We start from the raw sequence: 140,520 nt of genomic DNA on the forward strand, positions 1-140,520 counted from the left end.
TCATAGGGAAGAGCAGAGGCCACCGCCACCATAGGAACCTCACCATCACCAAGCCCCAGCCCAACGCCCAGAAAGCAGTTTGTTTTATCTTAAATGCTCCAGGGAGCCCTGGCACTTGGAGAAGAGCAAAACCTGGCTGGGAAAGTAAAGGTGCTCAGTACGAAATGAGAGCAACAGGACTTCAGGGCAGAGCTGTAGATGCAAACAGGGGGGTTCAGCCCCAAAATCACAGAAGCTCATTGCCTTTCCAGCACAGCCCACACGAAGGGAGGAGATCAGTCAGACCCAAGCATCCCTTTTGCTGCCAATGCACCCTCTGACAGCTCTTTTAATCTTCTTTACCATGATTTGTCTTGGCTTGGTGCTTTTAGAGGAGAAACTGCTTCAGCTGGAGTTGTGCAGGAGCTTTGCTGTTGCTCAGAGGTGCAGATGCGATAGAAATGGGGTCCCTGCCTCTTGATTTCCCACCCGAGGAACAAAAAGGAGGCTCAAGGACTGATTAGTGTCCATCAGGCTACTGAGCCTAAGAGCGAGGTGGAGAGGCTGAGATGCTTGGTCATCCCTTCACTAGAGGGCAGCAGCATGCCAACAAAATCGCCTTAAACCGCTGCGATTTTGGATGAGCCCGGTGAGAGCATCGGAAGAACTTCGAACCTTGGGCAAGCTGGCATCGTGCGGTGCTCGTGAGTGCAGGACAGGGCCCTGGAAGCCGAAGTGCCCTTGGGAGAGCGGCCAGGTTGGGTGCGAAGGGCTCCGGGGCTCCTGTGCCCCGGCTCCTTTGGGATGCAGGAGGGATCTGGTGGCTGCCAACATCTGGAATCCATTTCTGAGCGGCTTCACCGCCCTGCAGATGTGTGGCAAAGCTCCCTGGGAGCACAACTGGGAGGGCAGCAGCACTGGGCTACCCCGGCATTCACTTTATTGCAGGGAGATAAAAGGTGGCTGGAAGGCAGCCGAGTGCCCAGCTCTGAGCAGGGTTTATGTTCCGAGAGCTCTCTCTGTGCTGCCAAACCCCTGAGTGAAATAACCCAGCCAGACGCATCAGATACACATCATCCCTTTGCAGCAGGGGCACCCAAGCAGGGCAGGCACCCAGCAGTGGTGATGATTCAGCACACTTTAAAGAGCCTTGTATAAAGAAAACCCACCATTGCCCATGGCCAGGGGCAGGCTCAGGCACTAACGAGCTTGGCAATCAATGGGGCTGGGGTGGAAATGGAGCTTGGACGCTGCTGGCAGCCACCAGCATCCCTCCAGCATCAGCAGCGCCGGCAACTAATGACCATCAAATGGCAGCGCAGAGGGGGTGGCTCCCGGATTGCTGCGGGGCTGCTGAGCTCTGGCAATGGGCAGGAGGTTCAGTTTGCCACGGGAAACCCAGCCCAGGGCAGCTCAGTGCAGAGGGGAAACCCACCCACAGGGAAATGAACCCTAGAGCCTGCGGCAGCAGCGCAATGCAGGGAGTAACACTGGGGCCAGTATAGGAATGTGGGGAAATGAATGGTCAAAAGTATCTATATCTATCTATCTATCTATCAATCATCTCTCTACCTATCTATCTATCTATCTATCTATCTATCTATCTATCTATCTATATCTATCTATCTATCTATCTATCTATCTATCTATCTGTCTATATCTGTCGATCTATCTATCTGTCGATCTATCTATCAATCTATCTACCTATCTATCTATCTATCTATCTATCTATCTATCTATCTATCTATCTATCTATCTAATCTATCTATCATCTATCTATCTATCTATCATCTATCTATCTATCTATCTATCTATCTATCTATCTATCTATCTATCTATCTATCTATCTATCTATCTATCTATCTATCATCTATCTATCTATCTATCTATCTATCTATCTATCTATCTATCTATATCTATCTATCTATCTATCTATCTATCATCTATCTATCTATATCTATCTATCTATCTATCTATCTACCTATCTATCTATTATCTATCTATCTATCTATCTACCTATCTATCTATCTACCTATTTATCTATTTATCTATCTATCTATCTATCTATCTATCTATTTGTCTATTTATCTATCTATCCATCTATCTATAGGTAGTTATGTGTGTCACTCTCTATAGATGCATACATATATGTGCGTGTATGTACATATACAGTCATATATGTGTATATACATACAGTCTATATGTACATACAGTGTGTATATATGTATTCATACAGTCAGCCTCTCCAGCACACAGAGGAGTCTGTCTCACACAGGCACACAGAGGAAACCGGAGTGCTTAGGTCACGCTGTATCTGTGCACAGAGGGGAGCAGGCTGGGTGTGAGCAGGAGCCCATCTGAGGCCCAGACTGTAAAGAGGAGTGAATTAAAGCCTGGGAGATGAGTGTCTGTTTGCCCCGTCCCGCACGTGTGCACGACCTGGGCCAACTTTCCCTGCGGAGCAGGGACGAGGGCTTTGGAATGAAAAGGAAAACGGTGCCACTTCTTTCACTCTATAACTCACGGGGGCTGCTCAGCGCTTTGCTGTGGGGGGTTAAAGGTAGGGCTGGAGTTTCCTCCCCAAATATTCCCATTAATGGCTTTCAAATGCTGGCATCCCTGGCGGGTGCGGGAGCGTGTGTGTGTGTGTTGGCTGCTGGCGCTGTCTCGCACACAGCAAACTCCCCAGCTCCCAGATATTTAAGCTCACTCCATCTCCTCTCCGGTTTCAGCTGCATTTTGAAAGCAAACAACTCCCACCGACTGCAGCAGGAAATCACTGTTTGGGTTTATGAGGCACCTCTTCCTGACGAGCCGCATGGAAAAGGCGCTGCGTGCTCTGCAAGGCAGGTATCCCTGTGCTGATGGGGTGGCTCAGCCCTCGGCGTTGCACACCAGCTTTCGGCATCGTGCACCAGCCTCAGCATGTGCCCAAGAGGGAGGAGGTGACACTTGAAAGACACCCATGCTATGGCTTTTGTTAGCAGGAAAAAAGGAGATTCTTGAGCTGATGGGGTTCAAGACGGGTTTGGGGGTTGGAATTGGATGATCTTAAGGTGCTTTCCAACCCGAACCATTATATGATTTGATGATTCTATATCAGCTACTCATGGATGAAACACATAAAGGTGCTGAAGGCATAGGAAATATTATTAAACCCAAAATCATAGAATCATAGAATAATTAGGGTTGGAAAGGACCTTAAGATCATCCAGTTCCAACCCCCCTGCTGTGGGCAGGGACACCTTACGCTAAACCCTATCACCCAAGGCCTTGTCCAGCCTGGCCTTGAACACTGCCAGGGATGGAGCATTCACAACTTCCCTGGGCAACCCATTCCAGTGCCTCAGCACCCTCACAGGAAAGAATTTCCTCCTTAGATCCAATCTAAACTTCCCCTGTTTAAGTTTTAACCCGTTACCCCTTGTCCTGTCACTACAGTCCCTAATGAAGAGTCCCTCCCCAGCACCCCTATAGCCGCCCTTCAGATACTGGAAGGCTGCTATGAGGTCTCCACACAGCTTCGCTTCTCCAGGAAGTCACTCATTATTCTTAGTGATGTTTCCTGGTTCAGGGCCCTGCTCAGCACACACAGAGGGCCCAGAACCCAGTGTGAGGCTCATTGGGTGTCATTAACCCTGGTCATGGTGATGCACTGAAGCGCGGTGCTGCTGGACCAGGAGCCGGCTTTCCCATGCCCCAGCCCAGGCGTGCCCGAGCTGTGCCTTCCCCACACGGCCAGACCACACACTGAGCCCACCACCAACCCTTCCGAAGTGCCTGATTCTCCCTCTTGTTTTCCTAACCTCTCCGACGTTGGGAAAGTCATCTGCTCCCCACACATCCCAATTGACCTGCTCCTTCCAGCCCGGAGCCCAGGCACTGCTCGGGATGCAGAGTCCCCTTTGCCTGGATCCCTGGGTGATGCTGAGCTCCAGGATGCTCTTAGGCAAGGGAAAATACCCACCAAGGTGAGATGGGGCCCATGCTCTCCTACAGCTGGGCTTCCACCTTGTTCCTCTGCCTTTGAGGCAGGAGGTTGAAGGGTTGCATTGAGTGGTGGTCCCTGGATACATGTGCCTATGAGTACATACAGATTGTCTTGTGCATCCTGGCTTGTAGCCCTGGGGTCTTGGTGTCTCTTCGGGGGCAAAGCCCTCTCTGCTCCTCCCCAGCAGAGGGTTAACCCGAGCCTTCCTGCGTTTTCCTCCTCCAACTTGGTAGCAAGGCAGAGCAGGGAGCTCTGCTCTCCGCCTGGGTCCCGGCCCCGAGGCTGGCTGGAGGAGCCTGTGCTTTCAGGCACGTTGCTGTTTGGCAGCAGAACCCCTCCTGCATTTGCCAATTGCTCACTGCTCCTGCACCCCCTCCCTGCGGGACACCACAACTCTCTGTGTAATCTCTTCTGGGGGCTGCTCCCCCATCCCACTCCCCACCAGCTCCTGCCAAAGCCTCCTCTGCATGGAGCAGACGGGCCCATGTACGGGCTGGCAGCATCCCCATGGCCGGGGTGCGGGTCCCCCCCATCAGGGCCCTTCTGCCTGGAGCAGAAGCCGGGGTGGGTTTTTCCTTCCTCGACTCTCTTGAAGGTTTTCCCTTCCTGTCTCTCGTGCAGATGGCTTGAGGCCACCTTGCAGACACCCCAACACCCAAGGGACCCACGCTTGGGTGCTTGCGCTGCTCGCGGTCGGGGTCAAAGACAGGATCAGCCTGGACCAGGTAATGTCAGACACGGAGGAGTGGGAAAAACTGATGCCTGTGGCCTCAAGCTGGTTTTTGGGGCAGGGTGAAAGCGAGGCGAGGAGCTGGTGGACCTGAAATGTTAATTCCTTCCAGCTGCTGTCAGGCTGGCAGGTTCTCAAAGGAAGTTTAATAGACTGCAGTTGTCTCCCCTCGGCCGTCCCCCCCATCGCAGCCCAGCAGACCCTGGGATTACACGAGCCGCTGCGTCTTCCAAGGCTTGCTTTTAGCGTTTTCCCTTTGGCTCCGGCTGTGTTTTCTTGCGTGTGTGCGCACATGCACGTGTGCAATGGCTTTCTCTTCCCCCCCCTTCCCCGTCTCCAGCAAACCCTGCCCCTTGGATTGCAGTGAATTAGGGGGGACCATCGGGGCTGTATGGGGCTGGGGCAGGGGACTGCGTCGGCAGTGAGGAGAAGGAGCCGGCTCCATGGGCCTCCTTGCTGGAGCGCACCCCATCCTGCCGTGTGAACTGGGAGGAAACAGGATGAAGAAAGTATTTGGAGTGGAAAATAAAAATCCTCTCTCTCGCTTTATTGATCACGATTGCGGACAGAAATAGCTCAGGCTGCTGAAAGCATTCCCGGCTGCAGGAGCAGAGGCTGCTCCAACGTGGGGCTCATCCCATACAGCATCCTCCGGCAGCAAGAGGTGCCCAGACACCTCCTGGCCATGGGGCTGAGCCAGCCCTGGAGCTGGAGGGCTCCTCACCTGCCCACCACGGCTCCCTCATAGTTTCCAAGCCCTGTTGTGTGCATCTTGCTGGCTACATCCCTAGACATGCTCAGCATGGGAGCCCCAGGAATGTGCAGCCCTGGCAGCCCGTTAGCAATCAGACAATGAGTCATTAATACACTTAATGCCCCATCCATAATTAATTGCATTGGACAACTGGGCTCCTGCACTGCTTACCTGGGCAGGTGGGTGTGTGTCACTGCTGGGGGACCCCACCACCATGGAGCAGGGCTAGGTTAGCTGAGTGGTCCTTTTAATGAATTTTAGCCTGTTCCATGGCATTGTTTCACTTTAGACAGCAAATAAGGGAAGTAAGGGCCCAGGGTGCCCGGTAAAGCCCAGGCCGTGGGGCCAGCATCCACATGGGCACGGTGCTAGAGCTCCCAGCTCTGAGAGGACCATAAAAACCAAGTGCTGGCAGGAGAGTAATTAGTTAAAACCCAGCACATGTGTTGTTAATTAATTGCCAGGCAGGAGGGTTTAACTCTTGCCTTCCCCTGTGGGTTGCAAGGTGGACGGCCAGCATCAGCTGGCATCCAGAGGAAGGCTTGAACTTTGATTTTCAAGCTCTTTCCAGGGACTTGAGCTGCTCTGGTCCATCATTCTCTGCTCTGGTCCGTCATTCCCACATCCCAGAACCACCACTCTGCAGGGCTGAGCTGGGCTTTTGGGTAGCTCTGCACAGGCTGCTTGAGTTGCATTCGTTAGCAGCAGCCCAAAGTACATTTGTAGGTGTGAGTATCACATCCATCCCACAGTGCAGCCTGTGAGGAGCCCAGCTCTGGTCCCTGCCTCCCCCTTACCCACGGGTTTCAAGCTGCTGGGTGCTTGGGAGGGGGCGTGTGACCCCCTTCCCATGCACACTGGGACACAAGCACACACGGCACAGCCCAGCCAGCTCGCAGAGCCCTCCCGCACAGGGAAGCTGGGAATCTGTTCCCCATTAAGCAACTCCAGCATCGCTCCTCGTTGCGGCTGGTGGGGAGAGCAGCCCTGCCAGCTCCAACCTCCCCAATTAGCAGCACAAGTGAGGCCAGGCTGGGGAAGGCCAGCGCCTCCATCCCTCCTTGCCAAGGATGCAAACACTTTGGAGCAGAGCCTGTGGAAAAGCTCCCACCGACCTCGTGAGTGCCTGATGGGGCCCTGGTCCCATCCATCCTGGGATGGGCAGTGATGGGCATCCCACCTCTGAGGCTAAACACCCTGATCCACCACCCCACCAGGCACAGGGCGGAGGAAGGCTGCCTGCACAGCCTCTTCCTCTCCATGCACTGCTCCAAGTGCCTTTAGCTCACCACTAAAAATAGGATCCAGGGCTGTGCAGCAGCACCGGAGGGCAGGCAGCCCGCAGCCCAACCGGCCCCTGTCACCGTGACCAACTGACCCATTTGGCCTCGGTTTTGAAGCGTTTTTCCCTCCTTGCTCAGCTTCAGCCCAGGCAGCAGCCTTGCTGGCATCCAAGGCTGGGGTGGGAGGGACACGGTCCCTTACCTGCATGGCACAGTTGGTCCCACACGCAGGGCTGGGAGGCAGCAGGAGCACTGAGGCCACCCAAATTCCAAAGGGTCCTGCAGTTGGGAATTTGCGTCGTTTATCTGTCCTATAGGGATGTCCTGGCCCTGGGGATGGAGCAGCTCCTCTGGCTGCAGGGGATGTGGTGCAGCAGTTTGTCCTATGGCTACAGGAGCAGAGCAAGGACCTGGACCTGCTCCCCATTGAAGGACAGGGTCCTCCTACGTCTCCCAAAGCAGGAACACCCTGGGGCTCTCACTGAGCTGTCCCAAGCATGTTCCCAAAGCCAAAGGAGTCCTGCAGCCTGCCCCTGCCTGAAACTGGGACCAGGATAGGGGGCAAGCACAGGGATGGAGGACACATGGTGCAGCTGCAGAGCATGCGATGGGGCAGCTGTTGGGCAGAAATGAAGACAGACCTTTATTTACAGTAACAAACAAAAGGGATGAAATAAAACACCATGACACTTCCCTCCCCTTCTCCCCAGCCCTTCAACGGGGCCTTTCCCACCCCTTTCCAGCCACCAGCCCTGGCCCCTGGCTGTCCAGATGCAACCAGCAAGTGCTGGGGGGTCACTCGGCACCAACCAAACCCCCTTGTCCTAACCCCCCCCCAGACACAGCAGCATCTCGGCACAGCTCCAGGATCTCCCCAAGCCCCCTGCTGCAGGGACCAGCAAAGGGGAAGCTGCTGTTGATGGGGAGCAGATGGAGCGTATTGCACTTGGCTGCAATCTCGGCACCAAGGAGGGGCAGGGGCTGGCAGGATGCGTTCAATGGCACCAGGTCCACAGCCTGGCTGCAGGCGTTCAGCATCTCCCAGTGCCTGGTGGGGAGCAAGGCTCTGGCCTGGAGGTGTCCCTATGGGGAGGATGCTCCGTGCTGCCCCATGTAACACACCCAGAGCACTGTCCTGGGGTGGTGGCAGCAGGACACACTGTCCCCAGTGCCAGGGGGCTCTGTGGGGTGTATGCTCCTGTCTTGGCTCAGGTGGCAGGAGGCTCCATTGATCCTCATGAACCAGCCCAGTGCAGGGAAGAGGTAGAGCGTGATGGGACACCGGCCCATCCCCAGAGCCCCCGTGGCCCTATGGATTCACCCTTCCCTAGGCAGGACCCGAGCCCGGCTCACCAGCTCCCAGGATGAGGTTTGCAATGGGGGTACCGCTCTCCTCCATCACTCAGCAGGGAGCCGATGGGACCCTCCTTGGCCGCTAAAGGAGAGCCTGGGGAGGGATCAGCTCCTGGTGTCCCCCCCGCCCTCGGCCTGTGCAGCACCTCAGGAGGAGAAGCAGAGCCCGCAGCACTCCATGCAGATCTCCAGGCAGTCAGCAGACTCGCAGCAGGCGTCGATGATGCCGCAGTCCATGTCGCAGGGCAGGTCGCAGTCGGCGCACTCGCCCGAGTTGCAGCAGCAGCAGCAGATGCAGGAGTCCTCGGAGGTGCAGGAGCCGCACGTGGCGCAGTCCAGCACGATGTTGCACAGGGTCAGGAACTCGCAGAAGAGGCAGGAGAGGATGCAGTGGACACAGCAGTCTGCAAAGGAAGGGACAGAGAGGGAGCAGGGGGGGACGGGAAGGGGATGCAGCATCCAGCACAGTGGATGCTCTGCTCTGTAAGGGTGGAAACCCTCCCTCAGGAATTAGTGGAAGGGATGGGGAAGAGGGGCTGGGAAGCGGGCAGTGCTCCAGGGTCCTCCCCTCGACATCCACGGACATGCCCAGACCCCAAGGGAGACCAGCTCTGGAGGACATGAGGACCCTGCTCTGCAGAAGGCTGCCAGGGGGTCAACTCCAGGGGTTCCCAGTGGGATGGAAGGATGCTTCATGAGACTTCCCAAATGGGATGCAGGGCCAGAAGAGGAAGGATGTCTGTAAAGCCCCCTACCCCACGCTGGGGATTGCTGGTACCTTCTTGTGCCTCAATAGGGATGTGAGAAGAGGCAGACTTGGAGCTGCCCTTGCTCTTCTTGCTGCTCTGGCTGTTGATGGAGTGGTGCGACTGCAGCTTTCGGTGAGGCTTCTGGGTGCTGGGCAGGGGACGGAAGATCCCGTTCCCTGTCTCCCCGTTGGCACCACCTGGATCCGGCCCCTTCCCTGCACCGTTCTGCAGCAGGCGGGTGCTGGGGGGCTGCGGGGCTGCTCGTACCTGGGGCTGGCCTGGGGGGAGAGCAGGATGTTACCCCCAGACCCCTGCAGTGATTCATATGCCTGGTCCCCTGCCATGGCTGGGAAGAAGTGATGCTGACAGATGCATGGTCCAAGGGGATGGGATAGAGGTGCAGAAGACATGGCTGGAGGTAGGAGACAGAGGCTCCAGAGAGAGGAAGGGATGAAAAAAGAGCAGGAGATAAAGACTTGTTGTGAAGGACATGCTGCAACTGCCCAAATGCAGCAGATGACTTGGAGGAGGAGGTCTCCTGGGGTCCAAGCGCTGCTGGACCCTGGGAGGGAGGAAGCAGAAGAGATGAAGCCACCGAGGCCAACCAGAGTGGGCACAGAGACACATCAAGGCACGTTCGCCTTGTGCCAAGTGGGTAAGGGAAGAGCCTGTGGCTGCTTCCAGCTGAGAGCCACCCCCGTGGCCAAGCCACCATCCCACAAGCCCTGGGCACGGCGCTGCTGGATGCAGCTCCTGGCCGTCCCCGTCACCCTCCTGCAGCCAGGGAAGATGAAGCACCACCAGAGAGCCAGGCTGCTCCCTTCCCCAGCACTGCATGAATTGGCCACTTCACTGAAGGTCTCCCCAGCCTCTGGCTGAACTTCTCTGCAGGAGGAGGAAAACAACCATCTGCAGTGTCTGCGTCTCCCTCCAGCCCTCAATCACTGCTGGGGCCTTCTCCCTGCATCCCAGCGATGGAGAGCACTGGGAGCCCAGCACGAGGAGAGGGCTTCAGCATCCAGCCCCTGTGCAGCAGCACCAATGGAAGCCACAACTAAAACCTCTCTTGATGGTGCTTTGGCCAAACTTTGCCTTTCCTTGCCCGCAGCAGTAAACAAGGGATGATTCAGGCTGGAGGCTCGAGGGCAAAGGCACCGCCGGCCGCTGGGAACAGGAGCTGATTTCTGGGCAAGGGTGGCCATGGGGCACGGCGGGGGGGGGAGTGGAGGGAACACAGACAGTGGTGAAAATAGAAGAGATGGAGGTTAAGAAAACACAAGTGTCTGCACTCAGTGCCCGGCTCTGCCAGAGCCAGCGGGGCTCCGACCGCAGAGGAAGGTTTAACCGGGTGCCTGGGGGAAACGCGTGCGCTGGGAAAGGGGCTTAAAATAACCAGAGCTGAGTGGGAAGAGCAGGAGGGCAGAGAAGAGGAAAGGAAAACGGGTCCTGGGTAAAACGGGACGTGTTCCCCCTTAAAAGGACCTCATGGAGTGAGCGTCCTTCTCCAGTGCCCTCAACCTGCTGTGCCCCAGTGCGTGCACCGAACCGGGTTGGATGGGTGCCCTCCCAGAGCCACATGGGCAGGATCTGAGGCCCCAGGGACACCCGTTTGGTGTCTGATGGCACCCAGCACCCTGTGGCTCCCAGCCCTGGTCTCCCCAGGGGGTGCAGCAGCACACAACTCGCTTGCTTTGGCATTCTCCATTTCACTGCATTCCTCAAACTAAACTGTTTGTGAATCACAATCATGCTCCGGCTCCAGTGAGTGGCAGCGGGAGGCAGCCGATAATCCCCCCCTAAGGAAAAATAGCTTCCATTCTTTAGGACCACCTACAGCTCACAGGAACCCAAAGCTCTAAAGGAGACGTCTTCAACCCCACCCTCAGGTGGAGCGGTAACACGGGTGTCAGGGCAGGAGCGGGGGCCTAGCCCACCCAATGGCTCCCATCGCATCCACCCACCAGCACCAGGGTGGGAAAACAGAGGGAATGCCCATGCCTGTGGTTCTTCAACAACCAAACACCCCCTGGACCATCACTTTGTATTTCACACCCGAGGTGATGCTCCCAGCACTGGGTCAGCTCAGGCCCCTATGGCAGCATCACCAGGGCTCAGTGGACAAACACCCGCACTGCAGCGGTCCTCACCCTACTGGGTCCCCCACCCGGCCATCAGCTCTGCCCAAGGGTGCCTTCCCTTGGACAAACTGAACACTGTGGCTGCCTGAGCTGAGCCTGAAACTCAACACTCAGAGGCCCCAAACCCACAATCCCCACTTGGGATGCTCCCGAGCTGCTGGAGGACTGAACGGTGGCAGGCTTCAACCAGCAGCACTGAGCCCCAGGGGAGCTGGTCCTGGCACCACTGGTGATGGATGTGACCCTTGCTGCCAGCTCCCTCCTGACCCTGCATGAAAATGCCACCATTACCCCCTTCACCATCCCCTGGGGGAGCCTGACTGCGCTCCCCAGGTGCTGCTAAAGCAGGGGCTTTGCCCCCCACAAGTGGTTGTGACCCCCCCATAGCAGCAGCAGGAAGCACTGTGAGGAGCAGGTCGCACAGCCAGGGATGCCGGAGGCGATGCTCCCTGGGGAGCTGAACCTCATTTCCCAGGAAGAGGGCACATTTCCTGCACCCAGCACCCAATGCAAGCCCAAGGTCAGCCACGTTCCTGCCATGGGGTGGGCTGGGAGGGGGCTGTGCGGGGCTGCTCCACGCAGGGTGCAGCAGGCTGCAGCGTGACTCAGAGGTGCAGAATGTCTGTGGGCAGCCGGCCCAGCTCCCAGATGCTCTGCAAGGGCTCGAGCTCTGGTGGAGGGAACGTGCACGCTCCTCGTTCCACATGCGCCAGGAGCACCCGGATTTCACCGTCCCTTCCCCTTCCCACCCTGCTCCTCATTCCCACCCTCCCTCTCTCCTTTGGGAAGCATCCATTCACTTTACGCCCTTTGGAAGGGAAAGCTGCACGCTCGCATCCAACAGAAGGGGAATGGCTCTGTGTGTAAGGGGCAGCCTGGGAGCGAAACCCTCAGATCCAGGCAGGGGGCCAGGGAAAGGATGGACGGATCCAGGAGAGCCTGGCTCCAGGCTCCCGCATCTGCCAGCTCTGCTTCCCTTCCCTTCCCTGCAATGGGAAACAGAGCAAGGGCACCCTGGCTCCCACCTCTGCTCCCACCCTGGTATTTCTCACATCAGGACACAGCAGCTCTGGAGCAAACCCCAATCCTCAGTGCAGACGGTCCTGCCCCTGCTCCTTCAGGCTTTGCATCACCTCACCCTTGCCCTGGGAATGCCAAAGCCAAGAGCTTTCGCAATGACAGGCATCTCCCTTTGCTCCAGCAAACAGCTCCTGTGAGCACAGAGCCTGATCTGCTGGGGGCTCACCTCAATCCCACTGTGGATTGTGGGATGCTCCATAGAGCAGCCAGCTCTTTCCCCCAGGGATTGGTCCCTCTTCCCACCACAGCATCCCAGCAGGACCCTAACACGACCCTGAGCTCCTCCAGTCACTCGCCCTCATCCCCCTCCAGTCAGGTCCAGGAGCGAGGGCAGGAGAGGCATGGGCACTGCAGGATGCGCCCTTCACTTTCCCCAGCTCCAGGAGACTCAGGCTCACTTAAAGCCCATTGCTTTGATGTGGGGAAGAGCACAGTGAGGAGGAGATGGCTCCCACCACAGCTCCTGCCTTTTTAAGGAGCCCTATTACTAAATAGACAGCAGCACCCCAAAGCACGGGCACCCGGAGGTGTCCGGAGCTGCACGGAGGGAACCACTCACATGTCACAGCTTCGGGAGCGCCTTTGAGCTCGGCCCGAGGACCCTTTGTTAGGACTTTTCCGGATTCATCATCTCCCAGGGGCTTCTCCTTCTTGGATGCCACAGGCCGGGCGGGCGGCCGGGGCTCTGTCGCTGGTGTCGCAGGTGTCTGCCTTGGTGATGGGTGCGAGGTCTCACCCGCCTCTGCAAGAGAAACCAGCAAAGACCCCAGTCACCCCAACCCGCAGGGCATCCCCAACCCGCAGGGCATCCCCAACCCACAGCGCATCCCCAACCCAAGGAGCATCCCCAACCCAAGGAGCATCCCCAACCCGCAGCGCATCCCCAACCCAAGGAGCATCCCCAACCCGCAGCGCATCCCCAACCCAAGGAGCATCCCCAACCCGCAGCGCATCCCCAGCGCATCCCCAACCCGCAGGAGCATCCCCAACCCAAGGAGCATCCCCAACCCAAGGAGCATCCCCAACCCGCAGCGCATCCCCAACCCGCAGCGCATCCCCAACCCGCAGCGCATCCCCAACCCGCAGCGCATCCCCAACCCACAGTGCATCCCCAACCCAAGGAGCATCCCCAACCTGCAACGTATCCCCAACCCACAGCACATCCTCAACCCCAGGAGCATCCCCAACCTGCAAGGAGCATCCCCAACCTGCAACGCATCCCCAACCCGCAGCGCATCCCCAACCCGCAGAGCATCCCCAACCTGCAGCGCATCCCCTCCGCCCCTGTGGCTTTTGAAGCCCAGAGTGCACAGTGGGGGCAAGAGCTGGAGGTTTGGACTGCATCATCCTGCAGCTTTTCACCCAAAGCCAACAGTTCGGCAGCACCCTCCCAAAATCCCTGCCGAGGTCCCACATTCCTTCTCTAAAAAGCCAGGGATCTGGTTACACTCGGCGGTTCAGGCTGGATTTTTTCATCCCCCCTTCCCATAAAAGAGTCTCCCTTGCAGGAACCAGCTCCCCTCATGTTCCTGGTTGCTGCTTGCCCCTGTGCAAGCAAACCCCAAAACAAGAGATGTGTTATTCCCCACAGGGATAAACCCCAATGCCACACAGCCCCACACAGAAACCCAGGGAGGAGAAGGCACAACCACCTCCCACAGAGCCAGCACTACAGGCTGGGGCTGGCTGCCCCCCGTGGCAGGGGGTCTGTGGGGTGCTCAGTGTGATGCTAAGCTCCCCTACCCACCACAAGCCCCCTCCTCGCTGCCCCATCCCTCTCCCCAGCACCCAGAATAGCAACTGCTTGCACAACAGGGGCTGGACCACACTTTATATAAAGCTAAATTATAGCTTGGGCAAAAGGAGGGAGCCCAAAGACCCGTAATTTCCCTGTCTATAACAAGAGGTTCTACACACAGACAGGCAAGGGCGGGTGGGGGGAAGAGAGACCTCGGACACTTCATTATACTCAATATAACAAGAGCTCCTACAAGCAGGAGCCGGGGGGGAAGGCAGGCAGACCTCACACCTATAATTACAGGGGCTATAACAAGAGGCCCTACAAGGGAGGTGGAGGGCTCCATCCCCACGGCGGGGTCAGCAGGAGCCTGGACATGCTGCAGAAGGGCTGTAACCGGCCTGGAATGATGCTTGCTCTGCTACACCCCATACGCTCATCCGGCTGCCTCAGTCTCCCCATAGCACCATCCCTTCTGTGCACCCTGTGATGCTGATCCAGCTCCAGGTCAGAGCTGGGATTGAAAGCTCATCAGGCGAGGGGGTTTTGGGGCTCAATGAAGGGAGATGCAGCAGCTCCAGCTGGATTCTGCACAGCCACTCCAAACCCCAAGCAGAAGGGGAGCACCCAACCCCAGCAAGGTGAAAACTCATTCCCATGGCCCTGGAAAGCCCAGGGCAAAACAGGGAGAGGAAAGCAGGCTGTCCTCCACCTCTAGGTGTTTGCACACAGGCGTGGTGTACAGGTGAATAATAACCACATGCTTTGCATCCACGTCCTCGGTCATGTCCCAACCTGGACCGGCCTGAGTCAGACCTGTGGCATTTGGTGCCTGTTAGAATAGAATGCAAACCTGGGGAGCTCTGGATGAGACCTTGGGGCAGGGGTACCCAGTGCAGGGCTGGGATCTGAGCCGATGGGCACTGGTGCAGCTGGGAGCTGCTCTGGTTTAAGCTGTGGGATGCCCGGAGCGTTGCTCAGGGCTTGCACATCAACAGCCAAGACCGCATCCCTTGCCCACTCCATGCCCATTCCCGAGGGGCAGAGGACAAGGAGGGTCTGTTCAGACCCTGAGCTCCGTGTGGAAGCACGGATAGCATGGATGTCGAGCTGACTGCTAAGACAAGGCTCCGGTTTTGCCATGTCCACTTCACACATACAATTACCCTGCACAAGAGGTCTCACACACAACCGCAGCGATGCGGGGAGGAAGATGGCAATTAAATTAACTCCCACTGGAACAAGCTGGCCACAAGAGAGACCAGAATAGACAGGAAAGAAATGTGGGGAAGTTGGTCCTTGCTTCCCTGCTGCTGCCTGGCCGTGGGGAGCAGACGGATGGCTCTGACCCCCAAGTGCACAACATCCCGTGGGAGCGAGCTGGAGAAAGGCTGTGTCTGCCCTCATGGTCACATCCTGAGCTGGGGCAGGGCTGGGGGGCAGCGGGACACACATGGGCTCAGCACCACCCCTGCAGGGTCCAGGCACTTTCCAGCCCACAGGGAAAAGCACATGGAAACGCTCAGGCATCAATCCTGATGGCACCAGGAGAGACAGACAGAGGGGCACCCCATGCAGACCAGGACGGACACATGATGTGCAGCTCCACAAGGGTCCTGTGCAAATACCTCTGTCCCCTCGGCTGTGTGCCCTCATCACCCCTCTGAACACTTGCTTTGGGGCACAAAGCCCCCCAGTGAGGGTTTTCTGCTCCAAACCACATAGAGCTGAGCACAGCTCTGTCCCCCACACCACTGGGATCTGGCGGGGAGGGGGGTCCCCTTTTCCTTCTGCTTCCAGGGCAGGGAATGGCTTCTCCCCTCCCCTGCTGCCACCAGAACAAGACCAGGCTTGACCTAAATCTGATGGGTTTAAAACCAGCCACAAGCCCAGGCAAAACACAGACAAATCCCTAAGAAGAGCTGGCCCCTGAGGTGCGACATCCATCCCCTTTCCCACCTGCACCCCTAGCCCCTTCCCAGCCAGGCAAAAGCTCATCTTGTGATGGAGAAACAGCCTGGGATGAGGGTCCAGGTCTCTGCTCCCCCGTTCTGCACCACCTCTTGTGCAACACAGGGAGAAAGGAAGGCAACCCGGTGCAGGGAGAGGACTCACGTGCTCATGAGAACAGAGGTAGTAATAAGGCCTTTAAACACAGCAAGCCAGGTAAATGACAGGGCTGCTGTGAGGTACAAGGATTAGGCAATGGGATAGACGATGTGGAGCTCCTTTCTTTGCCTCCTGGTTGCCAGGCCCAGGAGATGCACACGGGGCAGGTTTGCTGACTCTTCTCCCCATTTACAAAGTCCAAATCCCGCCGTCATAACCGCCCCAAGACATCCAAACCTAACACCACGGGTCCCAAGTCCTGCTGACTTGGAGAAGCTCACGAGGCTCTCCTGTCCCCCTTCCCTTTCCCCTTAATCCCTCAGGAATGGCTGGTCAGGGAGGAGATAACATCGGATGGAGACAGCAACAGAGACAGTCTAGAGAGGGGTTTGCCATTACCAACATGCTACCTTGCTGCAATATTTCGTTTGGGAGCTTTCTAATCTGCTTTATGCAGATAAAACAAGTGTGTGATCGCCCCTGCCTTTCCTGTACGCGCTGCCTGGCCCAGCCAGGTGCCTGCCTGACCTATTCCAGGGTTATTTTAGAGCTTGATGAAGTGGTTTCAAGTGCAGAAGAGACAGCACTGAGGCAAATCCTTCCAATCCCGCGAGCCAGGCCGGAGGAGAGGAAAGCAAAGCTCTGGTTTGGAGGTTTGCTCAACTGGGAAAGATCCAAATGGCTTATTTACCTTCAGTCTGAAATTAATGCACCAAAGCCTTTTCAGGTCCTAGGATACACAGGGAAAGGAAAAGGAGGGCGGGAGGAGAAGGAGAAGCACCCAGGGATGGATCCCACCCAGCGCGTTTGCCCCCGTGTCCCTCTGCTCACCTGGGCAAAGCTCTGGATAAACAGCTCAGCCCTGGGACAAGGAGGAATCCGGTCCAAAAAGTAATGGGTTTCTATGAAAAGTCACTTCCTAAATGCAACAAAGCAAAACAAAGCCAAAAACCCCACAAAACCCCAAATAGCTGCAGCCTGGGAGTTGTTGGGTTTTGTTATTTATAGCCCTTGGGTGGGTAGGAAGAGAGGAATTTTGGGCCGGGCACACAGGCCAGGATCAGCATCTATCCCGACCATCTGCATCTGACCTCAGCTAAAAGCTCCTCCAGCAACAAACCCCCAACTCCAGGTTCAGAGCACAGACCCCAGCCCAAGGTGTCCCCACAGACCCCATCACCCAAAGGTCCTCATTGACCCATTGGCTCCTGATTGGAGGCACAGCCTTAAGAAGGAACTGCTCCTACCTGAGAGCAAGGACGCCGGGATGGTGGGATAACCCTTGAGAAAGGGTTGAGGGACCAGGTTTGTTCCTCCAGCTGCCAGGCCAGCCCATCTCCCAGCATCAGGCCTGGGCTCTGCCTAACCCAAAGAGCAACGTCGAACATCCCAAATGCACCGCGCAGCCAAGGAATGGAGAAAAATGATGGAGAAACACAAAGGGTCAAGGAGCCAGACTGAGGTCAAACCAACTTCCATGGGCTTTTTTGAGGAGCACTGTGCTAGCTCAGTGCTCCCCAGTGCCACAGGATGCTGGCATGGATGAAGGATGCCACCGGAGGTGCTACAGCATCCCAAGTGTCCTTAAGGACAAGCAATTACCCTTGAAGCCTAGAAAGCAGCTAACGTGATGCCTATCAGATCTAAGGAGATTCTGGGAATTAGAGAGCAAGGAGCCAGGCTGCTGTGCTGGAGAAAATTAAGGAGAGACTAATTAAGGACCATGGCAGTGCAGTAATTGTGTAACCTTACGGGTTAAACCAGCGCCGGTTCTGCCGGGCAGGATGTGTCTTTCCAACCTGCTTAGACAGTCCTTCGGAAAAGTTAATTGAAGAGCGGATAAACGTGAGCTGTGGCCATCGTGATTAACAGCAATAATAACTTGCACTCCCGCAGCACCCGAGAGCTGCCCAGCGCACAGCTTTAAGCCAGCGCCCATCACACACAGCCCCATCCCCACATGTTGTACATCAGCACTGCTGTGACATAGAATCATAGAATGGTTCGGGTTGGAAAGGACCTGAAGATCATCCAGTTCCAAGCCCACTGCCGTGGGCAGGGACACCTCACACTAAACCATCTCACCCAAGGCCTCGTCCAACCTGGTCTTGAACACCACCAGGGATGGAGCATTCACAACCTCCCTGGGCAACCCATTCCAGTGCCTCACCATCCCAACAGGAAAGAATTTCCTCCTTAGATCCAATCTAAACTTCCCCTGTTTCAGTTTGAACCCGTTACCCCTTGTCCTGTCACTGCAGTCCCTAATGAAGAGTCCCTCCCCAGCATCCCTATAGGCCCCCTTCAGACACTGGAAGCTGCTCTGAGGTCTCCACTCAGCTTCTCTTCTCCAGGCTGAACAGCCCCAACTTCCTCAGCCTGGCTCCATACAGGAGGTGCTCCAGCCCCTGATCATCCTTGTGGCCTCCTCTGGACTTGTTCCAACAGTTCCATGTCCTTTTTATGTTGAGGACCCCAGAACTGCACACAATGCTCCAGGTGAGGTCTCACCAGAGCAGAGCAGAGGGGCAGGATCACCTCCTTGGACCTGCTGGTCACGCTCCTTTTGATGCAGCCCAGGATAGGGTTGGTTTCTGGGCTGCAAGCACACACTGAAGCCGGCTCATGTTCAGTTTCTCATCAATCAACACCCCCAAGTCCTTCTCCGCAGGGCTGCTCTGAATCTCTTCTCTGCCCAACCTGTAGCTGTGCTTGGGATTGCTCCAACCCAGGTGTAGGACCTTGCACTTGTGGAGCCACTCATCCCATTGAGGAAGCACTCAAAAGGAGTCTGCCCAAAGCAACGTTCTATGGGGATGGAGCCCAAAGCTTTGCAGTTCTGGTGCTTAACTTCCTACTTGGGGTTTGAGAGACCCCAGAGAGGCTTTGGAGGTGCTGAGCATGGCCTGGATGGTGAGAAAGCAGCAGCACGCCTGCTTGCTGAAGGAAAGCAGCCAACAGTGAAGCCATTTGGGTGGAACGGATGGAGGCAGCTCGTTGTCCAGCTTCCTCTTCCTCACCATGTGAAGGCAAAGCTGCTGTGGGGAATATGCTGCAGAACTGGCACTGAAAGTGGCCAAACCAGGTGAGCATCACCCTGCCCTGGGCATGGCTGCCTGCACTGGGGAAAGGAGCCACTGGGAGCCTCCTCTGCACGCATGGGAACCCCAAAAAGAGGATGGACTGGGGTGAAAGCGCTTCCTGAAGCTACTATCTGCTCCCTGATGCAGGGATGCACTGATGCAGACAGCGGGACGGCACCCGAAGGGAAACCTTCCCTCCAAGCCAAACACCGAGTGCAAGGAGGCTGCCAAAGCATGGCTGAAGATCAGAGATGGAGAAAGCATGGACACAGGCCCACGGTCCAAGTGGACAAAGCCTGAAGGTTGGAATTTGGGGCAAACCAACCCCGATAACCCCGTCCCTCCTGCCATGTCATAGCTCATTCCCACTGGTCCAACCCAAGCCCAGCACCTGGGGAAGGGAGGAAACGGGAAGGAGCTGCCAGCACCGGGAGGGACTGAGGTGGGTCCATCCCGCACCAAACCCCGTGCCCATCCCATGGGAAGCTCGGCTGAGCGAGGCGGAACTCTGGGAATCAAAACAACCAGAGGAACTACAGCAAACGCCCAGCGGAGAGCTCGAGTTTCTGCAAGGAACAGACTCGAACGGGCGCTTCCCAAGGAAATTCAATCGGGAGCTGGAGCGGGAGCGGCACAGCCCCACAGGGCTCTGCCGCTCGCTGGGAACCAGGAGCAGCTGAAGCACCAGCAATCTGCTGGGCTGTGTTTACCTCGAGTCCTGGTGGTGGTGTTCAAAGGAAAGACCAAAACCCCAAAGCATTTCCCTGAGCAGGCAAGAAACTGTGAAAGACAAACAGAAATTCAGCTTTTTGAGCAAAAAAAAAAGGGCTTCATTTGGGGTTAAAAAGATAAATGTATACTGTTTCTTTGAGGGCTTTTTTAGTTTGGCTCCGCTGTGCTTCGCGGATGTCTGCATTTAAATCAGTGCACACACAAGCAAAGACCCTTTTATGCTGACCCTGGAGAGGGTTCTGTTTGCTGCCACCTCCCTCGCAGAGGCTGGTAATGGGTACCTAAGTGATGTGGTACTGACTCCTGGCCGGCCTGCGGTGGCCAGGGCACCCATGGGTGCTCAGCACCCTCATGCAGGCAGTCAGGCCCCAGCAGAAAGAATTCAAGAAGTGTGTGCGAGCATCCCATTCCTGCCCAAATGGAGCAGGGATGCAGCCAGTGTCCTGCTGGGATGGGGAATCAGGAGGCAAACACCAGGAGAAAGGTTTTCCTTCTGAAGATGGGATTTGCCTCAAGCATCTCTCCATGGGGTTGCTTCCCCTATGGAAAGCCGCTCTCCTGCTGTCCCTGGTCCTCCTCCTCTTTCTCCCCAAGGAGGGAAGGACAAAAATAATCCCATCAGCCAAAGGGCTGTTTTTCTCCTGTTAATTCCTCAGAAAGGGTAATAATTAGAGCCCACGTACTCCATGGGGGCAATGGCCTCTTCTCCCCAGGCTGCTCTGCAAACTACCTGTGGCTATTTCAAGCCCGATGCGCCCGTCCCTGTGGGGTGGGAGGAGGCTGCGATGGCACCGGGCCCATCTCCAGATTGATGCCAAGGAATAAACTCCAAGAAACGGGCTTCATCTCAGGCTGGGAAATGGGAGCAAGCCCAGGAATGCCAACCTGACCTGCCCACGACGCGCCAGCCTGAGCCAAGCCGCACAGCACCTCCATCTCCATGTTTCTGTCACGGGTTTGGTGGTGCAGAACTCCCTGGTCTCATCTGCAAAGCATCAGCCAGGGAGCAGAGCACAAATTCCCAGGCTCCGTGTGCGTGACAGAGCCCCTGGACACTGCCCAAATGGCAGTGGCTGCACCGAGACGTCACGAGGCCAAACAAGCACGAAGGACAGCTTGGACCGGTCCATTCATTGCTCCCCAGAAACAGAAAAGAAAGGAAGAGGGAAGCAACAGGAGCAAGGATTCAAAGCTCAGGATGTGCAACTGGAAAGCGCTCTCCGAGACATGACAAGGATGGTCCCTCAAGCGTGGAACCTGGTCCCTGGAGCATGGGCAGATGGAAGCTGAGGGTGTCCTGGAGACAGGGCTAAATGTGGGTCTAAAGGAGGCAAACTTGGTGCTGCTCTGCTCAGTTTCACTCACCCCAGCTCCACGCTGCCCTCCAGGGATGGCTGGATGAGGATGGAGGTGACCCCCCCACCATGGGGACACCGAATTGGGCACCATATTGGATGCTATCTGCACACACTGTGCACATCCAGGGGCTGGCACCACGGAACAGCAGCGAGGCCATTTCTTTGGATGCATTTATCGTGGTTTCAGCCTAGTTTGGACACATTTTAAAGATACTTTTTAAAGCAACCCACACTTGGTCTCACGCAGGGCTCCTCCTTAACCCAGGCTGGGGACAAACTCCCGTGCAAAGGCTTTTCTGCGCTAGATCCATGTGTTAACAGTGCAGTTTCCCACCTGGAGAGGAAAGGGAATGGAAGGGAATCCAGAGCACTGAGCTCCACACGGCCCCTGCGGCTGCAGCACAAAGCAGCGTAAGAGTGCAGCCGGGAAGCAGAGCCCGCAGCATCCAGCTGGAAAAGCTGGGGGAAGAGAACAAGAGGATGTATTCTCCAATACTTGGGCCCAGCCACGCTCCAGGCCAAAGCCAACAAGGGGAGATCCAGCCGTGCTCAGCTCCCTCGCATCAGCGTGCCCGGGGCTCCCGAAGCACAGCTCCTGCCTGCTCAGGGGGTTTGGTCCCTTGCATCTGGTCCGACAGCACAATGGGGGCTCCCACCTCTCCCCATCACCCTCCCGCACTGGCATTTCTTTTCTTTCACATCTTAATGCAGTTTCCACATGTGAACCATGGTGAGGACCGTTGCGGGACCCCAGCACAAGTCCTTAGAACCACAGCAGAGCCACCACAATCAAAGGGCTCAGCTTTCCCCACGGTAAAAGTGACGATTCCCAAACTTTTTTCCATTCCCTTCTCCATGGCCTGATCCTGCATCCCACCGCAGAACCCCGAGGAGTTGCTGCAGCTGGGGAAGGGCCCCCCCAGCCCCTCACACCGCCCTCAGGGGGGGGTTTAACCCCTTCAGTGCCCCTCACTTGGCCCAGCGACAGCAGCTGATGAAAAGTTCGTGCTGCAGCTCCCGGGGGGCTCACCCGCATCCGCCGTGTCCGCACGCTCAGTGCACACGTGCACGCTCACACACATACTAAGGCACCCCCTTCAATGCTCCCCCCCCAACCACTCACATACTCCACCATATAAATCCCCCCCCGAGCTGTGCTTTACATCCCCCCGCTCCCATGTTGTCCACCCACAACCACACACACAAGGGGACCCCCCCTTTCCATGTATACGCACTGTGTCCAGGAATGCGCCCTCCGCGGGGCACCCCCAGCCCTGCAGCTTGTACAGGGACCCCCAAACCCTCACATACAAAGTGACCCCCCCCAGACCTGCAGCTTGCACAGGGACCCCCAAACCCTCACATACAAATTGACCCCCCCCAGCCCTGCAGCTTGCACAGGGACCCCCAAACCCGCACACACACAGTTACCCCCCCCAGCCCTGCACATAGGGACCCCCAAACCCGCACACACACAGTGACCCCCCCCAGCCCTGCAGCTTGCACAGTGACCCCCAAACCCTCACATACAAAGTGACCCCCCCCAGACCTGCAGCTTGCACAGGGACCCCCAAACCCACACATACAAAGTGACCCCCCCCAGCCCTGCACATAGGGACCCCCAAACCCGCACATACAAAGTGACCCCCCCCAGCCCTGCAGCTTGTACAGAGACCCCCAAACCCTCACATACAAAGTGACCCCCCCCAGACCTGCAGCTTGCACAGGGACCCCCAAACCCGTGACCCCCAAACCCGCACATACAAAGTGACCCCCCCCAGCCCTGCAGCTTGCACAGGGACCCCCAAACCCGCACACACACAGTGACCCCCCCAGCCCTGCACATAGGGACCCCCTCTCGTGTCGCGCACACACCAGGACCCCCGCAGCCTTGCACGTCCCCGTTGGGCGCACACAGAGCCCCCGACGCCGTGCACCCCTCCGAAGCCCCGCACACCCCCGGCCCCCCCCCCGGCTCCCCAGCAGCACCCCGGTACCTGGCTGCGGTCCCGGCTCGGCTCGGCGGGGCTCCGGGCGGCTCTGCCGGTGGGCGCTGGCCTGGGACATCGGTGAGGGGCGCGGCGGCTGCGGCGGAGACAGCGCGAACTGCGAGACCCCCCCCCCCCCTCCCCGGGACCCCGGCCCGGCCCCCGCCGCAGCCCGGCCCTCCCCCGCCTCCGGCCCGGCCCCGGCCGCGCTCACCTGGGCCCCGGCTCAGCCCCCGCTGCCCGGACCGGCCCCGCCGCCCGCCCCGCTGGTTATAAAGCGCCGTCCGGGCCGGCGGGGCTGGGCTCGCTCCGCTCCGCTCCCCGGTTGCTCTCCCTGATTCCTCCCGAGTTCATTAAAGGAGAAGCTGCGAGACCGCCCCGTGCCCCGCGGCCGGGAGCCGGAGCCGCTCGATCCCAGCGGCAGCCTCGGGGCCGGGGCTGCTCCGCGCTGCGGCTCGGCTCGGCTCTGGTTTCCCCTGGGGTAGGGGGAGAACGGGGGCTGCCACTGCCCGGCCGTGCTCGGGACAGGGCAGCAAAGAGGCCGCTTTTACCCTCTGCCCCCGCCACCCCTCCCTGCCTCAGTTTCCCCAGCTGACATAAACGAGGTTCGGCTCCCCGGGGCGCTGGGAGCGGAGGGGACGGTGTCACAGCCATCACCAGCCCCAGAGTCACGGTGACACGGAGCTTCCCGGCAGCAGCAGCGTGTCCCATGCGGGCCTTCGCTCCGGCACAGGGTCCCCATGAGGATTGGGCCTCGTGCAGAGCATCATGTAGGAGCTGGCGGGACCGTTTCAAACGTGGGGGGGGGTTTTATATCACTGCTGTTTGCCTGCCTTTAAAGAGCCCGGCATTGCACAGCACGCGGAGAGGTTGGGGCTGCTCCAAGCTCCTGCAGCCCAGCGTGAGCCCGGATTTGGGGTGCCCTCCCTGCAGTGTTGGGGCTGGGGTCACCCCAAGCCACCACTTCCCTCTGCCATCACTTCCCGGACACGCTGCGGGTCTGGGCAATGCTTGGTGTTGCAATGCAGAGCTCTGGGTTCCCAGAGCAGGGTTGTGCCCATGGGACAGCCCCGATGACTCCCCGCAACCCGCTGCTTTCCTGCGTGGGGATGCTGCAATCCTGCTGCTGCCTCCTGCGTGGTGATGTGGCATTTAGTGCGGTGAGGGGTAAGGGGAAAGGGTTGGGATGTCACCACTGTGGCTGCATGTGTCAGGAGGGGGAAAAGTGGGACTGGGGGGACCCAGCGTGCTCAGGATCTCTCTGAAAGCTCCAGCCTGGAGCCAGGGAGATTGAGGTCGTGCAAGACCTCAAGCACTGGTCTGCTTTAAAGCCAGCTTGTCACCATGGCTTGTGCCTTTTAAATAACCCTCCCAAGAGGAGCATCCCTGCCTGCACCCTTCGGTGGCTCTCAAATCCTGTGGCTGGAGCTGCATCCTCCGCACAACCAGCACCATCCAGGCCACCCCACTGAGCCAGGCGCTGCACATCAGTCCCTGCTTGGCAGGTTGGGAAAACAGGGATCCCCACCTGGACAGAGCCCTGGTGCATGGCGCAGGATGGGGTGCAGTGGGATGCAGGGGCCCTCCTCCCCAGCCACAGTGCTGCTGCTGCAGAGGCCTTCTCTGCGCATCCATGTTACTGAGGGTGAAGCACTGACTAACACCATCCCGGGGGGGGTCACCCCCCCAGAGCCAGCGGCTGGGTCATTTCCTTCACCTGACACCGTTCCGTTGGCCGCAGCCCCAGCAGGTCCCGGCAGCTTTCCACAAGGATTCATTCCAGCGGCGTCCAAGCCGGAGCGGGATGCGTGCGGGGTGTGCCCGTGAGTCACCTGGGAACACGCCAGCCCCACGCGCTGCCGCCGCACATTCCTCCCTGTTTACCTGCTCCGGAACCCAGGAGCCCGGCCCCGCTCCTCCCGAGCAGCACCAAGGGATGCGGAGCCACCGGACAAAGGTGATGGATGCAGGAAGGAGCCAGCAGCCGTGGGGCTGCATCAAGCCTGGGGAAGGAGGCGGGTGACTGCCCAGGGGGTGATGCTCTGGGGAACAACAGCACAAGAGGGACGTGGAGCTGTTGGAGGGAGGCCAGAGGAGGCCATGGAGATGCTGCGAGGGCTGGAGCAGCTCTGCTCTGGAGCCAGGCTGAGAGAGCTGGGCTGGGGCAGCCTGGAGAAGAGAAGGCTCCTGAAGGGGAGACCTGAGAGCAGCTCCAGTGCCTGAAGGGGCTGCAGGAAAGCTGGAGAGGGGCTTGGGACAAGGATGTAGGGACAGGCCAAGGGGAATGGCTTTAACCTGCCAGAGGGGAGACTGAGCTGAGCTCTTAGGCAGAAGCTCTTCCCTGTGAGGGTGCTGAGGCGCTGGCACAGGGTGCCCAGAGAAGCTGTGGCTGCCCCATCCCTGGCAGTGCTCAAGGCCAGGTTGGACACAGGGGCTTGGAGCAAGCTGCTCTAGTGGAAGGGGTCCCTGGCTGGAGATGGATGAGCTTTGAGGTCCCTTCCAACCCAAACCATTCCATGGTTCTATGACGGAGCTGGGAACCAGGGTGCCACGTGCACGGCTCAGGCCACGAGGCTGCACACCTGGGTGGGGATCAGCAGCACTTTTCCTTTGTGCTGGCAGCTCCAGCTGATAACCCACACAAAGAGATTAAAGAGCACCTGGGAAGCTGAGTCACAACTTCAGTGGCTCAGGATACTCCCTCTGCTCAGCCCCATCCCTGTACTGGAAAGCTCCAGGGATGGAGGGGAGCAGAGCAGGGGAATGAGCCCAGTGAGGTCTCCCATGGGGTTACCCATGGCACACCGAGAGCATTTTCCATAAAAACAAGTCTTTTTCCCCCAAAGCATCATCACCTCTAAAGGAAATGCCCCTGGAGCAGCGTTAGCAGGGTGCTGGGGACGGGAGGAGCAGGGCTGGGGGCACGTTAGTCCTGCACTGCTACACCCGGATGAACCCTGCGATACAGCCCGAGGAGCTCTGTGGGAGCCGGCTGTATTTTGGAACACAAGGCTGTTTCTGTAGGTGTGTGACTGCACTGACCCACATTCACAACCCCTGGCACCCGCTCCCGGCTCCTCGCCCGCCAAAGTAAATCCACTCGGATCCTCCCCGCTCCTGGGCTCTGTTGGGGGGGAGCGGGGTCTGCTCCCCATCACCCTGGACCTGCTGCTGCCCGGCGATGCACAAGCGTTGGGCAGAGATTTCAACCTCCCCGACGTTCCCGGCTCCGGGAAGGGTTTCAGCGCTGCAGCCTCGACTCGTGCAGTTCAAAGAGGGTTTTGCAACATTCCCGGCATCGATCCCTTTGCTGCTCCGAAAGGAAAATAAATAGAGAGCAGCAGACGCCGGTGATGCGAAAACAAGCACGGGGCCCAGCCCCACGCCGCCGCTGACCTGCCATGAATGGGGCCGTGGAGTCAGCACAGAGCGGGGCTGTGCAGACGGAGCCGTGTTTGCTCGGGGCCGGAGCCATAACCCCTCATCCATCCACACCGAGTCCCCAAACAAAACCGAGCTTCTCAACGGCTCCTGTGCGAGGAGGGGGGGAGGCCCCGGCTCGCTGGGTGCGCAGTGAATGACCCCACTGTTTTCTGCTCACGGATTCTGATGAGTCACGGGCTATTTCTGTAAATAATGAAAAAAAAAAGAGAAAAAGAAGGAAACAGACGTTTAATATATAAAAAACTTAATATAAAAAAGGGCCCTGTGAACATTTGTCTTTTGAAGAAGGAAAAAGTTAAAGACTTCCCCCTCCTGTCCCGGAGCATCGAGCCGAGCACGTGTCGTGCCACGGACACACATCAATGTCTGTCAGAGCATCCCACCAAGGGTTACAGCCACATGGACCAGAGACCCCGGAGACATCAGCGGCCCAGGGAGGGGAACAGATCTCAGAGCAAGAATGCTTTGGCCACATCCTTTCCTGGCCCCTGTTGTTGCAATTCCTTAATGCTCATTAAAAACCAAGGCAAACCAACCCCACCAAAAGCATTCCCTCCTTTCATCTGGTCTGTTGAACTGTTTGAAGGCCTCTCCCCAGGGGCTCAGCTCGCAGCAGCAAACCCCACACCGTGCTTCAGGGGTGGGTGAAAACTCATGGATTTAGGGCGAAGATGGAGAGAAGGGTGGCATCCTTGTGGATATGAGCTCTGGAGGGAAGAGAATGAGAGGGGTGGGGATGACAAAGAGGATACCATGGTTTTCTAGGTGCATGGAATTACTCAGCTTCATGAGGGGAAGGGGTGGCTGGTCCCAGTCTCATCCCCCATCCACATACTGGCTTTGCAATCAAAGCAAGAGACCTTCCATGTCTGCAGCAAAACAGAAAGGCCAAAAAAGTTCCTAGTTTACAAGTTAAAAGCTCTTTCTCCAAGTGTTAAATCCATCAAAGCCAGATGCTCCCGCAGTGACCGACGGCCACGAGCCCCTGGGGGACAGGGACACGGCCCCTCTGCTGGCTCCTGCGCCCGTGGCTGCGAGGGGCTGGTGGTGGCACGGTCAGCGCGCCCCAGGAAGCCACTGTGGAGCTGGATGTGGTTCAGGAACCCTGGAAAAAAGCCACTGGAAAAAAGATTAAGGAAGTTTGGCTGAGCTGGAGCAGCGCAGGGAAAGGGGCTGCAGCAGCTTGTTCATATTGGCAGGGGTTGGAAGCAGCTGGGAGGCAGCCAGTTCAGGGCTGAAATGCGCTCCTGCCCCATCCCCATCCCCGTCCCCTTTGCTGCAGCTCTGGCCCCGACTCGGAGTGAGGATGTGCAGGAAAAGAACACGAAGCAACAGCCAGAAGCTCCCCATGGCACAGCCTCCATGCCACTGGAAGTCCATTATCTGAGGGATGTGCCAAAGCCTCACGTTTTTAAGGGGTAGATTTCAAGGCTGCAAACCCGGCCCCGCTTCTGGAGCCTCCATGAGTGCTTCCTAATGGATACCCAATGTCCCGGCCATTGGTGCTGGAAGGAGTAGGTACAGGGACCTACATTGCCCCAGAGCAGAGAGAGTCACTTCTCTCCCCTCCAAAACCAGGCTGACCATCGCTCTCTCGCTGCTCAAGAGCCTGCAAGGATGAAAACGGGCCGGGATTTCTTTACATCAATGATCAGAACAGAGCAGGCAGCACAGCAGCATGATAGGTAATTTATTTTATTGCATTTTATAATGCCGTTGTCCATACAGATTACATGCAGCTATTCCTACTGTACAAGGGTTTACCGTCTGCCAACGCAGACACACGGAGGTTCAGAGTACAAATACACAGCAATGCTCGTTCCTTTATACAGCACAGGGGATGCAGCGGGAGGGAAGGGGTCCGGTCACTTTATACACATCCTTCCCCCCCACCTTCCTCCAGCCCCCGTGGACCTGTCCCACCTCCCCAGCATCACCTCCCACCCAGGCCGAAGAGGATGGAGAAACAAAGTGTGTGTGTGTTGGGGGGGGGAGATAAAGGATGAGGTTGTGGCCTGGGTGAGCCCCTGGCTCGGGCCTGTCCCCACCTTCCCCAATGCTTCCAGGACAAAAACCTAGATCCAGGGAGACCCTCTGGGGCGTGAGGCTGTAAACAAAGCAAAGAAACCCTTTGGTTTGATGCAGGTTGGGCTGCTGCTGCCCCGTCGCCTCGCCAGCAGCTCCCCAGTGCTACCAGCACCCCTTCCCTTTGAGCACTGGTTTCTGCCCCCCCCCCAGCTCTATCTATTCTAGCTATTGGGGGTGAGGAATAAAAATCATTGAGGGAAGAAAAAAAAAAAGACATGGAAAAATGAGGAATTCCTTCAGTGGGAGATACCAGGAAAACGCCTTTACTTACAGAGAGGTGGCCACACACACGTTCCCTTGGCAGAACTGCCCCAGAGTGGGAAAAACCAGGAAATCAAACAAAAAATACCCCGAGGAAACAAAAAAGAGCACAATTGGTGCTGGTAGGTTTGACCAGATATATATATCTCAGTATATACAGACACACAGCTCTGCCACACGATGCGTTTGGTCCATTACCTTCCTTCCCCCCCCATCCCTGCCTTGGCGTGAGTTTGAGGTAAGCCACGTAGAATGAGTTCAAATCCAAATCAGCAAAGAGCCACCCGGCAGGGTGAAGGGGTAGGTGGGGGCATGATGGTACCAGGAGCTGATGGGACCCATGGAACAGCCAGGCTGGGTGTAAGAGGATGAATTAAATTCACCCCCAAGCATCAAACCTGTGCAATCACCCACCGCGATTCCCATCTCAGCAAGAGGGGGGGAAGAGGAATCAATGGAGCCCATAGGATTTCCCAAACCTGGGCATGTGTTTGAAGAGAAAAAACTCCTTTACATTTATATATTTATTTATATATATATATATAATATATATATAGTGCTCTTGGGAGCCAGGGTGGCAGCTAAGGACCTATTGGAATGCGTGGCGAGGAGGGGAAGGTGCCAGGTTGTCCTTGCAGAGCTGGGGCTGTGGCTTGGACCGGTCTGGCTCTGGAGGTCCTGGGCAGGGTTTCGGGATGTCTGTACCTCTGGAAACACTTAAACCTAGAAATCCCACCCCGAGCAGGAGCCGCCGGTGCCGGGTGCGCTCCATGCCAGGACCACCTCTGGGTTTTGCTGCCCCAGTGCAGAAACCTGGGGGCTGCAGAGCTTATTGGCATTAAATTTGAAGAGCAGGAGGAAGGCGAAGGGAAAGGACCTAGAAGAACCAATGAAGGGGAGCAGGTCCTGAACCTCCTTGTCCTGAGGGTGCTGAGGCGCTGGCACAGGGTGCCCAGAGAAGCTGTGGCTGCCCCATCCCTGGCAGTGCTCAAGGCTGGGCTGGATGGGGCTTGGAGCAACCTGCCCTAGTGGAAGGTGTCCCTGCAGCACCCACCGCCCCGTACCCGCAGCATCAGCCATGCTGCAAAGCCCATTCCATGGAGAGAACAAAGTGCCCCAGTGCAAGGCTGGGTTATCCCCTCTGCAGGGGCACTGGGGTGTCCTAGAGCAGCACGAGGGGTGACACGGGGCGCTGGCACAGCCCTAAGAGACACAATAGCCCCCATCAGGGAGATGCAAACCGAACCCCAAAAGCCTGGATGGAAGCAGGGGATGTCCTGCCGAGGGTGAACATGGACATGGAGACGGGGGCTTCACACCAACACCCAGGCTGGGCATCCCCCCCCCCGTTGGTATGGGGAGAGCAGCAAGGCTGTGCTGCCACCTCCCTCTGCAGCTGTAAATGTGGGAGAAACAATAACTTAAAATGAAGCCTGGTTGAACAAAATCACATTAAAAACACGAAGGAAAAACTCCTTCGGGGGGGGGCCGGGGCTGCAAGAGACAGGGTTTGGCTCCTGCCCCCAGCCCAGGCAGGGTCTTTGGTGTCCAATGGAGTGAGGATGAAGCCAGGGGAGGCCGGGGAAAAGGGGAGAACCCCGTTGGCCTGGAGAACAAACCTCCTCAGAGCAGCGTGCTGGCAGCAGCGAGGCAGGCGGGAGCAGGAAACACGGGTCGAGTGGAGACACCTAGCGAAGGCCGGTACGGAATGGCATGGAACAGCCTGGAATGGCTTGGGACAGCCTCAGCACCCGTGTGTGGGGCTGGGTTTTAACTCCCATTACAGCCTCACCATGATGTGCGCCCCCCTCCCCAGCCCAGCTCCTTGAGGGTCTCAGCATCCCCTGGACCAGTAGCTGGGTGGCCCAGGGCAACCCAGCCTCACCCACGGGTGCAGTGGGCATGGAGGATGCAAGCAGCAGCAAAAAGGGTGCTCTGAGGTGCAGGCTTGCATGAGGGACACGTGGCACAGGGCTGAGATCCCCCGGGGGATGTCACAGGGGTGATGCATGGGGACAAACACGTACCCCCTGAACCAAAGCTGCGTGTGGCATTTTCAACCCAAACCACAGCTCCCAGGGGGCTGCTGCTGCCAGGACCCCAGCACAGTCAACCCAGGGTACTGGGAGGATGGAGCAGTGCTCTGGGTCGCTTTGGGAGAGCTCCGTGTCCATCACAGCAGACCCCGCTGCGTACCAGTACAGCCAGTGCCAGCCCGGCCGTGGAGGAGGAGAGGAGGAGCCCAGCGCTGGGTACCCGCATCACCACCACCGAAAGAAAGAGCAGGGAGAAGAGGGGTGTTTGGTTGTGTTGTTCTCGTTATTATTAATATTTCTTTTCTTTTTGGCATTAATACCATCTGTTCACCTGAACTACGGACCTTCTGTCTCTAGAAATCTTTTGGTATCTTCCCATCTGGACGCACACAAAAGGATAACGAAAGGACAAGATGAAAGTGGGAGCCCCGGAGGCAGCAGGCTCGGCTCAGCGGCCACGGCCAGGTTTGGCCACCACAAGGGCTCACTGATTTGGCTTTGCCACCAGCAGGATGGCCGAGCTGCAGCCTCGGACACCCTGGAGCCTTTGGAGCAGGGATCGGGCACACAGGGGTCAGGAGCCCCCCCTGAAGCCGAAGTTGGGCCACAGAGAGGGGTGTAACCTGCTGCAGATGACATCAAGAAGGAAGCAGGAGCCGTGCCCTCACTGGTGGTTGGCTGGAGACGGTCACCACTGCTGGTGCCACCAGCTCCCCACCATTGTGGACCAGGGGCTGGGTGGTTTAGGGACCTGCTAGAGGTGGCAAGGCCAAGGGGACACAGTCCCACTAAAGCACCGGTCCTCATCCTTGCCCAGCCGGGAGACAACGGTGCAAGCCTCACATCCAGACCATGGCAGAGGACTTGCCTCCTGTTTCTGCTGTTTCTTCCCCCAAAGCCAGGTGGAAGCAGCACATGGGCAGGGTCCACAGTCCCTCCTAGTGCAAACCCCATTGGGTGATGGGAGAGATGACAGCGGGTTCCTGCCATCGCCTTCCCTTGCCGGGGCGGTCGCTGCTGGAGGCTCGAGCACCGCAGGGAAGAGGGGACGGAGCTGCCTTCCCTCGCACAGGGAAGGAAGGAGGGACCATTTCGGACAGAAACAACCTACCATCCTCGTTCACCACTCACTAACCAAGGGAGGAGGGGAGAAAAAGTCCAGCTCTTGGGTTTTCGCTTCTCATGTCGAGGGATGTCCCCTGAAGCAGGGCTCAGTCAGTCACCGGGGCGCAGCGCGGGGCAGTGGGGAGCGTGAGGGACGCGCCGTCAGCAACAGGTCGTTGCACCAAGGAAACCCTTTTGCTTTGTGGAAGTGCCTTTAAAAAACAGGTTAACGCCGAAGGTCACCTTGGGGAGGTGGGAGCCGTCGCTTGGTCTCCGGCCGGGATGGTGGGAAGGGTTTTGCCCCTCGGTGGGGAGGAGGAAGGGGTCCTTAGGACAAGTCTTCCACCGGCAGCTCCTCCTCCAGGTCCCTGTCGTCGGGAATCGTCACATTCTGGTTGGTGGTGGCCATCAGCGAGACGGGCCTGCTGTCGTCCTCTGCCTCGGCTGGCTCCTCCTTCACGTGCACGGGATGGCTGCGGGGAGGGAAGCCTTCAGCCTCGGGGTGCTGATCCCCCTCGGTCCAATCATCACCTCCCCTGGGGGACAAGAGCCACAGGAGGCAACAAGCAGCTCCCGGCGCTCCCATTTGCTCCCAGCCCTCCCAGTAGCACCCACCAGCAGCATCCCCCATGCCCTGGCTGACCTGTACTGCTGCGGGGACAGGCGCGGGCTGTTGCTGCCGTTGCTGTTGACCTGCTCCACGGTGCTGCTCACGTCATCGTGGCCCACGTGCAGCATGCCGCTGGCGGAGCTCGTGTTGATCATGGTGGGGCTGTTCAGCAGCGGGAAGCTGCTCTCTGCCAGCGCAGCCTGCAACAGAGAGTGCCATCGGCTCGGGTACGGAGGCTGCGAGGCCACACAGGGCTGCAGAGTGAAGGTTTAGGCCCCCCAGAGCCCTGCCAGGGACAGGACTGGGTCCTTACCTGGTAACTTGCATTAAGTGCTCCGTAACCGAGTCCTGAAATCATGTTTTTGACTAAAGTCGGACTCCTGCAGGAAGAGAAAGCAGAAGGATGCAGGGATGAGCTCCAGGGGTTGGCAGAGGTGTGTGTGGGGGGAAGGTGTCCCATGGGAAAGGACCCACCCTGTCATCTTTGGTGGCCTTCGCTTTTGGTACTCGTGCTCATCGACGGTCCACACGGCTCCCTTCACGTTCTCCACGCGCACGAAGCACTTGTGCAGGCTCAGGTTGTGGCGGACGGCGTTCTGCAGGCAGAGCAGGCAGGAGAGCTCAGCGGCGCAGCCCTCATCCCGCTGCCCAGACCCCTCCTCTTCATCACCATCCTCCTCCTCACCCAGCCCCTCCGGCTCCCCATGTCCCTGCGCTGTCCTGTTCGCAGCCCAACGCTCTGCAGAGCCACAGAGGGACACGGCCAGCGCTCACCCCATCATCAGCAAGGGGGGTGGGAGCTGAGCCCCCAAACCACCCGTGGGACACAGCCCTGCCTCACGGACCTTGGCCGGATGCTGAGGAAGATGAAGACAGTGTGGGACAAGGGATAAGCGGCGCCAGCAAGGACCCAGGGGCAGAGCCGCCCTCTCTGCCGCAGCTCTCTCAGCGATGTTAAGCAAAGCCAGTTAATCTTTCCCTTTCTTTTTTCTTCCCCCCACCCTCCCTTTTTGGTCCTTTCCCTCCCTTTCTTCTTTACATCGACCATCTTTACATTTCTAAATGTAAAATAAAGAGACGCACACGTAGGCAGACAGCGCAGCCCCGAGAGATACCAGCTCCCTTTTCCCCTTCCAACTCCCTGCCATTTGCTACTGCCCCTATTTCATTACCAATTTTAATTTGCCTCTAATTAAATCCTGTGTATTTTTCCGACTCACTTGCTAATCCATGAGGGAGGCAGGAGGCTGGAGTGGAATCTCTCCGAGCTATAATTACAAAGGGCCTAATCACGCCGGGGCTCTGCCTTTGAATAAATTTCCTTGCATTAAGGTTCTCGGATTCTCTGCCTTGCAAATGAGAATGACCCCAATTTCAGGAAGTTGGCCTCGGAGGGGGGTTTTTTTTCTATTTCTTTTTTTTTTTTTTTTATTTCGAGTCCTGATTCGTGATGAGAGACTAATTCGTTCCGCTAAAACATTAACAGCAATTGAAAAGGTCGAACAGGGGCTGGATAAACAAAGGAGCTGGCCAACACAACAAGGCAAAAGGAGACACAAGGACCGAACCCCCACCCCGACCCAGCGCTGGGAAGTGTTGGAGTTCCCAGAACCTCATCACATTGCACCATCACCCCTTCTCCTTTCTGACTTAAGGACAAAACCAACCAAAGCTGGGCTCCTTCCCTCGTCCTCCATCCATCCATCCATCCATCCATCCATCCATCCATCCATCCATCCATCCATCCATCCATCCATCCATCCATCCTCCAGCTGCTGCCCTGTGCCTGCTGCCCCAGTGTCCCTGGCTGTGCCATGGTGCCTGGTGCTGCCACAACAGCCCCAGTGAGAGCAGTTGCACAGGAGCAGGGATGCGAAGGCTCCTGGCTCCTCTCCCCATTTGGCACCTCATTTGGCACCACTGGCTCCTCTCCCCATTTGGCAGAGCCAGCCTGAAGGGAAGCTCTGCAAGCAGCTCCCTGGCTCCTTCCTGGGGAAGGAGATTCAGGCTCATCTGTGCTGTCTTATGGGATTTTTTGGGATAACTGGGAACCCTTGGGTCACTCCAGGAACACAGCGGCCCAGCTCCTCGGGTGATGCTCAGTGCGTGTAGAGCCTGGTGCCATTACCCAGAGGGATGCGCTCCACCTGGGACATGGGACTGAGGCATCCCTGGTCCCCACACCCCAAACTGGCATCACCCATTGAGGAAGGTCCGGCTGCTCTCGATAAGGATGAGCCGAGGCCCCAATTCTACCCTTGCATCCCATGCCTGGGGGTCTGAAGCCCAACCAGGGCTGGGTCCTGTTGCTGCCCTTGAACCCCTGTCCCCTGCTGAGCAAACACAGGAATTCCTCCCGGATCCTGCCCATGCTCCCCTTCCTCCTTCCTGTGTGTGCAGGGGACTCCTCGTCCAAACAAAGCCCTGATGAAAGGCAAAAAGCGTGGCAAAGCTGAAACCTTTCCTGCACATGGAGGCACACGTCCCCCCTGTCCCCACAGTGACATCCCCTGCTCGGGGGCATCAGTGGGTATGTGCTTGCAAAGGCAAAAGTGCAATGAATCCTGGCACTGGGCAGGATGTGACTGAGCCTCACCAGAGCCTGGGATGCCCCATCCCTGGTGCTGGGTGTCAGGCAGGGACCCGGTCCCAGGACATGGGAGAGATGCTGGGTGAGATCCCCAACATGGGAATCCTCCCCCCGGTGTTGGCAGCGGGTCCCCTGCCTCATCCTAACGTGGCTTTTGTATTTTGAGAGAGTATTTGTTCAGTGCCAGACTTGGCTGCTCTGTTTGCTTCTCATCTGTCTTTGCTAATGATGTTTGCTCTACATCCCCAGCCCTGCTCCCTGTGCCGTGCTGGGGGTCTCCCATGGTGGGGATGGGGTACCCAGCACCCCTGCCCCATCCCAGGGGAAGCTACAGAGACAAGGAGAAGGCACAGCAGGAACGGTGGGTTCTCCAAAGAGTGGAAATACAGTATTTTTTCCTCCTCCTTCAAAAGATGCCTGGCCTTGGACACTGAGGGTTGTGAAGGGAAGCATCCCCCTGCAGCTCTTTTTAATCCCCTCCTGGTCATGGACCAGATAAAGAGTAGCAACAAGGGAACCAGAAGGGCTGGGGGATGCCCTTCTCTAAGACACCAATTCTGCCCTTGGGGAACAAGGGGTGTGGGGAGCCCCAAAGGAAAAAAAAAAAACAAAATACTTATTCCTTTCAGGCAATAAAAGGGCAGGAAAAAGATGTTTTCAGCTGCCACTATCTCGCTGCACAGATGGGGAAACTGAGGCACGGAGCAGGTAAAGCGCTGCCATGGACAGTCCCTGCTCTGCACTGCATGGCGAGGCACTGGAGCTGCTCCAGGCTCCCTGTCCCAGGGCTCCCCATTAGCTTCCAACCCTGGGGGTGTCCCCATGGGCTGAGGCCAGCCCAGGGATGTGCCGCCGGCCTGCAGTGCTGCACGAGTGCCATGAGGGGGACCCCAGACTGATGCCGGGCCACTGCCAGCACCAAGAATGACCCCGGCACCTCTGACCACCCTGCTCCTTCCCACCGCTACCCTTGGGATGCTCAGGATGAGCCATGCTGAAGCCAGGGGCCACCCAAAGCACTTTGGAGCCAAAGCAACCGGTATTCAGCCGAAGTTTGCTGTGAGAAGCAAACCCCTGCTGCAGGCAGCTCCGGACACACGGGGGCTCCAGAAGAACCGATTCCTCCTTAACCCTTTCAAAAGGCACCATCTCGCTTGCCCCTCACTCCTGATTTCATTAAGGGTCGGTTTCCCCCTGCCACTTCTTGCAGGAGGAAGCTCAGTAAATACACGCAGCAGGAAACAACAAATAAATCTGTGTTAGGGCAATAACTGCTCCTTCTCACCACCCCCCTGCTCTTGGAGATGGGTTTTCTCAGTTCTTGATTTCTACATACCCAAGGGGGGAGCAGCCCCTGCACCCACAAGCTGCCCCTCGCAGACTGTCCTCACCTGGCTGTGGCACATCCTGCTCTGAGCACACCATCCAACTGGATCATCACCAACCTGAGCTGGCATTTCTAGTGTCTCGCTCTTTTCTCTGCCCTTCTCCTGGTGCTGCAGTGGGTGACTTCACTTCAACCTGGATTCCTACACTACTTTGCCATACCCCACTGCATGGACAATGCATCCTCAGACAAGGGGGATGCATTTCAGAAGGAAAAAGTATGGGATTTACCCACAAAACCACCAACTGTGCAATGAACTGATCCGCTACCGCTGATGCCCACATAAGCCAGAGCATCTCCTGCAGCCCCAGCGGGACGGGGTGAGCCCCAGGGCTGCTCTCACCTTCCAGGTAGCCGTGTTCCTCCGGAAGTAGGCAAACATCCGTGTGAACCAGTTATAGATTTCGTTCAACGTTAGCTGCCTGTCGGGGGTCTCCAGGATGGCCTGGGAAGCCAGAGGGGGGAAAAGGAGCATCACTCGCCTCGCCTTGGTGCGGTTCAACACCCACCCATGGTGAGGCATGAGGGGGTTCAGCAGGCACTGGGGGGTCCCCAGGGCACGGAAAGGGGGAAAGCATTGCCCGAGGCTCCTGCGGGCAGGTTTTGGGATGCAGAGTGAACCCCAGAGCCACTCACCTGCCGGATGAGGGAGGCGTACGTGAAGGGCGGCCGGACATCGGCGTTCTTGTAAAACTCGTGATTCTGTGCAAGTTCTGGAGGGGGGACAAGAAACAGGGGGGGAAGGGGGTGAAGGGACCCACTTTGGGACCTGGGGGCCGTGTGATGGAGGGGGCTGGGCTGCACCCCGGAGCTCACCTGAAGATATTGGGGTGCAGAACTTCTCCGAGTTTCTCCTGCGGATGGGCCCCACGTTGTGTAAAGTGGAAGAGCTGATGACGGAGGGGCCCTGCCGCAGCGGGGTGATGGGCGCCGTGGCGGAGGTGGGGGGATGAGGTAAGCCATCAGGGAACGTGTCGGAAGTGCTCTTGGAGAGGGTGGCACTGGAGACCAGGTTCAGCTGCATGGACAGGAGGGAGGGTGGCTGTTGGGTACCAGTGTGGGGAAGGCAGCGGCAGGGCTGAGCCGCTCGTGCCACAAGGCAAGGGAAGAAGGGCTTGTGGGGGGGACTTGCTGGGCTCAACAGGGGTGGGAGGCAACCATGGAAGAGGATGCACCCATGGGATGGGATGTAACTGTGCGATGAGGTGCACCCATGGGATGGGATGTAACTGTGCGATGAGATGCACTCATGGGATGGGATGTAACTGTGCAATGAGATGCACCCATGAGATGGGATGTAATTGTGCAATGAGATGCACCCATAGGATGGGATGTAATTGTGCGATGAGATGCACCCATGGGATGGGATGTAATCGTGCAACGAGATGCACCCATAGGATGGGATGTAATTGTGCAATGAGATGCACCCATAGGATGGGATGTAATTGTGCGATGAGATGCACCCATGGGATGGGATGTAATCGTGCAACGAGATGCACCCATAGGATGGGATGTAATTGTGCAATGAGATGCACCCATGGGATGGGATGCCTCCACTACATGTTCCAAGCTGGCTGAGCAACACAACCCACCGACATGGGCTGTGTTACACTCCTGCTTGATGCCTTTGCACAAGGGACCAGGCCACGTGTGCTGAGGGTGGTCAGGGCATACCCATCCCATGGAGCCCATCAGGGCCACAAAGGGTTGTAGTGACCATGCACAAGGCAAGGAGAGCACAGCAGCCAGCGGCAAGGGAAGAGGAAGGAGAGGGCCAGGAGGGGGACACAGGCTTACAGGTTGGCTGAAAGGCTTTGGCTCTGAAGGTCTCATGTGAAGATGGGCCATCATTGCTTGGAGACGCTCGCTCTCCTTTGCCAGCTGCAGGAAGCAGGAAGCAAGAAGCAGAAGGGAGATGGTCAGGCAGTGCTGGTGCTCACTGCAGAGGTACCCATGGCCTGCACAGAGCTGCCCACCGAGCCCCCAGCATCCTCCATCAGCCCTGCAGGAGCTACCTCCTACCCCACGTGGAGCCCCTCCAAGAGCCCAGTGAAGTGGCTCTGGGGTGGGGGCTGCAGCACCCATGGCGTGGGACACAAGGGACCCTGCTTCAGCTCCCTGTGTGCAATCACCCACAACCACAGCTTCAGTGACGGCCCCGTCCCACTGCATCCCTCTCCTCCCTGTGCCCCACATCCCCATCCCCTTTGCCTTCCCCCAGTCCCTGCTGCCTCCCACTCCCCAGCAGGCCCCTGTGCATCCCCCCATCCCTCCATCCATCCACGCGGACGCACAGCATCGCTCTAATTGCGCGCTCCCCCCCCCCCCGTTTACTCCCCGGAGTGCGGAGAAGGGTGAAATATTCACTGTGGCACCAGGGGAGACTTTGAGGCCGGCGGAGGCGATGGGATCTGACACCCGCTCTCCTCCCGTCACCTTCCCTTTCCACCGAGACCCCTCAAGCTCAGGGCTCCGCGTCCCCACGTGCTGCCAGCTCCTCCAGCCAAGCCCCCTTCTCGGAGCTGGGACTCGGGCGAGGAAGGAGTTAAAGGCAGGAGCCAGAGCAGAGTTTGCTGCAAGTTTGGAGCAGCTCACACGCTTTCGTGCTGTCGTGGTGCTCATTAGAGCTGACAGGTCTCCCCTCGTGATGCAGACGCTCTCCGCCGGCACAGCGGGAGCTCCATGCTGAAAACTTTATAATTGGTAGCTCCGGTGGCAGGTTCTCCTCTGTGCACACACAGCTTTCCCCTCGCCCTTCAGCTTCCCCCTCCGCCTCCCTTTTCCCTCCCCACTTTAAGCCCCAGTAATTGCTTTCAACCTCTCGCTTTAGCGAGGGCTGGAGAGCAGGATGCGATCACGCGGCTTCGCCCAGCCTCGCAGCCCTCCCGCCTGGGAGGGGTTTGCTGCGTGGTCCCTTCTGCAGCCCCTGTTATTGTAACGCCAGGCAGGGGCTCCCAAGGCTGCCCACATCATGGCCTGTTGCTCCCTAGGGGCACTATCCCCCACCGTGGCACCCACGGTGACACACAGCGATGGGTGTGAAGTGCTTTGAGCTCCCGCCAGCCCCTGGCCAAACACCCAGGCCCCCAGGCACTGTAACGCCGTGGGGGTCCTGGTGAGCAACCCTCTAACAGAGACCCTGCCATGTCCTGCTTTCAGGTCCCAAGATGAAACCCCTCCCTTTCCTCCCATTTCTCCCCTTTCCTATTAACCAAATTCCACACAACACATCAGGGAGTTGGAGATGCTATTTAAAGAACCAGCTTTCCATAAATAGCCCCCTGAAGTTGGGCTCCAAAGACCAAAATAAGTGGCCTGATTTCCAAAGAGCCACGCAGTCCTATGGCTCTTGCTGGGCTGGAGAAGGGTCATGTCCTGCCTGTGGACATGCACCCCCCGGCAGCACGTGTGCCAGGTGTCTGGAATGGCATCTCATTGTACTCCCTGGGACACTTTGGGCAGGAAGGGTGGGTTATCCCTTCTTCCAGACCCATCACAATCATGCAGGGGGGCTGGTATCACAGGGGGAACCAATCTGAGGGTCCCCCAAGTCTTGATCTCCACCAGGATGTGGCCCAGATCCAGCACGATTCAGGAAGGCTGCTTTAATGAGCCCTAGGGTGGCTGGTTATCCCACTACTGTCTCCAACCTCACTAACTCCATCGCACAGAGAGCAGTCACGACACGGTGCAGGAAGGAGATGCTGTCTAAACCTGCGTCCTTAGGAGCTGGGCAGCACCCACCTGTATTTCCAGCTGCTGTACCACTTGCATCTGGACTCGACACTGGGCCGTGCTTCGGTCGTCAAGTGCATGTTCTGTATTGAGGTGTCTGGGGAGGAGAACGCCGGTGTCGATGCCTGGATGTGCCCAACATGCAGCCCCCTCGCTGGGACCACACTTGGCATCGGCCCTGCCCTGAACTGCCTGCACCAGCCATGCCAGGCACACAATGCAAGCTGCTGCCCGGGATGCTCTGGCACCACTGCCTGAAGTGTGAAGAGCTGAAAGGAAACTGAGGCACAACGGGCAACCAAAACGGGCTGTGCCTCCTCCCCAACCCCGGGCTGGAGCCTGGCTGTGGATAACCAGCCCTGGGGAGGCCCCGTGGTGCTCAGGAGCAGTCACGGTTGATGGGAAGTCCTTGAGAAGGTTGGCTGGCAGGAGGCACCCTGGAGGACCTGAGCAGCAGGTTCCCAGGACAAAGGTGGCATTATGGAGGTTTACTTACACCCTCTAAGGAAAGCCCTGAAGGCAGAAAGTGACATTTCCAGGGTGCTTCTCATCCTACCACTTTTGTGCCTTGTGTTTATAAAGCACTTTATGGAACACAAGGACCTTTGGGCCTTGCCACCCTCCTTCCTTCTTGGGGAGGGGAAGGACCCCTGGGAGTGGTGACAGGGACACTGCTACAGAGCCAGGGACATCCTTGTGGGAGTCCTCAGCACATTGGCAGCCTAGGGACGCATCCAGTCCTGACAACATAGAATCATAGAACAGTTTGGGTTGGAAAGGACCTGAAGATCATCAAGTTCCAAACCCCCTGCCATGGGCAGGGACACCTCACACTAAACTGTATCATCCAAGGCCTTGTCCAACTTGGGCTTGAACACTGCCAGGGATGGAGCATTCACAGCCTCTCTGGGCAACCCATTCCAGTGCCTCAGCACCCTAACAGGAAAGAATTTCCTCCTTATATCCAATCTAAACTTCCCTTGTTTCAGTTTTAACCCATTACCCCTCATCCTATCACTACAGTAATGGCTGGGCCATGTCCTTGCTGGGGTGGGTGCAAACCCAGAGGGTCCTCACTGAAAGGAGTGGGACAGGTCAGAGAGGGGATGGTGGGTGCAAGGGCAAATCGTACCTGGGACCCACTGCTGGGAAACACAAAGGTGTCCCAGGGCCAATGCTCTCCAGCACCAAAACTGAGCTATTTCTGCTGAGGCATCGCAGGAGAAGGTGCCTCAGGAGGATCCAGATGTGGAAGACGCAGGAGTCTCACCCTGCTGTTTGTGAGACTTCCAGCCCCAACTTGCAAAACCAGGTCAGGTAACTGGGACTGTGTGTGAGCAAACCCCAGCAGTGTCAGCCCTGCGCTGCTCCTCAAACAGACCGAGGGCACGGCTGCTTCTCCAGGGAAGAAGCTATTGAGAACCTAAGCTGTGTTGAGCAGGAACAAGGGACACGTGTCCCACCGAGTCTCATCACTGCTCAAAGGATGTGCTGCCCCTCTCTACGCCAATGCTGAGGTTTCCAAGCTACTCCATGGAGAGGATGCTCAGAACAGGCTCAAAGCCAGTGCCTGGACTCAAAGCAAGGTCCACACTGCAGCTGGGCTCAGCCTCTGGGAGCTGGGAGTTTGTCCCACACGCCAGCATGCACTCACGTTGGACAGACACACTGCACTAGTGCTGTCAGGGATGCTACCCCTTGGGAAGCTTCCCCCTGAAGCTCTAGGTGTGCTTAGGGGACACAGGACTCATAGCAAGGCTCTGCTGGCACCACCATCCAGCCCTGGCAAACCCCTGCCAACCTCAGCTTCCAAACCAGAGCTTGCTCATCTGCCCTGTGCCATGTAAACATGTTTGGAGAGGCGGGCGGAGATGCCTTATCTAGGTTCACGCCATGAGTCAGAGGAAGGAAGGAAGACACAGGGGTCTGACTCATTCACTCACTCCATCGCCACCAAGCAACGCTCCCCGGCTCTGCTTTCACTCCTCCTCATCCCCCTGTGCAAAGCCTCTGCCCAGCTCCTCCCCTGGGAATGAGGAGGCCAGGGAATGGCCCCATCGGAGCCAGCTCTGAGTGTGTGGCAGCAGACGGGACCAGTTTATAACACCCCCAAACCTTACCGCCGCCGAGCGAAGCGCACTCTGGTGCATCTTGGCCACTGAGCAGCCAGCCAGAGAGAAGGAGGGGGGGGAAGGAGGAAGCAAGCCCGTCAGTTCCTTCTGATGTCTTTGCTAAAAATCCCGTCTACAAAGAGATCTAATTGCAAATGAACTAATTAAGTAAACCTCTGACGAAGCGTGAAAACAATTTGTTTGACCCTGACGCTGGCAGAGGGCTCCTCGACAGCAGAGTTAATCAGTCAGCGCCGGAGCCCACGAGCGGTGTCAGCGGCTGCCGCGCTGCCATCTGCTTCCTCCCTCCTCTTGCCCCCCTCCCCAGGAGGGAGCTGCAGACTCCTGCCTGCTCCTGTCCTGCCCCTTGCATTGGGGCTCCTCTCCTCCAGCAGCAACCCCGGGTGTGCTTCCTCCCTGTTGCATGGGCCTCTCCAGCAATGGACAGACTTTGGGGTGTCTGGACCTGTTTCCCTTCCACCAGCCCCACGTGTCCTGGCCTGAGAGCGGGGCTGCCCCCTCCTCTGGGAAGACCTCCCTCAAAAAGCAGAGCACTTACTTGACAAACTGTCCCAGGTCCTCACAGAGGGTTTCGCAGCCAGGCCACTTGCACTCTCCGTGGCCATAGAGCGGGTGGGAGCCAGGGGTCTCTTCATGGGAAGAGCTGCAGAAGAGGGAAAGGGCTCATCAGATGGAGCAGCCACGATGCTCCAGCGTTCCCAGGCATGGGGCCAGCTCTCAGGAGACCCCACGGTGATGTCTCCCTTGTCCTCTGTGGGCGCATCAGTGCAGGCAAACACTGATGAGGTGGGCTGAACCCTCCCAACCCTGTTCCCAGCCCCACAGGTGATGGATCCCAGCCCCTTCCACCTCTCCTGGGGTAAAAACACAAAGTGCCAGCCCCGGCTCTACCTGTCCCTTCTCGGCGTGTGCATGGTGCTCTGTCCATTGGGCAGAGGGTGATGGGAAATGGGAGGCGAGACCTTGGCGGCCGAAAACGAGGTAGAGTTGGAGGTGTTGGTGGTGAGGTCGAGACCTTCTTGCTTGATGCTGTCCTCGACGGGCTGGGCGGCCGTGACCTCCTTCCAGAGCTGCTGGAGGTCTGAGGGGCACACAGCTATGGCACAGGGAGAAAGCACCCACTGTCAGTGGGGAGGAGCAGCAGCACCCACTGGCACCCAGGCACCGGGCTGGCTTGGGACCCAGCACCAGGAAATCATCACCCAAGGCCAAGCACACACGGCCCCATCGTGATGCCCACCGCAGCACCCGGAGTCCAGCAGAGCATCCCCAAAGGGGAGGAGACCCCAGTTCCCATACCTCAACGCAAGAGGAAACCAGGACCCAACCCTGCACATGACCCAGCTCCAACTCTCCCGAGCTGCTCCAGCATTAACGCAATCAGCTCCCAAACTTCAGATGGGAAAAGCAGTGACCCAGGCCTGTCCCCAGCCCGCCCTCACCCGCAGCAGGGAGAAGCTGCAGCCGTGGGGCCCCCCCCAACGTGCTCCTCACCGCAGGGTCCTTACCTTGGGGCAGGGTCTGCAGGGGCACGGAGCCCTGCCCCGGTGGGAGGCTCACCAGCCCCTGGCGCTGCAGGTTTAGCAGGTGCTGCTGCTGGAGCTGCTGCATCTGCAGGAGCTGCTGCTGGAAGGCCAGCTGCTTGTTCCCTAACGGCTGCCGGGAGACAAAAGCGAGAAATCAGAGCCTGTTATTTCCAGCCTTGCAGCAGGAGCCTCGCAGGGGATGATGGCAGCAGCGAGGGGTGCCCGCGGCGATGGGTCTGCAGCCCTGCGTGCTCCATCCCGCTGCGGGGCCGCTCCCCTTGCGGCTCAGCAGGACCCGGGCTTGGAGCTGTCGGAAGAGGAGGGGAAGAAAAGGGGAAGGGAAAAATAAAGCGCTGAAATGAGAGGGAGTGAGCGGAGCTGGGGGCTTGCTCAGAGCAGAGAGCAGGCTCGGAACACGCAGAGCCCAGCTGTGGGGTCATGGAATCACTGACTGGGTCGGGGTGGAAAGGACCTTGAGATCATCCCATTCCAAACCCCTGCCACAGGCAGGGACACCTTCCACTAGAGCAGGTCCCACAGCACAGGGTGAGCTCCCATGAGCATCACTGAAAGCAAGGGGGCTGCCAGCACCCAGAAAGCATCCTGGATGCACAGGACCCTCCTCTGAACAGGGAAATGGTTCCTATTTGCCAAAAATGACCATTACAAGCCCCTTCCTGGACAGGGTCACAGGGGAGCAGGTGCCCATCACCCTCACCATAGTCACAAGCACACACGGAGTAGGCAACTCTCCCACCATCCCCAGGAGCCGGCCGCGCTCTGACCGGCAGAGCTGGCCCTAAACTAGTTAGACAGGCCGAGTCCCTGGGGAGGCACCAAGAAATCCATGAGAATTAACTGAAGGGGAGAGAATTCAATTAGGGATGGGGACAGGCAGCTGCTAATCCGAGAGCGGAGCTGCCCCAGGCCTGCCCGGCCTCATTAGCGGGGCAGGCGTCCCCGTAACCCCTGGAACCCCTCAGAGTCCTGTTTGCACAGACGCTGCGTGCAGGTCGGGAGGATCTGAGCTGGCAGCAGCGGGGGATTCGGGAGAAGCCACTGCCACTGCCCCACAGAGCCTGAAGACCGCAACGTCCGAAACCCACTGAGTGCGACGGGTGAAGAGGTGCACCCATGAGCAGAGCCACCCACCAGCCTCAGTTTGCCCTGGAGAAGGCAGGGCTGTGAGACGCTGTCAGCCCCAGCCTTATCCAAAACCTCTCCCTGGCCATCACTCCACCAGCTCCTCTCCCCTCCTGGCAAATGCTGCCTGGGTCGCTCCCAAAGGGACCCCCAGCACCCCCCCCCCCCCCTCCAAGAGGAGGCTGCTCTGCATTAGGGCCAGATCCTGTGCTTAGCATCCAGACACCCCCCCTGCATCCCAACTCTGCCTCTTGTCCCAGCGCAGGGGCTCGGGGTCCAGCGCTTCGCCTGCGCTCGCCGTACATTAGACGCAGATGACTGGGTGCAGCTACCGGGCTAAGAGCCGCCGTCACTTTGATTTATGAGCACATCAGGAGGAGTTTCGGCGTGACATGCGGGACTGACAGGAGCAGTTCATTAAGCTGACACCAAGGTTAGGCAGCAGGCAGCCCCCTTGCATCCCCCCCCCGTCTTCCCCTACCCCAACAGACTCGGCAGAGGGACAACTCCCTGCCCCAGCAGCTCTGAGGGGCACATGGAGACCCACTGGCCTCGAACGCAGGGGATATTGGGGTCTCTGCACCCGGATGCTGCTTGCAGCAGCTGGGCTTGAAGAGGAAAAGCAACTGGGAAAGAGTGGGATGGCAGAGCCCAGCTTCACCACCTCCTGTCACGAGGGCCTGGAGCCATCTCAGTCCCATGCTCGGGATGCTGCTAGAGCTGGGGGTTCACACTCACACCCCAAGGCAGGAAAAGGCTCCAGGATGGGCTGGGATGTGCTGCAGCTTAGCCCCATCCTGGCGGGATGCATGCATGAGCTGTCCTGCTTGGCCCCTTCCCTGCACCCCAGCTCACAGACACAAAGCACCCCCTGCATCCTCCAGGACAGGATGCTGCCGACAGGCGCTTCCGACACATTCCCACCCTTCGCGCTCCCTCTTTTCCTGTTCTCCCCTTCCCTGTGCTCACTGGGGGACCTCCAGCCGTGCTGCTGCTCCACCAGATGCTGCTGCTCTGCACCAAAGCCATTCCCACCTGCTGATCCCTATCCGTGCTTAGAGACATCCAATGACACCATGGCGAGTGCTTGGAATCAAGCAGAGGGAAAGCAGAAGGTGCCCAATTCACAAACCTTGCAGCAGGGCTGTAATTAAACACCATTGTGGAGCTCCATGAGGGAGCTGACGCCGGCCAAGAGCAGCTCTGTGGCGGCATCCCAGACATGCCAGCTATTCCCTGTGCCGTCGGGGGAAGCAGCGGCATCACCATTCATTCCCAGCATGAGGCTTCATTAACAGCAGCTGCCCAAATTCTCAGGGTGAAGCCGACCCCACAAAGCCGAGCTGGGGTGCTCTGGGGAGGGGGAATGCTCTGCCATCCACTCATGGAGATCCCCTCAATGATCTCAATAGCCACGGGGTGGTGATGCTGCAGGAGCTGGGCACACGCGCCCTCAGCATCACCTAATTCCCCTCCCGCCCTGCCAGCCACTCACTTTGTTAGCGGATAAGTTTCTTGTCTCCTCTGTACCATTTAATTAAAAGTTAACCTGTACTTTTTAGACCAGGAAGCCGCTAAGCAAGCCCTTTGTTAGGGCTTAATTATATCCCTGTTCGCTGCTGCAATATAACATCACCATGGCCAAGAGGAAAGTCCTTGAGGAAGCTCAGATTTATGCCTCCCCCGTTCCTGGAGCACGAGCAGCTACTCCAGCTCCTGGAGATGGCTCCGATAAAGCCTGACCCTGCGCACACTGCATAAATACACCAAGATCCTGCACTGAAAGCCTGGGTCAAAGGGTACCGAAGGCTTGAGTGGGTCCTAATCCCATCCAGAGTTGCCACTGCCACCCCGTTCCTCCTGTGCTGGTGTGGGCTTTGCTGAAGCCCCCGCTGCAGCCACCCCAGGGCAGAGTCTGGGCTTTAACACTTCCTCCCTGAAAAGAGAGTTAAGGTTTAAGTCCTTTTTAAGGAAAGGAGAGCAAAACCCATTGTGTAAAGGGAGCTATACAAGACTGATGCAATGACACCAGAATAAGCAGTTGTCCGCTAGCAAAGGGCCTGGTCATCGGGGGGCATCTCCCATTGGAAAAGGCCTTTCCTGGCATGGCTGCTGTTTCATGTGGTGTTTGGGTCTTGCAGAGCTGCCTTTCCCAGCAGGAAAAGCCCTGGATTGGGTTCCCATCTGAGCAGCCCTGCTCACCCACTTGCCAGGGTGCTGCTGTGCCAGCTTGCTCAGGAGGGGCTGCCGGACCCACGCTGTGCCAAGAGCCTGGCAGGGGCAGTGCCTCAGGAAGGGATGAGCAGGATGTCCCCATGCCCCATCCCTGCTGGCTCCCTGCGTGCTGGGATTCACACACACCTTGTTTTGTGCTGGGCCCCCTTTTATTTGCTGCCAGATCTGATGGCCCAGAACCCGTCAGCGTGAGCTCACCTCTTTGGGTTGCTGCTTTCCAGCTTGCTGCTGTGTCAATAGCTGCAGGTGAAGCTGCTCCTGTTGCTTCTTGTAGTATTCCTGTAACTGGGAGGGACGGGAGGGGAGAGAGCAAAATTAGCAGCAGGAACACCCTGGTCACGTCTCCCTGCCTGGCACTACCCCATGCCCAGCACCAGCTCTGCCGCAGCCACGTCAGTGCCTGGCACCACGCCGTCAGGGCAGGCTCCTGGCGGTGGGTTAAGAGGAAAAGTCCTCTCCAAAGGAGCCACGGCTGCAGAAGAAACCCTGGGACACACTCCCAAGGGCTCTGCATCCCCACAGCAAGTGAAACCCCTGAACACCACCAAACCAAACCTGCCATCCGTTCTAATGCTGACCTGTTGCCCCGGCTCTGCCTGGCCTGGCCCGGCCCCAAGGAAGAGGGACACAATCCCTAGCTCAGTAATTCCCGCGTGTCCTAAGGGGAATGTGAACCGCCAGGAGGAGGGTGAACCCTTTGACAGATGCTCTGGCACATCATGAGTGGAGAAATGCCACCTTTGGCACAGTGGGACCCCAAAACACCCCTGGGAAGAGGCCAGGAGGAGCCACAGCCCTTGGTCTGCACAGTGGAACCCTGCAAGTGTTAGGGGCTCTGACCTGCATCCCGCTCCACGGACACCATGGAAAAGCACGGGCATCCTGGCCCCTCGCAGCACCCAGGCAAAGCAGAGGGGCCAGCAGAAGAGACAAAACCACCCCAGCCCTGCACCGAGCCACCAAGAGGGTCCCAGTCTGGGACCTGCTGCCAGCTCTCGCCTGGCCCCTAACTAAACTGTTGGTGATGGATTTGCTGGCGTGGGGGGGGGCCGGAGGCAGCGGGAGGTCACCGGTACCCAGCAGCCCCCTCCCACCATCCCGTGCCCCCCCCGGTGGTGGCTCAGGAATGCCCCTTTGGATGCCGGGAAGCCTTTATCAGCTCGGGGCTGACAGCGCTGACAGCAGCAATTCTGCTCTTTCTGTCTGCGGACAGGTTTGGAGAGCCGGGTGTTTACCCAAAAGCCAATCAAAGGCAGGGCTCTGCAGCATGGTCGAGCAGGGCTGCAGGAACATTGGGTCAGGGGTGAGAGGTGTGATGTTTGGTTTTCTTCTGGTGGAGAATGCGAGCTATTCCGGCCTGGGTTGTTTAATTTGCAGTCAAACGTGTTTCTTTATCCGGCTCCAAAGAGCCTTGCAGAAGGACCCACCCAGGGTAGTGTTTACCCTTTGTTCTTTCCCTGGGGCCAACCTTGAATCCTTATCAGCCTGTTTGGAGTAAACAGGTACTGGAGGCAGGAGGAAGGGTGGGGAGGATGCTTGTGGGATTTCTCCTGCTCTCCCTCCCGCCGGCGGGAGGTGTTTACCCAAGCAGACCTGTTTTGTTTTGGAGCTGAGGTTTGGTTTTTTCTGTCTCTTCCTTTTTCTTCCCTCCCTGTTCAGTTTACACTTGACAAGTGCTCAAGAAAAGCCAAGCGGGGCGTGAGAAGCAAACCCACGCACTGGAGCTGGACCCAGACACCGACCCCAAAGCCCAAGTAGTGACCACAGAGGCTCTGCCTGGGGTCCCATAGAGCCAAGAGCACCCACACTGACCCCACGAGCTGGGCAGCTCCAGACCAGCCCTTGTGCAGGAGCTTTTTGGGCTTTGACACTCTGGCTGCAGGCAGCAGCATCTGGCTCTGCCAGCACTGTGAGCACCTGCAGCTCTTTTCATCCCTTGGTACTGGACATGCTGGGAATCCCTAAGGAAACACATGGGGGATGCAGGAGCCCAAGGAGGAAAGGACCCATCCACCTGCCTGCACCAAGCTCCAGAGTTCATGGATCACCAAGGAGCTGCCCAGGAGCAGCGTTACCTGTTGCAGCATTATCGCCTGCTGCTGCTGCAGGAGGGCCTGGAGCTGGGGCGGTGACAAGATCTGCTGCATCTGCTGCGGCGTGATCATCTGCGGGGACATCATGGCCACGGACACGGGGACCTGCGGAGAGGACACACACGTCACCAATCCCAACGTGGAAAACCCTCCCCTGATGCCACCCCCTGGGGCATCATCCATGCCCCCCACCCCAGTGGCACCTCCAGGCCACTGACATGGGCACAAGGGGGACTGGTGATGACAGGGACACGCTCCATGGTGCAGCTGGCACTGGGACAAAGCTTCCTAAGCCCTGAGCTCCCTCCCATCCCGGGGCAGGATGCTCTCTGCCCATAGGGTCTTTAAATGCAGTTTAGCTGGGGGGACCTGGGAGTCAGGAGGAGCCAGCAGCACATGGGCAGCCAGCTCCAAACCACGGCTCCCTTCCCCTTCCATGAGCAGGGGAAAGGTGCAGGGCATTGCTCCTTCCCTCCAGGTCCCGAAGGATGCAGGGAGGAGGGAAACCCCAAGGGAAGCGGGGAAGATACCGATCACCCAAATAACTTTGCAGAGCAGAGCACGGAGGAAGAGGTTACCAGGTTTTCCATAGACACACATCAAAGCTTTACCTCCAGCTGACACCAGTAACTCACAATTACCATGCCAAGCAAAGGGAAGGCTGGGAGAACCTGACATACCCTGCCTTTGGTTATCATCACACGGGTCCACACCCCGCGGCAAAGCACCAGAGAGGTGTCAGTGATGGATCCCAGCCCCACCACTCCTGCCCAGGTGAAGCGATGCTGCCTTCTCCCAGCCCACCAGCCCAAAGCCCTTCCCGAAGTCGCAGGACCTCAGAGACCAAGGGACAGAGAAAGAAACCAACCGGATTCAGAGCCTGGTGCCTGCCAGCCCCTCCTGCCCAGTGATGCTGGGGCTGCTTCCCCCCTTCAGCCACCCCCAGTGAGACACAGAGCAGGGACGGGACCACCGGGAGGCCCCACTCAGTCCCTCCTGGCTGTGCTGGGTGCCAGGCTGGAGCACACTGACCTTCAAGGGAGATTGCAAAGGCTTATCTGTTTACTCAGGCATTTTGCTGGAGGGAGGCATGGCCAGCGGCCGAGTTTCATTTGTGGCCGGCAGTTCCCCCCCTCTTCAGCTGCCTTCGTGTCAGTTATTGATTAACTGCTGCATGTTCACACCCAAAGGCTGCTGCGGGGCACCCTCCCCTGCTCCGGCTGGGAGGAGCATCCCCAGCAAAGGGGTGCTGGAGCCATGGGAGCCCCCCCGCTCCGTGGCACCAGCACTGGGACAAAGCTGTTTCTGCGCTCAGGTGCTCACAGACAGCTGTGCAAGCCCTCGGTGAACATCTGGAAGGGAGGATGCTCGCGAGGCCGGTGCGAGGAGCACGGGCATCCCGCTCCTTTCCCTTTGCCAATTCATCAGCTGGCAACGTGCTCAGAATGAGAGCCCCTGATTAATTGCTGCTCTGCATCCCCGCTCCGGGCGGGCTCCCACCCCCTCCGTGCGCCCGCTCCCACCCCGTTTGCTGGCATTTTCAAATCGGAGGCATCCTAATTACCGGAGAGTTATAACACCTTCCATTTCTCGCCCAGCGGACTGACACCCTGTCAAGAGCAAAGAGAATTGCCAGAGGTTTTGACAACACTAATTGCCCCTATAATCTAAAAACACAAAGGAGAGGCGATTAGTCGAGAGGGCCCCAGCTCTCGATCCGACACGAGGTTTTCACAATGTTACAAGAAAACAAAAGTGATGCTTTTTAGAGTTTGATGGCTGCTAACAAAAGCAGAATTATATTTTCATACAACCTTTGTCTGCATTAAATGGCTTCCCCCCCCCCCCACCTCTTCTGCGCACGGATGCAGAGCTGACACGGGGGAAATGGTGGTGGCTTCCAAAGGGGGTGAATGGGGTGAACCGGTGCTGGCTCTTGTGAGGGGCACCCGGGCTTCACCACCAACCTGAGCCCCAACTGATGCTGAAGCCATGTGAACAATTTCCCTCCTTGTCCCAGCTCAGGTTTTCCAGGGGGGGCAGGAACTTTCTTTAGGGGAAATTCCCATTTACAGCAAGTTTTGACCCACTGCAGCCGGTCACCACATACACCAGCGCCGGCTGCTCCAAGCCCCTGTGTCCAACCTGGCCTTGAACACTGCCAGGGATGGGGCAGCCACAGCTTCTCTGGGCACCCTGTGCCAGCGCCTCAGCACCCTCACAGGGAAGAGCTTCTGCCTAAGAGCTCATCTCAGTCTCCCCTCGGGCAGGTTAAAGCCATTCCCCTTGGCCTGTCCCTGCAGGCCCTTGTCCAAAGCCCCTCTTCTTATTTCTTATAGGCCCCCTGGAAGACAGTTCTAAGGTCTCCCTGGATTCTTCTTCTCTTAGGATCCCTGGATAACAGGAGGTTTTTGGGCAACGGTCGCCTCCAAAGCTCAGATCCAGGCAGTCAACACCACAAGAGAGAGCAAAGGGTGCCAAGCAGAGCAACACAGGAGGCACAAGGGATGAGCTGTACCCAGCTGCCTCCTCCATCCATCCCCTGCCCAGGCACCACTCGCGCTGCACCCGGCAAATCCCTTGGGAAGCAGGTCCCAGCGTCACGAGCTGGCATCTGCCAGACACCGCGTCAGGAAGGGTTTGACTCACGCCTTGGCCGGCTGCCACCCCACACAACTGCTCACTCCCAGCTCTGCTGCCTCCCAGCAGCCCGGCGCTGCGGCTCCCACCGCGAGCGGTATCTCCGGGGGGTGCTTTTCCAGGTGGTCCCGGCTGCTGCAATCCCTGCGTGCCGGCATCACCAGGCAGAGGGTGGAAAAGCAGACGGGTTTTACAGGGAAACTCGGCACAGGGCAGCTCTGCCAAAGCTGGCTGAGAGAAACAGGACTGGGCTGGACGGCCGCAGCAGCATCGGAGCGATGCTCTCGCTTTGCTTTTCCTTAGGGTTTTTATGTTGTTTTGACGGGAAGCGGATTGCAGCTCCCAGCCATGAGGCAGAGCGGGGGAAGCCGTGGCCCCATGGCTGATCCTGGTTCCGTGGCTCGGCACAGCACCAGCACCGGGATATCCCCATCACCAGTCCTCAACCCCTGCATCAACAGTCACCTCCTGGCCATGCATCACCCATGCAGGGAGGTTGATGCAGGAGCCCCAGTGTCCCCAGGGAGCATGCTGGAAGCTGGAGGGAGCATTTCCAGGTCCACACCTAAAACCACACATAAAGCTCCTGCATTGGGGCAGGCACAGACCAGAGCTCATCCCCTCCATCCCGGATGACCTGGGAGCCTCTGGAAGCCCAAGGATCATAGAATCCCAGCCTGGTTTGGGTTGGAAGGGCCCTTAAAGCTCATCCAGTTCCAACCCCCTGCCACGGGCAGGGACACCTTCCACTAGAGCAGCTTGCTCCAAGCCCCATCCAACCTGGCCTTGAGCAAACCTCTCCCCATGTGGGTGCACACCAGCTACCTGGAGTGTTTTATGCTTCCCACAGGGCCCATGGCACTGCACATCCTTGTCCCTGATCTGATTTCGGGGTCCAGCTCCCAAATAGACACAACAACAAACATGTCTGCACTGTGTTTCTTGTTTGTTTAACACCATTTTCAAATCCAAAACCTATAGCAACAAATGAGCTCATCTGGGAGCTGGGAACAGGGCAGGGAGGGGGGAGAACCACCACCGAGAGCAGCTTCGGGTCTGATTTTAGGGGCAGGGGATGAGCAAATACCCCCCCAGAGCACCCACTTCTCACTGCTGCAGCTGGAGAAGAGCAAACCTTCCACCCCGAGCCCAGCCGAAGCACGCAAGCACATCCCCACATCCCCTCCTGTGTGCAGCATCCCCGAGCAAGTGCCAAGGTTCTGCTGGCTCAGACCATCTGCGAGAGCTTCCAATGCCTGAGGCCAGGCAGCAATGATGCCACTCACATCAGCCAGGGTTTATACACCCTGACGGGTGGCACAGGGCCACCCAGACGCTGCTCTACCCCTTCTGCTCACACCACGCTGTGCCCAGACCTCACTGAGATGAGACAGCGATGCCAGACCAAAACCTACCCAGCATCAGAGGAGAAACCAAACCCAGATCTGCATGGGAGCTCCAGCTCCATGGGGCTTTTATGAATCCTTTGAACAGCCTTCACAAAAGAGGATTAATTGCCTTGGGTGAGGGTGGCAGCAGCACAGGGCGAGGGGGCACCCACGTAGCTGCATGGAGGACAACTGACCGCTGACTATGTTGCATGAAAGGAAAGAAGGAATCCATCCCTGTTACGTTCAACCCAACGTGCATCCTTGTTAGGATGATCACCCATAGCTGGACTGTGCGCCACTGAAGTTGAAAGGGATTTGGCTGGGGGATGCCGATGCCAGTGGCGATGCTGTGACCAGCACCACCATCCTTGGGGCAGGATCCCACGTGTTCTCCACGGGCACTGGGTGCTGATGAAACCTGCAGGGACTGAAGGGACAACTCTGCTTCCCTGCCAGTCCACAGCACATGGCAAGGAGCTCCGGGAAGGACGAGGGGGACCGGGGACAGACACTGGTGCTGTGAGTTCAAATGGAAAAACCTAGCGCGGCGGACGCGCTGCTGAGCTCTGTCCGGGTGAGGGAAGGCGCGCGGGCTGGTATTGATCTGTCTCCATTACCCATTGCACTCAAGTTTCAAATCAACAAAATGCACTTTTCCGCTCCGCTGCCCTCCCCGGCCGCCGCAGACAAAAGGAAAGCAATTTCCCACTGTTCGCTCCAAACTCCTCTCCCCTTCCCTCCCGCCAGCCCCTCTCCCACCTCAGAGGCTTCTGAACCTCGGCAAGTTGCTGTGGGAGAGCCCCGGCTCTGAGCTGGGGAAGGGACCCCAAAGAAGGCGCCCAGGGTTCAGCAATGCCTCCAAGCCAGAAATACCCCAGCACTGCAAACGCCAGCTCAAACACGCTCCAGCACCTCGCACCGTGGCTTCCCTGGATACCAGCAGCATCTCCCCACGCCAGGAGGATCCTGCGGGATCAGCTCCCACAGGAGAGGAGCACCCTGCAGACCAGGAGTCCTCCAACGCAACCCTTTGTTGGCAAGTTTCTAACAGTTTTCAAGTTGCAAAGAAATAAACCCATCTGAAGATGTTCCAGGTTGTTTCCAGCTGTAGCTCGAGCATCAGCTCTGAGGCTCTCCCCACACACCTCCAGGCATCTGGGGGCAGACAGATGCTCCAAAACAACCCAGATCCCAAAGATCCCTGCTGAGCTCAGCAGCTTGTTCAGAGCACACATTGAGTGCTGTTAGTATTCCTGCTGGCTGGGTGCCCCATGAACGTCCCATCCCCATCAGCAAGGCAGTGGGGAGCTGCTCCTGCAACAGCAAGTGCATGGGGTTGCGCAGCTCTCCGGCTCTCTGCTGACACTGGGACCATCCTGGGACCGGGAGCCAAGGAGGGGCCACTGAAACATCTTCTCCATCGCCCCAAAACACCCAAGCGATGTGGAAATCCAGCCCCCAGGCTGGCTCCCAAACACTGCAATGAACCCCACTCCTGCCATGCTCCCCCATCCCTCCCCAGCCAGCGGCTGCTGCACTGGGACCCAGCCTTCCTCCTCCTCCAGGCGTCCTGGCCAGTCTCATCCACACCACGCTGTCGTTAGATAAACTTCCTTTCAAAGGAGTCTGCTTAATCCTCTATCTCCCCTCGGTCAAATCCTGCTCCAGCTGCCGGCCGGGCCGGGGTGGGAGGAAGAGGCCGGTCGCTGCTGAGTTATGAGCTATTTCTGACTCACGTCTACAACTTTCACAAGTCCTTTTGCAAGGGAGAAGGGGAGGAGGGGAAGCGAAGGCAGATCCAGTTCAGTCCGGCAGAGCCGCTGGAAGGATGGGTAGGGATGGGAGGCGAGGAAGGAAAAGCCATCGGGAATGGGATGCTGAGCGAGGGAAGGGCATGGAGATGGGGCAGCGAGGGCCAGGCAGAAGCGCAGGCAGGAGAGCACAGGCAGGGACACGCACCCATGGAGGGGAGCGAGGCGCCGGTTACCGGAATCTGACTTCACCCTCGCTGCCTTTGTCCTTCGCAGACGTTTTCCATGCAGTGACTGCATTTCCTTCCTGCCAGCACCACTGGAAAAAGCCGCCTGTTTGCGCCGCGGGAGCCCTGACTAATTCCCACTGCCCGGACCCGGCTCCTGCTTCCCATCCCAGCAGGGCTTCCAAGGGGCTCCAGGCTCCATGACCCCTGCAAGGAGCCCACCCAGCACCGGGATGCACTGGCTGAGGCTCAGCCATGCCCTGGCTTCCCAAGCCAAGGGAGGGACAAGTGATGTCCCATCCCAGCCTTGGCTCCCACTCTCGTGCCGGCTCAGCCTGGCATCGGCAGGACCTCCAGCTCTGAGAGTGCTTGTGCTAATTACTTTCCTTTGTTAATTAAACCCACGTGGCTCTAATAAAGTAACCTGCTGTTCTCTGATAAATTTAATTAGCCTGAAGGGAGAGCCCCTCCACACAGCTATTTAAATTGGCACTTCCCATCGCTTAGGGCTTTGCTTCTTTCTGCCTCCCCCGCTCCCCAGGTTCACATCCCTCTTCTGTCCCTTCCCTTTGGCAGAGGAGAGCAGCAAGTGGGAGGTCCCCTCTCTCATATGGGAGCTGGATGCCACCCAAGGGTGCTGCATCCACCTGAAGACCCATTTTCCTGCCAGTGCCATAAAATCCCCACCTTAGATGGGCCTTTGCCCTGTCCTATGACACAGAACCTGTCTTGCACCCACACACAGCATCAATCCTGGGGTGCTCCCACCCTGGGAAACTCTACAAATGCCATCCCAAGGGATGGTGGCACACAGCAACCTTCTCTCCCCAGTCCTCTCCTCGCCTGGAGCCAGCCTTCCCCTCGCATCACCCTTTCCCACCACCTCAGCACACAGCGGGGACACCACAACCCCCCCCAAAAGAAGAGATATCTGGAGGTTTACAGAGAATTTAAGTCTCTGGGGGCTCCTGGTGTGTTCCAGCCATCCCGAAGCCAGAGGCGATGTGCGTCTGCCCGTGCGCTTTCCCACGGCATCCAACTGCAGCTGAGCCCTTCCTGGGAAAGGGGTGATGGGGAAGGGGAAGACACACACACATCCTGGGGCTCACCTGCACCGCCGGCTGCTTGCCCTCATTGCTGCTGGGGGAGCTCAGCCCCGTGGCCTGCTGCAGCAGGAACTGGCGTGCCACCTGGAGAGCCTGCAAGAGAGACACAGCGGGTGGGCAGGAGGAAGGCAGCCCGCCTCATCCTCCTCCTCAAGCGATGCATGAGAAGGGCGTGACCAGAACATCCCATTACAGACCAAGCATTCCAACCCCAGAGCCACTGAGGGCCACAGGAGCTCGGGGGCAATCCTCTTCCAAAAGCCCTTCTCCATCTCCAGCATCCTTGTGCCTCAGCAGGTTTTCAGCACAGCCAACACCCAACCAAAGGTCCTTCGCAGGGGTTTGCTCCCTGATTTACTTCCCGTCTGCATGGAGCCACCAGGACATTCCTGCTGCAGCCGCTGTTCCTTATGTCTAAAGCTCCCATCTCTATTTAACTTTACATCAGATTGCCACACCGGAGCCCCAGAAAGTCCCACTCATTGCCCAGCTTCAGCTCAGGCCAAGTGCAGGATTCCACCCTGAATTAATAACCCATGAACACATCCACATGGAGTTTATAGTGGTGCAGGAGGAGGTCAGGAACTCACACAAGCGACCAAGACAAAACCTGCTTATTTTAATGGGTGCTTGCCTATAAAGAGTTCAGGGTTTCCTTAACTTGGCTGCAGGATGAAGCTGCCTCGCTGGGATGGTTTGCAACAGGTAAAAGAGGGAGAAACCAATGTGAATGGATAAAAACCACTTGTGGAAACACAAGCAGCCATGAGCGAGCCATGGCCAGTGTCCTGCAAAGAGACAATGGGGAGAAAGGAGCTGGCCACAGGCGAGCGTGGCCCAAACCAGGGGCTTCAATCAGGAGGCAAGAGAAGGAATAAAGCTCCATGGAAGGGCTGGGGTTTAGGTCCCATTTTGTGCCTCTCTCTGCAGGGGGTTGCTCGGGAAGAGAATACGCACAGACCTAAAGCGAAGGCTGTCCGAGCGGTGCCCCACGGGGGGGGGGTTTGCTGGATCAATCCATCCGACCTGCTCCTTGCATGTGGACAGGCATTAGAAGTGCACTTGAAAACCAGAGGTGATTTTAAAGCCACTGCTGAACGTGGAGGCTGTGAGCAGAGCATTTAGCAGATCCAGACCATGATCATTTCACTGCAAGGAACCCAAACCCAAGAGTTGTGCCCCAGTCACAGCACAGGGCACCCTCTGCCCTGCCTGGCTGCAGTTGCCACCACATGCCTTGAACCAAACAGCCTCAAGAAAGCTAAAAGGTCAGGACTTCCAAAAGCAGATGGGATCCTAACATCACACTCCTATAATGCACCCAGGCTGCACCCACCTGCAGCCAAAGCCCAAAGTGCCCCTTGCCTCTTCCCGAGCATCCCTGTCCGCTGCTGGGGATGCTCCAGCCCTGCCCAACCTCTCAAATTGCAAACTCGCATTATCCAAACGATTCTAAACCATGAAATCCTTGAGGACAAAACCCTGCAATTTGCTGCTGGGAACCCTGATGGCACGAGCCCGGGGTCCACGTCCTGGAGCTGACACAGGCGCGTTTCTCCACGGGCATGTTATTTCCCTGTTATTAACAGTAATAGATGTGCATGGGTAATGCGAACACAAAAACTATGTGACAGTTATGACAGCTCAAGGTCTGATATTTTAATTACTTTTTGAAATGAAAACAGTAATTCCCTTTAAAAGCCCAGGGTGGAGGGATTCAAGCGACGCTGCTCAGTGCACAGCAGGTCCAAGGCACCCATCCAGGGACAGGTGCTGGACCATTCCCTGGGTGCACACCGGCTGCTCGAGCTTCAGCTGCTTTTGCCATGTGCCCGATGGACAGAGGCTTGCATGGATCTGGTTCTCCATCTGCACCACGGGAAATCCCTCCCGTGTTTGCAAGGAGCAGCTCACCCAGGCGAGCTGGTGAGGCAGGTCCCTGCCCCAGCCCAACAAACACCAGTGCAGCAGGTATGGAAGACACAGCCAGGAGGGGACAAACAGACACGATGCCAGGGCCCAAGCCGAGCACCGTGCAGGACTTCTCCCAGTGTCTCCCTTTCTAACCCCAAACACTGGCTGGCCACAGGTGCCACCGTGTCCCCACCACAGCAGCTCTCAGGGGGGAATTGAATTCACTCCCTGCTGGCTCTCACTTTGTTGTGCTCTGAAGCACGAAATTACAAGATTTACAGGAAACAAAACTGACATGGCCTTACAATTGCACATGGGGGCCTCCCCCCTCCTTCCCTTCCTCCCTCCCTCCATCCATCCATCTATCCCTTCCCATCACCAGCAGCAAGTCCAGCTGAGCCTGTGGATGCTGTGCCTGGCAGCACACAGTGCTGCAGACCTGTTGCATGAAGCAGTTGGAACCCCAAGAACCCGGTTTTGGGATGCAGAGCCCTGTGCTATAGCCGCATTCGCCACCCTCACCCTGCAGGGCAGTGGGGCCTGCAGCTGGGGTGCAGCTTTTCCATAGGGATGACCAAGGATGGTTCACCCCCATCCCCATCCTTTCCTTCGGGCGGAGGAGATGTGAGAGCAGAAGGAAGCAATCCTGCCCTGCAGAGTGGATGGGATTCCACCTCCTGGCTCTGGGAACCAGAGGGGAAAAAATGACTTTTTCTTTAAAACCTCGTATCCTGCTGCATGGTGTTATTCAAGAACCATTAGCACGTTACCCGTAATTAGGAACGAATGGCTTGTGTCAAATTCATCATGCTCCTGGATGGCTCCCTTTGATCAGCAAATTATCCCATAAAAAAGTATGTAATGCCTCAGACACTTCCATCAGGAGCTGCTGCTGGTCGGCTTGGCCCTTCCCCAGAGCAGCAGGTTTCAGTGCTGAGGAAGAGGATGGAGACCCAGACTCTGCTGGGGGTGGCCCCTAACTGCCCTATGCTGCACGGTGGCACGTAACACACCAGGTTGTATGGGACAGGGAAGGGTCAGTAACTAAACAGTGCCTGGGATTAATCCCAGGGGTGGGAATGCTCTGCCCAGACAGCAGCCACCCTGCCAGGACCAGCTCCGAGCTGCTCCCATGCGAGCAGAGGCTTCTGTGCCAGGGCAGGGGACTCTGGGGTACTCAAGCCTGTGGGATTCTCATCTCCCCCTGGGGATGCCAAATCCCTTCAGTTCACTGGGTAAACCTGCTGCATCTCCTCCTCCAGCAGGGAAGCAGCCTGTTAACCCAGCTTCCACCCAGTGTACCTGGGATTATTGTTAATCCTTCCCCCAAACACTCGTGCTCTGGCCAGGAGGATACCCCTGTCTGTGACGGTTGCTCCCCACAAAGGCCAGCTCTTGGCTGGCTTCCCATGACAAACACCACAAACATCCCTTTCTCCACGGGGACCGCCCCATCCCACCCAGCCCCAGTGATGGAAGTGCTTGAGGAGCAGAGACAGCAGCTCCCATTCCATCCCATCCCATGGGAAAGCTTTGCCCAGGGTATTCCTGACCTCCCTCATCCCACCACGTATTTCAGTTTACGAGGGCACACATATAATTATGGTGCTGGGGCCAAAGTGGGTTTGCTTGGCCTGTGGTGGGAACTGCTCAAACCCAGGGAGGGATTTTCCACTTGGACGGGATCAAAGCTCTGCAACGGGGTTTTAATGTCCAGCGAGTGAAAAGCCACCCTAAAAATGACACTAAACCAAGAACTGTGCAAAGAATGGGGCAGCAAGCGGATCTACAAAGAGAGTCTGTATCGTCCCTTTTCCCTCTGTCCTTTTTGAGGATAGAAAGAGGTTGGGAAGGGATGAAAAAACATCAAGAAAAAAAAAAAGGAATAATTTTACACTAGCCTCATAAAAATGACATCGTCACATTCCAGAATTAGAGCTATTAAAACAACACACACACACGGGTATTTTTAGCTGGATATTAACGGTAAATGATGCTATATTGAGAAGCGCTTCCACCCAGCCCAGCCCTGGCTGTGCTTAACCAGAACCAAACGGCTCCAAAAAGATCAGAATTCACAAAAATGACATAATCCTTCATAGGGGAAGGAGGCAAAAAACCCCCAAAGCCCTTCTGACAGCAGCCCCGGCTGCACTCCCATCGCTGCACACGCTAATGCCTGCAGACTTGCTTCCTCCACTCTTGACTCTTCAATCCTGCCAGGCGAGGGGTTAAACCCATTCCCACTAATGAAGAACACCAGGAACATGCTCCTGACAAGCCCACCCCAGCAGGGAAAAAGAGAGTAACAAGAAGGGAAACCCCCTCCTGCATTTGTACTCTGTAAAATAGGAAGTATAAATCAAAGCACCTATGGAGAGATGAGTTTCACTTAAGTGCTCCGGTCTCATTTTATCTGAAATACCCTAATTATAGTGGATTACACAATATATTTGAGATGTGATCACATGCTTTATGGAACAGTATCTGTGCCATGGCAAGGAAGTGCCCCCCCCCTTTAACTACCAAAAAAAGAAAGTCCAATTTTCTTCTTTTTAAAGACAAAAGTCTTACTTTTGTTTAATAACTTCACATTTCTTCAACACGTGCCTGCCATAAACTGCAATTTCTTTTAGCATAATAAAACCCCACCAAAGGATGATTTTCCAGATGGCTCCTTTTCCATAGGATAACAAGTTGGAAACGGCTACCATGCAGCTGCCACACTCGGGGATCTTCCCCATGACTCCCCATGGACATCCCTGCTCCAAGTCACCTTGCACTCCCGAAGCTGCAGCCTCTGCACCCCATGGTTTAAACCCTAGCTCTGGGATTACACTTGAAACCTGGGATTCTTTGCAGGGACGCAAGGAAACCCTGAACAGACCCAAACCATGGGAGAGCAGCTCCTGCTCGGCACGCGGCCACGTGCGATGCCCATCCATGGGTCTCCCCTGTACCCCCATTCCCAAACTGGCACATCCCTCATCCTCCTCCCATTGCAGGGATGCAACATCCCAATCACTTGGTGCCCCCGTTTCCTGCACAGCCGAGGGGTCCTGGGGTGGGGGGGACCCATCGTGGCAGGGGGCAAGGGGCCAGCCCCACGTTAAAAGCTGATGAATGCTCGGTGATGAGCGGTGCTTTGCAGCCCGGCTGCAGGATGTCACCGCGCTGGAGGTCTCACCACGTTCCCACAGCAACAGCGGTGGGAGCCCTCCCATGCCCCCAGCCGACCTCTCCCCTCTGCCAACCCCGGGACAATGCCGGCGCGCGCTATTCAAGCTTTTCAGCCCAACCCCGCCATTGAAATCCAGGGATTTAACCTGAACGCCATCCCCTGGGCTGCGGGGGAGAGGGGAAGGAAGGAGGGAAGGGAGAGGGGGATGCTCCAGCTCTGCAGCCCTTTCCTCACCCCATCCCACCGGTCTCCCGCTCCCCTCCAGATGCTCCAGACCGCGGGATGCTCTGCAGCGACATGGACAGGCAGAGCAGGCGCAAGGAGGAGGGTGACAAAGCTGCGAGCAGAGCTGGACACCCCCATCCTTTTGCTCTGGGGACTGCCCAGAAGTCACAAACCAGCTTCAAGGGGTCCCCGAACACCTCACGATACCCACAGCTCCCTTCTAGCTCCCACCGAGGGCACTCACCTCCGAGCAGCACTCAGAAAGTGGGGTTTAACCTGAGAAGTCCCTGCCAACAAGCACCGGGGTACCCGATTTCACCCTTTCAAAAGGAGGCTGCAGATACCCAAAAAGGTCCAATCCAGCTCACGTCACCCAAAGGTGCAAAACCAGCCAAAACAGAGAGCAGAGCACATGCCCCCAGGGAAAGAACCCCTACAGACGCAGTTTTAAGCCACCAGTGGCCCCTCAAGGCCAGGTAGGGCTTGCTGAGTTGGGGTGGGTCCACCCCTCCACGCTCCCGAATGGGTTTTGGGGGGATTTCATATAGTTAAATAAGAACTGAGGGCCAATACTGCCGGAGCTGGGATGGAGGAGCTGTGAGATGGGAAGAACCCAGTGGTCCGAGATCCTGCCTGCGCCAATGGGATGCTCCCAAGGATGGCGCAATGCCTTCATAAAGCACCTAATTGTGCAAAGCTCTCTACATGGGGACATTTATTCCTGACCCCAGCTGGTGCTCAGCCTGTTCCCTGAAGCATGAAGATTGATAGCGCTCACGATGGTTTCTTTCCCCCTTCCCTGTGGTGCTGTCATTGCGGATGTCATTCGGTTTTGGAAGTTGACCAAACCCTCTGCCTTCATAATTCCACGTGCCAGTGAGTTTCCCAGGGCAGTTACACTGGGAATCCAAAAGAAGAAGTGCAAGAGGGTGCAAATCAAACATAGGATGTCCTTTAGGCAGGGCGGGAGCAGCATCCACAGGGATGAGCCAACAGCACCTGCAAAAAATCCCTTTTCCCCCTTATTTTGCCGAGGAGGTGACCCTGTTCCACCACCACGGTGCCCAGCCTCTGATGTGCACCGTGCAGGCTCCGTCCCTGGCAGGGTGACTCGCAGCAGCATTACACGCATGATTAGCCTTCAGATCAGGGGAAGGGGGGCTTAACTGCGTGAGAAACGGCTGTTATTCAGGTAATGGATTTACAGCACTCGCTACTAAAGTATCAGACACAGCAATTTTTTACAGCTTTCACGCTGGAATTTATGGCTCAGGGAGGCGATCTCCATCCCAGGCAGGGATCATTGCCTTATTTAGTATCCGAGCAGGAAAATTTATGGGTTTGCCCAAGTTTGTTTTGAAAGGTAACCTGCAGGCACACACACAGAGCCCCCCCCTTCCCCACAGCGCACATGAGGCAAGGGGAGACGTGTGCCCCGCAGCCCCCCGAGGGGCACACATGCGTGCTCGAGGGCAGAGCTGCTCCATGCACATGTGGCAGTCCCACATTTTCAGACGTGCGAGGTTAAATCTCCACCTGAAGGCACCAGGACCCCCACCAAGGATGGGGACCACCTCTGGGCACTCTCCTGGGTAACCGAAGACAGACCCAGAGAAAACCTGCTCCTGATTTTACATCCAACAGGTCTTTTCCCTGCTCTCCTGCACCCTGTGTGGGTCCCTGTGCCCATCGGGAGTGGAGCAGGCAGGACCCCCCCAAACCACAGCCATCTCTGGGGCAGAAGGTACCAGCCCATGAGCTGCACTGGACCAACGGGCTCCATCTCCTTAGGGATATGCCCCGCAAAGACAGCAGCACTCGCACCCCAGCTTCATCAGGGATGGCCAAATCTGGTGCAAGCCCTGGTGCCAGCCCTGGGGGACGAGAGGAGGGTAAAATCCAGCGCTACCCCCAAACCTGGGGTTTCACATCGGTAAGAAGCGGGGTGTCCCTCCTACCTGCTGCTGCTGGAAGTGCAGGAGCTCCACGGGGCTCATCTCGCCGTTGGTCTCCCCGCTCGTGGCTCCTTCTCGCCCTGCACCCGCCGCAGCACCGCCGGTGCCGCCGCCATCGGGCTGGTTGCTGAGGCTGCTGACCCCGTTCTGGCCGGACGGAGTGGACCGTATCGTCTCCGAGGCGGATTCAACCATCATGACTTGCTAGCAGGACCTGAGGAGCAGGAGGAGGAGGAAAGAGCCTGAAACCCCTGCCTGGCAGCCCTACTTCCACATTCCCCATCCTCACCCTGCCCCATCTCCCATCCCCATGAGGTCCAGCAGGGAGACGATGTCAAACCCTGGCTGGTTTTAGCCACATTCAATTGACTCCAAAACCCGACTGTGCAGCAGCATGAGCTGCCGTGAACGCACTGCACAACGCTAAGGAAAACAAGCGCAACCCATCCCTTTGGAAAACGCCGTGTTTTCAGCTTTCTCCCAGCCAGATGCAAGATACAAAACCCCAGGAATCCAGGCATTTCTCACAGAATCCCAAAATATTTCACTCTGAGGCGTTGGAGACAGTGAGGCTGCTCCCCAGGCACGTGGAGCCGGGCCATGCATTTCACCATCAGCATCCCAGCACACGTTTCCACAAACCAGCTCCCAGCATACCAGCACTTCTCTGGCATGAAGTTTGCCAGCAAGATGAGGAAACCCAAAGGGTACCCAAATGGAACTGGGACATGGCAGAATGAAAGTGTGAGGTGCTCCAGGAAACACCTATTGGAAAATCCTGCCTGCATCCCTGGCACCTCTATGCACCCCTTGGGTACCATCAAAGGACTGAGCTGGGCGCTTCACTGCATGTGGCTGTTCTTGCACCTCACTGCATACAATTCCAGGCTTCCCTCTCACCAGGCAGCAGCACAACACTTGCAGCACCATGGGATGCTGGCAGCAGCCTCAGGGCTGGAGCTTCAGCTCAACCAACAGAGCTCCTGAGGCACAACATGGAGCCCGAGGGAAGCATCGGCACCGGGAGAGCTGCGGGCTGGGAAAGCCACTTGCACCCCAATGTGCGTCTGGCTGCAGGAGAGCTGGGATCCTGGCTTCAAGGCGATGACATGGAGAGTCCCTGCACTGCTAGGCTGGTCAGCAGGCAGCCTGTCAGCTGGGAACCTGAGCAGCCCCTTTCCTGGGAGAAGCTCCCAGATCCGGGCTAACACTGGAGGAAACAACCAGAGCATCCAGCACCAACCCCAGCCACCGAGCCCTGGAGGCCACATCCAGCCCCGACACCCGTGGCTCACAGGGAGCCCTGCCAGGGCAGGGGGTCTCTCCCTCCTTCCCAACACACATTCTGCTCTGTGGAACAGCACAGGATACAGTTTGATCTCATTCAATCCATCTCCTTCCCCGTTAAGCGGGTGCTGGAGCGGGATCGGCAGCCGCCGTTCGCAGCTGGCTGGTGAGTTTGGAACAGGAGGGGAATAAAGAAAGAGGGATGGGAGAAGAAATACTGTTTCTCTGCCTTTTTCTTCTCTTTTTTCCCCCGTCTTCCCCCTCCCCGCCCCAAAAGACAGAAAGACAAACTGCGAACAACATAATTGCTGAAATGTGGCGTGTAATAATAGCTATTCAGAAGCTGATCATTCATATTAAACAGGGTGAAGCAAGCTTCTCATTTGCATGTTGGAGATTATATGCATTTCAAAAGTCATTTCCGCAGGGTATATGACTGACATTAATTCCCATGTGGAGCTGCCGGCTCCCTCCCGCTAGGCCTGGTGCTACCAAACCCAAGTGGGGCGGCTTGGTAACGGGATTACTGGGCTCTGGTTGTGCCGGAGCACGGCGAGGTTGGAGCAGCTTCCTGAGAAAGGACCGGGAAAGGATGGGGATGCTCGCTGATATTAGGAGCAAAAGAACCTGGAAGAAAGCACCTTTCCCCCTGCCCAAATCAAACAAGAGCCTGCAGGGATACTGAACTATTCCTGTTTCTTTCCCCCTTTTCCTACTGTTTTGAGCAGGCGAGCGGCCTCACCGGGAAAGCCCGGCTCTGCCCCTGCCCGGCAGTCACAAGGCACGGCCCCGGCCAGAAACTCAGCGGGATTCAAAAAGCGATTTGACTTTTATATGGAGAACAAGAATATCCAGAGTTACAACAGGAAGTATTAAAAAAGGGAAAGAAAGGGGGAAAAAAAAGGTTTTGGAAAGGATATAAAACTTTCCTGGCTTCGGGGCACAAACTGAAGCGTAACTACTGGGAATTAGGAGGAAATCTCTTCTGGTGGAGGAGCTGTGACCATGGGCTCGCTCTGTCATCCCCAGCCCGGCCAGAGGCGGGATGCCGGAGCCGATGAGCCGTGCTGGGGTCCGGCCGGGCGATTCCCGGGACACCAGGCCAGGGGTTCCCTTTCCAAGTCTAGTAAAACTCGACTTCCCGTTCGCAAAGCCTGCGGGACGCTGGTGTCTGCGCTCCCAGCGCTGCAAGGGAAGTCATAAAAGAAAGTCATAATAATAATGAAAATATTTCCATTCATATAAAAGTTTTACAAAACCTTACAGCAAAAGAGCGAAGCCAGGGTCTGCAACGCTCTGAACGCGGCTTAAATCGGGAACAAGCGCTTTTCCAGCCAGGACCGAGCTGGGATAATTGAAGCCGCGTTGGAAAGAGCAAAACCCGGCTGCACGACTCGAGCATCCCTGTGCACAGATGGGACAAGCCGCAGCATCCCGGCTCCTGCTTTTCATCTGTTCTAGTTTAAACACAGCCAGTGTTTCAGGGATTCTCCATACGCTCGTATCCAGAGGGTCTAATCAGGATCAGACCTTCCCAAGGCATTAAGGCAGGGACCCTGACCAGACAGTCACCGCAGGGATACAACACCCACATGAAGCAGAAAAGGGTGGTTTTACTTAAGAGGGGAGGGGAGGAGACCCCTCTAATGGGGAACCACAGAGGCTGCACAAATGGATTGCTAATCCCCATCTCGGGCTCCAAACCACCCCACGGAGTAAGCGCTCTGCCTTCCCCCCCACCTTTCCCTTAAACGTGCACCTTTCACAGGACAAAGAAAGGGAAACAGAACTACGAGGAGAGTAAAGAATCCCCCAACCTTTAGCAGTACCATATGGCAATGAGTGGATATTAATTACTGTTGCTTTTTAATTAACAATTGCTTCGTCTGAGCAGTCACATTTCCCTGACACCCCTGACTCGCTGCTAACCTGCGAAGTGCATGCGCCACGCCAAGCCATCAATCCAGTTTTATTGACACCCCCTCCCCGCCGCAAACAGGCAGATACCAGGGATTGCCAATTAACACCTCCACACTCTCTAATTAGCACAATTAACAGGCTGATGGATACCCAGATCTTCCCTGCCAGGGAGGGGGGGGCAGATCAGCTCCTTGGGCTGTTGGACGTGGCATGCACATGTGCCCAAGACGCCTGTGCCATGCTCCCCATGTCCCATGGGAGCACCACGTGTGTGCCATGCCACAGAGCCCAGCATCGCCACGGAGCCTTTCCAAGCTGAGTAGAAGGAGCAGGATGAGCACAGAGGCAAGAGAGCTGGCGGACTCAAAAGCACAGATTTGCACGCAAGAACACGGGGACTTCAGGAGCAGGAACAGCAGACGAAGCATTCACAGAGTGATCTCTCCCCAAAAGCTCCTGAGGGATCTTGGAGCATCCAGCCCCATTGGAGTGATGCCGCTTCTCCACCTGATTCACCTCCACAGACGGGAATATTGAATAGAGCTTTTCAGCCCCTGGGACCCATAGAAACAGGTACAGCCGAGCCCATGAGCTCCTAAGCAGCAGTCGCTGAGCACCTATTTCAGCAGCTTCTCCTATTTTTAACTACCCTCAATACCCTGGTCCTTTGGGGCTCTGTAACTTTGGGCTGCCCTTCACAGGACCACGTACAGACATGGCATCACGGGCACCTCCTCCTGCTGCCAGCAGATCCCTGTCCTGAAGCCCCCATCCCTGTGCCAATAGCGCTGTGTGCCCCTCAGCCTCGGCTTCCCCGCATCCAAACCCAAAGAGCTCAAAGGCACCCGGGAGGGATGAGGATGAACAGTGGGAAACACCAGCGGGAAAACGCTTCCCACCCCACATCCCGAGCTGAGCAAGTTCTCAATATTGATCCAGTTTGCAAGGGACAGCAAAGGTGACAGCATACATGTTCGAGCCGCCTGCTACAGTGATGCTCCGGAGGCTTTTTCCACCCTTCCCACTACATCCCACTTCCAAAGCAGTTTTCCAGACCCTCCCTTCCCAGCTCCAGCCCTGCCAGGACCTGGAGGGGAGCTGTGGGCTGCCTTGCATCACCGTGAGGGCTCTCCCTCTGGCAGCCTCTCCTGCAAGTACCAGCAGATGATGGAGGAGCACGGACCAAGCAAATCCCTCAAAGCTGTTGGAAGTCCTGTGGGATGCTCCTCTGCACGAGTGGGACTTGGGGAGGCTTGAGCCCAGGCACCGGATCTGCTCCGAGCTACGGAAAGTTGAGCAACCTGCCCATCCGGATCCAGCACCGTGAGGCTTTAGGAAGTGGCTGGCTAATCTTAAAAGGCTTTGGCTTGAAGAGAAGCAGCAGCCGGGATTGCTCCGAGAGTGGCTTTTTACCCTTTAATTAACACATAAACACATGGAAATGTGGAAAGGGGATTAAAATACAAGTCTGGAGGAGCTGAAACGAATCTAGAGCATTACTGTAAATTAGAAGAGATTTAAGAAACCAAGGACTGGCTAAGCCTGGGCACCGCTTTAATGGGATCTCACCTCTGGGCACTTTCATCTCCTACTTTCATCTCACTCCCAGCAACTTCTTTGGGAAGAACCAAGCTCCGGGTGCACAGACCTTCACCCTGCAGCAGTCCTCACCTACCTGCCACTGTGCCCTCGCTGCCCTGGCCACGCTCATTTGCTGCTGCACAGAAATCACGCAAGAATGACCACGGCACGGCTCTTCTCCCCAAAAGCTGGGTCATCTCGCTCGGAGAACCAGGAATCATGAGCATCACCAATGGGGGAAGCCCCTGGGGACCAAGCCACACCAGTCAGTGGGACACGGCACTATTCCTGCTTGAGTTCCTTTCCAAAACGATCTTCCTCAGAGCATCCTTCAGTCTGGAGCTCACACCATGCACCAGTAAGGACAAAGCGACCGGAGCATCCTACGGGAGATCCTCCTCCCGGTGCCCACGCCAGCGAACCATCCGCATCAGGACACAGAGCATCCCCAGAGCTGCCAACGGCTGGCACGGCTCCCATTCCCTGCCAAGCTGCAAGGAAAATGAAATCCCTCCTGGCATGAACGCGGGGCTGGCCGGACACAGGCTGGGCACGTGCTGGGGCTGCTCCATCCTGCTCCATCCATCCCGCTCCATCCACACAGCTCCATCCTGCGCTTCCCTCGCTGTGCTCTTGAAAAGATTAAAAAGAGCCCCACTCCATCTCATTAAGAAAATAAACACAAGAGCCGTCTAAGTGTCTAATTAAGCTTCTAATTAGTCCCTGCTTGTTACTAATGCAAATTAGATTACGCTGCTTAACTACAGCATGTCCACAACACCCTTGTTAATTGCGGCCTTTTGAAATTAAATTACTCCCTAATTAGCATATCAAAGCCATTGATTCGGAGCCAGGGAAGACAGGGCAGGAGGAAGCAAACGCCAAGTTTTGTTAATCAGGGACGTCTAATTAAATAGTGACGTGGAGCACGGGGGGCTCCAGCCCCGCTGCTCGGGAGCTGCATCAGGGGACCCCGAGGGGCAGCACCCGGTGGTGCAGGTTGTGCTTCACTGCTGCCGTGCTGGAGCATCCCGCAGGTCTGGTACCCAGCGCCTGATGGATGCAGCTGCAGCAGGGCAGAGCCTGAGCCCTGGGAAGCCCACAGAGACTCCAATTTCTCATCCCCCAAAACCTGGCTTTCCTTCTGTCCAGCATGTGCCAAATGGGAATTCAATGGGAAAAAAGTCCTGAACCACATACACAGCCCTGCAGCCCCCTGGGCTCATGGGGCAGGGTCTCAAGACACCTGTAGAGCAGCCCCAAACCCTCACAACCTACACGCAGGAGGCACCCAAGTGAGCACAGGCCGCAGCATCCCTGACCTGCAGGACACTTCATCCCCTCACCGCAACGGGATGGGATGGATGGGACAGGCACACAGCACGGGGGGGGATGCCCGCAGCGGTGGCACCAAGTCACAACTTGATCATGGCACCATCTGTGGGGAGTCTAAAGGGAAACCCCACGCACATCCCTCACCCCAGCATCCCGCGGGCACCAACAGCATCCAACACAGACCCTGTCTCCATAGGAAACAAAACCAATTCCCTACCGGAGCAGGGATGCTCTCTGCACTCACCGGAGCCATCCCCAAGCCTCCAACCCCAAATTCACAATGGGACATGAATAACAGATGCGCTAAGGAAGAGACTCAATCTAAGAGCAACCAGGAGAGCAGGAACGAAGCACACGCCTGGTTTTCAGGTGATTTCAATCACTTCCTGAATGACCCCGGCTCTTGAAACATTCCAACTTTTCCTCTCTTTTTTTTTTTTGTTTAAAGAAGTAGGAAAAGGAAAAAAAAATAAAGGGATGAAGATTGGAAAAGTTTAATAGAGGGAGAAAAAGTCTATTGAGAAAAGCAAGGCAGGCACAGCCCGCCTCGAGGGAAGAGCTGGAGTATTAAAGAAAGGAAAAGCGCTTCCCCGGCTGCCGGAGAATAGAGCAGCTCCACGAGCAGGAGCTGTGCGCTTTTAATTGAAAAGAGGGAGATTCAAATGAAACATCCAATATCCCCCGTGAAAGAAAGGAAGAAAGACGGACGCTGGCCGCTTTGCGACGCCCGAGATTGCTAAAGCCCCAACTTTCTTCTCTCCCCCCCCGCCTCTCCTCACCGACTCGGAAGTTATAGGAAAGAGGGATGAGAGAAAGGAAGGGGAAAAAAGGGTCTTTCATACAAGAGGAACTCAAGGGAATGGGGGAGGAGGGTGGGAAGAGAGACCAAGTTTTATTCATTTATTTTATGCAATGACTAAAAATAATATATATATTAAAAAAGGCAGAGTTGGACAATGTCAGTGTTTGGAAGCAGCAGAACGGAGAGGAGAGGGGGGGAAAGCAACTAGGAACAGAAGGGCCAGCTCCAACCACCCGCCGCACGAGCCTCTCTCCCAACGAGATTCAATTAATTGATAACAAGAGGCATCAAATTAATTTTTCAAGGATGTTAGATTTTGATGAAGGCAAAAAAAAAAATATCTCTCTGATTTTAATCGGGGCGGCGTTTAAAAGGCATAAATGAATATCCCTTTCTAATCATCTGAGGCGCCGGGGAAGCACCAAGCGGTTAACGGGGAAATTCAAATCGTTTAATTAGGAGGGGGGGGTTGGGGGGGGTCCTTCAATGCAGGGGGGGGAAGGGGGGGGGTCTGCTTTGTGAAGAAATTATTTTTAAAGTCATTTCTTTCAAGCATCTTTGGGTCTGTCATCCCCCGCCCCCCCCAATCGCACTCGTGACAACGCATCCCGGAGGTTCTCTCTTTTGAATAGAGACCGTTCCCCATCACAATCTAATTAACAAAGATGGTAATGAACAGGCTGGGGGAAAATCCATCGAGAAGCAAAAGATTCCTCCAAACTCCCAGGAAAAGAACGAGAAAGGAACCCCACAGGAGGAAGGGTGTGAGATTCCCCCAGACTCACTGCCGTGCTTCTATATGGGATACGGGGGTATGGAGACAGGGAGCTTCCAGCAGCCCCCTCCCAAACCCTACCACAGCCATTACATGCACCTCACATTGCTGGTGTGGAGAGGATGCTCCGGGAGCCAAAGCAGAGCTTGAGCCCAAAAGCAGCAGTTGCAGGGATCAGCACAGTGCAAGGACCGTGGTGCAGCCGATGCACACTCACACACCGCTGCCCAGCCTGTGGCCATCACCCTGGCATCACTCCACATGGTGCCAGCCACCGTGTCCATCCCCGCCAGCATCACACCAGTGCTTCCCCAAGGCTCCTCCAGCAAATCCTCGCTCACGGTTATGTCTCTGCCCACATGCCCAGCTCACCCCATTATTTTACACCCCATCAGTAACACACACAACGGGGCCATGCCCATGGTGCACATCTCACCCAGCCTTCCTGCTGCAGCAGAGCCCCGAGCCCACCCAGGGCACACACAAAATCTCCATCCCTTTTACATGCAGACAGCCCCAACATGGCCCCATGCTCATGGGTATCCCGCCTACCAGAGCCTCGGTCACCCAAGGAAGAGCAGGGCTCATCCTCTTGGACAGAGCGATGAAGGACATCGCCGCACATAAGCTGAGGAAGAGGAGGGCTGCAGGGAAGCATCCTGATGTGCCCACTGCACCCAGCAGCCCTGGGAACGGCAAAGGCAGCACCGGAGCGGAGGAAGGCTCTGGGCAGGGGGTGTGTATGGAGGAAGCTCCTAAAATCAAAATCAAGCTGCAGGAGCTCCCCCTGCCCTGGCCCTTGATCCCATCAGGGGTGGCTGCCAAGGGTAAGAGCAGAGTTAGGGAGGAGGAGAATGACCTGGAGCAATAGAGGGACAATCTGGACCAGGACAGGGAACGATGGCAGAGCCACCGGCACCGGGAATACAAGCTCCCACGTCAGACCCGAGAGGAATTTTCCAGCTGAGTTTGCGTGAAGTCAGATGGGAGGATGCGAAAAGTCTCTTCTGGCCTTTAAATAATCCAGAGGGGAGGAAAAGAAGCCCCGGTGCCTACTGAACAGGAGGGAGGAACTCGGATGCCACAAGTTTTTCCAGACTCCGCCGTGTTTGTGCAAAAATTCATCCAGAAAACGCTCTGCTTAATGCGCTCCCTGCTGCACACTGATGCTCTCCATCACAAATCCCATTTTTATGCAGGAAGAGGCTTGGTTTCCATCCAGAAATTATGCTGCTCATGAGGAGGGAGAAGAAAAAAGGCAGTGGGGGGGGAGAACTATCCTTGGGCATCTTCAAACTCCTGGTCTGAAGTCCATTATTTTGCATCCAAATCAGAGGCAAGCATGACCCGAGGCCGGCTCCGTCTCGCAGCCACCGCCAGAGCAGCACTTCCAGACATCCTTCCTGATCTGATTCCTGCACAGCTCGGCTCCATCTCACATGGACCCACCATCTCCTGCTCTGCCCCGGCACCGCAGCCGCAGCCACAACCGCGGCTCCCACCAGCCCTGCGCAGAGCAGCGACTGGAATAACATCAGCAATTTTTCCAGGGCTTTCTTAAAAGCTGGGAAGCAGCATGCTCGGCAGAGGAACTGGGCTGTCCTGGGCTCTTGCACTGGGAATGGGGACGGGTGGCTGCGGGCAGGGATTGGGAAGGTGCATTCAACTTTTTGGGGTGCATGGGATGAGAGCAAGGCTCAGGGGAGAGGCACGGAGCATCCCTCCGGCCAGGGGAAGCGTTTCCCTACACAGACCTGTGCCAAAGCCAGAAGATCATCGGGGTCCCCCGTGCTGCTCCTGTGTTTGAGCTCGATGAGCTGTGTTCAGCTGCCACATCCTCTTCCTGGGAAGAGCATCCTCCTCCAGCACCCTCCACCGGGGACTCCAGAGGGTGACACTCTGTACAGTGCAAGATACAGCTTCTCCCCTGCGTTCCTGGAGCACACTCCATGGTTTCGGCATCCCTCTGGACCGCTTGGCAACACGGAAAGGTGACCTGGTCCCGCAGCATCACTCCGATGTCATCCACAGCATTCCCAGGTCATGCCAAGCCAGACTCCTGAGCCCTGGGCATCCTGAGCTCAGCCCTTACACATAAGGAGGCGGCATCTTCACATCCCTGCTTCATGGATTGGAACAGAGCGATGGAAGCATGAAGTAAACTGAGGTGATCTGTACTGAGGTGGCCAAGGAAGCCACCGACCCCTTCCTGCTGGTGTGGGAGAGAGCGCAGAGCAAATCCACAGATTTCTACTGCTCCTGAGGGGGTCGATGCAGCCTCCCTGCAAAGCACCCCTGGAAATGGTGCGGTTTTCCTCTCCCCAACCCTCTAAAAATAATCCTTGTTCTTTAAAATCCCAGTTTATGATTCACCCCTTGCAAGCTCCAACATCTCGCACCTCGCCCAGCCCACAGCTCTGGCTGCCAAGTCCCAGAGGCCCTGTGAGCACCCATGGGTGCTGGGACAGGAAGGGCCTCATGGCACTCAGTGCCCAGTTGTCTCCTGATGTGCCCGCTCCCCGGGGAGGACTCATTGCTGGCTGATGGGAGCCACAGCAGCGCCCTGAGCATGTCCTGTATGGGTGCCCACAAGAAGCTATGGCACAAAACCCCCCATCACTGCACTGGGGCTCCAGGCTCCGCAGCAGCACCACTCCTCCACAATCAGGTCCCATCATCTTTCCGCATCTCCTGCTGAGACAGGGTCACTGATAACCCTGTCCCAGCAGGAAGCGAGTGCTCCATGACCACTGTCTGCAGGACACGGTGCCATCAGGTCTCCATCACCGGCTGCCCTGGGGAGGGCAACAACCCAGGGGACATCCCTTTTCCTCCCAGACCAAACCTCATCACGTGAGGGTGAGGGAAGGACGTGACACCGGAATGCGGCATCCGTCAGGACACAAAGCAGACACAGCCGGGTCATCAGCACCCCCAGGGACGTGACCCGTGAGCCCTTGGTACCCGTCCCAGCACAGACCATGGCTCCTATCCATTGCCAGGTATGTTAAAACACCAATTATGATTTTAAACCTCAGGCTAAAACCAGCACCTGCCCATTCCCAGCCCCAGAAGTTCCCAGAGCATTCGTATCTGTGACAGCAAGGACCAGCACAGATCTCCACTGCTTCTGGAAGGACCAATCCTGCAACGAAAGGAGCTGCATGTCCCCACGGTTCTGTGCCCACAGCAGCCCAAATCTGCAGCAAGAGATTCAGCAGCACTGATGCTCCCCACTGCGGCATTCGCTGCTTCAGTGCAATGGGGACACGAGCGACCTGCCCCAAAGCCACCACCAGCCCCCAGACGAGCCCCCTTGCCTGTTAAACTTCATCTTGCTGCGTTTGTAAATGGATTTGGCCTTCTCAACAGAGTCTTTTCAAGCCACCAGCCCTATGAGCCAGGGGGAATCGCTCTGGCACTGCTTCTGCCCAGCCACACGAGCAGTGATGCCGGTGTCAGCACTGATGCAGCACCCCCGTGGTACAGGATCTGCAGATGGGGATGCTCTCACAGCCCCAAAGTCCGACCAAGCTCCACTTCCCAAGGAAAGGGACATTTGTTCAGGGCTCAAGCCCACCAGCACCAAGAGAAAGACTTAAATGGACTTTGAAACAGGCCCTAAAAGCAGGCTCTGCCATGAGAGGCATAGACAAAAACCCGGTTTAAAAGCAGCAGCACGAATAACCCGAATAGAGCTGTGCTGACCCTGACCTGCATCCGGAGAGTCCTGAGCATCCTTCCAGGCAGGCAGAGCTGGCCCCAGGGATCCCCGTCCTGCTGCCAGGACAAGCAAAGGAGCCATGGAAACTCAAACCCAGATTTCAGCACAAATCTTCCAGCAAGAGAGATGAAACAAACCTGGCACCACACCATAAGCTCCCAGGACGGAGGGGACCCCGCGTCCCCTCGCAAAGCATCAGCATCTCCGCCATACAAATGCTTTTGGTGTTTCATCTGCTTCTCACCTTCACTGGGGAGCAACCAGGCCCCCTGCCAGCAGCACCCTACAAACCCACCACCCGGTCCAGGGGGCAGAGGAACAGGATGGCACCCACTGGGGTAGGAGAAGGCACGAGTGCCCCAGACGGCGGGTGCTGAGAGGCTGAGACAAATGGAGAGCGATGGGACCCTCCTCCTCCCCAGCACCACATTTACCCGCACAGCAGGGGACAAACGCCTCTTTTGTTTTCCAAATGAGAAACCATGGCGATTTTGAGGTTTTAATTTATTAACGGTGAACATCTGGGCCAGCCCCACTTCCCAAACCCTGCGCCAGCAGAGCTGAAGCCAGAGCGGCATAAGCAGGAGACGGGGATACCCCTCTGTGCCCATGGAACAAACCCCATCCCACGACAGACATCCACACTCAAAGTGGCACTGCTCTGGTGGCGAAGCGACTTCGCCGTGTGGAAAGCAGCTCGGAGAGTAAAAGGAGAAAGTGCAAATCCTTTGGAAACAGCCCAGGAGAAGGGCAAAGCCGGAGACAGCCCTTTCCAAGAGCACAGCCTCACCCCCACCAGAACCCATCTCGGCAACACCAGGTTTTTGCAGCTATCCCCGGCACAGCATCATTTCAAACCCCACATTTCCTGACACTCTCCCTCTGTCCCCCACCCCTCATTTTCCTCTCCTCCTTCCATTTCTAACAGGCCAAACCATGCCCAAGAGCAGGGAGGTTTGGGATGAGCTTCTCCAGCCCTTGCAAAAGGGCCCCAGCAGGGTTCAGGGACAGTCCTGCATCCAGCAGCATCCTCCCAGCAGCACCCAGGACCGCGTGGCCAAAGCAGGATCATTTGTACCGGAAACCCCATCCCACGGTGGCCAAGCCAAGGAATGTGCCGTGATCCCGGCACATGAGGGTGGCACCCAACCGAGCAGTGAGCTCAAGCACAGAGCGAGCTGTGCCCAGAGTCAATGGCCAAAGTAATGGGCCACTAATTCCCAGTAATAGGCTGCAGGGAACAACTCACAGGGAGAAAACCAAAGCCAAGAGGACACCAGAAGGAGGAAAGGCTCCTGAGCAAACGGATCCCAGCGCATCCTTCGCTTACAAACAGGTTCTGGCCTTGTATCCTGCATTGAGCAACCTACCTCCATCCTTCCTCCACTGTCCCTCTTTCCTGAAGACATCTCTTCCCAAGCCCGTGACAGCTTCTCCTAGGTGGTCCCCATCCAGATCTTGCTACAGGCGAACAAATACAGGAGCGTCCCCAGCTTGCAGACTCACAATAAGCAGGCAGGCAGAAAGCCACTCACCTAAAATCTACTTCGTGGAATAAACCATGACAGGGAGGAAGCAAGTGAAGGGTTCAGGGTCAGGCTCTGACGGCTGCAGCACGATGCTCGGCTGGCCCTGCCCGGCACTGCTGGGGTTTTTATGCCTTTCTTTTATGCCTTTATTAGCCTCAGCGCAGTTAAATCCCCCTGGATAAACCCAGCGACCTGGCAAAGGTGTGTTGAAATAAGACGTTTCAACACCCCCCTCTCTGGGTGAGCAGCTCATCCCGGCTGATCCCAATCCCGTGTTTGCCTGTTAAACGGGAGCATCGGTGCCTGAGCAAAGACACCCCCAGGACAGCATCTCACGAGCTGCCAAACAGCCACACAACACACTGAGCACGTCCCCATCAGCTGGGGCTCCCCTGCTTCCCACCAGCATCAGTGCCCCCATCCCCATCGCCAGCTCCCCATCAATGCCGGTCGCACCAAGGTTTGCCAATGAGGCAGAACAAACACTTTCCCAATCTCCTCCAAGCCAAGCTCCCCCCCCGGGGGAGTTTTGCCTCCTTTGGCACCTTAAACAGAAAGGTTTCCTCGCACTTTTCCATGGTCTGGAACACGATCTCCCAAAGAACAGTTTTATTACGGCACCTTTGGCTGCCGACAAACATGCCCCGGAGCCCCTGGCTGAGCCGGCACCGGGTGAAATTCCCTCCCGCAGCCGCGCTCCACTCCCTGCTTTGCTAAAAAACAAGGATGTTTTTGCTGCTCATCCGGACCCGCAGGAGGAGCGTTCCCACCAACACAACCCAACGCGACAGACTTAGAGCCAACTTGCCAGGGCACGAGCCGGTGGCGAGCGTTAACCGGGGCCAGGAGACACCGACAGCAGGTTCCTTCACCCCAGCACAGCGCTCAAGAGAGCCGCTGCAAACACAGCCTTTGCTTTTCCTTTTCCTTAAGAAACACAAGGAGAAAGGATCCCGACTCCCGGTGCCCATCCGCACACACGGAACTCCCTTGCCCGGGTACCACGTCCCGTTACAGCCCCGGCACAGCCCCGGCACAAGGCATTGGAATCCCTTAACGCCTTCTGTCCAGCTCCATTCCCAGATCTCAACTCTCCTCCAGCAGGATCTTTACAGAGTAAAACCTCTTGGGTTGTGTTCTCCTCAGCAGCACCACGCTGCCCACCTCCGAAGGGAGCAGCTCTCCTCCTCCTCCGTTTTCGCCTCTCGGTTCTTCCCTTTCCCAATGCCATTCCGCTCGCAAACACAGCTCAGTCGCAGGCAGCACCATCACCACCACCGTGTTTTATCACAGAGGTTTGCAACTGACAAAAGGGTTTGAATTAACAAAAGTTAAACCCCCCACGCTCGAGCAGTGGCTTTGATGCATTTTATACAACAAACAATTGGGGGGGGGGGGATAAAACACTAGGAAGTTTCTCAAGCTGTGCCCAGCCCCATCTTGATCTACAAGTTCTGTTTGACTTTAAAAGGTGCAGCGCAGCGAGCAGGGGGAGGTTTTGCAAGAGGGTAACACGGGTGCGAGCCCTTCCCCATGGAAGACCTTCACCCTGCAGCCGCTGGCACAGCCCTGGGTTACTCTCACATTTACCCCTGCGCTTCCCTTGAGCGCATGAGGGGCTCCAGTGGCACACGGAGGGGTTTTACCTCCTCTGAGGGGAACACGCGGCTTTCCGAGTGTATTTGAGGTTTTAATTCCCCCCGTTTCTCCTTCCCACTAATGCAACTCATCGCTCCACAGGAAGATGCCCACAGAGCATCCCACCGGGGCAGGACCAAGCTCCTACAGCCCCACTGCACCCCATAACTCCCGCGGCGGTGCCGGAGGAGCTGGAAATCAAAGAGGACGGGACAGGAAATTTCAAGTTTCCACTTCCAGCAGCAGCAGGTGATGGCGAGGCCACAGCGGGAGCACCCGGATAAACCCCGGGATAAACCCTGGATGACCACTGGGGAGATGGGGGGTGCAAGCATCCCCTTGAGAGCCCCGCGAACCACCTGCCAGCTCCAACCCGGAGGCTCTCCCAGGCTCCCAAACCAAGGGGAAAAACCACCCCAGCTCCCCCCTCCATACATAAAGAGAATTCCCCCAAGTATTCCCAGCTACAAACCCCACTCCGCAGTGGGAAAACAAGAGGCAAAGAGCCATAAACGTGTGTTACTTTAAAAGGAGCAGAAGAAAAGCCGGGACCCCCGGGCTCTCCCGCCTTTCTCTGCTTGGAAGAATTAACCCAGTGCCGGCTAGGGGCACAGCTCCCCCCCACCTTGTGCTACAAAGGCAACCCCAGCTCCGCACCTCTCCCCCTTCCGCCTGCCCCACAAAAGAGGAAAAAGGGGGGAGGGAGGAGTAAGAAATAAAAGGAAAGCAAACCCTGAAAAGCAGCCCCGAACGCCCCCAGCGAGACCCAGCGCAGCTCCAGCATCCCCCAGCTCCAGCATAGAGAAGAAAAGCTCCCGGACTCCAGGGCAGCAACTTCACAAGCGAGTGCACTCGCATTCCTGCCGGGTTACTGGGAGAGAAAAGGGCGAGGGCCCGACTGGATGTTTGAGTGTCACTTCATTTTATACATTGCACAGATTTGTTTGTAACGGGCCCTGCTCTTCCCTTCCCAAACCGGGACGTAAAACCTACGGACGCCCGACTACCAGGGATGGGACTAAAGCTGGACACAGCATTTACTGATATTTCCTATGTTATTTTGGGGGCCTCTGTGTATCAACCCCCTCCTCCAGCAGCAACTTTAATCCATTTCATTCCTTTCCCTTTTCCCAGCCTTCTGCCCACCGGCACACATAGACTGAGCCCCCCCCTCACCCTGGCATCCTCCATCCCCAATCCAGGGGTACCTGCCACCCCCAGCCCTCTTGGGTGACACATCCCAGGGTGCCCATGTTAAGGGGGGGATTTTCCATCCCAATCCCGTCCTCCTGCACTTTTTCCCTGCCGCCAACACCGAGTCCAACTTTGCCGGTTTCTCGGGGGTTTGTGGCAGGAGCGATGCTGGACATGGAAGCAGCCCCCTCCCCACACCAAACATCCCGATGGGAGCTTGGGATGGGGGGGGGGAAGAACACACACCAAACTCCCCTAATAACTAATCAATTACTATTAAAAAAGAACTTAAAACCCCCAAATTGGGAACATCTGCAACCCGGAGCCTGCACCATTATTTGATGCCCCCGCTTTACCCCCTGCTCCTGCCTTTGTGAGGCTTCGCAGCCCTCACAAAGCCTCCCCAGCTCAGCACAGGCACTGCTGCCCCTTTCTCCCCCCTGTCCCAGCTTGATTTAAGCAATGTGGAGGGGAGAGAAAAAATTAAAAGGAAAAAATTAAAAGGAAAAAATGGAAGGAAAAAAAAGGGGGGAAAAAAGGAAAAACTTCCCAAATCTGATGATTTTCTCCATCCACCCAGCCCCGGGGGCTCATCGGATTTGTTCTTTTTTCTAATAGACTTTAAGGTGGAGTGGAAATTCAAATAAATAATGCTAAAAAATAACACTCCATTTAGAGCTGGATTTTCACAAGAGCCCGAGACACCGCTACAGTTAATCGGGAATACAGGGAATCGAGGAAGGGGAACCCAAAATCGTGCCGTGCCTGAGCTGCACGCCGGGGATCCAACACCCAGCACGGTGCTGGATGTTCCTCGGGTCAGTTTTTAAGTGCACAAGAGGAAATCTGTCCAAGTAAATCCTGCCTCTGGTTTGGGTTAAAACCAACCCTTTCCATGCAGAAACTAATCAGGTTTTTATTGAATGCCCCACAGCTTTACAGCGCTCGGGTCTCAATCGCTACTGAGCTGGTTCCGAGGGTGGGGAAAGGGAAATCGCTGGGTATCGGCTCGCAGCCGGAGCGATGGGGATGGAGGAGCCCCCGAGGCTCAATTCGGACACAAATTCCTCTTGGACTATATATAAGAGTAAAAAAACAACCCACCCTGGAGCAAGTTTTCCAAGCGGGCACTTTGCGAGCACCACGGAGCCTGCAGGATTGTGCTTTCTCCTCCGTGCATTGTTCGCTGGTATTAAAAAGTGCCCAGGAGGGGAGAGGGAGAGACGCGGTCCGGGTTGTTTTAAAAGGGGAAAGAAGGGGAGAAAAAAGGAACCATTCCCAAATGGAAAAAGAAACCCCGATTACGCTCCACTTGTCCTCTCCTCTGCACACCTCCGAAACGCGCCTGCCAACTCAAACCAGATTTACCACCACCACCAAGAAACCGCCGGAGCGATCCCGGCCAGCGAGACAGAGGCGCGTTTGTTCATCCCCCGGACAGCGAGATGGAGCCGGGAAGAACAGAAAGGGCCGAACTTGGCGAGAGCATCTCGCGACAGAAGCGGACACCGGGGTAGGAAGGGGATGGAAGAGGCTGCTCCCGGCTCCAGGAGCCGGACGGCGTTAGCCCGGGAATCTCTGAACTCCCCGAAGACGACAGCTCCGTAATCAAACTCCCTCCGAACACGTTATTGTTGCTGCTGTTAGCGGGGTCCTAACCGGTATCGGGCACCGTGTGGAGGTTACAAACACCCCCCCCCCCCAAACCCACCCCGACCTCGCTGCCCGCAGACAAAGCCGCACCGAAGCCTCTCAAACTTTGCACCGGGCGAACGCAGCGCGGGGCTTCACGGCCCCGCCACCCCTTCCAGCATCCAAACCTGCGGGGATGGCTCGGGAATATTCTCCAGCTCCATCCGCAGCCGCGCGTCCCGTCCTGCTCTCCCCTCACCTCGCTGCCGGGGTTATTGCTTATTGCAGGCTCCGCCGAGGATTTCCCAGGAGCGACGCAGGTTCACGGGGACGGCGGCGGCGGCTTCTCCAGCGACCTCAAAACTTAAGTGATGGCTCCCGACTCACTGATTCCTCCCCAAAGGAGGGGATCGCGCGCGCTGGGCCGCTCCGCAGCACAGAGCAGCGGGGCTGGGGCTCAGTTAAAATGCGATGGGAGGGAAGAAAAGGGAATAAGGAGGAAAAAAAACCCGACCCGAGCGCCCCAAACCACCGGAATTAAAATAAAACTGGTGAAGAGAAAAAGAAAAATGGATGGGGGGGGGGGGAATGGGAAGCCCCAACAAAGAGAGCCCGGGGCGGCAAGCAGGGCCGTGCCCCCCCCCCCCCCCCCCCCCACCTCCCAGTGCGGGGCCCCAGCAGGTCTGGATCCGGCACCGGCAGCGCGAGTTCCCGGTGCCCGATTACCCCCTCCCAAACCCCGCCGGGGCTCCCTGACCCCCCCCAGGGGACAAAACCCCCAGGGGGGGTGGGAGGGGAAGCCGGGACCCCGCGTCGGGGCTGCCCCAGGTCCCCGTGCCCCGGCCCCGCTCCCTTTGTCCGGGCTCCACAACAAACTTCCGAGCGCGGGGACACGGACCCGCCGCGCTCCGGGAGCGGGGAACCGGGGTGCATTGGGGACGGAAGGGGGGGGGGTGTCCGTGCCCCACACCTGCCGGCGGGGCTGGGGGCACGTCCCAAACCCCCCCCTGTCCGCGGCGGTGCCGGGGGCTCGTTCGGACCGTGCCGCCCCGCTCTCACCCACCTGGTCGCGCCGGGGTCCAGCGGCGGGCATGCGGCCGGCCCCCCCCCCACCTCCGCTTCCCCCAAACTTGGACGGGGCGGCGCGGCGGGGCTCAGGAGCGGCTCGGCATGGCGGGGGGCTCCCGGGCGCCGGCGCCGCCGCCCCTGGCCTGGCGCGCTGCTTGCGGTGCTGGGCGGCGCCGGGCCGAAGCGGGGCGCGGGCAGCCCGGGGCCGGGCCGGGGCCGCGCTCAGGTCCGGCTCGGCGCGGCGGCGGCGCGGGCGCGGCGGCGCGGGGCGGGCACCGGCCCTACCATAGTTCCTCTAAAGCAGGTGCAGCCGCTTTCCCCGCCCGCTCCCCTCCCCTTCCCTTCCGTCCCGTCCCTTCCCTTCCCCGGGCCGGGAGGGGCCGCACCCGCACCCCCAACCCCTTTGGGTGGGAAGGGAGGCGGTGTCCCCGCTCCCAGCATCCCCCCCCCGTGCTTTAGCTCATTAACGCCTGCGCTAATTGGTTTCTGCTGCGTTCGCTTCCCCAGGGCTCAGCGCTGCGGATGCGGAGGGATGGGATCGCGCGAGGGAAACTGAGGCACGGGGAGCATCACACACACAGGCACCCCCAGCGCGCACCGCTGACCCCAGTGGACGCATGGGGATGCCAAGGCACGGAGCTGGTGACCCCGGCAGCCCGCAGCCCCGTTACACCCCGACACCCCGAGTTCCCAGGGGAGCTCTTTTGTAGTTTCCATTTTATGGACAGATAAAAGAGCTTTAAAACTTGGAATGAAAAGTATTCCAACGCACCTGCAGGTGTGGGGTGGTTGGTTGGTTTTTTTTGCCTATAATTTTTTTTTTTTACACAAAAACTGTTTTAAAAATTAATCCATTTTTGAATGAAAAGTCTGGACCGGGAATTCCTGTGCCATGGACAAGCAGGTTCCCCCCAGCTGCAAGCTCTGCTGGCCCCAGCAAAGACCCCAGTGAAACCATTAGTTTTGCCCCCCCAAAATCTCACATCAAGGCGACAAACAGGCCCAGTGTGACCCTGCTGTGAGCCCTGCTCTGGGCTGAGCCAAGCCTTAACCCAGGCCTTTGCCAGCCCTTTCGGAGGGCTGGGAATCCTGGGAGGCTCAGCTTGTTCCCAAGCAGTTCTGGGGCTCCCATTGGAGCCGAGTGCTTTCCTTAGGGAGCAACAGCTTTCCCCTCTCCCTGGCAATGGAAAACCAAGATGATAACCCCCGGCCAGCCCTCGGGGAGTACCAATCACCCCTTGGATCCGTGGCCAGTGACCAGCCAAGGCTGGCTCTGCACCCATGGCATCACCCATGGGGCCTCCCTCAGGCTTGACACCGTGGCAAAGGCATTTTCCCCTTTATTTAGGTATTTATTTGCTCAAAAGGGGGATTTTAAAGCAAGCATTAGGAAGGGGGGAAGTGCCCCACACTTTTCCTGCTCAGGACTCAGGTGTGGGACTCCCCGACCCGTTCCAGGGCTGGTTCACATATGGGAAGCGGAGCAGCATCAGTTCCCCCAGCTCAGAGTGGATCCCTCCTGGCACATTGCAAACCCCAATGAGCTGGTTCCCCACAAGCAGAGGCACAGCCCCACAGAGGGTCGCTGACCTCCCCTGCTCCATGGGGGTCCCGGAGGTCCCCTGATCCCGAGCAGAGGCACCACTGGTTGGTTGTGCCCTGGCCCACTGACACGATCCTCTCCAGGCAGTGTTGTGGGTTCAGGGAGTTTTATTTCTCCCCCCCCCCCCCCCCCCGATACACAAAAGCTGTTTTCCCATCCATCTCCCCACATTTATACCCCTCAGACTTTATGAGTTACCCAAATATCAGCCTACAAAAAACAAAATCTATTTTTTTTAGCCCCAAACTGGCACTTTTCTGAGTGAAAAGTAGCTGAGGGACGAGCCCCAGACAAACCTGGGCTTGCCCTCTATTCCCAACACAAGAGCAGCCCCTTTGAAGACATCAAACAGCACCTGAGTGGGAAGGATTTGCACAAAAAGACATGGGCAGCTTTCCTCCAAGGAAAGGGCTCCAAGGAAAAGGCCCAAAGATCCCTCTTTGTTCATCTGCGTCAGCCAAAAAGCCAGGAACAAGCAGGAGTCTGGGTGAGGACATGGCAGGACCAGGGTTTAGCCAGAGTTTGTATAGATTCTTGCTCAGTGGGTTTGGTCCCTGAGGCATCACTCCTGCCATAGCTGGGGAGCTGATGGACATCGGGGACATCCAGAGATTCCCAGGGGGGCAATTCCCTCCCTGCCGAAAGAGGGGGAAAAAGGAAGGGAAAACCTTTCCTTTTGTTCTGCACCAGGCAAAGCTCTGGACATGTATCACCTCCAGAAGGGTATAACAGAAGCAGGAGGATTTATAGCCCTTGGATTAAACCTTTTGCATAATGTCTGGTTATAAAGCCCTGAGACACATGGCACGAGGACCAGGAGTGATGGGTCCCGAACGTGTGGCTCTTCTGGGAAACCCACATGTTCCACCTCTTCCAAGTTCATCCTGACTTTCCTGCCTCTGTGGTTGATCCCCACACTGTTATCTGGGGGAAGTCAGTTTTCCCAGCAAAGTTTCTGCTCTTCTATCTGGAATATCAAAACCCTTTAAAAAGTGTAGATTTTCAACCAAGGATTTTATCCCAGTGTTGCCTGGAATGGAAACAGCTCCAGTTTGCCCTCAGGGTGACAGAAGCTGAAATCTTCTCTGGAGATCAGTTTGGGTTTGTCCTAAATCCCACACAAGGCAAAGCAGCTCCGGCCTGGGAGCATCTTCATCCTCCCAGGAAGCTCCTCTCCAAGCTGGATCCAAACCTTGTTTGCCACAGGTTAGGACTCGGCCATTTCTGGAAAGCATCCATTTGGTTTTTATTTTCTCTTCTATAGGGCGAGTAACTTCAAAAAGAAAACCTGACTTCTCTGAAGATGCATCTTTGGAAGGTCTGCATCTGAGGATGCAAACGTGTCCCCTGAACTCTGCTTCCCGCCTCACCTCAGTTCTCTCCCTCCTTCCTTCAAGGCAAAATAAAGACAAAAATATATGGAAAGAAGAAAGTTAGGAATGGGAAAATAGGGAGAACAAGGGAAGAAAGTTACTTTTTCCCTTCCGGAGCAGTGTTTCGGGGAGGGAACTGCGCGTTAACGCAGCAAAGCCCCAAATTCCCGTCCCTTCCAAGGTGCACATTTCAACAACAGCAGATGAGAAGCTGCTTTTCCACCCAAATGACACCGGACGCTTCCACACAGCGCCTGAACCACCCGGGGCTGTTTCGGGGTTCACCCCAAGGAGACCTCCGGGGCCCCCTCGGGATGATGCCGTCGGGGCCAAGCGCTCTGGCCGGCGCCCGGAGGAATCCGGAGTTGCCCGGACGTGCTGGCGGGGCCACGCCGAGCTCTTGGACCCCGCTCGCCTCTTGCGTAAGGCGAAGAAATGATGCACCGAGTTACTGTAAGTGATGAGAGGCTCCTGGCTCCCTTTTAAAGCGACAGGCGGCGTCTGCCCGGGGTCTGGCATCACTCCCCTGCCCTGGCCAGAGGGTCCCCGCTGCCCTCAGACACAGGGAGCAGCCCCCGGGATGGGGGGGTGGGGGGGGTGGCACCCTCAGCTACGCACAGAAAAGGGACACGGGGGGGAAACATTGTGGGGGTGCAGCAGAGCCCAGCGGGGGCTTTGCAGCCCCTCGGGGTTGTGGCTGTGCCGTGCCTCAGTTTCCCCTGCTTGCAGGCGCAGAGGAGGCTCAGGCAGACAGGGCTCAGCTGGGTGTTACAGAGCTGAAGGTGACAGCGAAATGAGAGAGGACTCCGCAGCGCCTGGGTGTGCTGCTTCCACACACGGAGCAGAGGATGTGCCGCGGGGGGGGGGCTGTCTCCAGACAGTGACCAATTTTCCTCCGTGTCTGCAAAGCCTTAGTGCAGGAGACGAAGGAGTCTGCGAGCAGAGGGGCCGCAGGGCATCCCCAATGGAGCCGTGCCTCCTGCTCTGCGCGCTACCAGCACACCGAGGCACGGAGACAGCAGCACATTTGGCTTCTCTCTCCCCACTGGCATGTGCCGTGGTTTGGTGTTTTTCTCTCTTTTCTTTCCCCTCCTTTCTTTTTCCCCCCTTTATCTGCCTTCCAAAGGCCGTTACTCATCCGGAGCGGGACGGCTGCGCTCACCGCACGGTGCTTGTCTGCGCTGTTTCCTCAGGGAGATGCTTACCCGCACGTGGTGACTCCTTGTGTGAGTCGTCAGGGTGCCGAGGGTGGGGATTACTCACGGTGTAAGGTTTGGGGCGGGGGGGGGGAGGCCACATTCAGTGCTTTGTCTGCAGTTGTTCATTTCCCACTCTTTGAGATATTTTCGTTCCCCTCCTCTCTTACTCCTGCCAACGCTCGCTCCATCCTGGCTCTCTGAGCTCCCTCCTCCTTGCTCTTCCGCTGGGGACAGAGCACCCCTTTGGGACACCCCCTTTCACTCTCTGCCCGTTTCCACTCATTCTTGTTCCATCTTCTCCCCATGTCTCCCAGATGTCCCTGCATGGCATCAATGGCTCTGCCTGAGCTGGACCAGAGCGGAACCGGCATCACCCGCTGCTTCCTCCAAGGACCCAGCCCTGGTGCACCCAGCCTCAGCCCTCATTAGGCATCACAGTGGGATAAAGGCAGGGAGAACCATCCAGGAAGCCCCAGCTCCCGGTTTCAGGCTGGGGCTCACCTGGGCTCCCCGAAGACGCCTGCTGTGGGACTCACCGTGTTGGCAATGCCAGGCACAACCCGGCGCTGGGAAAGGCTCAAGAGGAAAGCATTTGGGACATGGCCCTTCCCTTCCTCCATGCAAACCCGCGGCAGATCAATGAATATTTTAACAAAGAAATATTTCATTAAAAGAGTTGATTGCTTAATGAACTGTCCCTGTGAGCCATCAAAATGCAATGGAGTTTTTTTTTCTCCTCTCTTTAACGAAGGCAAAGATTCATATCACGAGGAACTGGCTTATCAAATTACCGTAATAGCCTGTGTAGACCAAGGCCGGGGGCTGCCGGAGGAGGGATGCAACTCCCCGCGGTCCATGGGCACGTTGAGACGATGCCCAGCAAGAAGGGACCAGGCTATGGGCCCTGGGCACTGCTGTGATGTGATCCCTGAACAGCAGTGGTTTGGGACAGTGTGGGGCAGGTCTGTTTATTAGTGAAAACATCCCTCTTCATCCCAGTTTCACAGAGGTTCCAATCAGGGCAAGGGGTTGCCCAGTGGGGTGCTCACCGGGATGCTCTTCGTGATGCTTTTAGGCTGGAATGGCTGGTGGAAGCAGTCATTAGCAGGTGGGAAATGAACAATAACCTGACAAGAAATGACCAATTTTCCATCAATTAGAGCGAAGCCTCTTTTTGTCCTTTTGTAAAATTAAGTTTTTTCTGACTGGTGATTACTTTGGGTGATGACAATCCATTAAAATGGACACCGGGAGGATGCTAATGGTGCTTTGGGAGGAGAGGGAAAGGTGGTGGAGCAGCCAGTGCTGGGATTGCAATGCACTTGGGTAGAAACAGGAGTTTGAAGGGAGGCTCTGGGGGTCAGGATCTGCCTGTTTGATGCTCCAGCAGCAGGACAGGACGCAGAGGATGAGGGAAGCAGCCCCCAAAGCGGACGGCAGGAAGCTGGAGGGAGCACAAAAGCGCTTTGTCTGGGGCTGGAGTTTGCGCCCCTCACCCAGGGCTCCTCCACCTCCTCGCTCCCCTTTGGCTGATGCCAGCCAGGATTTGGGCCAGGGCCATGGAGCAGCTCCCCTGAGCTCAGGGGCACCCCTTGTGCGTCCTGCGCCAGTGCTTGCAGCACCCTCAGGCCGGGTCCCAGCCCCTGCTGAGGTGCCCGATGGGGATGGGATGCAGCAGGGCTCTGAATCCGGGACCAGGGATGGGCAGCGGCGGGAGCAAGCTGGTCCTGCAGGACCAGATGGGGAAGGCACCACCAGCACCTTGAGCAACTGCCCAAACCAGATGCAATTGAGACCAGACTTCTCTTGAAGAATGAGGGGAAAATATGCACCGCGTTGTGCATTTGAAGATACATCTGTATGTGTGTGTACGCACACAGAGGAGACCTTAACATCAAGCCAAACAATGGACCAGAGCTGCATCTGGTGCAGGATGAGCCTCCGTTGTCTCCAGCCCCTTCCCAAAACTTCCCCATTTCCAACTTTACCAATCTTCTCAACCTTCTAGGCCAGGCTGGATGGGGCTTGGATCAAGCTGCTCTAGTGGAAGGTGTCCCTGCCTGTGCCAGGGGGCTGGAACTGGATGAGCTTTGATTCACTGATTTGTGCAAGATTCCCAGGGGTTCCAAATCTGGCTCTCATCTGCACTGGTTTTCTGCAGAAAGGAGTTGCCTCTGCTATCCTTTCCCAGGGAAATGGGCAGGGATTAGATCATCCGATGGCGATTGTGAAAGCCAAGTGAGTATTTACTGTAAGAGCTTTGATTCAGTCAGGGTTAAGTCAAGGGGATGGGAGTGCATGCTCCTGAATCAGAGGCACCGCTGAGCCCTACCTGCCTGGAGCTCCCAAATGCTCATTCTGCAGGGGGCCAGCAGTGCTCGAGTGTGAAGGATGCAGGGATTTAGTCGGAAAACCCACCAGGTTCTCACAAGGGTTTTGGGTTTTCTTCCCCAAATTCACTGCAAGAGGTGCACATTCCCAGGGGGGTGGAATCTGCAGCTGGGCCAAGCTGGGCTTTTTGACTGGGCATAGCGGGAGGATGCAGGGATGTGTTTTGTGCCTTTTTGGTCACTCTTGTTGGCAGCTTTATTTGGGAGGGGATTTCCATGGAACAAAAGCCATAAAACCTGGGGTTTCCCACTGAAAAGCTTTTCATGTTCTTTCATGACCTTTGTTCAGCGATGACCTAATTTCACTCCAACTCTGGCACAGCCTATTCCTGAGGTGGGAGAAGCGGCACTCAAAATTGGGTCAGTTTGCATTAAAAACCCTTCCGTTTACTAATAGTTTTTCATTTGTTGGAAGGACTTGGGCACAGAGGGGACGGGACGGTTGCTCCTGACTTCAGAAATGGGTTAATCTTCATGGGAAATTGCTCGTTGATGCTCAAGGACTTTCTTAGCAAAGACCTTTCTCTCCCAAAAGGCTCAGATGGATGCGGTGCCTCGGTGCTACATGGGGCTGGTGATGACTGAGCCTTCCCAAGGGTCCTGTGCTGGGTGGTGAGTGCAGGGACAGTGGCTGCTGGAAGCTGGGCCATGGCCATTGTGCCCAATGGAACTCACCCTTTGGTCCATGTGCACAAGCCAGGGAGGCTCAAGTTCAGCCATGCCCCAGGAAAGATGCAGGAAGGAAAGACAAAAGCACCCTGGAGGCTGAAGCATCCCACACCCTGACCTAATTCAGAGCCTAATCCAAAGCCTGCCCTAATCAGGGGGGATCTGAATCTTAAAGTCTGATCCCCCCACCCCAGCAAAGCAAATGGGAAAATGCAGTGGGATTCTGGAGACAGGACCCAGCTGCTGGGATCCACAGAGGCTCCATGCTGGGGCTCCTGGGAACGGGGCTGGGAAGGGACCATTGCCTCCAGTCTGGTCCTCAGGAAGGCGAGAGCTGCAGGACTTGACCTTTCGGAGCCGCTGGAAATGGGACAGGAGGGCAGACGCGTTCAGAGCCCCCAGACCCTGCGATTAAACGCTGTGAGAGCCGCAGGGTGGGCAAATAAAGCAGCTCGAACCCGAGCGAGGCAAAGGAAGCCAAGCCAAGCCAAGCCCCAGCTCAGCCCGTTCCTGCAGCCGCTTCTCAAATGTGCAAATTATGCAGCCATTTCACGGGACACTTAGGAGTCAATTTGCAACGCGGCTCAGGGGGGAAATTGGGCACATAATTCCCCTGGAACAATAACCGGGAGCAGCCCCATGATTTGAACTCCCGGCCTGCGCCTGGTTAAGCACGCACGGGTGCTGGGGTGTCCCCATGTCCCCCCGCAGCCGGTGTCGGTGGCGCAGGGGCAGCGGGTGCATGCCGGCAGCCTCGAGCACAGTGGCAGCAGCAGGCTGTTCTCATTACAGCCCAATGAGGCTGTTTACTCACCCAGCTGGAGACAGTTAGAGAGTGATAAATAATGAAAGAGAAAACATGATTTTCCCCTCTGTGGTTTCTATTTGTGTAACCATATGTCACAGCTCACTACGGCAGCATTTTTGTCGGCTTTATTCAGGGAAGAGTTGAGTTTTTTCCACTGAATGGGTATTTTTTTTTCCCCAGCTTTTCTCTTTACTATTATTTCTTTTCCTGGTGCAGTATTTCTGGTTGTTTCCCTGTGAAACTCACTCACATTCAGTCTCTTTAAAGGCTTCCTTGTCCCAACAGCTGGGAAGGTTTAGTAGGACTGGTCTCAGCTTCTTTTCGGATACCTGTCATGGGGCTACAAGGAGAAGAACCAGCATAAAGGAACATCCTGAGCGAGGTCTGCGAGCTGAGCCCACATCCTTCAGGCTGCAGTGACTTTATCCAGGAGGATAAAACACATCAGAGCTTTCCTTGGCAAGGGAAGGAAGAGTGGGACGTGCAATACCTGGTTCATCTTTGCAAGCAAGGCTCTTGCAAAGCCTGTGCAGGGGTGGCAGAGCATCGCTCCTGCGGATTCACTGGAAGGGAAACTGAGGCACGGCATGCTGCCGAGTGAACCCACCATGGCAGGGCCGAGCATCCCGCACACCCCCAGGCACCTGCAGTGCTCCGAGGGGCAGAAGTGGAGTTTTCCCTGGGGGAGAAGGAGCCGGCCTGGCAGGCCAAGGAAGAGATCTCGCACGTGTGTGGCTCTTTCCCCATGGAAGAACCCAGCACAGCGAGGATGGGGAGTGCTGGGGGGTGTTCGCCCTGCTCTGCCCACCCGCTGAGCGAGCCCTGGGGAGGGCAGGTCCCTGCAAGGCCCCTCTCCCTCCCCGCCAGGTACCGCACATCTTCCTCCTCCTGCAATTATCCCCTGGCTTCCCCCAGCGCCGCATTCAGCTGCCGGCATCTCTTCTCCTGCCATGCCCCCGGAGCCTGCAGCCTATTGTTCGGAGGTCCTGGCACGCTGTGCCGTGAGTTTGCCCTCGGAGCACTCTCGGCCAGGGGCGCCCGATGTGGGTTTTGTTGCCCTAGCAAGTTCTCCGGCTTCATAACATCCTCTTCCCGCAAGATACAGCGTTTTGGGAGAGCAATTATCCCAGTGACCTCATCCATGTCTACGGCATGAGGTCACCAACGTTTGGGGAGGTGCGCACCTCGCCCGGTCCAAACTGGGTGTGCCGGGAGCTCGGCGCATCCCGATCCGGCATTTGGGCTTGCTCCAGAGCCTGAGCCCTACACTGAGGAAACTGGCAGTTAACTGTGGCATCGGTCCCAGAGGCCAAATCAGGTACCGGAGCGCAGCTGCAGAGGTGTTTGGATGGGTGTACCAGAACACCAGTTATTACCCAGCTCAGAGCCACCGTGTCCCAGCAAAACCACCCCAGCTCCAAGTCGGAGCCAGGTTCCGAGTGCCTGAACGCTTGCAGCATTGATGGATTTGTCCTTTTGAAAGCAGTTTAACTTAGTACAATCAGTGTCTCCTTGCTTCAGGTCATAGCGAGCACCCACGGCAGGGTTTGAGCTGGAGACCAGGGGGAAGATGGACCCCACTGGTTCCTCTCACTCTCTTCCTGACCCAGCAACTTCACAGCTTCCACAAGCAGCCCAAATGGGCCTCAGGGTCCTGCTCCTCTCTCCCTGCAAGCATCACAAAATAAGGGCTGGGAATTTGTTACAGGTTAATTGGGGTTATTTGATATTAAAGCCCCTTTGCCTCTGCAAACCGACCCTTTGCTGTGCAGCACCGGTGGTTCCAACGCACCTTATTACACCTCTAAGTGCAGAGGGCGTTTGTGCCCTGCAGAGTTGATGCTGATGCTTCCCCCAGCAGCTCCTGCTCTCTTGGTCAATACAGAACATGCCACCTCCTCCTCTGTGTCACCTCCACAGCCGCCAGAAGGGGATGAACCCCAAACCCTCTTTGCTTCACGTTGAATACTGGTGCAGAGCACTGAGCTGGCATCTGGAAGGAGATACCTCTCAGCTGAGAGCTGCATCTAACACAACGGCATGGGCACATCAAACCAGGTCCTCTGGGTACCATGTCTACCCACAGATCTTGCTGCCCCAGGCTTCCATGCCAGGAAGCATAAAGCCTTTCCATGGCTTTTCCCACTCCAGGCTGTGCAAACACCCAGCCCTGGCTCATTCACATCCCCATTCCTTCCCTGTGCTCCGGCACTGCCGGGGTTAACGGGAGGCACTTGGTTGGAAAAGGCCCTTTTTTATTGTAACAGCAGATAGAGAGGAGAAAAAAGCGCTAGAACCATTTATCTGGCTCACCGTTTTGCTAATGCCCTCGGCTTTAGGCCAACGGGAGATGTTATGAGGTAAATCGGCCAAGTCCTGCTATCCAAACATTTCAGAAAAGAAGGATATTTTCAGGCTCTTGCAGGAATCAGCCCCGGGGTCCTGCAGGATGCGGCGTGCTCTGAGCCCACTTGACGTTCATCTGCTCAAGAAGCAGGAGAGCACCAGCCAAAAGACTGTCCCTGGAGCTGGCATGGGACTGGCTCAGCACCTTGGCACCAGCCCCACTGCTCACAGCGTGCCCGCATCACAGGATGCTCTGCCCTCGTCCACCACACTGCCATGGGAAGGGAGAAGCACAGGGCATTTTCCAGGGGTTCCAGGGCCTTCATGGTCCCAGGCACACAGTTTTCCCCTCTGAACATCCCAGGACTTGCTAGTACCCAATTATGGCCCTCTCCAGCCACTCCACACTGCTGGGGTGCTCCAAAGAGCGTGGTGAGCAGCAGCAGCCCCTCCATATGCACCAAGCCTCACATCATCCATCCTGCCCTGGACCTCAGAGCCTCCAGCACCCTGCATTGGCAACCCCAAAGGCAAAAGGATTCTTGTCTGGGCAGCGGACACAAAGAGCTGAAGTTAATAACGGATTTTAAACGTCACAGGAACTATGTATGTTCAACAATATACACACATTTTTTATTGCTTACACCATTTAAATGTAGGGGTCCTTTGTTATTTATTAAGGGGCCATTGAAAACATCTTTCCATTCTTGTTCCTGTGTCTTGAGCAGTTCATTAAAATGCCCACCTTTCCTGCCATAAACCCCATGTACGCAGGCTCATAAAATCCAAACATGCCCTATTAAAGTCCCCACATAGAGAATAAAACACCCCACACCCAGGGCCCATGCTGCAAGTGCCCACATAAACCACAGTAAAACCTTTATGCTGCTGCACTTAGACTCGCTCAGACACGTGCGGCAGCGGCGATTAAAGCATGGGGAGAGGTGCCAGTATCAGGGTGTCCCATTGTCCAGGGGTTTATCAGGGGCCAGACCCCCCCATAGGCACTGGGGCTGGTGCACACCCTTCCCAGGACCCCATATCTGAGCCTTGCCCTTCTGTCGCCTTGAAGGTCCTAAAGACACTGCTCTGTTTCTTACACTAAGGGTTGAGTTTGGGGTAACTTGGAGGGTTTACAGCATCAGGAGCACCAGGGGCTGCCAGTCTCAGCTCTTCTCCACTGCTTCCCATAGGAGCTGATGGGGAAGGGGCTGCAGAGCTTGAGGATGAGTATGAGAAACCATCATCCCTCCCCGATCCAAGTGGAACACCTGCTGGGAATCACACAGCTCAGCTTGGCTGCTTTTTATAGAGGAAACCTGCCTGACTGGGGAACCTATGACTTGCAGCCATGGGACAACTTCAGTTTTGCACCCACCCAGAGGTGTTTGGATCTGGGATTCTGTGCCATGGGAGCTTTGGAGACACAGATGCAGAATCCCCAAACCCTACAGCATTCCCGTGCTGTTGCTTCAAGACGATTTGAGCCTGCAGACCTTTTCCTTTCCTTATCCCAGAGGATCAAAGCAAGATGGGCTCAGCACCATCACCAGGAGCGTTGGCTCCCAGTGCCACACAAACAGGATAGAGCTGGTGGGACCTGCCCCCTCTGATTGCAGGGCTGGGGCACTCACCCTCGGTTATCCCGTGGTTATCCCAACCCAGCCCAGCTGCATCGGTGGCAAAGGGAAAGGCAGGCAGGCCCTGTCAGAGCCACTTCCTGCAGCCCCTGCCCCAGTGATGTGTCTATCGCTGACATTTACAGCCTCAGATCGATGGAGAGTTGGGCAAAATACTCCAGCACATCATTATGGTAACGACCTGACAGCAGAACTGGGATAAACTGTCCTGGGGTGACAGCTTCATCTCCCCACCAGCACTAGCAGGAGGCAGCAGCACCGTGTCCTGCCCTCCCCTTGCTTTTGGCTGACCCCGGTGAGACGGCCACAGCCCTCCACCAGCACCGACCCACGGGCATCGCAGCCCCGTCCCCCTCTGCCTGCATCCTCCCCTGGGATCCCAGCGCTTTGCTGCAGGGCACGGAGCGAATCATCCAGTAACACAGAAATCTCAGAGTCCTCTTTAGGTGTCCCAGGAGGAGGCAGATCTGAGGGAAGGCAGCGGAGAAGATGCCTGCAGCAATGTCAGTGCTAGAACAGCCGGGCTGACAGGATTCAGAGCAGGGATTAAGGTTGGGATCAGGGATGCGGGGAAAATGAAAACAGGCTCTGGCTTTCAGGCAAGCCTCTGCTGTGTTTGGCTTCTTGTTTGCTCGGGAGGAGGACGGGCTCTGGCTTCAGAAGGGTCCCAGTCGCCTTCCTGGAGAGGCTGCGTTCACCTCGGAGCTGCATCCAGAGGCATTCCAAGGGGAATGAGGATGCAGCCGGTGTATTTCTGCTGTCCCTGGTGCAGCTGGACCAGACCGAACCCACAGGCGGCTGCGTTAGAGCAGCAGGAGCAGCCATGGGCACCTTTTCCACAGGGGGCTCTGAAATGTCACTGTTTCACTTCCTGACCAGATTGTTCCCACTTCCATTCACCACAGCTCTTCTTGACCGGACACCTCTGCCCTCCTACCGGGCAGTAGCAGGCACACCTGGGGTGGTGACAGCTTCTTTACCAAATCCCTTTGCTCTAAGGTGGCATTTTACTATGCATGGGAAAGCGGAGCAGCTGCCTTTCCCCATGCTCCTAAAAGCAGGGCCACGGGAACCTCAAGGAGAGCAAGGAGGAAAAGCCAGGCCGATTGTGCAGCTCATTTGGGTACCAGAAAGTGGGACCCACTGTTGGCTGGGAGCTCCTTCCTCCCTGGGGTCCTCCTGCCCAGCTGCACCCCCCCAAAGGACAGCCACTGCTGCATCCCTCCCGGGTGAGCTGAGGAGGGATGAGGCAGCAGAAGTTTGACGCAAGGGAAAGCAAAACCTACCCAAAACTGCATTTCCAAGAGGAGCAAGTCCCATGGCTCCTGATGCAGAGGGAGCAGAGCCCCTCCGTGTGCCCCCTGCTCTTATCTCTGTGGGGCCGCAGGATCCCTTGTACCGCAGCACCATACGCTCTCCAGAGCGCTGTGGGGGTGCTTGAACCTGTGGGTCTGCTGCCACCCCATCAGAGCAAACCTGGACTCTTCCTTTCAGCCCTTTTCTCTCCCTCTTTCTTGCCTTTTTTCTCTTATCTCCACAGAGACCATTGACATCCCCCTGCGCAGCCCATCCTCGGGCTCCTCGCCTGCCCAGCACACACCACTCACTTGCACAGCGGCTCAAGGCCAGAGCCCGGAGCTGCTCATCAGACACCGCATGGGTTACACACTCCAACACCCTTCACTTTGCCACCTCGACTCCCTCATTTCCAAGCCCCCTTTTAACCCCCAGCGAGACACAAACAGCACCAAGTTTCCCCTTCACATCCCTCCTTCCCTTTCTCCCCTCCCCTCGATTCCCAGTGTCCAACCCTCTTTTTCCAAGGTTTTGTTTTTTGTTCTTTTTCCTTCTTTTCTACCCCTCTCACCTTTTTTATTTTTTAATTTAAGTTTTTCTTTTAACTTTCAAGGTCAACCCGGACAGACAATGCCACCAGTGCCTGTTTGATATGTGAGCGCTATTGGCGTCCATTGCCACCGTTTCCCTGGTAACACAGTAACCATTAATTTTCAATTAAAGTAGACAAAAAGCCCGATGACAGCTCCAGGTCTGCTGAAGATGTCAAGAATCCGTATTAATATACAGCAAGAGAGCATAATTGTGTGTCCATCTTCCCGAGCAACGAAAATGGAGGGATAATTACCAGCTAGAAAGCCACTCTGTAATTTTGTTCTTACTGTCACCACAACCCTACATATTAGCATAAATTAAAAGCAGGGTTTATTGTTACCAAAGTGCATTGATATTTCCAGCCTATTTTCTTCCTTTTAACTGTTTGTTGTTGATGAGTGACTCCTGGACACATGGTGGGTGAGCCCGCAGGAGCAATCGAGATGCCAGACAGTAATGGATGAAGCCTTGCGATGCCACCCAGGTGGAGAGAAGGGAGGAAGAGCACCATCATGCGTGGAGCTGGGCAGAGAAATCCCACATCCATCTGCACCCCTCTTCCATCCTCCTCCAGATCCACAGGGAGCTCCCACCCAGGTTCATCCCAGCTCAGCTCCTCCATGGGTGATGCGTTGGGGGGATCTGCTGCGTGTGCCCATCACCACCGCCTCAGGCTTCGCCTTGGAGCTGGAAGGGGCACAAGTCCCTGGCTGCTGTGTGCTCGGTGACAGCCGCTGAATTCATGAATTTAAGTGAATGGAAAAAAGCGGGTTCCTTGTATCATATCCAGGGAAAGCTGTCCTTCAAAAGGGAATTTAGTGTAATTACCCTTAAGGGAGCGATCCTCAGTCAGTCAGTCACAACACTGACCCGCTGCTGGGATCTGACAGGGAAATTACAGGCTGTGTACTCAACAAAAGGGGCTTCCTTCCTCCTTACAGGAAGGATGAAATGCTGAGGTTTGAAAAGAAAAGTATTGGCTTCTGGGTTTGAAAGCAGTATCTCACACAGGGCTTTCCTTTGCACACACATTAGAAGAGGGTGGAGGAGAAGCAAGCCAGGGAGGGGAATGGGTGTTTATGGGCTGGAAAAGGAACCGAGAAACTCCAAATACCCACTGAGTGAAGGAAGGGGTTTCTCAGGGTTTGCTTCCATGATACACAGAGAGGTGATGGGCACAGAAGGAGCCTGAGTGAGACAGGAGATCATAAGGAGATCTGTTGCAAGCATCACCATGGACCAGAGCCAGGATGAGCCCTGGCCCCCTCCATTGCCATCACCCCAGTATCTGACCTGGTGGCTCTTCACACCGGTCACAAACTGCTGCACAGATGCTGCCACCACTCCAAATGGGGACGGGCTTAGAGGAAACTCTGTGGTTCCCTGTCCTATGTAAGGAGGAACTGAAGCCATCTCTGATTCATTGATTTGCATCAACAGGAACTGGGATGGTGAATTCCAGAGATCTGGGAGAAACAATCACATTGTCTATGATTTGGGGGGGTGGGAGGGGATTAGAATAAATTGATACTCAGAAAAATACCCAACTAGATTATTAAGGAATCAATTTGTAAGGAGCTAAGAGGGAATGGGGGGGAATGAGTTTGTTTGGAGCAGGGATGGGAGAGTGGGGAGGCTCCGGTGCAGTCTCGTAGGCAAACAAAGGTAACATGGTCTGGAGATGAAGTCATCATCCTGCAGAGGCACAGCTGGGTGGGAAAGCACACCAGGAGTTATCAGCATCCTGCTACCACACCGAAAGGCCTTTGAAACATAGAATGGTTTGGCTTGGAAAGGACCCCAAGAACATCCAGCTCTTAACTCCATCATGCAAGTTCAGTGCATGCAGGAGGACACTGGAGGGGGCTGCTGCTGGGGGGGGGGCACAGGACGGGTGTTCAGAACCACTGCAGTAAAAGGAAAGAGCAACCAAATGAACTCATGAGGGCAAAGGCACAGGGAACGAGAAGCAAAAGGTGGCAAGGCAGTGATGGAAGAGTGAGGCTGATGTCTGTTCACAAGCTCAGGAGTTGCCCATGCGGGATGCAGCAGGGGGGAGATCAGTCAATGGTGGTGGTGGTGGGGGGAGTTCAAAAGCAAGCAGAGAAGCAGCAATAAGAGGTTTGGAAAGCACAACCTATAAGGAGAGAGCGGAGGAGCTGTGTCTGTTTAGTCTGGTCTGGTTAAGGCCAAGGAGGGCAGGAGATAACAGCCCGGTGGTGTAAAAGGTTGCTGTGATGAGGACAGGGATCAGCTGCTCTCCATATTCCCAGCACGAGAGGAGCAGAAAGGGGCTTCACTTCCAGTTCTAGCTTAGGGAAAACTTTGCATGAGGGTTTGGCAATATGTGACCGAGGGAGGCCACGATGTTTTTCATAACAAGGCTTCAAGAAGAGATCAGCATGGGCCTGCATTTCCATAGCAAACATCGAGGTCCTCAGTAACTTGGGATCTGAAGAGGCTGTTCAGTGAGTAATGAGGGCAAATACAATGAAAAATGCATCCCAGCATCCCAGGGCTGCCCATGCTGAGGATTGGCTGCATCTCAGAACACTTGGGACCACCTCAGCCCCTATAAACTGGTGTGAAGATGCTGATTTAAACCAGCTGAGCTCTGGGCTCTCTGTGTTCCATTTCCACCTGACCGTCAGCTGTTTGCAGCATTTCCCCTTCACTTCCCATGGCTGCAGATGTGTGGAACACTCTGATCCTTACCCCAGGATCTGTCCTAGGAGTGGCAGAAGGAGCACTGAGTGCACCCAGGCTGTGCTGTGGAATCCCTCAGGATGAGGGGAGATGCTATAAGCGTTATTCAGGTGCTCAGCTGATGGATACTGCACACATCCTACCAACCCAGGAAACGGGCCAAATTCTGCTGCTTCTCACACAAGGGTAGATCTAGAGCAAGTCCCTTCTGACAGCATCTCCTTCCCAGAGGCAGGCTGCTCAGCACCCACATCTTGTTTGGTTTAGGGGGAAAAAGCCATCCAGATGATTCACATCCAGGTCTGAGAGGGAAGGTGACAGAACCGGCTTGTGTCCAGGGAAGTCTCTGCTCCCCTTTGCTTGTGCTTTCCCTGCCGGATCCCTGCAGGGACAGGAGAAGCCTGGACCCCACTGGTGCTGAGTCACCTTTTGCTAAGCTGCCTAAAGGCCACTTCCAGCAGCAGCCAAAGGCTCAGGAGACGGCTTTGAGCTCCCATGGCCGAGGGCAAGCTGTGCTGAGCTTCACCCATCTGCTTCCCAGGGTTCTTCATCCTTCTTTCCTTCCTCCCTTCCCTCTGTGGGGCTTAGCTTCAGGCTGTCCAAGGCAGGGAATCCCTCAGCAGACATTTATCTCCCCGGTGCCTGGCACAGAGATCCCAGGCAGGACCCCTGCACGCCTCTGCACAGCCAGAGCCCTCAACACCCTCACACATCATCACGCACCCTTCAGTACAGCCCAGGGCCCTGTGTGACACCCAGCCCGGACCCCCCATCTCCCAAAGCACCCCTGTTTCTGCAGGCAGAGCTAGCAAAGGGTCAAAGTGATCCCAGCCCTCCTTCTCCCCCCTTGATATAAATACCAGCCTACCAGTCGACACAGAGTACATACATCTTAAACAAACACTTGGCTGGGCTGTTTATCTCCACAGCCTTTAAACAAACTCTTTCAAAGGTTTCTGCTGATATGAGAGATTTACTGAAAACCATTCGCCCTTCTTAAAAGCCTCTCAGTTTATGCTGCTATGGGTGAAACGAATAGCGTTTTAGCCTGGAGTTTTCTGTCTTCTGACCGCATGTTTATCCTAGGGGCCACTGCTGGCTTTGATACGAGAGCAGCACGGACACAAATCTTTACGAGGGAAAATGTAAAATAAACCCAGAAACTCCCAATGTGGGTGCATGAATGTGCGTGTGAGTGTGTGCGTGCCACGGGCGGAGGGGACCAGGATGCGGAGGTTTGTCCTTGGTAAAGTCAAGTCGAGCTCCGCATCCCCGCTCTGCAGCTCCAGCATCCGCTGGTGCTGTCCCATGGCAGACGTTATTCCCCAGGCAGTATTTCAGGCAGCAATCAGTGCGGGGCTGGCTGAGACGAGACGTTTCCAGCAGTACCATGGCAGACGGCTCAGCACCTCCATGGGGCAGGCGGCTGCCGTTGTCACGCTGCGGTCACGCCGCTCGCTCCGCAGAGCAGCCTTCATTAAACCCAAGGGACATCGGCGCGGCGCAGCCGGCTCTGTCCCGCCTCAGGCACTTTATATTGTCTCCGTGCGCTTTCAGGCCCATTTCACAGGTGGGGAACCTGAGGCAGAGGGAAATGATGTGCTCAAGGACACTTGGGAAGTAAATGGGAGGAATTGGAGCTGAGTTTAAACACTCGATGGTCCTGCTTCGGGGGAGGCTGATCTACTTTGCGACTCCACCGTGAAAAGAAGAAATGGGAGAAGACAGATTGAAAGTGCTTTTGGAGGAGCTGAACCATTCAGTGGGAAGAGTGTTTGCCCACTGTGCTTAGAAATCACAGCTGGATCTTAAACGGGGCCTTTTGCATCCTGCCCATGGCTTTGCAGTGACAGGTTTCAGCCACCTTGCTGGGCAAAGTCGGGATAAAACCCTTGTCCCAAAGTCCCCGCAGTCGGGTAAAACATTCCTTCTCCTTTTTTCCAGCCGTTTATGTCATTTTCCCCAGTGTTTTCCAAGGAGATGACTGAGCCCTCGATCTGCTTCTGCTGGAACGTGCCATGCAGAGGAGGAAGCTGCTCCCTCGTTCCCAGCAGCCCAGGGCTTTGCAGCCTTACGTGTCACTTCTTATTTACTGTCCTCCCTCGCTTATGACACACTCAGGTAGAGACCTGCTTGTTGTCAGTGTGACACCCACATGGGTAAACAAGGCGAGTTTACCCAGCTATCAGTCAGGAGGGATCGAGGGCAGGCACAGCTTCCCAGCAGCAAGAACACCCTCAGGGTGGGTGAGCTCAGAGCCAGCACCGCGATGCTCCATCACCCCGCATCCTTGGGGTCTCTGCCATGCAGCCAGAGGACAAGGGGCTGCTCCTGCAGGTCCGGCAGGGAGAAGGCTGCAATAAGCTCAAGGCTCTTAGAGGCTTTATTTCCTTTTACTGCTCTAGGACTGTTTTCTCCCCCCTGGATCTGCTGTGTTTTATCCAGCCGGAGCGAACAAAGCCACACAACAGGTTTCAGAGTAAACACTGGCTACCAGGAGACTCCTGGTGCAATTGCAAAAGCTCTGGCCACCCAGCCCCACTTGGAGATATGACCTTGCTATCCTGGCAGGCCTGGAAAGCAGGAGGCAGACAAAGAAAACCCCAATAACTGTATCTGGGACAGCCATTACAGCATCATGGTGTGGGTTTTCAGCCCCTTTTGGAACAAGCCGGAGGCCTCACGTGGGATCTGGGAATGCTGGCACTGATGGCACCGCTTTTCCATCCCTCCTCCTGCCCCTCAGCTCGAGGCAGAAGCTCAGATGTGTCTGGGTCTCCTGCGAGTCCAAAGTCCAAGGCTGCAGGGAGGGAGGAGGTTGAAGAAGACAGTTCCCAGATGCCTCCCTGCCCCACCACGCACGGAGCCATGGAGACGGGGTGATTCGGGCTGCGGTTTCCTATGCTCTGCGTTTAGGAGAAACCCGGCAAAAGAGCAAAGGTCAGGAGAGAAATGCTGGTATTTATTTATACAGGAGAGCTTGGTGAACAACACGGATTGGGGAGCTTTCGACACAACATAACTCGCCCTGCAGAGCTGCTAAACCAGTTTGGTGGCGACGCTGCTGTGCACAGGGACAGCGGGGAGAGGTGCGGGAGGAGCAGCCCCTGGAGCACAGCCCCTCAGATCCCACGGGATCGGGGCAGAGCCATTCCCCAGCATCCCCCTGTCATGTTCCTGGCATCTGGGGAGCCCCGTTTGTGGGTGCTGGTTAACCTGTGCTGAGCAAAGGCCTGATGCTGGGCTGAGGGGCAGGATAAGCTTAGCTGTGGGTGGAAAACAAGGCAAAAAGGCAAAAAACCTGCTTCCCCAGAGGGGAGACCTCAGAGCATTCCCCCCCCCTCCCAGGCTTTTCAGACCCTGGATTTCTGGCATTTGCCTTAATGGGCTGATGAGATGTTTCTCCATGGGAATCCTGTGGGCCGGCCCCACTCTACAGTTTGCTCCAGCTCCTGAGATAGCAAAACCACACCAGTGAGGGCTCGGGATGTTTCTGGGCTGTGCATGAACAAGTGCAATCTGTAATGGGAGCATGGTCAGCGGCCTTCTTTGAGCTGTGTCTGTGAACGCTCAGATTTACCCTCCCTGTCCCTTTCTGGGGGGGGATCCCCCCTGTGTCCATCACCCCGACATCGCAGGGAAAACCTAAATGAGGGCCAAAGCCACGTTCACATCCTGGAGGGGCTACTTGGGAGCGGCTGGCATTGGCTGCGGTTCCACACACCCCAATGGGCACAACCCCATCACACCCCAGCCCCTCTCACACCGCCACCACCACCGGGGCTGGTGACCACCAAACCCCCTGGCACGGGGTCCCTGCAGCAGCGGCCACGAGCGCGCCGGAGCCCCGCTGCCGGCGAAACGTGGGTAGCACAGACGGGCCCTTGAGCATCCACCGAAAGAGAAGACTTTTTGTTCGCATGTGTTGGCTCGGCTCAAATAACTCACCGGGGACCCGAGCTGCAGGCTGGAAAGGGAAGAAACCCTCTCCAGATGAAAGGATGTCAGAAAATTGTATTTAGTCAACTGCGTGTGTGTGTTAGAAAGGGGCGGAGGGAGGAAGGGGCCGCGGAGGCTGTTGCTGTGACTGACTTTCTGACTTCTTAACTTGTCAGCATATCCTCAAGTTAAAAATGCACATGCACACAGGACTGCAGCCAAAGAGGCTGTCTAGCCGCAAATCCAGATGTGGGGGCCGCAGCGCAGGCAGCCAGCCCCGCTCTCCCTGAAACGACTTTCAGACTAAACAATTGTGACTTGGCTGTGAGAGGCAGCGCAATTCCAGATGCTGCTTTCCCTTCACGTTGTTTTAATTGGGCTGGCAGGCGCAAGGGCTCTTTCAGTGAGAGGAAAGCTTCCCCACGGGACCGCAGTGTTTTGGCAAAGCTCCCACGCTGCTACCTTAAGAAAGAGAGAGGCAGGGAAGGAGAAGGGAGAGGAGGGAGGCAGGAGGTGATGGAGGGGAGAAAAGCCCAGCGCGGCTTCCCGAGGTGTTTACTGCTGCGAGCGGCTGCTGCTCCGCGTTTTTATCTGCTGAAATTCGCACCTTTTGTCGCTTTCACGTCACCCTGGAAGTAAAAACAAACCCCACGGGACAGGAATGGGGAAGGGGCAATGTCCCCAGGCAGTGCTGTGCTGGGAAATGGGTACCCAGGCTCCGTGCCTCAAGCAGGGGCAGCATCCGAAAGCCACGGCAGGTTTCATGCATTGCCATAGGGATGCTTCCATATCCCTTTCCATAAGTCACACCAGCCAGGCAGTGACCAGGGGACCCAGTGGGTTCATCCTTTGCCTTGCCTTAGGAAGCAATAAGGGGTGTTAAACTCGCTGCAAACTAGTCCTAAGTAGTGTTGGTGCTGACATCCAACCATGCTCCAAGGGGGAAAGCCCTGTGTTTGGGCAGGGAACACACTTTTGTCCTGCCCAACGTCCCCCAGCCATGAACCCTCACTGACTGGTACAATGGGGTTAAATCAACCCATTTTGTACCCTCACTACCACCCTTTGCCTGCAGCACACCAAGGGAGAGGGTGTCACCCTAGGGAGCAGGGCTCTATCCTCACAGGGTTAATCCAGCATGGTCCTGCTTCCATGGGGTGAGCCCCCAAGTGCTCCTTTAGCTGCCTTGAAGTGGTGAGCTGAGGCAAGAGCACAGTTTTAGCCTGGGCCGGGCTCCTCTCCCAAATCAGGCTGAGCCAAGGGAGGGACAGAGGGGATTTTAAGGTGGACTCTGGAAAAAAACCCTTGGAGCCCTGTGGGGAACCCTGAAGGCAAAAGGGGAGCAGTGAGGCCGGTGGTGGAGATGCGAGGATCGGGCTGTGCTATTGGGGGGATGCTAAAACCTTAGGGAATACAGGGAAGAGGTTGGCTCCCTCATCCCCTTGGGCACAGCTCTGCAGGCACTGCCCTCGCCTCCTTCCCGGCTTGTTTGGAGTCTGAATTCCCACTGGATGCTGTGTGAGATTCAGGAGAGGCCGCACATCAGCTGCTTCCAGCAGCGACAGGTACTTCTGCTTCATGGAATGGAAGGCAAAAAGCAGTGCTTTTGGGGTTGGGGGGGGTCTGACAGGGCAAACAGTGCCAGGAGCTGGGATCTCTGCTGGGCCACGTGCACTGGGAACGTTCAAGTGTAACCAGGAAGGTTTTCTAGACAGGAAAAAAGGAAAGTCCCAAACACATCCTTCGCCTGCGCCCTTACAAGTCCCTCAACTCCCTTTTCCCCCCTCTAAATGGGGAGGGGAAGGGGGTGTGTTCTGGGTTTCTTTGGGGAGGGGGTGTTTGTTGTGCTCTGTTTTAAAACTTCGGCCTCATGAATTTCCCCCAAAAAAGGAACAAATAAAATTCCCCCCCCTCCCCCCAATAAAAGGAAAACATGGAAAGAAAAACAAACTATTAGAAAAGAGAGGAGGGAGGAAATGTTATTTAAAAGGTTACCAGACCACATCATTTTCCAATGATATTATATACTCCCTGCAGTATCCAAAATATATATGGGCCTTGGGCCAAGAATGTAAAAAAGAGGAGGAGAAGAAGGGGAAAAAAAAAGAAGGAAAAACCCACCCAGTGTAGACACAACATCTGGACAGAGGCTGAACAAAACCTCCATTTATCACACTTAATCCTGCAATGAAGCAGTCAACAGTTTACTTCTGTTTTGCTAATTTAGCTGCTTTCATGCTTCCGAGGTGGAAAAGCCAAAGTCAAAGCTTTGAATTAAGTGGCACTTTGTGAAGCTCTTTCTCCTTTTCTCCCTTTTTTCCTAAACTCTCTTCTTCTCTTTTTTAATCCCGGTCTTTTATTCATTCCAACTTCCCTGCCCCCTCTGGCCTCTTTTATTTTTCCTTTTTTTTCCTTTTTTTTTTCCTTTTTTTTCCTTTTTCCCTGGGATCAGTCAGAATTCCAGTGCCCCCGGGCACAGGCGAGGTGCTGAATCCTGCTCATTCCCAGCTGGACACACACAAACCGCTCCGGGTTTGGTGCCCAGGACTCTCCTGCAGCAGGGGAACAAACTCCATGTGCCCGGAGCCAGGCTCCAAGCAGGGAAAACCTGAGCCATGGAGTCCACATGGCCCAAGAGATGTGTGCAGAAACCTGCTGGAAACCATCCCAGAGAGGGTTTCAATGCAAAACTGGGTTTCACCCATGCCACTATGGGTGATGAGGGCTTCTGTGTGTGAAAGGTGTCTTTACCCCCAGGAATCATTCCACTTTTCATTGAAAACCATAGCAGGGCCAAGCCCCGCTTCATTCCAAAAAGACAGTGGCCATCCTGGGTAATCCAGAGACAGGGATCCGGGATCCCCCACTCCTCCCTGTGTGTTGGGATAGCTCCGAGTCTGATTTATCTTCTCCCCTGAACAAACCTCATGTTTTCAGCACAGAAAACCCCACTTCCTGACCCACTGCGGTGCACATCTGAGTGTGTTCAGAGGCCTGCCCGCCACCTTCCACACCCGCAGCTCCTACCATCCATCACAGAGGCAGATTTCCCTGTCCTCCAGAAGGAACTCTTCTTTCCGACTAGCTGTGAAGGACCCGGCACCCTGCTTGGGGCTGGTGATGATAAGGGCGAGCACAGCATTAACCACAGCGTTAACCACAGCACATCTCCCTCCCTCAGGAATTACGCACTCTGGAGGATTCTCATTCAGCTGCTTCAACAGGGATTTGTGAGCCCAAATTCAGGCTCTCAGGTTGGAAAAATGTTGGCCTTTGAAGCCAAAGGATGAGTGGTTTGGGGCTTCCAGACAGGTTGAATGTCCCAAGCCAATGTTTAATTAAAGTTAATGGGAAGAACCCAGTTTCTGTTGGCAATCAGGCTGTGCCCATCACTGGGACAACATTGTGCATGGCCCTTGGAAGAGAAGAGAGCAAAGCACTCAGCAGGACAGGGGTTTGCACACCTTTGCAGACACAGTTATTAGGCTGCTTTTGAAGCTTCTTCCGATTGCTTTTGTTGTGTCAAGAGCAAAAGATACAACAAACACCCCCCTCAGAGGCTTAACTAAGGTTTGCTAAGAGCAGCAGAGCCCACGTCTCAGGAAGTGCAGGCATCCCGCCTGGCTCAAGCTGAACGTTATCAGGCAGCACTTTGTGCAGCACAGGGTTTATTTTGGGGGCTGTCTGGTTCTCTGCTGTTGTATGTACGGGATTGCCTCCTTCCCCTTGACTTGACGGGGTTTCATGTGTGTGTCAAAGGCTGGCTTGTCTCTAAGGACACTGCTTGTTACTGGTTTATGGACTGGAAGAATAATGAACTAACTAACAGGGTGCTTTAAGAGCTGCAAAGGAAAAGTCTTGTGCAGCACGAAACGCAAAGATGCAAGCAGCTCACCCAGAGCAGGTCCTAAATGCCAGGATTCAGGAGTGACACACACTGAATACCTTGTCTCACAGACACATCAATACAAGGTTAGATAAGGAACAGCACATTCAGGCTGTCTAGAGCAAGAAAGAATGTACCTGGCTTTGACAAACAGGAGTGGAAAATTGCCGGCGTGCGGGATACTGTGACAGCCTCCAGCCTGCTCCATGGACTGAGGCCATGAAAACACAGATCGGGCTGAAACCGAGCAACAGATCACCCCTCCAGGCCTGACACAGTGAGAACCATGGGATCCCCCCTGCCCTCTTGGGGCAGAGTTAGTGTCCAGAGATATTTAACACATCATGGTGTGGGCCCCATAATATTAACATGGTGAATTTTCTCTGTCTCAGGGAGAGCAAAGGAGTTGAACTGAGTTAAGCTGAAATGGAGCTACATGTGGTAACAGCCAGGCCTTCCCCTTCAGAGGTGATGGGCTCTGCTCGGGGTGACGAGCTGTGAAGCCTTCCCACATGTGGGATTCAGGCCTCGCTTCTCATGTCTGGACCCAAAGGGCCTCTGACCATCAGTGCCTTTGGTTTCCCTTGGCACATGGTGGGGTGACGCTACCAGCGTGTCACCCCTGCATGCAACACCCCAGGCTCCTACATCCTTCAGAGCACAGCTACATCCACCTGCTTTGGGTGCAAAGGGTGAAAAAACACTCAGAGGCCTTTGGCTCCTGAAATGTTCGTCTTAAACCCCATAAATCAATGTTCTGGTGTAACAGAACGAGCCCTGATTTGCTGCTTTCTAGACCTGCTAATTCCAAGCTCAATCATTCCCCATTCTCCTCCATCCCAGCCAACCTTTGCAAGGCTCTGAGCTATTTCCCCGCAGGGATTTTCCCCATTTCATCCCAGAAGCTTGCCTTAGATCGAAACAAGAGAGAGCCCTGCGAAAGTTGTTCCCTTATGTATCCTGCCCAATTCTGCCTGCTGCAGGTAAAGGCTATAAGGATGTAACTTCACCAACGCATCTCAGCATCAGCGCTTGCCAGTTCCATGCATCCCAGCCGGCTGCCAGCAGGAAGTAACCCCCTTCTCCATCCCTCCGTGCAGGGACAAGCTCCGGCAGCTCGCACACGAGGACACGGCTGGACCAGGGACCCGCAGCCCTGACTCGCTGCAGTCCCCGGCGTGACGCAGCGGCTGCTGCATTCCCACGGCTCGGCAGCGCGCAGACGGTTCCAGGCCCTGCCCGTGGCTCCGGGGTCACCCGTTCATGTTTACTGTAGGGGAAGGAGGCCGCGGCGAGCATTCCTGCTCGGAGCCTCGCCCGGGTGGGAGCTCTCCCACCGCGACGCCCTGGGAACGGCCGCGGTGCCCTGTGCTGCCGCAGGTGCAGCAGCGGGGATGGGGCCCTTCAGAGGCCCTTTTGTTGCCGTGAGGTTGGTTGGGGGGGGGGGGGGGTGTTCAGGATGAGACCCGGGAGCCTTTGGGTCTGACCATGCTGGTCTCCTTTGACAATGGGGTGCACTGCGTTTCCCCAGAGGCACAGCCATGCTAGAAGGTCCTTTTGCATCCTCACTCACGCTCAGGCTCTGCTGCAACATCTGCACTATGCAGGGGGTTATAGCCCCCAGCTCCCTCCCCAAACCAGCAAACAAATCCCCTCCTGGAGGCTTCCTCCCCCTCCGGCACCTCCTGCTTGAGCGTGGTTAATAAATGACAGTCCAGCGAGCACTGTGAGCTGCAGCACTGCTGCCCAGCCGTTGGCATTCCTTCCCCAGGGTGGAAAAGCCCCCTCTGAATCTTTTTCCAGCAGGGAATCCCCCCCACATCTGGCAGGAGGCAGTGTCCTCTGCACTGAGAGCCGCTCGGACCCACCTTCACCAGTGCCTGTGCTCGCTGGGAGCTCTGGGGTGTGAGTGCAGCCCTGCCTGGGAGAGGGGGCTCAGCCACGGAGCCAGGCTGGGAGCGTCGCCTCTCCGGCTGCTGCAAGAGGGATGCTCAGGGGACACTTGCTAACCCCCAGTTCCCAGATCCCCCCGTTCCCATCCATGCAGGGTCTGTCAGATCAGAGCAAAAAGAAGCCCCCTGCTCTCCTGCGCTAGGAAGGGAATTGCTTCCCCCGGCTCATGCAGGGCTCCGGGTGGGAGAGGCACCTCCGGAGCCGCCTGCTCTGCACGGTTGGTTATTTACCGAGGCAGCGCGGGGCTGCTGGGGCGAGCGCTAAGCAAACAGGCTCCGGGAGCATCCCCCGCCCCGGAGAGCCCAGGGGCTGCTGGAACAAAGGAAACCTTGGCAGAGGGGGAAACGGGACAAAGAGCCTGTTCCCAAGGCCACCTGTGGCAGGGACGGAGCTGGGGGGGACACTCCGGGATGAGTCACGGGCGCTTCCCGGTGGGTTCGGGGCCGCATTCCCGGGCAGCAACGCGAGCGAGGTGTGGGAGATGCTGGGTGAGCAGAAGACACGTGTAGGGCTGGAAGTGGGGAGCCAGTTTCTCCATGTGCCCCCCTCCCCTCCATTGGGCTGTGCACACACTGTTCCCTCCGTTACGGAACATCTGGAGGGATGGGGGAGAGCCCCACGGCCTCATCCCAAAGAGCCCCCGGAGAGCCGGAGCACGGCGCATCCCTTCATCTCACCCCCCCACACATGCTAAGAACCCCCCCAGTTTGCTGCTTTCTGCTAAGTAAAGTATGAAGAAAGCCTCTGGCTCGAGGGCTGTGTTCACCAGACCCTTTGACCCAAGGGGACATCTTGCAGCCAGACCAACTCCTCCAAACCCCAAGAACATCTCCACTCCCCCTGCTCCGAAGCCGGCCCCAGTCTCTGGCTCTACCTCCGCGTCTGCCGCTGCTTCAGCGCAGCCTCTTTAAGGTTGTTGTCTCATGCAGTTTTCTTTTTCCATATTTAATATTAATAGTAATGACTGTGGCAGTAAGATAATAAGCTTCAGTCAGATTAGAAGGGGGTCGGCTCTTATCTGTGGCTGTTGAAGACGCATGTCTTTCACCTGCTCCTTTAATATCCCCCATCTTTCATTCCCACCGCCGCGCCCCCTCCCACTGTCCTAGAACAAAAGGGGTATTATTGTCCGGGGGCTTTTCAGGCTGGAGCCAGGAAGACCTCCTCCTCCCCCCCGCGCTCCCCAATGGGCCACAGTTTGAAATGAGCCTTTTTCCTTCCCCGGCAGGAGATTAGCTCGGTTTGACAAGGCGGTGAACTTTAGGCAGGGTGAAATAGGGTCTCCTTGGGGAGTGGAGGCAGCTCAGCCCTGACTAATTCTGACAAAGAGAGGCACCAAAAAAAAAAAAAAAAAAATCCCTGGAAAAGAAAAAAAAAAAAGGGAAAAAAATTAAAATAAGAAAAACAAGGGAGCTGGGGAGGAGGCAGGAGGGGAGGCTGGGAAGGAGGGAGCGCGGAGGCTGCGGGGAGGAAGGAGGGATAAGAGGCCAGAGGCCATGCTCCCGAGCAGGGCTGGGCTGGAGCTCTGGGGTTTGCTTCCTTGGGTCTGGCCTTGGAGGAAGGAATCGCCAGGATCCACGGGGATCCCGCTGCTCCGGGGTCACCTTCTCCCCAAAGCCCCTTTCTTTGTGCTTGGGAAAGTTCTTTCGAACCCCTTTAGAACCCACCTGGCGGAAGTGGTACCCGAGATTCCCAGCTTTGTTCTGCAGCACGAACCCAAGCGTGGGGATGCTGTGCCGGGCTTGCAACAAAAAACACCCAACTCCCCCAAGTGGAAATCAGGATTTGAATGGAAAGAAACCAAACTGATTTCATTTCTAAATGCCTTTGGTGCTTCAGAGGCCTCAGTTTGTGCTGAGACTTGTGATGGTGACGTGCCCGGGGCGGAGAAGGTGTGGATAGAGAAGTGACGGAGGTGAGCAATTGGAGGAGAGGGATTGGCAGAGGAAAAAGCCGACCCTTTCCTATCACAGTGCCTAGTCCAGGGGTGTTCTTCCATCACAAAAAGGCTTTAAGGTAATGCACAAAAGGGTCACGACAACTGAAAGAAGGGAATGTAACTCACAGGGGTTGGCTGCTTGGGGCAGAGGAGAGGGAAGTTTCTTCTGTGGCATTGTGCTGGCACAGCAGCAGTGCCCTGGGCAGGTGGTGCTGTATTAATATGGATGGAGAATCGACTTGGGAATATCCCGGAGTGTTTTCCCAGGTGAGGGGTTGTGGGGAAGGCACCGCAGTGATCTGCAGCTGAGAAACTTTCCTGTTTAATCAGGCTTTTAAAGTGCAAATGTTGCCAGTTGACAAGTTCTGCATCAGCCATCCCCACTCTGCACATACAAACACACATGCATTACATGGACATCTATATGAACACTCATGTCCAATGTGCACCTCCTCTAACTAGGAAAAGCAGGCTATGGCACAGGCACCCTGAAATCCCCATCAAAGAGGAAAAGAGAAGGAACAGGCATAAGCCTGCACACAAGAAAGGTCTGACTCAGCAGCAGAGACCAGGACAGACCTGGGGCTCTGCATTAACTTGTCTCCCCAGATCCCTTCTGAGCCCCACAGAAAAGGGACTCTTGCACCAGCTTGTCCCTGAACCCACCAGTGAACTGACACTCAGAATGTTCCTGCCTGAGCTGGGCTTCAGGACCCAGACAGCAAACCAGGGCATCAGTTCCAGCTTCGGGCAGTGCAGCCTGGCAGGATCACCCCTTGGCCCTTCCCTTGGCTCCTGGAGCTGCAGTCCCTGTCCTGCAGGACACGCCACGTGGTGCAGGACATTTCCTGCCAGTGGCTCGGCAAACCCCCGAAATCTCCCTGTCCTGCCAGGAGATTCCTCCCTAATACCCATTAAGCCGCTTGCAAATCCCTGGCTGAACATGGCTGCACAAGTTTAATAAAGCAAAAGACAGATGCCATCAATCATGTGGGCCCACCACACATCTGGGGGAAATCCAGGGCCATTATTCTCCTTTCTTCTCCACACCTTCATGTCCCAGGAGTTGACATCCCACAGGACATCGCTGCTGTGCTCCCAGGCTTGCTGCCCCTCTCTGCTCCATCGCCCCGGGGTCCTTTCCCTGCTTCTGCTCCTAAGGTCCAAGGGCTGAAAGGGGCTTTACTCGCTGCCTGAGCTGTGGGATTCCATCTTGCAGTCAAACATTTTGCTCTTTGAAATGATCAGGGATGTCCCCACAAACAGCCAAGCATGAAGAAAGGATCTCACCCCTTGTGTTGGTCATGTAGGGGAAGAAGGACAGCAGGGAAGAGGCAGAGGATGAGGGCAGATGCAGATCCTCACACCTCGCGCTGCACGCTCTCATTTTGGACATTGCCTCCTGCTTGGAAGCAGGAAGATGATCCCTTCAGCAGGGCTCAACACGTACATTTTTGGTTTGAGTTCAGATGATGGCACCTTCGCTCCCCATCTGGAACAAATCCACACCTTTACTCAACTGCTTCCATCAGGTGGGAGACAGCATTTACTGAGCAGATGTTCCCTTTGGAGGAGTCAGGACCTCACTGGTGTGTTTGAGCAATGCACACCCCCAGTACGCACTTCAAACACGGCTTTCCTTTAGCCCAGCAATGCTCTGCTCTGCTTCAGACACAGAATCCCTAAGAGGAGCTCCTTGTTATTTCTTTTACAAGCCCCTGCCTTTCTAAAACCTTTATCTAAGAACACAGGTTGCAGCTGATAACTCATCCTGGTGCAAAGGAGCTCCCCTGCACATCCATCCTCCAGCAGACTCTGGCTTCTTGCATTCTTCAGCCCTGATAGCAAGGTGAGAAAAGTGTCATTGGCAGGTGAATTGATTCACTGATTGATTGATCTGCCCCAGCTTCCTTCCCAGTCAATCAGAGATAACACCTGAGGGTGACCAAGGCGTATGTGTGTGGTTTTGGGGTGGGGTTTTGGTGGGAGGCTCCATCCCAGCGGTGAAGATTGGTGAGGAGCCAGCGGTCACTGGTCACTCCGTTTTGGACAAATACTTTCAGCTGTTCTTATTTCTCCAGGTTCAGGTGGTGTCACCAGGAGGACATGGCCCCCTCAAGGTCCTTCCTATTTCCAGGTGTGGCTGGTAGCACGGCTTGGGCAGGGAAAAGCTCCCTGGGATAGGGAAGGTGCATGTAAAGATCCTCATTAGCCTAAAATCAAACCAAGCCACATGGTCAGACAAGACACAACTTCCAGAGAGCCTCGAGGCCACGCCGAGGATGGCAATTAGCTCTATAGGACAATGGGCATGTCCCACTCCTGCCTCAAACCTGCTGGGAAGCAAGGATTCCCCCTCTCCTCCTGCTGCATCCCTGGGCTGCGATGGGAAATCCCTGTCTATTTGCTTGGTGTTGAGACCAGAGGGAAGCCAGGAAAATAGCCCAGCAGGAGCCACTGCTTAACTGAAGCTCTCTGTTAAATAAAGTGGTCTTTAAGGTTTTAGTGAGGCTCTTCCCCCAGGTCCCCAGGGCTGTCAGCCCTCCTCTGGGTACCACAGCATTGCCCTGGCTGGCAGCTCTGAGTGATGCACAGTAGATGTGGCACAAAGTTCTGCCCCGCACTGAACACTGATGTGCCAAAGCCTCAATATGTGTCTATTTAAACCCAACCCCACAGCTGAGAGCTGCGGGGATTTGATGATCTGATCTTTTTATGCACGTTCGTGCTTATGAACAGGATTTATTATTGACTAACACAGTGTCATGGGGCTGGAGTAATGCGCTGGGTTTACTTTGATTTTGTCTCCATCAGCCTCAGAGGGAGCTGAACATGTTACAGCTGCACAGCTCAGTGTCCACAGCTGAGGTGTCAGGGTCCTGAGGTCCCCTTCCCAGCTCATGGAGGGTGGATTCGTGTATGGTTATAGGGCATGAAACAGCCAAACCCTTCCCTCCACTCCATGAATGGCTTCGGATGGGATCTGGGACAAGTTGGCCAGTTTGGATGGGACTTGGAGCAACCTGATCTGTCCCTGCCCACGGCACGGGGTTGGAAGTGGATGAGCTTTAAGGTCCCTTCCAACCCAACCCAATCTGTGATCTATGATGTGCTCACAGCTTGTCCTCCCTTGTCTTCCCCCATGGTGACCCTTCCTCCCCGAGGCTCCATCTCACCCCTTTGGCTCACACCACGGGACCAAGTACCAGAGGATGCAGCAAAGGAAAGACCCAGGGAGCCCGTTCCATCCGCGGTGCTGCTCCCATCGGTGCAGGGAAGGAAACGTCTGGGCTGGAGCCTGCGAAGGGCTGGGCTGATTCCGGCAGGAGCCGCGCGGTCCGGCCGGGCTCCGGCGCGGGACGCCCGCCAAGGCACACATGTGGGATAGATTAGCCACAGTGGCTTAGAGGGGCTTCTCTCGCTGCCACTCACCTATCCGCCGTGTGGCAGAGGGATGGCAGAAAGGTTTTCACAGCTGGAATAAATTGCAGGGAGGAGGAGGAGGAGGGGTTTGGGAGAGACAAAAAACAACATTGAAGTCAAGATGGAAGAAAGACAGTATTAGCGGAGGTAATGGAGAAAATATGTGTGTGTGTGAGAGGGAGGGTATTTTATTTACAGTCTGTTTGTTTGGTGTTGCCCACACACGGTGAAAGCCGGGCAGTGGCTGGACTCCAAAATCCCAGCAGGCGCTTTGGCTTGGAGAGGGATGGAGAAGTAGGAACAGGGAGAAAGGAGGGAAGAGGGAAGTATAGAAAGAAGGAGAAAGCGATGGGATTAGGAAAGGAGACAATCGAGTGGCACTTGTTTGGGCAGTGAAGGCATTTAGTGGATGCCTGGTTCCTCCCCAGCTGCCTTGGGACAAGGGGAGGGACAGGAGGAGGTGAACAGTGGGTTTGCCACTCCAGGAGCCCTGGCAGCCCTCGCTGACCACTGTGTGCAGCCCTGGGGGGAAAGAACCTGGAACTCCCCAGTGGAAGGTTTTATTCTTCACCCTCTCCCCCCTGCCCCATCTCATGAAATATTGGAATTAATATAATAACACACTTTAATAATATTATCCCTTGTCGAGTCCATAAAAGCCCCCCCTTGCATCACGGCATTTGAGAGACTATTAAGTTTTAAGGCCATGGTGAAGGAGAGAAGTCATTTCCATCTCTCTCTCGTAGGCACTGGGGTTTATGGGCAGTCGGGAGCTGGGATGGACCAGGTCCATGCACCAGGACAGGGAGGGAAGGGCCTGGGGTAGTGGTTACAGGTTCACAAGGGGTATGCAGAGCTCTTGGTCAATACTGGATGAGCATCTGAGGGTTTCCTTTGTGATTTCCGTGTGCTGTGAGAATTCCAGGGATTCTGCCCAAAGAGACGCGTGGGTTTGCAGCACAAACCCGGGCACTCAGGAGAACCTCCACTGCAAGGCGCAGCAGACTGAAAGCAAAGGGAGAGGTGCAAAGTGGTACCAGCCCCTCCATGAGCAAAAGCATGAGGAGAACCAAAGTGAATGATGGAAGGAAAAGGGAATGAAAAACTGTCTTCCCTTCGCAGCAATATCACACTGATTTGAAGCGGCTGCTTAGAACACAGAACTGTTTTCTCCAGCTTTCTGCCCTGCTGAAGGCAGCAGAGCTGCTGGTGCTATCCCCAAGGTAAGGAGCTCCCATTTACTCGGCCACCGAGGTCAGCATCGGCACTGGGATCTCGGGGTTCCGGTTTCCTCACCTCTGTTTGCTCATGAGAAATGGGCATTTTTCCCTAAAGCCTAATTCCGCAAAGATCCAGCGTTACAGAAACCCTCCCTCCACCTCCACTAACCCCAAACAAAACAGCCTTCTGCTGGCAGCGTTTGGAAGCGTGACCACTGCAGGCTCCAGAAAGCAGGAGGCCAATTAAAACCCACCCCTTTCACATTTATTATTATGTAAAATCTCCTGCTCTTTAGGGCAATCTCATGATTATGAAGGGGTCAGGGGAACTGATTTATGATTAGAGAGCTCTTGGCATTGGCAATATTGTATATGTTTTAATTTTGAACCTTAATAATCCATCCAATATGCAGCACTTGATCATGACACTCATTTCTCACGTAGCACTTTCCAAGATTCCACACATCCACCTTCACCTCTGCTCTCACACACACATCCCCCTGCGCTGAGTCGCTGCCCAAAGTCAAACACAGCCCAACTCTTCCCTTTCAAATCAGCCCTCCAAGAAAGCCCAGGAGGACACGGTGCTGGTGCCCATGCCCATGCCCATGCCCATGCTTTGCAGCATCTCATTCCCCTTCACAGACCAAAAGACCTTCTGCAGCAGCACAAAGCAGCTGGTGCTCTCACCAAGTGGATGTCTCTCCACAGACAGAGGGAAAACCAGGCATATCCCTGGGTATTTTTGTGAAGTTTTATCCTGAAAGGAAAAGAAGAAATCCCGACCTTGTCTCTAAAACCCTGTGTTTGTAAAGATGCGCTGCTTTTGCTCATTGATGTTGATCACGGGGTGATCAGAAGCATCAAAGACCAGGTATTGCCAAGCCACGGTGTCCTGACATGAATCCTATTGTGACCCATGTCCATAGGGGTGGAAGAAGGGGAAATTGGGGCTGGTGGATGAATAGAGGGCTGAGGCATGGACCTGCTGCCATGGGAAGCTCGAGCGGGGAGGATGCACGAGGTGGTTCCTGCACCCGGACGAGGTCTGTCCCGCTCCATTGTGACAGGATTCCCTGTGACCAATCCCTTGCCCGGGTGCCCCCCTCTCCTCCTCAGAATCTTCCCTCTCCTTCTCCCCTCGAGGTGTTTATTTAATTGTTTTCCCTGCTCCTCGGTGCCAGCGCTTCCCTGCCATTAAACCCTGCCACCCGCCTTCTGACTGGGTAATTTAAAGCTATAGTTAAATTATGACTTCTCTGAACCTGTTGTGGCACTGACGCATAACCCTAATTAAATGATCGCATCCATTCTAAAGCCAGTCTTTTCTCCCCTCAAACGTTAATTACAACATAAGAGGCTTTAATGGCTCGCCTCACCTCCAGCTCCTCGAAAGAAAGGTCATGCGATTAATTTTCGTCATTAATCTTTTCCCAATGTGGACATTGTGCTGTCACTGGAGCCTATTAAACCCCCTTTGTCCCCCTCCCCTTCTTCTCCCTTCTCCCCCTCTTCATTCCTCCCCCACCCCGAAGTGAATGAGAGAGCAAAAATACTGAAGCTCCACTTTGGTTCTGGTGCTTTCCCAGGGCAAGCGGCGCTTGGGACAGTGGTGGTGGACATCTCCTGCATCCCAGCATCGTCCCGAGAGCGGGATGAGGGAGGGCATGCTGCTTTGCGGCACAGGGCACAGTTTGGGGATGGTGAGGCTCCCCTTGAGAGCTGCACGGAGCCATGGACACCTCCTTGGTGGTGGAGGCTGCAGAGCTTTGGTGGGGAAACTGCTGGATGGGCCTGTAGGTAGCAAAAGATGGAGGGTTTGAGCCTCAGGGGCATGGGGAGGGATGCACAGAGGCTGCTGTGCCCCATCGGGGTGGGCAAGAGTCCAGGAGCAGAGCCCACACTGGGAAGAACCTCCCAGGTTCAAGGTTCAGGGCCCTTTCCAAAGGAAATGAGTGTTTTTCTCACCTCCATAAACCCAGCTCCAGTGGCTCCATCCCCTGCCCCTCGGAGCAGGTCTGCGTGCAGGCGGCGGCAGGCGCGTGCTCCCGGGGAGCTGTGCTGGGAGCGGAGCACACGTTTGGCTAATTTGCAGTATTGTTTCAGCTGAAACGAGGGCCTGAATAATTCCCTTTGCTGCCGGTGCCGGTGACGCAATCGGGGAGCCAGTTGCTGCACGGTGGGGGCCGGCACCGTTCCAAACGGTGCCTTCAGGCAGAAATCCACCCGGGATCAGCCACAGCCGAGTCCAGCCCCACTGTGTCCCCGGACTCACGGCGTGCCCCAGTTTGGAGGGGCTGAGAGCGCTCCTGAAGGGTATGACCCACTTCCCAGCCCTTCCTCCAGCTCGCTGACATCCTTTCTTCCCATTCCCATGGGCCCCGACTCATGGGGGAAAATCCTGGAGTATTTTAATAAAGAGGAGACAGATGGTAGTCACCTCGCTGGGTAAATATGTTAGTGGGAAGTGGTCCAATACTGCGGTGATGAAAATAGAATGGAAGAGAGACGAGATGATCCTAGTTTGACCAGGATGCTTCCCTCAACACCCCACTAACTGGTTCCTTTGCACCCTTCAGGGTCTCTCTGGATTTAGGCATCTACCGGTTCACCTGTGGGGTTCAGATTCCCCCTGGCTTTGCTCATGGCTGATCCCTGTCTCCTGCTCCAAGCCTGGGGGGAGCAAGGCAAGGCAAGCCGGGTGTGCTGCCAATTGGTGGTAGCAAGGGCAGGGCAACCAGCTCGGGATGGGGCTGGCAAAATCCATCCACATCTGGGAGTCTGACCTCGGGTCCTTGCAAGCGCAGAGTCTGGGTGCCTGCTGCAGCCACACAGCTAGGAATCTGCGCTCTCTGTGAGCCCTTTGGGCTGCTTCCCATAGGAATTTGGGATGGTGAAATTCCCATAAATGGGTGGCAAACACACTGGAATGAGCAGACACAGCAATGTTCCTCCCTGGGATGAGACCCCTGTCCTGTTCTCAAGGGGAGCCCCATCATCCCTTGGTGGGATGGCGCGATGCGAGCAAGGACACCTTGGACACACGGCCTTGGGCTTTGCCATCTCTGCAAGCCTGGGATGGACAATGGAGTTAGAGGGAAAGAGGGGATGGCAAGGGCAGCAGCCCAAGCTGGGGTGAATGACTCCAGCTCTGCTGAGGTCAATAGACCCAGACCCTTCCCACCCTGAACGATGTTAAATCACTTGAGAAGAGAACAGCAGCCACAACATCATCTCTGCACAAGCCTGACACACTATGAGAATAATTAATACATTTCTGATTGTGACTTTATTGTTTGAGAGCCGATGGATAAAGACTTCCACAGACTCCTGCGCACTAGAGCAGCGTGTGTCCATGCACCAGTGTTCAGTATCAGATCAACTGCAGAAAGGAACTGCGGCCTCCATACACAGAGGTGAAAAGGGGATTTTGACCCAAGGCTGGTTTTTGGTTGCAGATTCTCCCTGTGCATTTCTCTCACGTGAAGGACAGGGAGGGGAAGTTGTGTCAGTGAGCACAGGCCCTCCTTCAGGACATGCTGCAGTCACAGACGTGGCCGGTTAGTTGGTGGTCTGTTCCTCATGGCTGGACAACAGCAGACCAAAGGAAAGTGACCACAGCAGGGTACTGTTCCCCTTACTAACAAGAGCATCACCTGCGTGGAAGTGCTGCCATGGCCAGGGCTCTCAGTGCCGGTGGCAGAGGCAGGAATTGGCTCCCCCCAATCTTTGCATTGCCACTATAAAATCCACATCAGGATTTCTGACACCCTGAGTGCTGAGGCCCTCTGGTCCTTGTAGCTCAGATGATCATAATGGTTCTTCCCAGCTTTTAAAGCCAGTGAGTAGGAAAATGCAGCCCTAAGGTGGGCTCTGGTGTCCAGCCCTGCAGAGGCAGCGGTGCATAACCCAGCCTGGAGGTCGGAGTCTCTCTGGACATCAAGGAACGATGATATATTTGGGCTTATCCCTACACATTCACCACAGTTTGGCGATGAAGACGCACAGCAGGGCAACCCCATCTTCATGTTTCCTACCCAAACAAGCCCTGAACCCAAGCCATGGGCAGCAGCACAGCCACGAACCTCGGGATGAAAGCTGCAGAGACAAGACCCTGCTGGGCCCCTTCCAAGGCTCCACCACCAAACCAGTGCCGCAGTGGGGCCCTGGGCAGAGCCCCTCGGCCCCCAGCACCTGGCAGCAGCCACCCTGGCTCGGACACCCTGGCTTTTTTTCACTCTTTGTCCCAAGGACATTGGGGACATCACGTCCGCAGCGCTCTGTGTAGCAGGATAATAATAATTAATAACCATTAGCAACAATAAGGATAATTCCGCGCCAGGCCGGGCCGCCTGTGCAGAGGAGACACTTTTTTTTCTGCCACTTTAATGAAAACAATGATTTGACTTTGAAGAAAGTGACTTTTTTTTTTTTTAAGTGGAAGCCGAGCCCCTGCCCCCCCCCCCTTTTCTTCGCCCCCTCCCTCCTTTTTTTTTTCTTAACTCTCCTTTTTTCTTTTTCTTTTAATACTCTGCGTTCTATCATGCAAATCCCCTTTCAAATTATGAGAGTATTAGAGCCATCAGCGGTAATGTCACCGCCACAAAATGAGAGCAGGGACTTAAGCACCTAACGAACAATGAAATGTGCGAGCCCTGGGACAGGACAATTAAGAACTGGGCTTAGCCAGCCAGGGAAATTTATTGCTATCAAATCCATATTTCTATTTTCCCCCTGAACAGTAACCTATTTGAATATGATTAAAGGGTTTCATTAGAGCTGAGAGAAAGGCCCGTGTCCCGCCGTTCCCTGTGAGCTCACAAACACGCGCTCTGCAGACCGCGCTTTGGGGAGGAGGAGGAGGAGGAGGAGGACAGGGAAGGAGGGGAGGAAGGAGGGAGACGTGCGAGGGATGGATGTCCGGGGTCACCGGCTCTGGAGAGGGATGAGGGTGTTTGCTGGGAGCTGGACCACTGGCACGGGCCTTGCCAAGAGCCAAGGTGCCCATAGATGGCTCTGGGTGTGCTGGAAAGCTCTGGAGAGGGAAGCCAGAGAGCAGGCATGGGGCAGGCAGGAGCTGGGGCCTGCATCTTATCCTCTGCTATGCTATTTATTTACTCACTATTCCCACACTGCAGTCTATTTATCACAAGAGCCAAGTCCCAGATCTCTTTTCAACTGAACAGTATTTCCTGGCATTTGCAAGCTGCTGCAGAGACCATGTCACTGGAGCAGATGCAGATCCCGGATGGCAGAAATGAGAGGAAGGGAGCCCAGGGGCAGGTTTGTTCAGCTTAGCAAATCTGGGAAAGATGTGAAAGAAAGAAAGAAAGAGAATAGGTGTGTCCCCTCATGTGCCACATCGAATCATCCAATACCTGTGCTCTTTGCCATTGATACTTTCATAGAATCATAGATCCCAGACTGGTTTGGGTCGGAAAGGACCTGAAAGCTCATCCAGTTCCAACTCCTGCCATGGGCAGGGATGCCTTCCACTAGAGCAGCTTGCTCCAAGCCCCATCCAACCTGGCCTTGAACACTGCCAAGGATGGGGCAGCCACAAAACTAGTTTGCTTGTAATTAGTCCGGCGAGCACCACCACGAGGGTGGGTGATACTGTTCTGCTGTGATTTCTGGAAGGGTTTGGCTGTACAAGTGCATTTCCACCTTTCCAGGACAGTTTATCCCCAAGTCACTGCTCTGCCAAGGCACCTGCAATCCCTGGCTGCCTCCTTCCCCAGTGCCTGCAGTACTGTCAGTTTAACACAGGTATTTTAACTCCAGACTGTCGAGTGATCTGAATTGCCAGCATCACTTTCCATCTGTTTCTATCATGTGCTGTTAAAAGAACAGAGAGGATTTGAACTCAGATTTCCATTTCTCTGTCTCTTCTTTGAGTGAATATGGATCCATTTCTCCCCTCCCATGTGCACATCACAGTGGGTGTTGGAGGCAGGGCTGGCACAGAGCGGGTAACCCCATTCTCTTGCTCTGGCTGTCCCAGGGGAGCCCTGATGGAGGCGTGGGGTTGGGGGTTTCAAACAGGACATGTTTCCTGCGCCTGCAGCCCGTGTGGCCCTGGGGAGCACAGTCCTGCCCTTGCTAAGGTGCAATTGTGCTGCTGCCTGGGTTCCTTTCCTCTGAACTGGTGCTCGAGGTGCTGCCATGGTGGAAAGATGCTGCCAATGTCTGGAGCAAGAGATGGCTGTGTGTGCCCACATAGGACATGACAGACACTCGGACAGATCCACGCTTGCAGCTTCCTTCCCGGAGGCTCTCACATTTCCTATGGGACTGTTGTGAATAATCACTGATTTGGGAAAACATCAATATTCAGGGCAGTGTTTAAGTATGTAGATAAGTCCTATAAGAGCCAATGGGACTTATGGACATGCTCCAGTTCAGTGTCTGAATGGATGCCAATGACAAGAATTAGTGCATCTCCCAGCAGTTACAGAACCAGGGGGTTAAGGGCACGGAGCAACCCGCTGTCCCCGTGGTGTGACCTCCTGTATTGCACAACCCAGAGGACGCAGCAGCACAGGATTCCCGACCCAGGGCCCAACACGAAGCACGTGTCGATGGTCCAGTCCCTCACCTCCCTTTCCCTTGCTGGGAGCTCGCTGCTCCGTGCCCACAGCCATGCTGCAGGCTGTCCCACGCTGCGGGAATGCTGCCCCATCCCAGAGGCACTGCGGTGGGGCCGGTGCGTGCGGCAGCGGCGCCCCTGCCATGCGCTGCCCACCCCCTCCCCGGGAGGCATCGCGGCTCCTAACGAAACGGAACTGCTGCCAGATGAAATATATTACTATTAAATACTTAATTCTTCTAGTGAGCGGAGAGCAGCCAGTATGAATACGATTATTAAAGAAAATTACTTTGGCTGATCAGATATTTCTGCATACTAATTTCTGACCCTTCTTTCCTCTCTGCTTGCTTCTCATCCCTTAGAGACCAGGACAGATAAAATTCCATCACAAATAGCTGATTACTGGGGCTTGCATTAAAATCAAATTTTTTTTCCTCTCGGTGCTAATGTCCTTGCCTAAAGTAGAGGCAGCAGCTGTCAGGGAGAAAAAGAGAAAGCCTCGAGACTGGTCTAGATGTGCACATCCCTGAACTCTCAGCCTGCCGGGGGTGCCATCTGCATCCAAACGCTGTGTCTAAGCAGCCAGGATGGCCGGTGGTGAGCGTGGGGCCAGCGGCAGGGTGCCCACGGCTCATGGGTGCGATGCTGCAGTGCTGGTGGAAGGCTCAGTCCCAGCTGCCTGCTTCCCATAACCGCGGCCCTGCTCCTGTTCCTCCTCCTGCTGGGGGTAATTCCCAGCCATTCCCTGGTCACTGGTGAAGCAGGCAGAGGCTCAAATGTGCTGACAGAAGCAGGTGTACGGAATGGAGCAGGCAATGGGATGAGCACAACCTTGATATGCAATGGGGGGGGTCCAACCTATGCAGCTTAACCCCCGTTCCCTTTCAACAGGCAGATAGATGTAGGAGCTATACAAATACTCTCTTTCCCCACTGACTGCAACCAACTTCCTTCAAGTTTCTACATCTCCCACCCATCACCCAGGCCATGGTTAACCCATCACTGCACAAGGATGCCACTAAAAATAATTCACTCCTGTCTCATCCCTTCCCCACCATCATTGCCACCACCTCCCCCTGCTAACGTACCCAACCTGGAAGCCTCCAATTTACCTGCTTTTAAATAAAGACACTTATAAAGGTGTCACGGTGCTGAAGCCCTAATTACAGCCTGAGCATGTTAATTCCCAGCTCCGGCTCTGCAAGCGCTTGTCGCAATGGGGGATCCTGTCTGCCCTCTCCCTCTCCCCCCGCCTTGGTGGGAGTGGGAAGGGAGTGGGAGACGGGGGCAGTCAAAGCTCAACGCTGCAACCTCAGAGCTTGCTGGGAAGAAGCCCCTTTGGGAAGTGAAGCCCAAGGTCTGACCCTGTTGGACCCACTGCCAGGGAAGGGAAGAGGGACAAGCCCTTTGCAAAGGGGGGATGCGTCCTTCCCGGCTGCCCCAAAGCAAGGCTTGGGGCTGTGCCCACCGGCCCTGGCTCTGGGAGCCCCCGGTCTGGCACGCTGAGCAGCCCGGGATGTGTGTGCACAAGGACCAGGAATGTTTGTTTTTCCTTGTTGACTCTCTCCGGGCAGAGAGGGGCTCCGGCGGGCGCTGTTTGCCGAGTGGTTGTGATAAAAAGCCTTCTCCATAGGAACAGGTGGCGGTGGGACTGTCCCCAGGAAGGCCAGAGGGGCCCCCGCAGCCTGCACACGGCAGCCATGCAGTGCGCAGGGGGAAACAGACCTGGGTGCAGCCAGACGCAGGGTTAGAGCTCACATCCGTGGCCTGAATATTGCCAGGGGCAAAGGAAGGACCTGTGCCCAGGAGCAGGGAGCGCTGCTCGGACACAGCCCTGCGCATCCCCCCGTGCTGAGGGGATCCTCCCCTTCTGCCTCTTTTCCCCCTCTAATGTCACAATGTCCTGGAAGGGACTTTCCCAGGTGAAGGGGTCGGTCCCAAAGCACAAGTCCCCATTTCCTTCAGCCTGAAGGAAAGGGAAAGGCTGAGGGTGCTGCTCTCATTTCCAGGTGCTGGCAGGTCTGGGTATCCATGTGTTGGTTCAGTTTCTTTTTGCTGAATGCTCGTGCTCAGACTCTCGTGAGCATGCATGGGTGTGAAAAAGCATTGCCTTTTATTGCTGTTGTGATAAGAGATATCAAGACCTGTATTTCCACACCTTCTGCCCCTGAAGCACTCGATATTTTATCTATTATTTCCTCTATCAGCTGCTATACATAGGAATATGGTTGTAACACCAGACCAGCACTTTTGCTGGTGAGTAAGCAGAGAAGAGGGATGGTAGAAGAACCATAGAGAGGTGGGCAGGAGACTGGGGAAGGAAGTGGGATAGGAGACAAGAAAGCAGGTATCAGAGGAGAAGAAAATAGAGGAAGCGTGATTGCCTGTGGCAGCCCTGATGCCTCTTTGCCCTGCCTGGGTTGGGTCCCCCTGTAAAGGTAGGAAGCAGCAGTGGCAGATTCAGCCAGGCCTGAAGATGAAGGTTTGTGTTTGAGGTACCTCAGGGCCTCCTGACAACCTCAAGTTGTCTAAACTGATCCTCTTTCACTGACTTTTCCCCCGTTGAGGCTCAAATGAGGCTCTAACCTGGACAGAAAGTTTCCAGAGGCTGCAATGCTTTCCTTTCTTTGTGCGGTGAGGGAGAAGGGTGAATTCGCCGCCACTGCCCAGTTCTACCCATGCTGTGGAGGTTCCAGCCCATCACCTGCCTGCCTGCTCAGAGCGGGAGGTTTCACAGGGATGGGGTGGCCCCAACACATCCCGATAACTCGTGGCAGCAACACTTGCACAAACCCTTAATTGTTTGGTTTAAAGAATGGTGTTTTGACCACAAGGGGATTCTGGCTGGAGCTCAAGAGCTGATAATGATATTTTGCTGCCAAGACGTCTTCTTGGCTCTGCCTGCGTTAATGTTCACTTACAAGAAGCTCCAATTAACTGCATCAGCTCTCACAGAGCGAGAGTGAGAGTGGGAGAGAGATGATGTCTCTTTGCAAAAGAAAGAGAGAGAAAGCAAGAAAGAAAGCAGGGGGTGGAGGGGGAAGAAAGAAGGAAAAGCAAAGCACAGCAAGCAACACAACCAGCCTCCAGGCAGCACTTGGTCCATGGCAGGAGATGACTTCCAAGACACTGGTCCATGGAGTCCAGCACTGCCTGATGGCCAGCACGGTGACACAAACGGCTTTCGGGCTGCCATGAATAAGCAGAGCCTGAATGGAGAAGGTGCAGCAGAGCTGGGCGAGTGGTTGCAGCCCCTGGCCCCTGCAGGGGCTCAGCCTGGGGCAGGGCTCTCCTGCTGCCGTGGCGTTTGACCAAAACCCCAAAGACCAGAGCCCGCAGCAGTGCTTTGGGCTCTCCCAAAGGATTGTTCCGGCTCGTCCAGGGGCTTTGGAGATCCGGCCAAGGGGATTTCTCTCTGGAGCTGAGGCTGTGCCCCGGACGGCTCCCGCTCGGCGCAAGGGTCAGATCCTGCCCCGCAGCTCACATTACACGGACCTGAAGACAGGAAGATTTAAGAGTGGAGATGCCACACAGTACAGTGTGTTGTTTGTCTGCCTTTGAAATAGGAGTTAGCGAGAGCCGGGGGGGAAGGAGGGGGGCACCGGCCTGTTCCCCTGACGTACAGTTCCTCTGGCATTGAGGGGAACTGCATTGACTCTCTTTGCTCTGTTGCTTCAGGTGCAGCTATGTTTTCTTACATGTTAATTTTTTCCTGTTTTATTATCCTGTCCCTCAGCCACTACCAGAACCCCTCCACGGATGCAGGGAATGCTTCCTTCAGCCAGCAGCTGGGATGCATTTGGCCAGGGCAAGCCCTGCTGCCACTGCTCCTTAGGGAGCAGGGATGGGTGGCTCCTGCTGCACCACCCCTGAGATGGACCTGGGCAAAGCAGATCTCTTCCCAGAGGTGAGCAGGGTTGGCTCTGACCGTGCCATCACTTGCCTGGTCCTTTGGGTGCTCAGCATTGCCTTTGGACAACACCTCTCGCTATTCATTCACAACACGAGGAGCAGAAGCAGATTAAAGTTGAGTGCTATGAAATGTGCCCAGTGGGAAACCCCCAGCAATTTATTCCTTCCCTGCATGGCTCCCAGGAAGCCCTTTCCTGTCCTGGGGCTCCAGCATCCTATACCCAGCCATGCAGCACCCAGCTCCAGCACCAGCTGGGTCCCTGCTCGTGAAGTGCAGTGGAGGAAGAGGCAGACCCGGGTCTGAAGCCCGCCGGAGCACAGATGGAGCTGGGATATCTCCCTGCTGCCAGACACAGATCTTGGCAGGGGCAGGGATGGGGTGTGAGACATATCTTCTATTTACATTTGAATTTCAATAAAATTGCTTTATTTTGTGTTTTATTACAGGGCTGGTACAATAAAAGCACCCATTAGCCCCAGGGAGCCTCTTTGCCTTAGAAGGTCTCTCCAGCAGTTTGGGCCACACGGCCTCTGCTTTATCACCAAACCTGCTCTGCTCTCACCAAGGAGAGGTCTCCTTCATGTAAATAAACCCAATGTTTAAGGGCTGCTACAAGCCCTGAAATGCAAATTGGGCTCCTATATTTAAATAAACCACAAGGCTGAACCTCCTGCAGGTAAGCACAGGGTGTTCCTGACTTCTTACAGCTCCGCACCCTCCCTCCAGCATGTCAAACCATGAGTCAGATCCAGCCCCAACCAGAGAAAAATCAGGATGTTTCTTTAAAGAATAAGGTTATTTATTCTGTGGGGTTTTTCTTTGTGCTCTCCCTTTCAGAATGGAAAACTTCTGGGTGCAGGTTGTCAAGCTTTGCTCTTGATTGGAATGGAAGATGCTCTCCTTCCGTGTCAATAAAGAGACCCAGGACACAGCTTAGCATTTGGCCCTTTGCTCGTCTGCTGGATTAATTTCAACTAAATTATAGGTAAGGAATGATTGATTTTTGTGATGATTAAGAATTTATCCTCATCTAATACCTTTCATCTGCAGAGGGTGCAGATACTACAGCAAGAGGTACAGGAAAAAAGTCACGTGTTGATTCAACTCCCAAGCCATTGGGAAGGAGCATGAATCTCCTGGCTTCAGAGAGGGCACAGCCATGGATGGAGGACAAAGCAGTTTTACAGGGATTTGGGATCAAGGCAGCAACGAGGCAGGTCCCACAGCCCCAGCCAAGCCTGTGAGTCAGTTGTGGTGATGGAAGGTGTGTAAAACCTCAGGTTGCTCATACTCAGAGCTAACACGGAGATCCCTCCACGCTGCCCTTGCACACCTGGGCGCACACCGGCAAGGACCAGTTATCTCATGGTCCTCACGGGAGGGAGCTGTCTTGCAGCCCTTGTTCTGGAAGGAGCTCACGCATGGACAGCCTGGTGAGTCCTGGCCGTGCCTGCAACATTTCAATTCCTCCTCAGCATCTCTGCTGCCCACCTGGGCTCTGGCACGGTTTGCACCCCAACTTCCCCCCCTTGCCACTGGTCCCCGTTCCTTCTCTTCCCAATGGTGATGGATTAATTTCCTTAGCAGAAAAGACACCAGTTCACAGTCAGGCTGACAGGGAAGATCCCTCTGGTGGGGCTGCAGCCCCCTCTGCCCTGGGGCCTCGCCACCCCTTCCCTGGCCTCAGACAGTCCTCAAACAACAACTGTCTGCGCCCGCTAATCCCTCGCAGGTGACCTCAAGACAGCCGACGCCTCCCGTTAAACTCCAGCATTCCTCCACATCGCATTAACCCTTTCGGCATCGCACCCGGCCCCCCAGGACCCCAACCCACCCGCTCCCCTTCCCGGGGGCTGCCTGGAGCATCCCCCTCCCAGAGCTCCCGGTCAGAGGTTAAAAGCCTAATGTATTATTATAAAGCCAAAGAGAAAAAGCCTCGCATTCTCCCCTATAAATCTTCCTAACAACCCAGGCACATGTGGGAGCCAGACGATGCCCCAGCCTCTCCCTCCTGTACCCGCCCGCTGGGCTCCATCTCCCGGCTGCAGCGGGTCTCCCTCCATGTCCTCAGTGGGATGTCCCAGGACGGGCAATGGGACTGTGGGAGCTGCAAGGCTGAGGGTGCCAGTGATGGTTGGAGGGCTGAGTGTTTTCGGGGTACCCATGGGGAGGAAGCAGGGCAGCCATAGCCCAGGATTTAGTGGCACCAACAGCTCTGCCCTGCCCCACAGCACCCCACATCTCCAGCTCTGCTCCCCACCACTCTGTGCTTTTAGGGTTTTTTTTCTCTTTAACTCAAGCAAGACCTCAGGAACCAAATGATTTCTCGTGTAAATAACTCGGCTTCAGCAGGTCCGTGCCGGTAACGCTGGACCACCAGCTGTTTGATCAATGGTGAGCATTTAATACCTGTGTGGAGATTTGCTCCAGCATGACAACAGCTGTGGGGAACAAAGACTCGGCTTTTCCCTTATTCTCCTTTTTTTTTTCTTTCCCAATATCTACATATATTTTTTCGGAGCGATGCCAAAGTTTCCAGAGATCAAAGTGAAACCAGTGTCCAGAGATGATCGAGGCAATAAAACGGAAGAAAGAAAGAGAAAGGGGGGAAGAAACGGGATGTGGAGGGAAGGCTGCACCAGGAGCTGCAGCAGAGGATGCTGCGGGTGCTGCACCGGCTGCACCAGCCCTGGTGCTTCCTGGGGAGCAAAGCGGAGCGCTGCTCTGTCCTGCTTCATGGACACCTTTCTAGGGTGGGGAGCAAAACTGACCCAAAAGTGAGCTCTGACACTTGGGGACCTCAGGAAGGATCCGCAAATGGAGCACACGGCCCACACCTAAGTAACGACTCCATTGGTTTCAGTTAGCTGGGGTTTGGGGTTTTCCTTCCTTTGTGGCATCTCCCAGGCTTCAGGCAAGCCTGAAACTTCAACCAACCAGAGGCCTATAAATCACAGCCATTCCCAAGCTCACCCAAGCCAAGAGAAGCCATTGATTTACTCTTATTTTCGAAGCAAAACAGTCCATGGGCCAACACTTTCTGGAAAGCCAGGACAGACCCAGACCAGAGCAAACTGCTGTCTTCCCCTTCAGCACCCAAACTCCACATCCTAGAACCTGGCCCCTTGTCTGACCCAGGTCATGGGTTTGGGTCTCTAAGGAAGCCAGAGGATGAGGTGAAGACCTGGGGATCAGATGGGCCTTTTATTCAGCTCCCTCGCTTCCCTGCGGTTCCGGTTGGACTTCTCCATCCCTTCACCAAGAAGCAATTTGCACCTATTGCCTTTGCCTTTGCAAGCCCTGTGGAAACATCCTCTCCTGAGCGGAATGGAGATGAGAGGAGCGCTTCTTGTTACAGCTCCGCTCTCCCCTCCACCAGATCTGCCTTTAACTCCCATGCCTTAGATGCCCAGAGCGGTGTGAAAGCAGCTTTCTCACCTGGACGTGCTGAGCAGGCTCTTCCCGAGAAGAAAGGCCCACAAAGAACCCCACCAGCAGGATTTGTCTGTGAACAAACTGTGAACTGCGACCGAGCGCCTTTCAACCTCCAAATCCACGTAAGCACCGCGCGGCGGCTGCAGATCGATGGCGCTGATCAAAACACCAGCATTCGTTTCAAGGGCTCACCAGATATCCCCCAGACACTGGTTATTTGGTAACTTATTCTGTAAACATGCAGGGGGGGCTCGCTCAATGTGCACAGAGTATTTGCTCTCGGCTCTGCTTTCTTAAGGCTGTTCCTGAGCTTTGCCATCCAGCGCTTCTCTCCCAGCCTTCGGCTTAGCCGAGCTCAGCGGCTGCAGCCGAGCACATCCTTGGGCTGGGGCAGAGGCTTGGTCCCAACTCCTCAACCTGGGCAGAAGGAGGACTTTAATCTTGACCATTAGGAAATCACAGCTTGTGTCTCCCTGGCCTGAGGCAGCACCTAAAAATCATCCAGGAAAGCTTCTGTTTCTGGGTTTCACATTGCTCCAGTTCATATTTTTGTACTTTATCTCAGCCACAAGAACAGGAAAATATTTTTTCTATAAAGGAGGAAAGAGACAAGATTTTCACATAACCACACGATTCCTGAGCCTTTAAACGTCTCCAGGTTTTGGAAGACTCGCAGTAGAACTCCTAAGGACTGGTAAGATGTTGCACTGCTAAGTTTGGCTGGTCAGTGTGGGCCAGAGCTGCAAGGAGCCCACACAGAAAGCCCCACAAAGAGCTGGGGCTTTGGCGTTGGCTTGTTTCTTGGAAGAGCCAAAAAAACCCTATTGCAACCACCCCTGTGAACAGCAGTGAGCTCTGGATCTGAGCAAAGCAATGCATCAAGGTGACACTGCTGAGCCAGTCACTGACCACAGCCAGCGGCTGAATCCCTGCCTCGTGCCAGCTTCCAGGGGCTCTGTGTGACTTTCCCTCCCATCCCCAAGGCCCCCATGACCAAGGGAGGACTGAAACCAAGGGCAAAAGGCTTATTGCCCTCTGAGCCGGGCACTAGATCCATCGATATCAGTGTCTTGCCTTAGCCAATCTTGAGAGATAAGTGAATCCCCCGCGCCGGCTGACAGGCGGGTAGACATTAATAATTATGTACTATTTAAGGCTGATTGAAAATGAAGAGGTGGAGGTGTTGGGACAGATGTGGCAGTGCCAGATGGATTGTGATTAGATTAGCACCGTTCCATTTGACGGGATCTGAACCATGCTTTAATCATTTATTGTGAAAGCTCAGCCCCGCGCCGGCACACGGCCGCGCGTCGCCCTCCCTGTTGCTCCACTCTTGCAACACTGGTGAGTTTGGATCACCCTGCTCCAAGTTGTCTTTCCTTGAAACGCGTGGTGTTTACAGCCGGTATTTCAAGCCCCGATCCCTCCCCTCTGCCTCTCATCTCCTTGTTTGTACAAAGCCTCCTGCAATCGCTGAGCTGAGCCTGTTCGTCACTGCCCTCGTATAAACAGCGGCCGAGCAGCCATCCCCTCTGCCATGGGATGAGGCACATCAGTGAGCAGTGGGACCCGGACCAGAAAAGGGTCTCCCTTTGCTCCTCAAGCTGCATTTTCACCCCTCGGCTGCCTCTGCTCCCAGAGCACACTCACCCTGCATCATCCCAACAGCACCTGGCCTTCAGTGTGGATCCTGCTGCTCTACAACAGGCCTGTTTTGCACTAAGCACATCCAAAAGTGCTTCACCAGAAGCCATTGGTTGTGTTACAGAAGAGTGCAGCGGTCCAGGAGGATAAGGGAAAAGGAAAATAAAATGCCAGTATCCACTTGAGATCCCTGGAGCAATAAAGGAGGCAGAACAGGATTACCTGGGTAACTGGAAACTATCTCAAGACCCTCACTGGCAGTGTCATGCAATTTCAATTATCATAAGTGGTCTGGATCTCAATGGATGGAAAAACTTATTATTGTTATTATTCCCTTCAAACGTGATAGGTTTTAGTTAAACACACATCCATATCTATTAATCATGCAACATTTAAGATGGAGCCAAAGTAATTAGCCAAGATTTAGACTGCAGGGATCACCTTAAAATAAAACATAACACAGTTGCTTCCCTGTAGTCCTTATTCAGCCATTTGCTGTCAGGCATGGCTGTTCCCTGGATGTTAAACTTGGAGCATGGCGAGGACAGGAACCTTTCCCATCCCAACTGGCAAGGGTTTCAAGGTGGCTGGTGGTCTGAGGCTGCTGTGCTGGTTTACATGTGCAGGGATGCCACAGAGGTGGCATCTCAGTGGCAGTGAGAGGCTTCTGCATTTCTGTGACGTTTGTGAAGCACGTCCAGATGAAAGGCAGACTAACTGTAAGCTATTATTATACTGTCTAATATAGTTTAATATGTATGCACTACTTTCTATAGAGTGCAATACAATCAAAACCACATTACTTCTCCATGTGGGTAGTTTTCCTGCGTTGACTTGTTTCCAAAACAGATGTGAATTCTTAGCAAGGTCTCCCTCCCCTCTCCTTGAAGAGGATAAAATGTCATCTTTGCTTATGCATGCAAAACCAAAAGGCCCATAGGAACACAAAACTGCCATTTCCACGTAGGTCAGGGCCTTGTGTGGGGCAGTGTCCCACACGAGCCCAGCTGTTCCCACAGGTTTCCAAACTGGGTACAAAGAGGTCTGGTAATGATCGAGAATGGGATAATTCATGTAGCTGATGGCCCTAACCTCAGCCCTCCGGGCTGGTGAGTGCCCCAGGGCACTGAGTTAGAGCTGGTTATTCTCTCTGAGGCAACTTCTGGAGTGTTTTGGGGGTTGGCAATGCTTTCTATTGCCTTCCAGACCTCTTCCTAGCCCTGGCCTCAAAACCACAAACTCTGCACAGCTCTAGCAACTGCAAATCACTGGGATCCCCCACAGATCTACCGCTCATCTTCCAGGGTCTGGAGAGCCCCATTGTGCCAGCTCTGCCCTGAAACACTCAGGTTTATTCTGGAGAGCTTTCCCCTGAGGGTTAGGGTTTGGGGCAGCTGTCCTGCTTTGGGATCTCCCATTACCCTGTGGCTCTTGCAGCGTCCTCGGATGGCTGCAAACCACCACCAAAGCCCCACCAGAGCCTCCTGCCAGAGCCTTTGAGTCTCACTGAGTTTCAGCTGTAAGAAACCACTGCTGGAGCTTTGGGGTGAGAAGCTGGGGGGGGGGGGGGGGGGGGGGGGCTGGCCTAAGCAGCACTTAGTGTGGGCTTCACCAGCACAGAGCCCTGCAGCCAAAAACCCGCCACACACAGCTATGGACACCTCTGTTTCCACACATCCTGCAAGGGGGTTTCCATCAGGAAATGCCGAGTTCCCGTCTCAGGGACACTCCCTTCTTCCACGCTGGGTTGATATATGAGCGGTGAGGACTGGCCAGATCCTTGTGGAAGATTAGAGCATCCCAAGCAGCTGGTGTGAGCAGGGAGGCAGCAGCGGGGCAAGCGCTGGGCTCCAGCGAGCATCCCAGGGGAAAGATGCCACAGAGGGAGGAGTTGGGACAACAGCAGCGGAAGATGGGAGGGGATGAGGGGACAGCGCAGGGCAGGGATGGCTGCGGCCGGGGCAGGTCTCAGCGCTGCACCTTGCTCCCTGCTCCGGTGCTTCCCGCGGGGCCCCGGCGCGCTCCCGGCACACGCTGGCGGCCGGCCCGGCCGGGCGGCTGCAGGCAGTGGGTCTTTGCCGCTTTACTCCTGTTTACAGAGATGGGAATTTGCATGATGAAAATAACCTGGGACGGATTTTGATTTTACTGCCCTTGGCAGAAGGCTTGGAAAAAACCGGTGCATAGTCAATTACTGGAATTTTTAAACACAAATAATATTTTATGTGATCAGCAGGCTGGCTCGGGGCCTGGGCACCGCGCTCCAACGGCACTTATGAAAGGAACAAGCCATCAATTGTGCTGCCGCGCACAGGAGCCCGTGGGCAGGTGCAGCCTGTGTTGACCTTAGCACACGCAGAGACCGCTTAACCCGTGAGGGATGGGCCGGAGATTTGCGAGGCTCAGACTTGGCTCCTGCTGCCTTGCACTGGCTGGAAGCTTCTCCCCTCCCTTCCTTTTTTTCCACCAGATACCCGGGGAAGCATCATCTCTCCGTAGACACGCAGAGGGGGATGCACAAAGCTTGAGGCTCTCATTGCTGAGGCTGGAGATGCAGAGCGAGGTGGCTGGGGCCCATCCCTGGGGCAGCTTTGGAACCCAGCGCTGGAGGGGAAGGGGTTAACCAAAGCAGGGGCCCCACGCTTTTCCCCCAAATCCCCTCCATCCTGGCAGGCTCCCCAAACCAACAGCCCTGGGACCTCATTCCCAGAAACGCTTGAGCCGGGAAGGCGGGTTCCGGGAAGGACCTGCATGAGCCAGCGGAGCCGTAACGTGGTGCAGGAACCTCCCTGGCAGCCACAGACCCTCCTGGGATTGAGGGAATTAGGGGAATTACCCTCCCCTTGCTGAGACAAGGACAAGCAGTGAGGCTGCATCAGCGAGGCTGAGAGTTGCGTTTATCTCCTATGGTACCTATATGGCTTCTATCCTCAGCAAGGGCGAGCGAGTGAGATGGCTTAGGGAGGCAAGATGATATTAATTCATTAATTTATCACAAATACTTTTTATTTTAGAGAGCTGGGCAGTGAAAGGGCTTTAAATTTCCAGGACTGTTGCCAGTTTCCTCCTTCTCTGCCGTCCTCACATTAAACCCTCACCCTGCGGGTCCCCTTGGCTGGCTGCACAGGGCATCCAGTGCCGCTGCTTCCTGCAGCTCCGGTGTGGAAGTGCCCTGCAGCAGCCAGGCTGTGTGTGAGAGCTGCTGGCACAGCCTGCAGGGTGCAATCCCTTGGCAGAGTGACCACTTCTGGCTTCAAAGAGCTTCAGATAGCAGTGATGAGGAGGATGATGATAACTGCTTGCCTGCTCAGCTCAGAAATAGGCTTTAAGGGTAGAAGAAGTGCTATTGTTGTTGTTCCAGGGCCAAGGGGAAGAAAAATTCCTTCCCTGTTTCAGGATCTCTAACACCTGGGTAGAGTTTCACTTCTCTCAGCTGCCTGCTTCGAGGTTTGATAGCTACTTCCTAATAACTCAGGGCTGGATCCAAAGCTCACTAAGTCAGGCGGATTCTTTCCATTCATCTAACGCTGATCAGACCTTTCTTGGCTGATTCGAAATCATTTGACACCCTGAGTGTGTGCACCCATGTTAGAGCCAGAGACTGTTTTCAAGTGGCCTCTTGAATGACTTTTTCATGTGCATTTAGCTGGGGCAAAAATCGATGGCACAAAAGCTGCTCTGAGTTCCCATGTGCCAGTTGTGCTGTGCAGGGGCCATTGTGTTCTGCTCTCCCAATCAAGGTACATACAAGTGCTTCCTGCCCAGCACTCCATGCTCCTGACCGGCTCCTGGCCCTTAGGAAGCTGCCTGTGGGGAGAAGGAGGAGGAGGTTCCAGCTGTGCGAGGAGCTGGTAGCCTCCATGCAGCAGGTTTGAGCTGTTTCCTCTTGCTGGGGCAGGTGAGAGCAGCTCTGATGCAGCTCGGATGGAGCAGGCAACCTTGGATCACGCAGGGAAGGGTCTGGGTGGCTGAGCTGGACACTCTCCTCTGAGCCAGCGCTGTCCTGGTGCACTCTGGCTGGGGCTGTGTACTTGCTGCCTGACTCCATCCTGAAGGCTGTTCCTGAAGGCTCCTTGGATGGGATCTGTTGGCTGGCTACAGCCACTGCAGAAGCTCCAGAAGTGCTGCAGGAAGTGCCAGTGACCCCCTGGCCTGGCTGAGCTCTCTATGCCTCCACCAAAGTGTTGTGCTGGGTTGCTATTAGCTGCTAAACAGATGCTGCAGTGCCCCCAGCGAGGGCTGCATCTCATTAAGGGAAGAAATGAACCCTTTCATCAATTTGTAAAGGCTTTGGGATCTGTCCAGACCTTGGTGGTGGTCACCAAGGGCTGACTCTACACCCCTAAAGGAGGCTTTGGGTCCTAGAAATTCAACACAAGGCAGGCTTTGAGGGAGTATGGCCACGTCTGAGCTGGGTGGGGAAAGAAGGCTGGGAAGGAAGAATGATGAGCAGCAGGTCCCAGCCATGCCTTGCCCACCCCAACAGGACTCTTGGCAAAAGTGTGACTCCTGGAGGGGGCCTCTCCTCTTGGCAGTGTCCCAGCCTTGCTGGACTCATCACACAGCACACAGCAGAGGTGGCTAAAATCCATGTATTGGCTCCAAACAGTCCATGATCATTCATGTGCCCAGCACACCTGATGTTCAAGGTGAGATTTGTCTCCTGCATCATGTGGGCTTGACACATACAATGGGTCTGTCACTGCAGTGCCAGTGCCAGGACACAGCAATGGATGCTGAGGTGCTGACAGGTGCCTGTGCCTTCTCCCTGGCCATGGAGCCATAAACCAGGATCGAGGTGCTGGCCCTGCACACACATTGTGTGTCCCCTTGCACAAGTGTATGAGTGCCCAAGGGCTGCTCGTGCGTGTGTGCAGCGCGTGTGAGCCTCCACGTATAAACACGGCAGCAGGGAGAGCGCCTGCAGCCCCCAAACTTGGCATTCTCAGTGCAGAGCAGTTGCAAGGTTAAGTAAATATCTGACTGCGAGCTGAGGAAATGAGTCAAAAAACACTGAGAAAGAAGAAACCCAGATCTCCAGAGAGACAAACTCCATGCACGGCCTGTCCTTATTGTGACAGCGCGTTCCCGGCCTTCCTTCTCCCATCCCAGCCTCCTCGACCCGCTTCTCTTCAATCCACCACCAACTCCCCACGCCAAGGGGACAAGCAGAAGAGGGAAGAAACCCCAGGCAGCTCCTGCTTTGTCACCAGCCCACCAGGCCCTCCTTCTCCTTACATCCTTATACACTGTCCTTATTGCCTGGGCAACAGGAGGGGGCCGCATCCCTTCCCTGAATTGCACTTTCATCTGGAACATGTTACGCCTTGAGGAGTTCCCTGTTTTACCTGGGGAAATCCCAGAGCTGGGAAACCGTGCCCAGGTGATGACAACCCCCTCACGCTCTCTGACAAGTGCATGGGAAGCTGGTGAGCACCGTTTGAATGGCATCCAGGAAACGAGATGCAGCGTCTCCAAGACATCGAAAAAAGGCTGAGGATAAAACAAAACCAGCAATCATGCCTGATGGGAGAGGGATTGGATTCTGGCCTCCCCTCTGCTTCTCCCCTCCTCCCCCAGCCTTCTGGAGGACCAAGTTGAATGCAGCTGGCTTAGTTTGGCTAATTGGCTCTGTCAATCATGTGTCAATCAGGTCGGCTCACACAGTCCCTCCTGCCCGGGTGAGAGAAGTGTTAAATCTGAGGGCTGGGAGAGGAGGTGACCGGCGGCGGCAGCTGTGGCTGTGGCTGGAGGAGGGTGTTAAGGCTGGTGGGTGTAGAGAAGGGAGCTGAGCTCGAGCTGGTCTCCAGCACTGCTTTCTGTAGGATCCTAGCCAACCTGGTGTCAGTTTCCCCTCTCCTAAGAGGAGCAGAAGGACCCCAGGGGAGCACTGCTGGCTGTAGAACGTGGACACAGAGGGCTGAAAGCCCCATGTTTGACTGACCACCCAGATGTAAGGCTTCATTCTTTGTTCCATGCAAGGTCCTGGGGTCACTGCCCCCTCCTCTGGCAATGTGTATGGAGAAATTAGGTACCAGACCAGAAGGAAACTCCTTTCTCCTCTGAGTGAGCAAGCAAAGGGTTAATCCAAGGAAGTTTTGGGGGCAGAGATGGCAAAGGTTGGCAGAGATCCCCCTTTTGTGTCACAGGAAGGAATCGGTTAAGCCAAGGTGCCACCTGGGAAGCAGAGACGTGGCTGAAGATGCTTTACCAGTTCCTCAGTTGTATAGTTGTATAAATAGCTTTTCCTTCCTGTCCCCCCACACTATCTCTCCGTGATACAGTAATTATCCAAAGCATAAACCAGACAAAAAGGAAAGAAAAGAGAAAGAAAGGAAGAAAGAACAGATTCTGGTGCGGCTTTTCACCGCGTGTCGAGAGCTTTGGCAGCAGTGCCGGGAAGAGACAGATGCTGCTGCTCTGTTTGCCTGAAAACAAAGGAGGCGAAGATTACACTTGGATTTCGAGTTTGTTTATGGAGAGATCAAACCCTCTGCAGCCTCGTCTGCCTTTCAAGTGGCAAGACCCTGAGGCTGCGGGATGCAGGGATGCAGCCCCTCGCTGCAGGCTGCAGGGAGCCTGTGCCACTGGGTACCAGCCGGGACAGCACCAGCACTGCTTGTCCCCCTTTTGCAGGAGGGAAACTGAGGCACAGGGTGATGGGGCACACATATCCCGAGCAGCAGGTGGGAAAGGGACCCGAGGCAGGGTTGTGGGGACCTGCTCAAGGATGCCTGGGGTTTCCTTTCTTGATGCTGGGAATTAAGGGATGATGGTTCTGTGAAGGTCAGCACAGTGGAAATGCCATGTGCTGCTGCTGGTCCAAAGCAGCCCTGAACATGAAGCAGTACCTGCTTGGCTCACACACCAAACCGTGGGGAAAGCCTTGAACCCCTCCTTCCTTAAACCCTTTCATGGAGCATCATTTGGGGATCACTACAGAGCCCTGTGGAATTGACTGGCCCTAAAAGTGTCCTGAGCATCACCTAAAGCATCTTGTGCAAAAATCCTGCCCTTCTCCCCAGCCTGATATGTGTGCACAAGTGCCCAGGCCAGGCTGGCACATTGCTATGGCACTGGAGCACCCATGTTCCCTCCTCCTGCCACAGGCAGGGAACACAGGCAGTGGTACCCAGCTCTCCAGCAACACTCTCTGATGGTTTAACCACAAACTCCAGCCCAACACATTTGGCAACGAAGGAGTTAAAAGCTCTGGGCCGAGCACTTTTCTCGCCTGTGGCTTCTTTCCCCCCCTCTCCCTCCCTGGTTTACAAAACCCCACATTATCAAAAACCTGCCTGGAATCCTCTCAGCCAGTGACACAGAAAATTCACATTACAGAGGCTGCCAGGGCGACAACAAACAGCAACAGTAAATACAGCTGCCGGAGCCGCGGCTGGTGCCCTGCCCGGGGCTGGGATCAGGAAGGGCGTCACGCTTCAACACCACACACTGCCTCCAGACTTCCAGAGGACACTGCTTTCTCATTCCCTCTCCTCTGGTCCCTGCTCCGGCTGGACTCATCCTCTGGGGGAGTCACTGATGGAGCCAGCCTGGTGTCCCGTGCCCAGCAAGTGCAACCTCTTGGCTGCTTCCTTCTGAAGTATTCACCTCTCTCTTCTCTTTCATCCCTTCGCTTTCCATCTTTGCAGGGTTATTTTCCTCTCCTGTGCACGTATGTGCCATAGATGGGTGCAGACCTGACCCTCCCCAAACACCCCACAGGGGGATGGCCACTGCATGGGGACGCAGCCCACAGAGACACTGGGCAGTCCCAGGGTGTCAGTGGTCACAGCAGCAAATGGGACACACACAGAGCATCGTCCAGCCCCTTGCACAGGGGTGGGCCCTGGCAGACCCACTTGACCCTGTGGGGCCCTATGGGAAATCACTGTCACCCCAACCTAGGAGCAGCTCAGCTGTGCCTTTGGTCACAGGCTTGATGCTGCATCTCGACCTGCACATTATCACTGTCTTCCCCTTCCTCCTTTTTGCAGATTCCCCTTTTCCTTTCCTTTCCAGCCATCACCCAGCACTTCACGCATCTCCCACACTCACATTAGCAACAGGTAACCAGGCCGCTCAGGCCTAAACCCTTCCATGCTAAAGGATGTGTATTTTTCCAGCATCACTTTTCTCCCAAGTTGCGGCAGGTTCCCGGCCCTGCTCTGCGTATCTGCTGTTTACTTTAAGCCTGTCGCTGGGTGGAAGCTGTATCCCTGCAGTTCCTGGGCTTAATCTCTGCTTTTTTCTCCTCTTTTGCTTTCTTTCCTCCCTCCCCTGCCCCATTTACAATGTTTAATTTCTCTGCTGGGTTGGATGCAGCCGCAGGGGGTGCAGTGAGACCCCCCAGCTGCTATCGGGAGCAGGAGCAAGGAGGTGGCCAGAGGAAAGGGGCTTCAGAGCGGGGCTTAGCAAAGGCAGGACTGACTCCTGCTGCTCCACACCTCCCTGGTGCAGACAGAAGAGCACAGAGGCACAGAGGCCCATCCCAGTGCTGCCTTGCTCATCTTTTCCATGCTTTACACCTTGAACGAACCCTTTTAAAATCAGCACCACCAACCCCACTGTTACATCGAAAGCAATCAAGAGAGAGCTGGAATTAAAAGCCAATTATACAAAAAACAAGGGAGAGCTTCCCCTTGGCTTAGCAGGAGGGCAGGGAGCAAGTGTGGACATCCACACCAGTAACTGCCTCCACTGGTGGTTTTACACCCAGTCACTACTTGGATGGCTTGGAAGAGTTGGGTGCCACTTGTAGCACAGTAGCCCCAGGACAGTCCCTCTAAGCCAACAGGAGATGCAGGACACAAGGGGAAGGGAGGCACTGCCAAATGGCAGCCAGGCCCAGCAGGGAGGTGCACGGCAGCACAGGAAAGCCGGGTTCTCCTGCTCCCGGCATCACACGTCTGCCTCCCAGTTCATCCCATGTGGAAAAGAAAGGAAGATGGAGAGGATGCAGACAACGGGCTGCCGGAGGGGTTGGGGAGTGAGATTTATGGAGCTCTGCCTTGGAGAAGCTTCCAGGGAGGGGAAAAAGAAGAAAAATCCCAACTCCTCAGGTGGTGGAGATCTGTCTTGCTGGTGATAGCAGAGATCACCCTGACTGACTGCACACAGGAGGGTCTCATTGCTGCAGAGACCTTGGGAAGGGGCCCGTCACTGCTCAAGCTGGCTTAGTGCTGTGTCCCAGGCTCAGGGAAAGGGACTTCCCTTGCTCATAGGGAAAATCTCTCACAGCTCCCACATTCCTGCTGTAAACGCTGTGCTGCTGATGTGGCTGCTGGTGCGCTGGGGAGAGGGGATGCTCTAAGCGGGACACCCCATGGTTCCCCAATGCACAAACCTCCCAAGGGACCATCGACTGAATGTCCCATCGGATTAATGACCTTGGTGCACGTGCCAGGTGCTCTGTGCCCTGCTCTCAAGGGCCTGGTTGGCAGCAGCTCATCCCCAAAGCCAGAGGAAGCCCGCAGGACAGAGGCAGGGCCACGTGCCCCGGCTCTCCCTCCTCACTCCCTGGCAGAGCAAGGGCTGAGCACAGTGGAAGGAAGAAAGAGCAAAGCCAGGAAAACTCCTTCTCCATCATATTTACTGAACTGCTCTGAGTTATGACTGGAGGCCAAGATCT

At 55.8% G+C, this 140,520-nt stretch overlaps 2 protein-coding genes and 1 long non-coding RNA gene across 5 annotated transcripts; all 3 read right to left on the reverse strand.

The window, feature by feature from the left end:
* Positions 1-8,216: 8,216 nt before the first annotated feature.
* MDFI (MyoD family inhibitor) lies at positions 8,217-23,222 on the reverse strand. Its single transcript, XM_057423585.1, has 4 exons — positions 23,075-23,222; positions 12,617-12,799; positions 8,869-9,117; positions 8,217-8,494 (listed from the first exon to the last, which is right to left on the reverse strand). Exons 1-4 carry the CDS (start codon positions 23,142-23,144, stop codon positions 8,238-8,240), a joined length of 759 nt encoding a protein of 252 aa, XP_057279568.1. The 5' UTR covers positions 23,145-23,222; the 3' UTR covers positions 8,217-8,237.
* An 8,340-nt stretch (positions 23,223-31,562) lies between these two features.
* On the reverse strand, positions 31,563-82,384 carry FOXP4 (forkhead box P4). 3 transcript variants are annotated; one of them, XM_057423576.1, is made up of 17 exons: positions 82,320-82,383; positions 63,843-64,053; positions 56,568-56,657; positions 49,432-49,554; positions 47,555-47,641; positions 43,961-44,108; positions 43,344-43,548; positions 42,991-43,095; positions 40,330-40,417; positions 38,383-38,466; positions 37,402-37,603; positions 37,222-37,298; positions 36,929-37,030; positions 33,083-33,204; positions 32,922-32,988; positions 32,642-32,808; positions 31,563-32,471 (listed from the first exon to the last, which is right to left on the reverse strand). In XM_057423576.1, the coding sequence occupies exons 2-17, from the start codon at positions 64,035-64,037 to the stop codon at positions 32,327-32,329; spliced, it is 2,007 nt and encodes a 668-aa protein (XP_057279559.1). In that variant the 5' UTR covers positions 64,038-64,053; positions 82,320-82,383; the 3' UTR covers positions 31,563-32,326. The 3 variants fall into 3 exon arrangements, with proteins under 3 accessions (XP_057279559.1, XP_057279560.1, XP_057279561.1); XM_057423577.1 differs by lacking the exon at positions 82,320-82,383 and adding an exon at positions 81,445-81,584; XM_057423578.1 differs by lacking the exon at positions 56,568-56,657 and having other exon boundaries at positions 82,320-82,384.
* A 43,835-nt stretch (positions 82,385-126,219) lies between these two features.
* On the reverse strand, positions 126,220-129,739 carry LOC130606934 (uncharacterized). Its single transcript, XR_008974111.1, has 2 exons — positions 129,249-129,739; positions 126,220-129,110 (listed from the first exon to the last, which is right to left on the reverse strand). It is a non-coding gene; the product is annotated as an uncharacterized LOC130606934 (long non-coding RNA).
* Positions 129,740-140,520: the final 10,781 nt, after the last annotated feature.

The sequence above is a fragment of the Pezoporus wallicus genome, unplaced genomic scaffold (assembly GCF_028554395.1).
Source record: "Pezoporus wallicus isolate ANWC-B61680 ecotype Strahan unplaced genomic scaffold, APGP_CSIRO_Pwel_v1 contig_13071, whole genome shotgun sequence".
NCBI lineage: Eukaryota > Metazoa > Chordata > Aves > Psittaciformes > Psittacidae > Pezoporus > Pezoporus wallicus.

What these genes read in the sequence shown, in the direction of transcription:
- MDFI (XM_057423585.1), bottom strand. Translation starts at nt 23,144, where the DNA reads ATGTCCCAGGCCAGCGCCCACCGGCAGAGCCGCCCGGAGCCCCGCCGA. An exon ending in CGAGCCGGGACCGCAGCCAG is followed by an intron (nt 12,800 to 23,074) that starts GTACCGGGGTGC and finishes TTTCTCTTGCAG; the next exon opens with AGGCGGGTGAGACCTCGCAC. An exon ending in CGCTCCCGAAGCTGTGACAT is followed by an intron (nt 9,118 to 12,616) that starts GTGAGTGGTTCC and finishes CTCTCCCCCCAG; the next exon opens with GCCAGCCCCAGGTACGAGCA.
- FOXP4 (XM_057423576.1), bottom strand. Translation starts at nt 64,037, where the DNA reads ATGATGGTTGAATCCGCCTCGGAGACGATACGGTCCACTCCGTCCGGC. An exon ending in CACACGCCGAGAAGGGACAG is followed by an intron (nt 43,096 to 43,343) that starts GTAGAGCCGGGG and finishes CCTCTTCTGCAG; the next exon opens with CTCTTCCCATGAAGAGACCC. An exon ending in TACAGCAGCTGGAAATACAG is followed by an intron (nt 38,467 to 40,329) that starts GTGGGTGCTGCC and finishes TGCTTCCTGCAG; the next exon opens with CTGGCAAAGGAGAGCGAGCG.